Source organism: Sus scrofa, chromosome 3 (assembly GCF_000003025.6).
Source record: "Sus scrofa isolate TJ Tabasco breed Duroc chromosome 3, Sscrofa11.1, whole genome shotgun sequence".
Taxonomy (NCBI): Eukaryota; Metazoa; Chordata; class Mammalia; order Artiodactyla; family Suidae; genus Sus; species Sus scrofa.
The window spans coordinates 17,418,361-17,534,216 of record NC_010445.4 but is presented as its reverse complement, the minus strand read 5'-3'; the positions used below and the strand labels follow the sequence as shown (position 1 = coordinate 17,534,216).

The following is a 115,856-nucleotide window of genomic DNA, read 5'->3' as shown; positions in this document are numbered from 1 at the left end:
GAACTCCTCAATAAAGTTATAAAAGTCAAAAAGATGTATCTAGAATCTAACAACTTCTCTCCCCCTTCCACTGCTATTTCCATAATCCCAGCCAGGGGCACCTCCTGCCTGGACAGTTACAGTAACACCCCCCACACCCCCCCCACGATGGTGTCTGTGCTTCTCTGAACCCTTGCCTCCCTCCGCCACTCGGCAACTCCCCAAGTGCAGCTGGAGCCCTCCTCCACCCAAACCTTCCCGTGCCTTCCACCTACCACAGTGAAGGCCAAAGTCCTCAGTGTGGGCTACAAGGCCTGACCCCCTGTTCTGCAGCACCTCCTACTCAGGCTTTGCTCTTCCCGGGTCCTGCCAAGACCACCCCCCTCCAAACCTTCCCAAGGCTGCTCCTTCTGCTTCTTCAGACCTCAACTCAAACGCCCCCTGCCTCTCTCATGTATAGTCTTCAGAGACCTCCTCTGTTTGCAACTCCCTCATTTCTTTCTTTCTTTATTTTTTGGTCCATTTGCTTGTGACTTTCTCTCCAGCTGGAATGTTGGCTTCAGGAAAGAGGGAATCTCACCTGCTTCCCTCACTGCTGGCTCCCCAGCCTCCACCACAGAGCTTAAGAACTATTTGTTGAGTGAATGGATGCTGCCATGAACACCCTTAGCCCAGCCTCTTTGGGTCCCGCTGAAAGTGGAAATATCTAGATTGAAGGGTATGTTCATGTTATTTTTTCCTTGGTTGGCCCATGGCATATGGAGTTTCTCGGCCAGGGATCAAATCCAAGACGCAGCTGTGACCTACTCGACAGCTATGGCAACACCAGATCCTTCACCCACTGTGCTGGGCATCAAACCTGCATCCTAGTGCTCCAGAGACACCGCCAATCCCATTGTGCTACAGTAGGGACTCCAGAGAGGATGTTCATTTTATTTTTTTAAATTTTAAATTATTTTATTTTGTTTTATATTATTTGGGGCCACAGGTGCAGCATATGGAAATCCCCAGGCTAGGGCTTGAATTGGAGCTACAGCTGCCAGCCCACGTCCAAAACACATCTTCGACCTTCACCACAGCTCACAGCAACGCCAGATCCTTAACCCACTGAGTAGGGCCAGGGATAGAACCTGCACCCTCACGGATGCTAGTGGGGTTTGTTTCCACTGAGCCACAGCAGGAACTTCAGGATGTGCAATTTCAATTTGATTAAATGCTGCCAAATTGTCTTCTCAAAGGTCAGGCCCAGTTTGTGTTCCCACTAATAGCATGAGGATCAGAGACAAGGTCACCAGCAGTGATGAAGATGAGAGACAAACCAGGATGGCCTCCTTCGCTTCTCTGTCCACATCCGTGAATTCCCAGAAGTTTAGAACTTAAGGGAAGGTTGAACGCAAAGGCCCATTCATTCATTCAACAAGCGTGGATCACTTTACTTACGTTCTATCAGACTGGCGTTATAATTTACTTAATTATCACATGTATTGTCTGTCTGCAGAATGAAATCCCCATAGATTTTTGTCTGTTTCTTTACAGCTATATCCCCAAATGCTTAGAATACTACCTAGCACATAACAGGCCCTCAATAAATATTTCTTGAATGAGTGATGATGAATGAACCCTTCTGTGTATAAGGCTTTGACGGTTCCCAGCAGAGGCAAAAACAGCAGGCATGTGAATCGGATGGGCCCGACTGGCCCAGGCAGTACCCCCTCCCCTCCTGGTCTCGGGACCCTGGCACCATTTCCTTTACTCACCCAGTGGACAGCTCATACTCTCTCCTTGCTTCCTTCCTCTCTGTAGCCTCTGGGTGGTTCTCAGGCACCTGTCCTCCTGCCCTTCAGGTGGCTTTATACCCGGGGCTGAGCCCTAGGGCCACCCACATGGGAGAAAAGGAGTCACACCCCCAAGGGTGGGGGGTGGGCAGATGCAGAAGCCCCAGAGGCAGGGAACAGATAGGGAAGGGGACACTGAGGTGACACCCTAGTCCCTACAGCCCCCAAACTCGACCTTAAACCCTGGTTGCCGGGAGAAAGGGGGCAAGGCGGGGAGGGGATTATCGGGGGACAAAGGGGCCGCCCTGCTCCCTGCTGCTCTGCACGTCCTGGGATCCAGTTTCCCATGAAGAGGCGGCCCCCTGCTCCGCCCCACGGGGACCCAGGCATTAGGTCCTGGCTCCCGAGGAGTTTGGAAAAGGGACAGGAGGGTGGCGTGCGAGCAACAGTGCCCACACCCAGGTGCACCCTTAGACACAGGAGCATGTGCACGTCTACACATGAGTTGGCACGTGGGCACATACGAGATGTGTGCACGCACTTTCAAAGTTTACTCAGTCAAGGCTGTATTGGTCCCTGTTCTGAGTGCTGGGGATAGAGCAGGGGACAAGTCAGGCACAAATCTCTGCCCTCGTGGAGATGACACTCTAGTGGACGTGCCTAAACCCGTGTTAGATCGCAAGCCCGCCAGGGAGGCCCAAACCCGAGAGTGCGCATGCGTCCCAACAAACCTGTAGGAACACAGCCACACCCGGAAGCCCCGCCTGAGGCACATGCGCAGAGCAGACACAAGTATAGACACGTGGGGTGGAACACACACTATGGCCACGCGTATGCACGCATACACACACATACGCGCAGCTGGAGGTCAGGAGTCCTGAGGTCTGGCCACGTCTCGGTCTTTGCTGTCCTGAGAGATCTTGGGCCAGTGGCTGCCCTCAGCCCAGGCACAGCGCACAGGAAGGCACAGATAAATACCTGAGGCCCTCCCGCCGCCCAGGGGAAGCCTGGTGGCAGAGGGGGAGGACAGAGAGAGACAGGTCCTGGGTTCTGGTCCTTCTCCAGAGCTTTCCCAGTCTCTCCATAAGAAAGAATCAGTTCTCAGCCCCAGCCTACCCGCTGAGTCAGAGAGTCAGCTCCCCACCTTGCTTCCATCCAGTTTGGGGTTGGAATACGACGCTACCTTTCTCCCCTGATTGGGGCTGGTGTGAAGGGAGAAGGTCCACACCCTTCCTGTCAAGGCAGGCGCTACATCTGTCCATTCATTTACCCAGGTATACATTCAGTCAGCAGTTTCTGAGGGAGCCCCAGCTGTGTGCTAGGACTGGAGTGAATAACAAGGAACCCACAGTCCAGGAGGGGAGAGCAATGCAAACATGTAAATGGATACAAAACAAAATTTCCTAAAGGTGCTGAGAAGAAGCCAAAAGAGGTTGATGTGATTAGCTCAGGGTAGAGGAGACTTAGATAAGGAGCCTGAGGTCCAGAGAGGAAAAGCTACTTACCTGGAGTCACACAGCAAGGCCAGGACAGATCCTAGACTCCTGCCTCCCAGCTTGGGACTGGATCTGGGGTATCCCTGCTCTGAACTTTGAGCTGAAGGAGGGGAGCGGTTGAGGGAAAGATGGGTTCTGAGGTGGGGGATCCTAAGTTGGGTCTCTGAGGCTGGGGGCTGCCAGGGCTGCCAGGCGGGGCCTGTGCCAGGCAGGCGGTGATTACAGGGGATTAGACTAGGCCCATTGAGTGGGTGCACTGAGGCGTGGGCCAGACCAGGTAGTAGAAGAGGAGGAGGAGGGCAGGAGGGGAGGGGGGGATGAAGGAGGCAGACACTTGATCTGGTGCCATTCATAGGTAGACAGCGAACGTGGGCCCCGGCCTCACCCCACAGGGCAGGCTCACCCTCACCCAACCCTACCACCTTCTATTCCTCTCAGGGACTTTGCTTTCTTGCTCTCTGGACCCCCAGGTGCCCTTCCCAGCTGCAGGAATTGGCCCTCATCCCAGGCCCAGCTCCGCTTCTCCAAGGCGTCTGTCTTGGCAGCGGTCATTGGCTCTGCCACCCTGTCCTGCCCCACCTCTCAGCCCACGTGTCTCCATCTCTGCGTTGGTCTCACCAGAAGCTGCTGCCTGGGAAATCCTAGCAATTCAGGATTCAACAGACTTGGGTGCAAATCCTACCTTTGTCCATTACTAGCTTGGGCAAGTTACTTAACCCCTCTGAGCCCCACTTTGCTTCCTCATCTGGAAACTGGATCATTCCCACCTCCCAGGCTCTCATCAATTCCCCCCACCAAGTGCCTTGACCTGTGCTGTGAGGGCTCCTGGGCTCCTCAAGGGGTGCCCCAATGGTGCATAACGCCTCCACCCAAAGCAAAGAGCCTCAATGCCCCCACCACTCCATGCTTAGAGCCCAGTACCCACCAGCTACACTGATACTCCCAAGAGCTCTGTCCTGTCCGTCTGCCAGGATGCTCAAGCATGACCTCAATGTCATCCAACAGGTCACATAAGGAGGCCCATTCAGAACAAATCCACATGAACTCCAAGCCGGATCCTCCCCCTGACCCCAATATTAAGCTCAAACCCATTCCCAAGCCTGACTGCCATTCCTCGCCCCTGTTCTCTGCACCACTCCAGGCAGAGAACAGCAAGGGAAAAAGGTCCTGAGGTGAGAACGTGCTTGGCAGGTTTCAGGAACAAACAAGGCTAGTAGACAGGGCAGAGGCTGGTTGTGGGTGAGACAGGGAAGGACGGAGAAGAGCAAGGGTTAGCAAGCCCCCTCTTCCCATCCCTGTACCTTTCCTGGACTCCCCAGTCCCCGAGATGGCATGTACAGTGCTGCAGAGCAACGGGGAATCCTGGAAGAGGGACTGGGCAGTGTAACAAAACACACAAGATATTTAAGACATTTCGAAAGTGGGGGACCAGGAGGCACTCTGTTTGGCAGAACAAAGGCCCTGGGCTTTAGCCCACACGACTTTCATGAAGGAAGGTGCCTTATGTAGATTAGTGGGCAGGAGCAGGCAGAGGCAATGACAAAGCCCCTCTTGGTGAATAAAGGAAACGACTTGCACTGGTGCCCACCTCTAGAGCAGAGTGCAGCGGCTTATAGAATAGCATAGTTTATGCATAACGTCTTTGGCAGAGACCCTATATTTTAGAACTCTGTGTCAGCAGGTATTTGCCTTCTGCAGGGTTCAGCTGTTCGGTGGTCTCCAACACTCAGGATCAAGTCCCAACTCTGCAGCCTGGCCTTCAAGGCCTTTGATCCCCCCAGTCCCCTTGCAGCCCTGGACTTACTTCTTGCTTTTTCCACCTTCTACCTCAGCCACACAACCCACTTCTCATGCCTGCTCAGCACCAGCCTCTCCTGTCCCTCCCCCTTCCTACAAAGTGCTCCTGCTCCTTCTTCACCTGACACCATCCTTTTTATATTGTTTTAAAATCTTTTTAAGGCATTCCCATTGTGGCATAGCAGAAACAAATCCGACTGGGAACCATGAGGTTGCGGGTTCGATCCCTGGCCTTGCTCAGTGGGTTAAGGATCCGGCGTTGCTGTGAGCTGTGGTGTAGGTTGCAGACGTGGCTCGGATCCCGCGTTGCTGTGGCTCTGGCGTAGGCCGGTGGCTACAGTTCCGATTAGACCCCTAGCCTGGGAACCTCCATATGCTGTGAGAGCAGCCCTAGAAAAGGCAAAAAGACAAAAAAAAAAAAAAAAAAAAAAAAAAAAAGAATATGGGTGTACAAATATCTGTTCAAATCCCTGCATTCAATTCTTTTGGGTACATACCCAGAAGTGGGATTGCTAGATCATATGGTAATTCTATTCTTGATTAATTAATTAATTACACATTAAATTAACGTGTTTTGGAGTTCCCGTGTTGGCGCAGTGGTTAACGAATCTGACTAGGAACCATGAGGTTGCGGGTTCGATGCCTGGCCTTGCTCAGTGGGTTAAGGATCCGGCGTTGCCGTGAGCTGTGGTGTAGGTTGCCGACGCGGCTTGGATCCCGCGTTGCTGTGGCTCTGGCGTAGGCTGGTGGCTACAGCTCCGATTTGACCCCTAGCCTGGGAACCTCCATATCCCGCCGGAGCGGCCCAAAGAAATAGCAAAAAAATAAAAAAAAAATAAAAAAAAATAAAAAAAAATAAATTAACGTGTTTTTTTTTTAGGGCCAGGCACACTGTCATTCACAGGGGCTGCACTATTTTACGTTTCTATCATCCATGCACAAGATTCTAATTTCTCCCATCCTCATCAACACTTATTTTCTGTTTGCTTTTTTGTTTGTTTGTGTTTGGCTGCCCTGAGGCATATAGAAGTTCCCGAGCCAGGGATCAAATCCGAGCCACAGTTAGGACCCACACCACAGCTGTGGCAATGCCAGATCTTCAAACCACTGTGCCAGGTCGGGGATCAAACTCACATCCCAGTGCTCCAGAGATGCCAACAAGCCCCTTGCGCCATATCAGGAATTCCTGCTTGTTTGTTTTCAAATAATAGCCACCCTAAGGTGTGTGAACAGGTGTCTCACTGTGGTTGTGATTTGCATTTCCCTAATGATTAATGATGTTGAGCAGCTTGTCAGGTGCTTATTGGCCATTCGTATATCTTTTTTTTTTTTTTTTTTTTTTTTTTTTTTAGGGCTGCACATGTAGCATATGGATGTTCCCGGACTAGGGTTCAAATTGGAGCTGCAGCTGCCAGCCTACACCACAGCCACGGCAACTCAGGGTCTGAGCCACATCTGTGAATTACACAGCAGGTCATGTCAATGCCAGATGCCTAACCCACTGAACGAGGCCAGGAATTGAACCCGCATCCTTATGCATGATAGTCAGGTTTGTAATCTGCAGAGTCACTATGGGAACTTTGGTCATTTGTATATCTTCTTTGGAGAAATGTCTAGTTAAATCTTCAATCACATTCTTTAAAATATACATTTGAGAAGTTCCCTGGTGGCTCAGTGTGTTAAGGATCCAGTGTTGCCTGTTTTGGCACAGCTTTGATCCTTGGCCCAGAAACTTCTGCACACCATGGGCACAGCAAAAAAAAAAAAAAAAAAGTATATATATATATATATGTATATATATACGTATATATATGTGTATATATATGTATATATACGTATATATGTGTGTGTGTGTTTGTGTGTGTGTGTGTGAAAAAGTCACTTAAGACAAGTGACTTTTTCATTTTTGTTAAAATGATACCAATACATTATAAACTCAAACAGAAATGAAGAAAAAAGAAACCAAAAAGCCACCCAACTTCACTGCCTCAAAGTGGCCATTACTGCATTAATTTTTTTTTTTTTGTCTTTTTGTTATTGTTGTTGTTGTTGTTGCTGCTATTTCTTGGGCCGCTCCTGCGACATATGGAGGTTCCCAGGCTAGGGGTTGAATCGGAGCTGTAGCCACCGGCCTACGCCAGAGCCACAGCAACACGGGATCCGAACCGCGTCTGCAACCTACACCACAGCTCACGGTAACGCCGGATCCTTAACCCACTGAGCAAGGGCAGGGACCGAACCCGCAACCTCATGGTTCCTAGTCGGATTCGTTAACCACTGCGCCACGACGGGAACTCCAGCATTAATATTTGATGAAATCACTCTCAACATTTCATAGGTAAAATAAAGAAAAAGTAGGAGTTCCCTGGTGGCTTAGTGGGTTAAGGATCCAGTATTGTCACCACGGTGGCTCTTGTTACTGTTGTGGTTTGATCCTTTGCCGAGGAACTTCCACATGCCATGGGCATAATGAAAAATAAATTGCAACATTCAACTCATACTGTTTATCCCATTTCAAAACAGGAATGTTATATTTAACTTTATTTGAATTTAACATAAGAAAAAGAAATGGAGATGTAACTGAAAGAATGATGGAATTTCAGAGAACTGTTTCTTGACTACAAATGGCATTTATTTTATTAAAATTTTTTATTAAAATGTTTTTATTGATGTATAGTTGGTTTACAATGTTGTGTCAGATTCTGGTGTATAGCACAAAAGACATTTTTTTTTCTGTACAATATTCCTCTATGGATATTAAAAAAGATTTTGAAAAACTTGAAGGATGAACTCAGTATTTATTAATCACATATTTTTAATGTAGACGCTGCTCGTTGACATTGACATTAGCTACTTGCAATTAATTTCTAACATTTCTGGGAGTTCCTGTCATGGCTCAGTGGTTAGCAAATCCTACTAGGAACCATGAGGTAACAGGTTCAATCCCTGGCTTTGCTCAGTGGGTTAAGGATCTGGTGTTGCCGTGAGCTGTGGTGTAGGTTACAGACGCGGCTCGGTTCCCTCATTGCTGTGGCTGTGGCATAGGCCAGCGGCTACAGCTCTAATGCTCTAATTGGACCCCTCGCCTAATAATCTCCATATGCCGTGGGTGAAGCCCTAAAAAGACCAAAAAAAAAAAATTTTTTTTTTAAGTTTTAATTGTGATAAAAATTAAAATAGGGAGTTCCCGTCGTGGCGCAGTGGTTAACGAATCCGACTAGGAACCATGAGGTTGCGGGTTCGGTCCCTGCCCTTGCTCAGTGGGTTAAGGATCCGGCATTACCGTGAGCTGTGGTGTAGGTTGCAGATGCGGTTCGGATCCCGTGTTGCTGTGGCTCTGGCGTAGGCTGGTGGCTACAGCTCCGATTCGACCCTTAGCCTGGGAACCTCCATATGCCGCGGGAGTGGCCCAGGAAATAGCAAAAAGACAATAAATAAATAAATACAAACCATACCACCTTTTTTTTTTTTGGTCTTTTTTTTTTTTTTTTTTTTTTTTTTTGTCTTTTTGCCATTTCTTAGGCCGCTCCCGCAGCATATGGAGGTTCCCAGGCTAGGGGTCGAATCGGAGCTGTAGCCACCGGCCTACGCCACAGCCACAGCAAAATGGGATCTGAGCCTCATCTGCAACCTACACCGAAGCTCACAGCAACACCGGATCCTTAACCTACTGAGCAAGGTCAGGGATCGAACCCAAAACCTCATGGTTCCTAGTTGGATTCATTAACCACTGAGCCACGATGGGAACTCCAAACTATACCACCTTAAAAAGGGAAACTTTTACAATGTCTAGAACTCTTGCTGCATGAACCCATTTAGAGAGCATCAGTCCTAGTTCCCAGACGGAGGCACGTTTCCATTTCCAAAAGATTATCCACATGATAAATTTGGAGAGGTTCTGGGAGAAGTTTTCACTGGCAACAGGGAATGACAGACACTCAGCTTCTGTTGATATCAAATCCTCTTGGGGGCCAATGAGCTCTACTGAAGTAGACCTGGAGCCTCTCGCATTGCTGGGTGTTTCACTTCAGGAATCTTCATGATCCAGGCAGCTTTTGGGGAGCCCTGCTTTTTGTGACCACAGATCCCAGGGGTGACCTTCACTCCCACCGGAGGCATTTTCTGTTCACCTGCCCCCCCGCCCCCAGTTCAGTGTTAATCAGACTCCCCTCTGGTTTATGTGCAGTTGTCATCCCATGTGACAACAAAAGAGGTCACTCAGTAGGTGTCTTGTAGCAGTTGCTTGTCCAGAAAATGTATTTGGCAGCACTATCTTCTCCTTGGACCCACAGGAAGCTGTGCTTGTCATCAGGGCTGTTCACAAGTATTCTGGTTCATTTCCTTCCAGGCAGAAGGTGGAAAGAGCTCCCATCTCTGCCCCTTTTGAAGTTAGGGAAGGCTGTGTCTAGTCAATACAATGCGAGTACAACTATCCTGTGTCACTTCTGGACAGAAGCTATAAGAGCCAGTGCACATTTCATTTATTTATTTATTTTTGCTTTTTAGGGCCACACCCATGGCATATGGAAGTTCCCAGGCGAGGGGTCCAATCAGAGCTGTAGCCGCCAGCCTACACCGCAGCCACGCAATGAGGGATTCGGGCCATGTCTGCGAACTAAAACACAGCTCAGGGTAATGCCAGATCCTTAACCCACTGAGCAAGGCCAGGGGTTGAACCTGCATCCTCATGGATAATAGCTGGATTCATTTCCGCAGTGCCATAGTGGGAACTCCCCAGTGCCCACTTTACCAATTCTTCTATCCACGCTCATGGCATGTGGAAGTTCCATGGCAAGGGATCAAATCAGAGCTGCAGCTGCCACCTATGCCACAGCTGCAGCAATGCCAGATACTTAACCCACTGTGCCACAGCATTATTTTTGTATGTACAAATGAAAAGTGTTTTTTTTTTTTTTCTTTTTTGACCACTCCTTGGCATATAGAATTCCAGGGCCAGAGATCTCATCTGGGCAGCAGCTGTGGGAATACCAGATCCTTTAACCCCCCATGCTGGGCCGGTGATGGAACCTGCCTCCTGGCACTGCAGAGATGCCACAGATCCTGTTGCACCACAGCAGGAACTCTGTGATTGGATGGTGATTATGGAAATTCACATCCTAATGGAGCCTCTTCCCTCCACCTTCATCCCTGAGTGACTTCACCCCAGAACTCCCCTAACTCACCAACACTAGACAGGCAGCATGAGCAACAAACAGAACCTTTTGTTGTAAGCCAACAGAACTTGGGTGTTACTTGTTACGGCAGTATAGCTTATCCGAGCCTGGCTGACAGAGAAGCTTTGAACTTCTACGGAGATCCAGAAGAGATGGAGAAGGAAGAGCAGCCACTGCCAAAAAGGAATGTCCAGATAAATGAGTTGCTCCACCTCCTGAATTCAATGCACTCAGCCCGAGGTTGCAGATAGTTCTGAAAGCAGGCAAGTGCCCTCCATTCTTTTTTGGCAGCTCACACTGGAGACTCAATGGCCTCACCTGTTTCTGAAATTGCTTTGCAGCCCCATGGTCGAGGCCCTCACATAGGAAACCACCGCCACTGAGTGGTCTTACGCCATCCTTCCCAAGGCTCTTAAAATGCATAAATAAGGTGGACAGAAGAAAAAAAAATTTTTTTTCCAGCCATGCCCATGGCATGTGGAAGTTCCATGGCAAGGGATCAAATCAGAGCTGCAGCTACCACCTATGCCACAGCTGCAGTAATGCCAGATACTTAACCCACTGTGCCACAGCAGGAACTCCAAACAGTATTTTTGTGTGTACGAATGAAAAGAGGCTCTATACCCTGAGTTCATTCATATCTGAGAAAGTCTGACTGTTGTCTTTTTTTTTATTTTAATTTTTAAATTTTGATTTATTTATTTATTTTGCTTTTTAGGGCCGCACCCACAGCACACGGAGGTTCCCAGGCTAGGGATCAAATTTGAGCCACAGCCACCGGCCTACACCACAGCTCATGGCAACGCTGGATCCTTAACCCACTGAGCAAGGCCAGGGATTAACCCACAACCTCATGGTTCCCAGTTGGATTCTTTTCTGCTGTGCCACGACAAGAACTCAGTCTTTACATTTTAATGTCAACATAGCTGGATTATAGTATTTTCAACCCCTGTTTTAAGTATACATAAATATCTGCTTATGGCAAAAATGTGAACCTGGAGAGCAGGTTATAAGTGAAAAGTAAACATTTTCCCCCATCTCTGTATGCAGTTTCACTCTGCCATCTCCCCACCCACCCGGTTGTGGGCACAGGCACAGCACCTGGCACTGAGGAGCTCTAAACAGTGTAAGAAATGGTCTTGACTTTCAAGAGTCTTCTTCTTCTTCTTTTTTTTTTTTTTTTTGCTTTTTAGGGCCGAACCCTTGGCACATGGAGGTTCCCAGGCTAGGGGTCTAATCAGAACTACAGCTGCTGGCCTACGTCACAGCTACAGCCACAGCCACAGCAGATCCAAGCCACGCCAGCGACCTACACCACAGCTCACAGCAATGCCAGATCCTTAACCCACTGAGCAAGGCCAGGGATTGAATCCACAGCCTCATGGTTCCTAGTGGGATTCGTTTCCACTGCGCCACTATGGGAGCTCCTCAACAGGCTTCTTTTCACGTCTTAGCTAATAAGTGGGGCCAATAGTGCTTATGTTCGGACTGAAGCAAGCTGGATGGGAGTTGTGTTGATCTGGTGAGTACATGTCTTATCCATAAGAGGCAGCCACTGTTCAGCTTCAGCTATTTCTTGCTCAAGGAAGGCAGACTCACTGTTGCTAGATTTCAAGATTCCAAGTGAAAGCTGAAATGTGTTGTTGCTATGCCAAACTTAACACAAGCATGGGCTGGATTTGATCAGTTTGTGGATGCTGCAGTTGTTCTGAGGATGGGCTATGAAATCTTGGATTTTGAATCTTAGCTCTCTCTATGTACAACTCATCCATTCCCAGTTTCCTCATCTATGACATGGGATTCTCGCTCATAGGGGTCTTATGAGGATCAAATGATGTGCTAAAAGCATGTAATGTATGAGATGGATTTTTTTTTTTTTTCTTTTTACAGCCACACCCGTGGCATATGGAAGTTCCCAGGCTAGGGGTCAAATCGGAGCTACAGCTGCTGACCTACACTACAGCCACAGCAACTTGGGACCCTAGCCGCGGCTGCGACCTATACCACAGCTCATGGCAACATAGGATCCTTAACCCACCGAGTGAGGCTAAGGATTGAACCTGCGTCCTCGTGGATACTAGTACAGTGTGTTATCTCTGAGCCACCATGGGAACTCTGAGATGGACTCTTCATAAAGTTTATAATCTAGGCGAAGAGTCAAATGAATCTCAGATGGGAATTATGCTCAAGAAGGTTTTACTGAGACTGTTGTATTTAAACAGAGACCAGAAGGATGAATAGCTAATGGGGTGCAGCAGCGGGCCAGGTGGAGGGGAAGGGCCTAACAGGCAGAGGGAACAGCCCCAGAGAGATCCCTGAGGCAATCATGCAAGCCAAAAAGAAAGCAGTGAGGATGTAAAGGAGACAATCTCCTGGGAGCCAAGATTTCCTAACTGATAAAGTGTGAGCTAGAGGGAGCCTCAGTTCAGCCTGAGGCAGGTCCCAGCAAATTTAGGACTTCAAGTCACACTGGTCAGCGTTAACTTCCTTGACAGTAAAACCACACCCACCAAGTCTTCCGCCAGGCCCTCTAACCCTCTACTTTCCGACACAGAAGAGAGGGCAGAGCACCGCAGTCTGTCTGCCTTGGGGTCAAAGTGAGTAATTTTCCAGGCAGAGGAGGAAGATTAAGAAGGCAGGTAAGAAAGCACAGAGGTAGGAAGCGGTCCCACCTGCTTGGGTGGCTGAGGTGTTCTGGGCGCGGGTAGGGGCGAAAGGTGGGCAGGGGCTCCAAGACTGGCTGGAGATGGGCCTGGGCAATTTGAGCGCCCACAACTTCAGGTTGGGGAATCTGGACAGTTCGCAGGACCTCAGTCAAATGGAGAATGGGCGCCCCCTGGGAGCAGTACTCGGTAGTGGACACAGGAGGACCCAGATGAGGAGGGGCCTGGGAGGAGGGGGTGCGGCTCAAGATGGGGTAGACAGCCTGCCACAGTTGTCTTCTCACAGGCGCTAACTCCTTCGGGTATGATGAATTCCTGGGATCCCAGAACAGCTGGGCTGGAAGGGACCTCGAAAAGGGAATTGCCAACACATGCCCCGTACCAGGCCCTGAGCCCGGCCTTTTCGTGAACATTGTCTTAACACTTCTAACTCCACTTTGAGGTAGGTATCATTATCCCCACTTTTCAGATGAGAAAAATAGAGGTTTGGTGACTTCCCAAGGAGGGGCGGGGATTTTGTACGACTCCAGAGCCCTTTCCCTGGAGCTCTCACGACTTGGAAGATGCCGATTCTCTGAGGTTTGAGGGAACAAGCATCGGGTGTGAGGCGCGGAAGCTTTCCAGGGGACAACAGCGTGACGGTACTTTGGAAAAGAACCACGCCTCTCTGGTCGCGACAATACTTATTACTGTTGCTTTCCTTTAAGAGCTTCCCCTGAAAGATGAAGTCCTCACCATACGGGGAGGCGGATATTATATATTCCTGGATCGCCAGGACGTCTTTCTCCCTCACTCGCATTGATCCCCACTGGTGACATAAATTACCCTCCCTAATAGCGAGTGAAGGCACCAGACTACATTTCCCGACAGGCCATTCGAAAGGGGGTGGTGGGGAGAGTAGGAAGAGGAGGAAAAGAGACTCTCCGTTTCCGTCGGCTCTCAATTTGGCGTGTCCGCGGTGATGCAAATTTCAGCAGCCCACGTTCTGTCTCTGTAAAGCTAAGGGACTACGTCCCCCAGCAGGCATGGGCACAGAGAGCGATGGGCTTCCATCTTGATTGTAGTCCTTTCCCCCGTTTTCTCAGGGAGTAGCCTTGGGGCGTGGACTACAAGCCCCAGGTCGCCATCTACACTTTGCTTCGGCCTCCATCTTTGCTGATAGTCCCTGCCCCTTTCCCCTTCCATTGTCTCCACCGAAGATAACAGAGGGGAGCCGGGAAAACTGCAACTCCCATCAGGCTCTACGTCACTGGGAGGGGGGGGGTGTTCGATATTGCAAGCGGGCGCGGTGTCCAAGGTGGTAGAATGAGGCGACGGGAGAGACTAGGTAGCCTGCCATCTTTACGGTAGTCTCCTTATTCTCCTGGTTCCTCCACTCTTAAGGAACATTAGAGGGCTTGAAAACTACTATTCCCATCGCACCTAAGATCGACCACTAGTCAGGTGTCCGCCCCTCTTCCGCCATCTTGCTTGTAGTCCTCATTCCTTTTCACCTTTCCATTGTTCCTGACGAGTAGAAATGGCAGCGGGAAGGCAGCAGATGGACTGCGACTCCCGTCAGGTACCACACACGCGGAGGGTTGTGGACAAGAGGGCGTGTGAGTGCCTGGGAAGGAGGTCGGGTCGGGGGAGAAGGCCATCTTGTTTGTAGTCATCGTTCCCGCTCCTTCTCTATGCTCTGCAACGGGGAGCCTCGGGGCAACCGGACTATAACTCCCGGCACCCTCGGCTCCCGGCTTGGCACGTCCTCCGCCATCTCGTTTGTAGTACCCGCTGGCCCCAGCGTCCTATTGTCCTCATCATAGCACCAGCGTCCGCAGGACTACGACTTCCGTCGTGCCCTGCGCGTATCCGTCCTGGAAAGAGGAGGTGGTGGGGAAAGGAGGGGGCAGGGGGCGGGGTTCCTCTGGGAGAAGGAGGGAGTAGAGAGGAGGAGGAGGAGGGAAGGAGGAGGGAGGGGAGGGGGAAGAGAGGAGGAAGGAGCTCAGGAGGGATGAGAGAGGCGGCCAGGGCCCCGGGCCGAAGCTGCGCGGGGCCGGGGGACCAGGGGGGCTGAGGCACCCCAATTGCCCCCTGCCCCTTTCCCTGCCCTTTCCATCTTTTCCTTCCACCTTCCTGCTTGAGGAAGGGGATTTATTCAAATTTTATTTAAATCCCTATCTCCGGAGGGTCGCGCGCTGGGGGGGAGGGGGTGAGAGGGCGGGGGCGCGCGCAGGCTGGGGGCGGGGCCGAAGCAGCTTCCTTCACCCCCTTCCGCTCGCCCAGTAGCGGTAGGGCAGGGGGCCGCAGACCAGGGGCGGGCCCAGGGGAGGGGGGCAGGTTACAGGGACCCCCCCCTCCCCGGGAACCGGCGGTGGGCGGGGCTTGAACCCCGGAAACAGTGGGGGGCCCAGGCCTGGCCCTGGACCCCTGGGCAGTGGGGGCCGGGAAGGGGCCAGTTAAAGGGCCGGGGGTGCTGGGGAGGGGAGAGGCGGGGCGGGGTGGGGGGAGGGGATCTGGGACTCGGACCCCGGGACTGAGTGGGGCCCGGGCAGAAGCTGTACACCCTGCGCCCGAGGAGCCCCCGTTGGCCTGGGGGGGCTGAGGGACTGAGCCCCCCAGAGCAGGACCTCCCCCTGGAAGGGCCGCGCCGCAGCCCGTGGGAGGGCCTCGCCCCCGGCGCCCCCCATCTCCACTCGCCGCCGTCCCGGCCTCCGCCGGAGGGAGGGGCCGAGCGCCCTCGGGGGGCCGTGGACCCCGGCGTTCTGAGCGTTCCGCGCCCCGCGCCGCCCGGCCCCCCCGCCGCCGATGGCCGCCGACCCGCCGGGAGCTGCCGAGAAGGGAGAGATGGCTCCCGGGACACGTGTGAGGTGGGTTCATGCGGCTCCTCCTCACCCCCAGACCTGGGCAGCTCCCACTCCCATTCATCCTCAGCCCGGTCTCGCTACCTCACCCGCCCCCAGCCTCACCCTCTCTTTGCTCCAAACTCCTCGTCTCCAGCCCTCCTTCCTGTTACCTCGCAACCCTGGGGAACTGGCCTTCCTTCCTAGACCCTGCTTCCCCTTGCAGACCCCCACCCCCGCCTGCAGTCGCCGCCCTCCAAGGCCCCTCCCCTGAGCGCTGGAGGGCCCCTTCCCCCCATGGATGGGTCTGGAAGTCCCTGGAAAGGGGGAAGCTGGGGTAAGATTCTGGCCCTGAAGAGACCCTCCAGGCCTGCTGAGTCCGTATGGGATCTTGGAGGATCTGGTTTCCATGGGAAGGGGAGCCCGAGGGATTCTAGACAATTAGGGATGGAAAGCAGCCTGGGAAGCTGGGGGGGTGGGGGGTGCACATGTAGGACCGAGCCCATCTTGAGTTCCGTGGAGGTGTCAGGCTGGATTCTAGAATCCCAGGGAATCTGGGAGATTGCCCCGGTTGACCTGAGAGCTCCAAGTAGAGGGTGTCTTGGAGCAGAGGAGTTGGATTTGCGGGCTGAAAAGGGACTCTGAAGCAGCCTTTTAGGGAGGGTTTGGGCCCCTAGGAGGCTGGGCAGCACAGTGAATCTTTAGGGCTTGGGCTGAGGGAGGAGATGAGGGTATTTAGGTTTTAGGAGAGAGAGACTGATGGGTGTTCATTGCTTATGAGAGAAAGGAGGAAGTAAAAAGGACCTGGAGCTTCCATCCAGGAGTCTGGGTGTCTGGGAGGTCAATCTGGGCCGTTCGAGGCCGGGGAGAGCATGGGATGGAGCTCACTGGTTAACGGGGAGAGTTAGGACGTCTCCGGGAACTCTGCAGCAAAGAAGCCCCTGACTTGCCTGAGCTCTGCTTTGGGGATGTCAGTGGAGAGAGCCTGTGTCCCTCCCAGTGTCCCTTTGTCCTCCCTGGGCTAGGCCCGGGAGTCCTAGACGTGTCAGAGGAGGAGCGAGGTCAGGGAGTCAGAGGAGTCTGGTGAGCGGCTTCAGGGAGAGAGCAGTCTTGAGCGGGAGTGGGTCCCCTCACCCCCTGCAGGAGGGGGGCCTCCTGGTTCCTTGTCTCCCTGGGTGGGAAGCCAAGCCCCGGCTGCCTGCGAGTTGGAGTGGGGGAAACTGCCGGGAGTCTGCCAGGCCAGGGCCCCAGCGGGCCCCCCTGACCTTGCCACCCTTCACCCACAGCCCTCGGCGTTGCTGACGCCCCCAATGTCGTCGAGCAGCCGGGGGCCGGGGGCCGGAGCGCGCCGACGCCGAACCCGCTGCCGCCGCTGCCGGGCCTGTGTGCGAACTGAGTGCGGGGACTGTCACTTCTGCCGAGACATGAAGAAGTTCGGGGGGCCCGGGCGCATGAAGCAGTCGTGCCTGCTCCGGCAGTGCACTGCCGTGAGTTCTGTCCCCACCGCAGTGGGCCCCCTTCCCCACCAGGCTCCAGTGCCTTCCTGGGTGGCTGGGTGGCTCTCTAGGCTGTACTGAAAGGTTGCTGTTTGTTCACTCATTCATTCACAGGTCTGTTCATGTACGTGCCAGGCCCCACTTGTCCTCAGCTTCAAGCGGGGGCATGTGTTAGGGTGCAGAGAAGAACCCACCCCACGCCCACTACCTTCATGCTTCTCCCAACTTCCATGGGCACAGACCCATACGAAGCTCAGGCCTTCTCATACTCTCTCCAGAGCTGGCCTCCCGAATAGGTCTTGGTCCTCTCTGGCTTCTGTCTCACCTGTCAGAGTGGTCTTGCATTTGAGGCCAGTCTTAACACACTGCATGACCCTGAGCAAATCACTTTGAACCTCAAGGTACCTGCTCTGTGACATGCGTCCTTTGCTGAGCTGTAAAGGCTAAACAGCATGGATGCGAATGTACCTGCTGCGAGGCCCAGCACATAGGTACCTAAGCCGCACAGGATTCTTCCTGCCTTTCTCATCCTTTGACCTTTCCAAAGACTGGTGCTTCCCCAGCAGTCATGGGGAGCCAGCTGCTTCCTGTGTCCCCCTCATGTCCCCACCTCCTTTTTTTCCTGCGGTCACTCTTTCCTTGTTGGTCTCTTCACTGCACAGCCCCACTCTTCCCTTCCTTTGTCCCCCAACCCTTGCCTCACTTGCCTTTCTTCTTCCCCACCTGCTGGTTCCTTGAGCCTGCCTTCCACCCTTCCTGACATGACTCAGTAGCACCACTGACTTTCCCGAAGTCACACTATCTGAAGGCTGCCCTCCTCAGCCTAGGACCAGCCAGCCGCCCTTCGTGTTCCCAGGGGTCTTGCCAAAACCGGGCTCACTGTAGGGTTCAGGACAACTTGCTGTCACATTCCACAGCTCTCTCTGCTTATTATCGTCGCATTTGTCCACAGTCTCCTTCCTTCCCAAAGCCAGCTACAGTTTCAGGGTCACACAGGCCCCTGGACCCAGATGGGACAATCACAATAATGATAACAATGTTTCAACTGTCTCTCCTGCGTCATCCCATTTCTGTGAGTCTTGCAAGGAAAACACTCCTTGCCCCGTTTTACAAATGGAGACGTAAGGCGGTTCAGTCAGTCTCCAAAGGTCGTACTGCCGAAAGGGAGCAAATTCAGGATTTGAGCCAACTTGGCCCATGAGCCCTGAACCTTGTCCAGCAGCTGGCCAGGGTCCCCAAAAGGAAGGGTCTTTCTCCTGTTGCTTGCTTTCGGGGTCCTTGATGCCCCCTTCTCCCCCGACAGCCCGTGCTCCCACACACAGCTGTGTGCCTCTTGTGTGGGGAGGCTGGGAAGGAGGACACAGTGGAGGGAGAGGAAGAGAAATTTGGTTTGAGCCTCATGGAGTGTACAATCTGCAACGAGATCGTCCACCCTGGCTGCCTGAAGGTGATGGTCCTGGGGACCCTGGAGGCTGGGATGTGGCAGGTTGTCAGGGAGCAAGGAGATGGGCACAGCTGCCTCCAGGGTCGCTGGCCCCCGACATCCACTCCCTGCCCTCTGCCCACAGATGGGGAAGGCTGAGGGTGTCATCAATGCAGAGATCCCCAACTGCTGGGAGTGCCCTCGCTGCACCCAGGAAGGCCGGACCAGCAAGGTAGGGGCTGGGCCTTGGCTGGGTGCCAGCTCTTGGCAGGCGGGAGGTCGGGGATCTGTGCAGAACCTCACCCTCAGCTTCCATCTCCCCAGGATTCAGGTGAGGGACCAGGCCGCCGCAGGGCTGACAACGGCGAGGAGGGCGCCAGCCTGGGGAGTGGATGGAAGCTGACGGAGGAGCCGCCGCTTCCACCACCCCCACCCAGGCGCAAGGGTCCCCTACCTGCTGGGCCCCCCCCAGAGGACGTGCCTGGGCCCCCCAAAAGAAAGGAGAGGGAGGCAGGGAATGAGCCCCCTACCCCAAGGAAAAAGGTGAGCCAGGGAGCATGCTCACTAGGTCCAACCTGAGGGATTCTGGGAGCTGTTGTCTTTTCCCTTTGGGGGGGGCATGGGAGATAGTGCTTTGTGGGTTTCCCGAAAGGGTTGGTGGGAGATGTAGTTCAGGAGTTGGTGGTGGGGGAATGGTGCATGCTCAGCGTGGAGGAGAGGTATAGGTGAGAGGCATCTGGCACTGGACAGGGAAGCTCTGGGTGCTGTGGGGAGGGGGCAGAGAGCATGCTCACACGAGCTGCTGCAGAGGAGGAAGGAGGGGCTGGAAAGGGCCTGAGGGGGAAGAAAGAGGAGATGAGAGCATGCTCAGTGAGCCAAGACACTGGTTGCAAGGTGAGCATGCTCAGAGTTCTCCCTGAGGTGGGGGCTTCTGGGATTTGTAGTCTAAGAGGAGAGCATGGATCTTAGTTTCGTGGACAAGGAGGGGCTAACGGTGTCTCTCCCTTTCCCCATATCTTCTTCCTCTCCTGGTAGGTGAAAGGAGGCCGAGAGAGGCACCTGAAGAAGGTGGGTGGAGATGCCTGCCTCCTCCGAGGATCGGACCCAGGCGGCCCTGGCCTTCTGCCCCCCAGGGTTCTGAATCCGAGCCAGGCTTTCTCGTCCTGCCACCCTGGGCTCCCTCCCGAGAACTGGGAGGTGTGCCGGGGACCTCCTCCCTCCCCCTCCCACCTTTCCTTGCCCTGCCCTCCACCCTGGAGACAGATATCTGCCCCTCCCTGCCTACCTTGTCCAGCTCCAGCCCCTCTTGGCCACAATGGGCATTTGGACCCCTGGGAAGTGTGGAGGGGAGAGTGGTTGGGGCTGGGCCACAGGAGCCCTGGATTTCCCAAGAACCCTTGGGAAAGATTTGCCTCATCTTTCCAAACCTTAAAGGGGAAAGAACTGAGCTCAAATCCCTGTTCAACTGCTGTCTCCCTGTTTGTTCTTGGCAATTTGTCAGCTGATCTGAGCCTCGGTTTCCTTATCAGTGAAACTGAGATGATCCTGCCTATGTTACCCCACCTATGGCCCAGAACCGTTTAACGAACTAGAGTAGACAGCTTTGTAAACTGAAAAGGTACTAGTTTTGAGGAAGATAAGGCCCAGAGAGGTTTGAAGACTTGTTCAGGGTCACCCAGCAAAGCTAGAATTCAGATGTCACTTTGCACTGACACACTTCAGGCCAGGGTCTGCCTGAGGGCCTTCAAATCCTGCCTCTGCCCCTGGCCCGTTTGTAACCTTGGGCAAGTCCTGTGATCTCTCTGAGCTGCTGTTTCCCATGTCTAAGAAGAGCGGCCCCAATTGCCAGGGCATCCAAGCACTGGGAGGATGTCATGAGTCAGCAGGGAGGCGGGGTTCAGGCCACCATCCTGGTTACTCTCATGTCGTTGAGTCATCTCGTCCAGTGTTCCTTGTTGTTGATGAGGAGGCAGGGGCTTCCCAGGGTCAGTCAGAGAATTGACAGCCAAGCCAGGACTCAAAGCTAGCTCTGTAACTGTGCCGCCCTACACCTCCCCAAGCTGTTGAAACCCCAGAGGCTTTCAGTTTTTTGAATCCGGCGCCTTCGCATGACAGATAAGGAAAGCGAGGTCCGGAGAGGGGCACGCCTTGGCTGAGGCCTCTCGGGAGCAGAGCCAGGGCTGGAACTCAGGAGCGCCCCTTGGGCCACTCGTCCCCCCGTGACTCCTCGGGTAGAGGGGTGGGAAGGCAGGCGCTGGGCCCTAGAACAGCTTCCCCATCTCCCTGCAGAAACCAAAGCCGCCTTTGGCCTCTGGGGAGGGCCCAGCAGTGCCGTCCCCCTCACCCCAGAGGGAGAAGCTAGAACGTTTCAAGCGGATGTGTCAGCTGCTGGAGCGGGTGCCTGACACGTCCTCGTCCTCCTCGGACTCAGACTCGGACTCCGACTCATCAGGCACATCGCTGAGTGAGGATGAGGCTCCTGGCGAGGCCCGGAACGGGCGACGGCCAGCCCGGGGCAGCTCGGGCGAGAAGGAGAACCGCGGGGGGCGGCGGGCTGTGCGCCCTGGCGGTGGGGGGCCCCTCCTCAGCTGGCCCCTGGGCCCCGCCCCGCCACCCCGGCCCCCCCAGCTGGAGCGCCACGTGGTCCGGCCTCCACCTCGAAGCCCTGAGCCTGACACGCTGCCTTTGGCTGCTGGATCCGACCACCCCCTGCCCCGCGCCGCCTGGCTTCGTGTCTTCCAGCACCTCGGGCCCCGAGAGCTATGCATTTGCATGCGAGTCTGCCGGACCTGGAGCCGCTGGTGAGTGGCCTGCACAGGCCTGGGTTGCATTGCCGATGCGCTCCTGGCTTGCTCTGTGACCTGCTGTGATCCCGGAGCCTCTCTGGGCCTTGTTGTTGTACTGATAATGCCTGTGTGGGGCGTACCTACTGCAGTGTGATGCTCCCAAGTTGACCGCAGAGGCAGCTGCTTGTTTATGAGTTCCCTGAAAGCTCCCAACACCCTGGCGGGGTGGGTACTGTTATCCCCACTTTCAGCATGAAGCTGAGGTCAAGGTCCTGTGGAGAGGAAGCAGTAGAATCAGGAATTTGAGCCCAGGCCCTCTGGCTCCAGCGGCCTTCCTTTTCATCACCATCATTTAAGAGCATTCACCATGTGCCAAGCTGACCGCTGCACCCGCCCCGTCTCACTTGCTTTTCACACACATTCCCTCTTCCGAGAACAGTCTTAGGATCGGCCCTGCTTACACATAAGGAAGCCCTCAGCTGAGGGGCCCCTGCCCTCCCGGGAGCAGCCGCCTTTGGGCCTCCTCATACTGCTCGGAACTTCGTCGTGGCCCAGAGCCACCACCAAGGCTCTACCTGTCCCTCCCCCACCTCCCCGCTGCTTTGTGCAGAAATCTTGGTCGTCCTCCCAAGGTCCCGGACTTCCTATTTGGTCCTGCCTCCGACAGCGGCCCCCCTTCCTCCACCAAGCTCCTCGAGATGCCCCCCGCCCCCAACACAGCGAGGTTTGCTGCATGCCAACAAGCCTTCATTCATTTCTTCATTTGCATGTGCCCATGAACCTGTGCAGGGTAGATACTGTGGCTGTTTTACCTCCACGTGCCCAGCACGGGGCAGGGGCTAGTGTAAGTGCTCAGAAAACATCTTGTTAAATGAGGACATTCAGGCTCTGTCCCAGGCGCTCATGTTCAACAGCCTTGCAAGGGGAAGGGCTGACGAACACCCGAAGTCAGCGTGCATTTCAGTGGCCCACCCCAAGCCGAGTCCTTTTCCTAAGGTCTCTGGTCTCTGGAAGCTGTAGCGCTAAGAGGGCTGGAAGGCGGGCTCTGGAGGTCACTTACCTGTAGTCGGATCTTTCTCTTCCTCTGTGAGCTGTTTGCTCTGGGGCTGGTTTCTTAACTTTCTTTATCTGTTAAAAACAAGAGACTCAGGACTCTCACTGCTTTGCGCTTCTGCAAGTTAACGTTCATGAAGGATTGAGGACAGTGTCTCGGAAATAGAAACGTCTTAGTGCCTTAATAGTAATTATTATTACTCAAGCTACAGATAATTACTGCAAGCACAGACTTTTCCATTCTCAGAACATAGATCTGTGTGTTTGAAGAGCTCCCAGTACTCGCAACATAGAAGCACATAGTAGCAGCAGCACCTGGGGGTGGTGGTGGGGTACCGCCCCTGCCTCAAGCAGCAACTGAGGAAACATCTGCCAGGGCCTCTCCATTAGGGCCAGCCCAGTGCTTGGCACCCGGGAGCCAGAACTGATGAGGTCCTGATTTCTGCCCCCGGGCGAGACTTGTGACTGGAGGAGGATGAAGCAGAGAAGCTGGACTGGACGGTGGTTTCCAGCTCAGGGCCGGGAGTCTAGCACCTATGGGCTTCATCCATGGTGACACCTGCGCTTCCTGGATGTATAGTTGTGGGTGGATAGCTATTCCCCATCGAGGCCTCAGTTTTCTCATCTGCAGTCTGGGTTCATAGTGATACCTTGCAGGACTACATGAGGTGGTTATTGCAGAACGCTTAGTACACAGTACCTGAGGGTGCTAAATGCTCAGTGAAATGGTGGCTTTTTATGAGAAGGGTCAGGAGGGTAGGCCTGGGGGGCTCAGTGGGACCAGTCCGGAGGCTCCGTCAGCCTAGGTGCAGAAGCAGGGCCAGTGGGGATGGAGAGGAGGGACTGAGGCTGAGGGCATCTTAAGAAGCACAGTGAGGCGTTCTCATTGTGGCTCAGTGGTAACAAACCCAACTGGCATCCGCAAGGATGTGGGTTCAGGATCCGGTGTTGCCGTGAGCTGTGGTGTAGGTCACAAACTCAGCTCAGATCCTGCGTTGTTGTGGCTGTGGTGTAGGCCAGCGGCTACAGCTCTGATTTGACCCCTAGCCTGAGAACTTCCATATGCTGTTATGTGGCCCTAAAAAAAAAAAGGCAGAGTGGCTCAGCTGAGTTTCTTTCTTTCTTTCTTTCTTTTTCTTTTTTGGCTGCTCTGTGGCATATGGAGTTCCCAGGCCAGGGTTGCCAGATCCTTAACCCACCGGGCCGGGCCAGGCTGGGCATCAAACCTGCATCCCAGTGCTCTCAAGACACTGCCTATTCTGTTGCTCCACTGCGGGCATCCCTCAGCTGAGTTTCTGGTCCATGAGCCCAGGTGGGCAGCGGTGCCATCACCCAAGCTTGCGAACACTGAGGAGGGGCCAGTTCCGGGCTAGGGCAGAGTGCTCAGACTTGCCATGTTTGGTCTGAAAGTCCCTTGGGCCAGTCAGGAAGTGACAGGGGAACAGCTGGATGCACTGGATGTGCAGGTCTGAAGCTTAAGCGAAAAATCCAAGTTTGGGAGTTTTCAGTCTCTTGGTAGCCGCTTCAAGGAAGAGGGCAGAAATCAGCATGTCAGCACGAGTTAGAGACCTGGAGGAGGCTGAGGGCATGAGAGGGTCCTGCAGGAGAGAGAAGGAGGAAGGAGTGAGGGAAACACAGGGTCGGGGATGGGCCAAAGGTGGTGGGAAGGCAAGGACTAGGGGTGGCAGCTGGGTTTCCGCAGGGGGTGGTGTTGATGTCTTGGGCTGTGCTCCGTGGGGGGTGACAGCACTGGAGCCAGGTCCCCCAGGGTTGAGGCTGGTGGACTCGAGCTGTTTGTTCTCTGCCGTGTCCCTGATTTCTAAGATCGGTGCTGAGAAAACACTTGTTGAACGAAGGAATGAGTGAAAGCGAGGGAGTCGGGATGCAGCGTGGAAAGAGGGAGCGAGGGCGGAGCGGGGTAGAAGTGTGTAGGTGGGAGAGCAGGAAGTTGCAGGCTTTCCTGTCTGGCGGCTTGCATCTTGTCTTGGAAACAGGAGGCAAAGTGATCTGCCCAGGCGACGGGGACGGGGACGGGGGCAGCCGAGGCCTGGGGGAGTTGCTGAGTCACAGGGAAGAGGCTTGGGACTTGGGAGGAAGTGGGCAAGGGAAGGGGCCAGAGCCCGGGGTCAGGGAGCCCGGGATTAGGGCCCCTTGGTCGGGATTGGGGCTAAACGCTTGGAGATGGACGGGTTGGAGCCCAGAGAGCTGACAGGGACCGACGGGCTTCGGTTGGAGCCCAGAAGGCTGTGCGTTCCTTAAGGCGGCAGTTTGGTCTGGCTCTGGAGCCCCAGAGGGCTTCTGCGAGGGGGAGGTTTCGGAGTGGATTTTGGGGATTTGGAGGTGGGCTTAGTGGGGGGCTGACACCACCTGGTCAGGGGCGTCTGGAGTCGAGGGGAAAGGGAGCGGGGCGGGAACCTGGACATCAGGCTCCGCCTCCTCCCGGTGACGGATGCCGGGACCTCGCACCTCTTCCGGCCTCTTGCCTTAGAGTCATTCTCTAGTCTAGAAAGAACCTGTCTCTGGCTCCCTGTCACCCTTGCAACGAACTTCCACGGTCCTGTCAGACAGTGGGACACGAACAGCGACTGCACGAAACAGTTGGGCTGGACCATCTCCCTTTCTCTTGGCAGCAGACCTTTGAAATCAGTGCTGCCTTTACCTTGTTTTATGGTTTGGAAGATGGAGGTCCGGAGAGAATTAAGTGACTTGCCTAAGGTCACCCATTGCCCAGAGGTGGCAGAGCTGGGATTATTTATTTATTTATTTATTTTTTATTTGTAGCATTTAGTAAGTCTTATTTTTTCTACAGTCTACTGTCTTTGAACTTGAGTTGGAACATAGGTTTTCTCTGGTTCTTTTTTTTTTTTTTTTTTTTGTCTTTTTAGCTATTTCTTGAGCCGTTCCTGCGGCATATGGAGGTTCCCAGGCTAGGGGTCGAATCGGAGCTGTAGCGCCTGGCTACACCAGAGCCACAGCAATACAGGATCCGAGCCGTGTCTGCAACCTACACCACAGCTCATGGCAACGCCGGATCGTTAACCCACTGAGCAAGGGCAGGGACCGAACCCGCAACCTCATGGTTCCTTGTCGGATTCGTTAACCACTGCGCCACGACGGGAACTCCAGAGCTGGGATTTAGATCCCCACGGCTGACAGACACCCCTCGCCTCTGGGCTAAGTGGCCACGAAGGTGCAGCCTGGCATTCCACCTCTCCTGGCCGTGGCACCCTTACCCTGGGCCTCCGCTGTAGCCTCCTCTCCACTTCAGAGTGGCTCTTGGCATTCCCCCTGTGGCTCGGGGGTTTAGAACTCCATTAGTAGCTATGAGGATGCAGGTTCCATCTCTGGCTCTGCTCACTGGGTTGAGGATCTGGCGTTGCCATGAGCGAGCAGTGTAGGTCACAGATGTGGCTTGGATTTGGCGTTGCTATGGCTGGGGTGTAGGCCGGCAGCGGTAGCTCCAATTCAACCCCTAGCCCAGGAGCTTCTGTATGCCATGGGTGTGGCCCTAAAAAGACCAAAAAAAAAAAAAAAAAAAAAAAGAAAGAAAAAAAAAGGGGGGGGAGGGTTCAGGCTCTCCAAGCTCTCGATCCAGACCAGCTTGATTTACAACCTGGCTCTGCGACCCTGTAATCGCTTTGGGACCTTGAAGAAGTGTCTTAATCTCCCTGGGTGTCATTTTCCTTTCCCTCTAAACAGGAGCTAATGCTAGTAGTAGTTATCTCCTGTGGCTGTTGTGAGATGAAATGCTTAATGCACAGAACCGTAGCTGGCACAGGGTAAACCCTCAGTGAACACTGGGTCTTAGCGCTGGCGTCAGCGTTATCCTCATTGCTCAGGTGAGGTGATGAACTGCCCTTTGTCCCGCTGCTGAGGTTCTCCGAGCTGCCCGTTTTGTCTCCATGCCCTGGGCCCGGACCCTGGTTCTTCTCCCGCTGGGACCCCCATCGTCTTCCTCCCCACTTCGCGGGAACCACTCCTGCCTGCCTCAGAGTCTCAGATCAGGCGTTGTCTCCCTCGGAAGCTCCCCAGCCCAGTCCTCTCATTGACTCTTATCCTGTCCTTCGTTGCGGTGGACTTGGCTGTTGCCCCTATTTTCTGACCACTTCAGGCCTGGACGCTTAGTGTCAGAAGGCCCCTCAGGGACTGTTGGCTGCCACTCTGAGCTTTAAACCCAGTATCCTGGTCATCAAAGGGCAAAGGAACAAGTTAGCTCTGGCCAAGGAAAGTCAGGAGAGACTTCCTGGAAGAGGAGGCAATGGAGCTAAGCCCTGAGGGATCTGAGTTGGTTGGCATTTCTGGCAGAGGCACACCTGTGCCAGCATGTGTTGGCAGCAGACAGCATGTGCCTAAAGGCGGGAGGTGGTTTGGCCTGGCTCTTGTGGCGTATGATACAGAAGTAGATGGTGACCTGTGTCTGCCCCCAGAGGGAAGGGTTTCCTTCTACCTGTGGAGGATTCAGGAGGGCTTCAGGGTGTTGGTGGCAGTTGAGCTGGAACTCAAGACTGTGTTGGAGAGAGCAGAGAGAGATTTTCGATGGAGCAGCATTTCACTGACTGGAAAGAGAGAAGAGGCAGACCTAGGGGCAGAAGCAGGGTTTGAAGGTGGGTTTTTGTTTTCCCTTTTCCTTTTTAGAAGCGGAGAGATTTGCACATGTTTATTGGTTGAGTGATGGAATTAGGATGGGGAGAGGCTAGAATTCCAGAAGCAGGGGTAAGTGGTAGGGGTACCAAGTGGGACAGAGGGTCGAGTTATTCGGGCTGAAGTCGGCTTCCAGCTTTCCTTAAAATGTCACCCAGGGGCTCCAGAGTGGGCCTGGCAGTTTTAAGTGGCTAACAAAGATGGTTTAATCCTTCCATTAGTTTTAAAGAGAAAGTTTTTCCATCAGATCTTTAACGTCTTTCTAATACTCATCTCCCTGTTTAACAGAAATGAAAGTACTTTTTAGATGGCAGCCCAAAGCCACAGCAACAGCTAGCTAGAACTTAATAACTCTGGTCTGTTTTAATTGGTTTTTCTTTCTAAAGTTAACACATAGAGTTCCCGTCGTGGCGCAGTGGAAACGAATCCGACTAGGAACCCACGAGGTTGCAGGTTGGATCCCTGGCCCCGCTCTGTGGGTTAAGGATCTAGCGTTGCCATAAGCAGTGGTGTAGGTCACAGTCGCAGCTCGGACCTTGTATTGCTGTGGCTGTGGTGTAGGCCGGCAGCTATAGCTCTGATTCGACTCCTAGTCTGGGAAGCTCCATATGCCTCAGGTGTGGCCCTAAAACGCGAGAAGAAAAAAAGTTAAAATATTTATGTGAAACGAATAATTCATGGGAGTTCCCTGGTGGCCTAATGGTTAATGATTTGGTGGTGTCACTGCTGTGACTTGAGTTTGACCCCTGGCCTGGGAACTTCCACATGCTACAGGCGCAGCCAAAAAAAAATGCGTAAATTCATATTCTGCAGATAAGTGCATGGCAAATGACTAGAGTTTGGGAATCTCTGCTCCAGCACAGGGCTTCTTGAAGGGAAAGCCTACAGAATCCCGGGGTGAGGGAGGGAGGTAAGACCCAGCTCCCTGGAGCTCCCCGACCCCTGCTGCTTCTGACACAGTTCAGGTGGCCCAGTGGAAGCGTCCTGTCATGCCTTTCAACTGCTGTTCTAGCAGGCACTTTTTTTTTTTTTTTTTGTCTGTTGTCTTTTTTGTTGTTGTTGTTGCTATTTCTTGGGCCGCTCCCGCGGCATATGGAGGTTCCCAGGCTAGGGGTCCAATCGGAGCTGTAGCCACCGGCCTACACCAGAGCCACAGCAACGCAGGATCCGAGCCGCGTCTGCAACCTACACCACAGCTCACGGCAACGCCGGATCGTTAACCCACTGAGCAAGGGCAGGGACCGAACCCGCAACCTCATGGTTCCTCGTCGGATTCGTTAACCACTGCGCCACGACGGGAACTCCAAGCAGGCACTTTTCAAGCTGAGTCCTGAGTAACTTAGCACAGGGGATTCGTCAATGACCTTGGAAGAGTTGGAGAAGGGTTCCCTGGTCAAGAAAGCTTGGGAAGCCCTTTTCCGTTTAGCTACATGTTGGACTAGTCAAGACTCTCAAATACTGGGATCAGGAAACTTGTTTCAATTTGTTCCTCATTCATCATTGTTTCTTTGTTTGTTTGTTTGTTTGTCTTTTTGACTTTTTAAGGCCACACCCAGGGCATATGGAGGTTCCCAGGCTAGGGGTCGAATCGGAGCTATAGTCACCGGCCTACACCACAGCCACAACAACGTGGGATCCGAGCCGTGTCTGCGACCTACTCCACCACTCACGGCAACGCCAGATCCTTAACCCACTGACCGAGACCAGGGATGGAAGCCTTGTCCTCATGGATGCTAGTCGGATTCGTTAACCACTGCACCGTGACAGCAATTCCTCAGCATTGTTTCTTGTCTTTTCTATCTTTTCTTTTCTTTTTATGGCCACGCCAGTGGCATATGGAAGTGCCCAGACTAGAGGTCGAATTGGAGCTGTAGCTGCCCGCCTACGCCACAGTCACGCTCCAAGCCACATATGCGGCCTACACCACAGCTCACAGTGTCACTGGATCCTTAACCCCACTGAGCGAGGTCAGGAATTGAACCCACCTCCTCACAGAGAGAATATTGGGCCCTTAACCCATTGAGCCATGACAGGAACTTCGTCTTTGTAGTTTCAATATCTGGGTCCTCCCAGGCCTTCCATAAACGTTGAGTGAATTGGAGTTCCCTGGTGGCTCAGTGGGTTAGGGACCGGGTGTTGTTGCTGCTGTGGCACAGGTTCAATCCCTGGCTTGGGAACTTCTGCATGCCAAAACAAAAAAACAAAAAACACAAAACATTGAGCGAGTGAATAAATGGGAAGCTGAAAATAGGTATGTTATAGAGGGTACTCTGTGGGATCTTTGAGTGGATCACACGGGCTTGGCATTATCACTGTGCACGTTCATGCAAAAGATGTGCAGCAGGTAACCTGCCCTGCCGCCCGCCCACCATCGGGCCCTGAGGATGCTGAGGGGAAGAAGCCGGGCTGCCCTTGCGGAGCCTCCATTCTAGTTGGAGGGACACAGTTATCAAAGACAGAAACTAGGCTGTAAATCAGGCCTTGAGCAGCTGGTCATCACGATGGGCAGATGGAGCAGAGATGAGTAGAGGATGTGAGACGTGCCCGCAGCCAGCCTGCCTTAGTGAGAAGCCTGGGGTGGGGGCTGCTCACACATCCCTTTGGGGCTCCATCCAATCCAGTGTGCAGGTATGTGTGTGTCTTCGACAAAATGCTTTAGAAACTGTAAGGCCCGCCGACTGTGATGACCCGGTTTGATCAACAACCCTGTGGGCAGGCGGACTCTGGATCATCTTCATGTTATAAACAAGCCCTCTGAGGCTGAGAGAGGGGGATGGACTTGCCCAGGGTCTCACATCCAGTTAGTGATGGAGTTGAGCCCCAAACCTAGGGCTCGTGGCCAGGGTCCCCAGGCTTCTGGCCACCCCTGCTGTTTTCAGTGGACCAGGAGAAAGCTGGGGTGAACCCATGAGTGAGTGTGGGGAGGATTGTGGGCTCCCTGAGAGCCGGGGACTGAGGGCTCTGTCTCCCCCTTGTGGCCTGCAGGTGCTACGACAAGCGTCTGTGGCCTCGAATGGACCTGAGCCGGCGCAAGTCACTGACCCCGCCCATGCTTAGCGGTGTGGTTCGCCGCCAGCCTCGAGCCCTGGACCTCAGCTGGACAGGTGTCTCCAAGAAGCAGCTCATGTGGCTTCTGAACCGACTGCAAGGTAGCGCCAGGTGGTGAGGTGGGATAGGGTGTGGAGGGGAACCGACCTGGGTCGGAGCCCTCCTAGCACCAGTTTCCCAACTCCCCCAGGCCTGCAGGAGCTGGTGCTCTCTGGCTGCTCCTGGCTCTCCGTCTCTGCCCTGGGCTCAGCCCCGCTGCCAGCCCTGCGGCTCCTGGACCTCCGCTGGATCGAGGATGTTAAAGACTCCCAGCTCCGCGAGCTGCTGCTGCCTCCGCCAGACACCAAACCAGGTGCAGCCTGTTTGGCTCCTTCATCGAAGGGGTTGGACAGGGTGGGGGTATGAGGCGTCCCAGGGTCTCTTTTGACTCATGCTGGGGATTAAAGGATTTGAAAAAAGGACAGAACACATGACGAAGGCCCTGCTTGGCCATTGTTCATTCATTCACTCCCCTGCTGTGTGCTGGGCCCTGTGATGGAGACTGAGGGAGCAGGATGGGGAGGGTGTAGCCCCTGCCCTCTGGGGGGTGGGCGTAGCGTGGATAATTATGTTATGAAACAGAGTAGGACAGGAGGATGGCAGAGAATTCCGGAAGAAGCCAGAGGGCTGAGAGTGAAGTCTCGGGGTATGGTGGGCACTGCTGGGAGCTCGAGAGGGAGCAGCAGCGACCGCTATAGAGGGATGCAGGCCCGGTGTGGCTGGTCAGTTCCGTTTGTCAAGAAAGGCCAGAAACAGATTTTCTGTGCAATATCCTGGTTTTTAAATGATGGCAGTTGATTCACTTTCTTTTAAAATGCATGTGTGGACCTGGCAAAAATAAGACCGCGCAACAGATGTGGCTCCTAGTTGCTCTTGCGCTGCAGTGGCAGGATAAGCATTTTCCCGGGGAGCAGAGCAGAAATAGGGAGCCGGCTGACTTGGAAGGTTGTGGGGAGGTGGTGGTTTCTTTTCCCAAGTCTGACCGGCCGCCTCTTCACCCAGGCAGGCCCAGGTTGAACTCAGAAGTGTGTGTGTTGCACACTGACTGCGGGCCTGGCCCCGTGTAGGGCCCTGGTGACCTCAGACTGAGTCAGCCCCATTGCCTGCCCTGGTGGGACCCCAGTCGTGCAGAAGAGAAACGCAGGGGTCGAAGGTTATGGCATGAGGTGGTAAGGGGGGGGCATCCCTCCTTGTGGGGGTTTCTGCTTGAACGAAGTCCCAACAGGGACACAGTTTTCCCAGAGAGAGCGGGGCAGAAGAAGCTGGTCTGTGGGACGTAAGACCCGTATTGGCAAAGGGGGTTGCTGGGAACTGAGGCTGGTGAGCTGAGCCCAGGCCTGGTCACTTTAGGGGGTGTACGAGGTGTGGGGTGGGCGCACGGAGGCCTCGGGCTCCTTGTCTAGCTCTAGCTAGGAGATGGGCTGCTCACAGCCTCTTCTCTGGCCTCCACCAGTCTGTTCTCCATAATGAAGCCTGGGGATCTGTCCAGAAGGGCAAATTTGTCTGCATGTCACCCCTGTGCTCTGCACTCATTCTCATTGCTCCCTGGTGGCCTTTGGATGGAGGTCAGTTTTTGCCACAGTCAATAAGTCCTGGTCTGGCTCCCACTGACCTATGCAACCTTTACATTTTAGCTACCTTGGCCTCCTTGTCAAGTTTCCTCTAGCCCCAGGGCCTTTGCCCACTCCTCTTTGCCTAGGATGCTCTATCCTCTTTTGTCTGATGAACACCTCATCGGCCTTCAGGCCTCAGCGTAGGTGCCTCTTCCTCCTAGAAGCCCACCGTGATCTCCCCCATTGAGATCAGGGTCCTTCCCCGAGAATGGTCTCCTCTCAACATCTCACTGTACAGTTGTGAAACTTGATTAAAATGTGTTTATCAGGAGTTTGCAAAGACAAGCCGTCCAGGCCTCCGAAGCCTAAAGTGCTCACTGGGACTCTACTCCCACCTTTATGAGCTTGGCTCCCTGGCTTCATGCAGCACTCCTGGAGCACAACCGAAAGTTTGCCTGCTTCCTTGCTTTGGGCCCTGCTCTTCTCCTCCTGGCTGTTCCTCCCTCCCGTTCCCTCTGCGCACGTTCACATCCCCCAAGGCCCACCTCGCTGGGTCCTCGCCGATGCCCAAGCCACACAGGACCAGCCTTCGCTCTGCATCCCTCTTTGGACTTTTAGCTCCGGCCCAAGTTGAGAGTGTGTGTAGCTATATGTTCCCCCTCCAGGCTTTCAGCTCCTCAAAGGGGAAAAAGAGGGTAGAAGCCAGAGCTTGCCTAGTCAGGTGCCCACAGACTTGGTGGCCTGGCAGGTTACAGAAGTGGTGGGTGGCGCAGGACCCCAGGTAGTACACCTCACCACCCAGCTTCGGCATCATCAACAGGTGAAAGGAACGCACAGTGATGCCAGATCTCACAGTTTTTCAAGGAAAAGCTCCATATCTAAATTTCTTTATTAAAATGTCCTTTTTGGTAGCATTAGTCATTAAGAAAATTTTTAGCACTGTGCAGATTCCATAAAACACTTGTGTAGGCTAGTTTCCTGACTTTGTGACATCTGATCTGGTTTATTTAGGGGCCAGGCTGATGCCTGGGAAGCCGATAGCATTGTGGTAAGAGTTTGGGCTTAGGATCACAAGGCCTGGTGTCCTGGCTCTGTTAATTCATAGTCATGCGATCTTGGATAGATTGCTCAATGATTTAAGCCTCCCATTTTCTGATCTGTAAACAGAAATGATGATCAGAGAACTTGCCTTCCAAGACAGTGATTCTTCTGTGGTCTCTGGACCAGCCCCTCACCATCGCTGGAGAACTTGTTAGGAAATAACCTCTGAGGCCCCTGCCTTGAGACACCTAATCTCTGGGGACAGGACCAGTGATCCATTTTAACCAGTTCACCAGGGAGATGCAGAAGCCTCTCTAGTTGGAGAGCCACTGGCCCAGGGACAGGCAGCCACTTAGTGGTATCTGGCCCATGACAGGTGCTCAGTCCATGGCTGCTGGTACATTTAGGTACAAAAACCAAAGGCATTTGGTTACAAAAACCGAGAAAGGAAATGCAAGATTGGAAGTTCTTTTGCGGCACAGCAGGTTACGGATTGGATGTTGTCACTGCAGCAGCTGGGGTCACTCTTGTGCAGGTTCAGGTTCGATCCCTGGCCCTGGAAAGTTCCATGTCATGGGTGAGGACAAAAAAAAAAAAAAAGGCGTTCCTGTTGTGGCTCAGTGGTAACAAACCCAACTAGGATCCAGGCTGGATCCCTGGCCTCACCTAGTGGGTTAAGGATCCCGTGTTGCTGTGAGCTGTGGTGTAGGTCACAGACACGGCTCGGATCCTGTGTTGCTGTAGCTGTGACATAGGCCGGCAGCTGTAGCTCTGATTTGACCCCTAGCCTGTGTACTTCCATAAGAAAGAAATACAGGATTGTGGCAGATACAATAAAAGGAAAGATTTGGGTGCAGAGATGAGGGGCGGGAGCTCTTCTACCCCAGAAATGGAGGAAGGGGAGGCCCCTGAGCTCTGTCCTGGAAGCCAGGGCCCCTGGCCAGGCAGGGGATTGAGCACAGGTGGCCATAAGCAGAGTCACTCAGGGCAGAGTTGCCTGTGAAGTTTGGCCCAGATATCTGGGGTGAGGGAGAAGATTTTGGAGCTGCGATGGAGGCCAGACCTTGCAGGAACTGGAATGTTCTACCAAGGCAATGGGACTTCTTAGATGCCCTCAGAGAGGTTCTAGCCAAGGAGGGAGGAGGGAGGTGGTCCCGTTCGTGTTTGAGAACAGCTCTGTGGATGCTGGACGAGGAGGAGGGACAGGAGTGAGTGAGGAGGCAGGAGTTCAGGCAAGAGGAGTGTGGCCCCAGCGGTGACGGGGTGAATGGCAAGAAAGGGATCCAGGTGGGGGGTTCACTGATCACAGAAGAAGAGCAGGATGTGCCCCAGGACCCTGCTGGGACAGCAGTCCTGTCGGGGGTGTCATTTATTCAATGAGCACTTGTGTCCCAGTTCCTGGGCATAAGAGCAAGAACAGGACAGACAGAAATTCTTGCCTTCATGGAACTGACATTCCAGTGGGACAGGAGAAAAGACATATAGTGTCAGATGGGGAGAAAAAGAAGGGAATGGAGGTCCCTCTTGGCACAGCGGGTTAAGGACCCAGGGTTGTCACTGCTGTGGCTGGGGTGCCACCCCTGGCCTGGGAATTTCTGCATGCTTGGGGGTGTGGCAGAAAAAGGTGGGGAGGGCAGGGAGGCGGAATGTTGCGGTTTGAAATGGAGTAATCCTGGAAGGCTACCTGAGGAGGCAGCGTGAGCGACGGCAGATGAACGGAGGTCGGGCTTTGTGGGTTCGGGGGAGAAGAGCAAACGGAGGCTCCCTTAGAGTGGGGAAGCAGGCCTGGGGCGGTGAGGAAGGAGTGTGCAGAGCGAGCTGGTGCGGTGCGGGAGCAGCCCGAGTGCTGACCTCTTCTCTGCCTGCCCAGGGCAAACGGAGAGCCGAGGGCGGCTGCAGGGGGTCGCTGAGCTGCGCCTGGCGGGTCTGGAGCTGACGGACGCCTCCTTGCGGCTCCTGCTGCGCCACGCGCCCCAGCTGAGCGCCCTGGACCTGAGCCACTGCGCCCACGTTGGGGATCCCAGCGTCCACCTCCTCACGGCCCCCACCTCCCCGCTCCGAGAGACCCTGGTACACCTCAACCTCGCTGGTAAGATTGTCCGTCCATCCTGCTGGCCTCCTGGTCCCTGCGGTCGGTGCCTCCGCCACCTCACCTTCCTGGTCTCCTCTGCCCCAACCCCAGGTTGCCACCGCCTCACGGACCACTGCCTCCCGCTGTTCCGCCGCTGCCCGCGCCTCCGCCGCCTAGACCTGCGCTCCTGCCGCCAGCTCTCACCTGAAGCTTGTGCCCGGCTGGCAGCCGCCGGGCCCCCTGGCCCCTTCCGCTGCCCAGAGGAGAAGCTGCTTCTCAAGGACAGCTAGTTGGGTGCCCCCCACCCTCCCCCGGGACTCATCAGGAGCCTGGACCTCAGGCCTTCATTTCACCCCTGCCAGGAGGCCAGGTTACCCACCTCATGACTTGGGATTCCTGAGTTTTATGACTTGGGATTCCTGCCCAGGGACTCGAGCCAGCCTCCCCGCTCTCTACCCCCTGCACTGATATCTCTGGGGGTCTCTCCTTCCCCTCCCCTCACCCTTCCACCTGCTTCATTGTCCATCCCCTGGGGGGAGTGGGTCCGAGGTACTGGGGGGTGCTGAGCCAAAGGGATGGTGGGAGGGGGGTTGAGGTGCAAGTTTGAGGGAGGGAGAGCGGGAAAGGGTATCTGCGCACAGGATACTGGGAGCCAGGGGGCTGGGGGAGCTGGAGGATGGGCCGGGGGTGGGGGGACGGGCGGAAAGCAGACCACCAAGGGTTCCGGGAACAAAGACCAGATACTTGGAGTTGGGGGGTGGGGGTGGGGCCAAAAAGGGAAACCAGAGGAGCAATTGGGGAATCCAGGTGTCAGAGATGAGGGGACTCGGGGAACCAGGGGAAAGCCAGGGCTGAGTGAGGGGTGGGGGCAAGAGCAGGTGTGGGGGCGGTAGGACCCCCTCGGGGTCACCCCTCTCCTTCCTCCCTCCTCAGATTTCAGTTCCTTCCCCCCAACCCTGACTCCTTGAACGTCACTGACAATGGCAGCTATTGTGAGGAGTGGGGGCTGCGGCCTACCCGCTGTTCAGCGCGGCCCTGGGGAGTGGTGAGGGGTACCCCAGCCCCCTACCTGCCTCCCCGCACTATACTTGAACATTCATCTGTACTGAAGTGTTACTTGAACCGGGGGAACCTCGGACCTGGGGGAGCCGGAGTGTGAGGGGACGGGACCAGCTTGGACTGAGACTGGACCGGTGGACACCCAGTTTGGACTGTACCACCCCCAGGCTCTCTCTTGCTTTACTGTATTGACCAACTCCACCCCTCCCTCCTGACCTGAGGTGGGGGTGGGGTGGGGTGCCAGCCCAATGATGGGGAAGATGGGACTCCTCCAGCTTGGCTCTTCCCACTCTTTCATCGTCATGGAAACTTGTATCCCATTTGCCCAGGGAACTGCCACTCCTGGTTGCCATGGAATTAGCAGCCAATGGACACCTCCCAAAGCCAGTGCTAAGGCTGGAAATGGCCCCTCTTAGTTGCCATGGGAACTTAGTAACAGACTGTTGGCCCTCCCTTTCCCTTGCCTCCACTGCGGGGGCGGGGCTTGGGGAGCCAGGGGGAGGAGTCGGGGCCAGGTCCCGCCCCTCATCCCTGGCCTCCCTGGGGAGCCAGGATGTACCATGTAGGGGAGGGGGGATCTATCCACATACCTCAGGTAACAGGGAGGTGCGCGGGTGGGGGGAGGGGCTGGGCGGACCAAAGGCCGGAAGGGAGGGGGTCCTGGGGATCGCGAAAGGCTTGAGGATGGGGCCGCTTGGGGGAGGGGGAGGAGGCAGCCCGGCGGGGGACAAGTAGGGGACCCAGCCGGGCTGGGCCCCTGGGCCCCGGGTCTGTATAATACGGTTTGCTATAAAACTCAAAATCTTCCAGCCGGGGCTGCCGAGTTCGTGTGTCTTGTCTGTGGCGGGGGCGGGGCGTGACCAGGGTGTTCTTTCAGGTTCTGGGAGGAGGGGGCTCGTTTGAGTGGATCCCGGGGCTTGGGGAGGGGGGCGCCTAGGTCCTACTAAGCTTCCCAAAATTGAGGATGCTGGGCCTCCTGCGGGCCCTCCGGTTGGGTGGGCTCACGATTTAGGTAAGGGTTTGGAGTTTGGTCGTTGGAAGTGTCCAGGTGTTCTTGGAGTGGGCCAGGGCCCGGGAACTCCCTCCTAGCCACGGGCTAGGGCTGGCCCTTCATCTCCGCGGGGCTTAAGCGCCTAGAGGAAGTTCCCGGTGGACTGGGGTCTCGGGGTCCCTTGGGCTCTCTGCCGATGGTCCCCCCGGCTCCACCCCATCATGTGGCCGCCCCGGCTCCGCCTCCGCCCCAGTTCCTGTTTCGGCCTCGGCTGTCCTGCTTCAGCCCCTAGGGCTCCCCTCAGACGCCTGCTCTTCCTGCTCCGCCCGGGCCACGTCTTCCCGGGTGCTCGCCGCTCGCATCCTCGCTCGCCCCGCCGGGGGATGGGCCCTTCCCCTGGCCTGGGCCGACCCTGCTGGGGTCCCCGAGGCGACTCGGCCCCACCTTGACCGACCAGCCCGCCCGGTGCTGTGGCCCCCAGAATGAAGGGCGGCGAGGGGGACGCGGGCGAACAGGCCCCGTTGAACCCGGAGGCCGAGAGCCCCGCGGGCTCGGCCACGTACCGAGAGTTCGTGCACCGCGGCTACTTGGACCTCATGGGGGCCAGTCAGCACTCGCTGCGGGCGCTCAGCTGGCGCCGCCTCTACCTCAGCCGGGCCAAGCTCAAAGCCTCCAGCCGCACGTCTGCCCTGCTCTCGGGCTTCGCCATGGTGAGGGGAGGGGAGGGAAGGGGCGCACAGGGAGGGAGCGAGGCACGTGGGAGGGACCGCGCCCGCGCTGGAACGATGTGAACGGGTACCCAAGGGGGACAGGGTGAAGGGAAGGCAGAGAGCGGTTTTTAAGAGAGAAAAGGGGAATAAACGAGGTCTCAAGGGACTACACATGTCTCTTAGGGTGTGGGTGGGGTGTGTAAACAGGCCCCTAGCATTAACTGGACCAGAGGGAAGACTAATCCCAAGGCATGGGGGACACAAATAATGTTTTGGAGGCAGACAAGTCACCAAGGGGGGAAACGTGTGCAAGGCTGGAGCAGAGAGGTACAGAAGGAGCGCAGTCCAGCACAAGTGGTTGCTAGGTCCCCATGAGAGGTGCAAAGACGAATCAGACAAATCAGAGCTGGGGCGGGGAGGGGGTGTTGAGAGAATAAACTACATGGCCACCCAACAAGTGGGCCCATAGCAAGGAGGGCGGCCAGGCCCCACCTGGCACAGAGTGCTTCGTGTAGGCCACAGAAGCTTTGGTAAGGAAGGATGCCTGTGAAGAAGCCCCTAGGGAGAGAAGCTGTTGAGGAAGCTGATAGATGATTCTAGAGATGATAAACTCCAAGTGTGAGCAGATGATATCAGCTAACGGTTCACATCCGTATCAGCCTCACAGGAAGTGGGACCAGGGAGGGGAGGTCCTGTGGTGAGGAGTCAGCAGACATAAGTCCTGGCTCCTTGCAGCCTGTGCTTAGCTGTGTGACCCTGGATAGGCCTCCACCCCCTCACGGGCCAGTGGGAAGTTGTGGGACCATGGAGGGTGCGCCCTCTGTATCCTGCCAAGTACCAGCCCCAAGGTGAGCCAATTCTCATCATCAAACCCCAGGTCTGAGCATGTCAGAGCAAGACGCACATCAGGGGTGGGCGAGACTACCTCTTAACTGGACAGGCGTGGAGATCAAGGTCCAGAATAGGGCAGTGGCTCTGCCAAGAGCACTCAGCAGATGAAGGATAGAGGATAAACTAGGACCCAGGGTCGCTGAACTGTTAGTCCAGGGTTTCCCATCATCACAACAGGAAGGGGAAAATGGGCTGGAGGGGGATCCTCATAGGAACATGACAGGGCTGTCAGGATGGGGGCGAAAAGGGGTCGTAGCACTAGGTGATTTGGCTTAGTCCCCGCCCACTTTGCCACAACCTCTGCATTTGAATGATGAGATGGAATGTTTATCCTTTTTTTTTTTTTTTTGGCACATCCACGGCATGCGGAAGTTCTGGGGCCAGGGATTGAATTGATGCCACAGCAGTGACCCCAGCAGTGGCGGCAACCACGCTGGATCCTTAACCTGCTGCGCCACAAGAGAACTCTGAAAGTTTCTATCCTTAAGGGTCATCCTAGGTATTGTTTTCTATGTGGGGGTCCAGGATCCACAGGCCCCAGATCCTCAGCTCACATTTCCTGATGTGGGGTCATCTCAGGACAAGGAGCTTTACCTGCACAGACTGCAGAGGGATGGGAGCAGCCTGTGGACCTGCCTGAGATGCCCCCGACTTCCGGCCTATTCCCAAGGGGACTATTCCCCCTGCTGCTGCCCTTGCAGTTTGCTGGGGTGACAGCTTAAGTCCCAAGACTTTCTCTGCAGGACCAAGAGGCAAGATAAGTAGGGGTTTTGGTGTTTTTGGCCACATCTGCAGCATGTGGAAGTTCCCAGACCAGGAATTGAACCCAAGCCACAGCAGTGACCCAAACTACTGTAGTGAAAACGCTGGATCCTTAACCTGCTGTGCCACAAGGGAAATCCCAGATGAGTAGGTTCTTGGGGCAGGACTGGCCCTGGTCCTGCCAGGGGAGAGCAAGGCTAGGTCAGGCTCTGGGAGAAACCAGGACTGGGCTGGCCCAGATCCCTGTCTGTGGAAAACAGCTGCTAACACCTGCCATGGCCCAATTTCTCAAAATATTCAGCCTTGCCTTCCTACCACCACCCTCCTGGCTCAGCAGTAAGAACCTGACATAGTGTCTTTGAGGATGCAGGTTTGATCCTTGGCCTGGGTCAGTGGGTTAAGGACCTGGCATTGCCCTAAGCTTCGGCATAGGTCGCAGATGCGGCTCAGATCCTGCATTACTGTGGCTGTGGTGTAGGCCGGCAGCTGCAGCTCTGAATCAACCCCCAGCATGGGAACTTTCATATGCCACAGGTGTGGCCAAAAAAAAAAAAAACAAAAACAAAAACAGGTATAGGGAAAGATCTCTATTCTGGAATCCAGGTGGCCTTGGTTAGCATAATATTATACACATTGTATTGAACTGTCACTAAGTACCAGGCACTATGCTTAAGGCTTTTATGTGAATCATCTTTTATCCTATGGAGTAGGTACCACTACTAGGACCATTTTCCAGATGAGAAAACTGAGGATCAGAGATGTTAAGACACCTGCCCAGGGTTCCACAGCAAGCAAGTGGCAGGATTTGAATTTATTTATTTTTATTTTTATTTATTTATTTATTTATTTTTGTCTTTTTGCTATTTCTTGGGCCACTCCTGCAGCATATGGAGGTTCCCAGGCTAGGGGTTGAATCGGAGCTGTAGCTGCCAGCCTACGCCAGAGCCACAGCAACTCGGGACCCGAGCCGTGTCTGCAACCTACACCACAGTTCACGGCAACGCTGGATCGTTAACCCACTGAGCAAGGGCAGGGACCAAACCCGCAACCTCATGGTTCCTAGTCGGATTCGTTAACCACTGTGCCACGACGGGAACTCCAGGATTTGAATTTAGACAGTCCAGCTCTGGATTCCAGGTTTATACAAGCCTAGAACAGGGTCATCAACTCAAATGTTTGCAAAGGCCATACCAGCAGTATAGATGTCAAGTTCAAAGGGTGGGGTCTGTGGCTCTCAAGAGGCTCTCATGACCTATCCAAAGGGAGCAGTCATGACTCAACTCTAGCTGATAGTTGTCATGCAGGAATGTGGGCCTGGTGTAACTAGACCTTCCAAATTTCCAAGAGGATCTAGAAATAGGGATGTTTACATGAAATCTCTTGAGTTTTAGAAGTTGGCAACCTACTTAAAAAAGACGCACTGAGCCAAGCAAAACATGTTTACAAAACTGGCTTGGGTTTGTGATGTGCCAATTTCCAGATTCTGGCCTTGGACTTTAGCATTAACTCTAATAATAACAGCAAGTATTTACCTGAGCAAACTATGTACTTGACACAGTTTTTAACACTTGATGTATATTATCTCATTAAATTTTCACAACAATACTATAAGACAGGTATGTGTGGGAGTTCTCTGGTGGTGCAGTAGATTCAGGATCCACTGTTGTCACAGCTGTGGTTCAGGTCATTGCTGTGACATGGGTTTGATTCCTGGCCCAGGAACTTCTGCATGCTGTGTGCGTGGCCAAAAAAAAGAGAGAGAGAGACAGGTGCTATTATCATTCTCTCCTCCAGATGAGGACATTGAGGCACAGAGAGAACTAAACTACTTGCTCAAGATTACACGGATTGGGAATTTCCGTTGCAGCTTGGCAGGTTAAGAACCTGACGTCTCTGTGAGGATGTGGGTTCAATCCCTGGCCTCGCTCATTGGGTTAAGGATACAGCATTGCTGTGAGCTATGGTATAGGTTGTAAATGCGGCTCAGATCTGGAGTTGTCGTGGCTGTGGTGTAGGCTGGCAGGTGCAGCTCCAATTCGACCCCAGCCCAGGAACTTCCATATGCCGCAGGTGCAGACCGAAAAAAAAAAATAGAAAGAAAGAGAGATTGAGATTACACAGTTTGTGGTGCTGAAAACGAACTCAGGCAGCCCCACTCCAGAATCTGTGCTTTTTTTTTTTTTTTTTTTTTTTTGTCTTTGCCAGGGCCACATCCGCGGCATATGAAGGTTCCCAGGCTAGGAGTCAAATAAGAGCTGTAGCCACCAGCCTATACCACAGCCACAGCAACTCGGGATCCGAGCTGCGTCTGCTACCTACACCATAGCTCAGGGCAACGCCAGATCCTTAACCCACTGAGCAAGGCCAGGGTTGAACCTGCGTCCTCATGGGTCCTCAGTGGTTCGTTAACCACTGAGCCACGACGAGAACTCGTGCTTTTTAACTCCCATGTTATAACAAGATTTGTCAGGAACATGGCATCCAGCCCTCCTGATAGCCGAGTGGGGAAACCGAGGTCTGGAATAGGACAGAGTCTTGCCAAGGCTGCCCATTCATTCCCTCAACAGACTGCATGCCTTCTTTCTGCCAAGCACTGTTCCAGGTCTTAGGGATGCGTCAGTGATGAATGACAACAGGCAAAAAACCCCTCTACTGTTGAGGTTATGAGCACTCAACCCATCCCCTCTTGTCCCCACAGGTGGCCATGGTAGAGGTACAGCTGGAGAGCAAATACGAATACCCGCCGGGCCTGCTGGTGGCCTTTAGTGCCTGCACCACGGTGCTGGTGGCTGTGCACCTCTTTGCACTCATGGTCTCCACGTGTCTGCTGCCTCATATTGAAGCCGTTAGCAACATCCACAACCTCAACTCTGTCCACCAGTCTCCACACCAGCGACTCCACCGCTATGTGGAGCTGGCCTGGGGCTTCTCCACTGCCTTGGGCACCTTCCTCTTCCTTGCTGAAGTTGTCCTGGTTGGCTGGGTCAAGTTTGTGCCCATCGGGGCCCCCTCGGGCACATCAGCCCCCATGGTACCTGCCTCCCAGGTGCCTGGGACTCTGCCACCAGTGGCCACCGCCCTTAGTCCAGCTTCCAAGCCATCCTCTGCATCTGTAGCCCCGTCACAGGCTGAGCCACCTGAGGCCTGCCCACCTCGGCAAGTGTGTGGCGGTGGTGGTGGTGGGGGGGGCCATGGACCAGGCTGGCAAGCAGCCATGGCCTCCACGGCAATCATGGTACCTGTAGGGCTTGTATTTGTGGTCTTTGCCCTGCATTTCTACCGCTCCTTGGTGGCACACAAGACAGACCGCCACAAGCAAGAGCTAGAGGAGCTGAGTCGCCTGCAGGGGGAGCTGCAGGCTGTGTAAGGCTGGTGTTAGCCACACTGCAAGCACTGCCTCCTTCAGGGGTCTGACTGAGGCCTCAGGTCTACAGACCCCATTCCCTGCCCCTGCCTGGAGCTACTTCCTGTGGCCACTCAGGTAGAGAACAGATTTCTGCCCTCAGGGCCCTTTGGGCTGGGCCTTGGGGTGGCTCCCACATTCCCAGGGATTCTCCCTGTCACTCTGTCCCATGGGTTTTGTAAGCTCTACTGTGCACTTGGGCTGGGAGGAGCAAAGGAAGAGGAAGGTCCTCAGTCCAAGGCTGATGCTGTAGGTAGAGGGGAAGCAGGGAGATCCTGGTCAGACCTTTGGTGCCGACCCTTAGCCACTTGCCTCTACACAGAATGTGGAGGTCGGTTGGAGGGTTACACGCCCACCTAGCTGCCCCAGAAGGCAGCCAATCCTTGCTTCGCTTCTGTAGAATTTGTTTTATGGCTGGCATCTGGGGGGTTGCAGGGTAGAAGAGGTTTTCCCCATCCTCAGATTTTTTTTCCCTTAATTTTTTTTCCTTTTTGGTCGCCCCAGGACATAGGGAGTTCCCAGACGAGGGATCAGATCCAAGCCTTAGCCGATACCTAAGCTGCAGCTGCACCAATGCCAAATCCTTAACTCACTGTGTGGGGCCGGGATTTGAACCTACATCCCAGGGCTCCCAAGATGCCACTGATCTCGTTGCACCAGAGCAGGAACTCCCCATCCTTAGATTTTGATGGGTTGCCCACTCTCACTTTGGTTGCTTCAGAGAGGGATTTGAATGTTTCTACCCCAGGCATAGGTCCAGCCTTTCCAAGGGGGAGCCTCCCTATTTGGAGGAGGTTCAAGTGCCCGCTCCACTGCTCTAGACCCACACTTATGCTTTTATATCTGGTTCTCACTCTCCTGGCCCAGGGATGGGTGTTGGTGTGCCCAGCCTGACTCCCTAGCAAGGGTTGGGTTGGCATGTAAAGGAGACGGTCCATTCCAGCCCTTGGAATACAGAACTATTCTGACACTGAATTTTTGATGCACCTGATTTTGTATAATAAATTGTTTCACACATGACCTTCTGGCTGTGAATGGGGGGAAGGGGAGGCCTCCTTGGGAACTGGTGACTTGTTCTTAAGAGTCAAGAGGCAAGTGTCACTGAGGGCAGAGCAGGGTGGGAGTAGAGGGGAGTGGGTTCTAGGTATGACCCCTTTCTGGTGCTGACAGGGGCCAGTGACTTCTGAATGTGGAGACTGAGTTATTCCTTTTTTTTTTTTTTTTTTTTTTTTTTTTTTTTTTTTTTTTTTTGCTTTTTTAGGGCCACACCTTCAGTACATGGAGGTTCCCAGGCTAGGTGACGAATCGGAGCCACAGCTCCTGGCCTATACCACAGCCACAGCAACATGGGATCCAAGCCGCGTCTGTGACCTACACCACAGAGCACGCCAACGCCAGATCCTTAACCCACTGCGTGAGGCCAGGGATCAAACTGGAAACCCCATGGTTCCTAGTCAGATTCATTTCTGCTGCACCACAAGGGGGGACTCCTGAGACCGAGTTATTCTAAAGCTAAAGGCTTTTGCACTGTGGTTCCTGAGCCCAGGGTCTCCAACTCTTCCACTGAGGATTTAATATGTTCCTTGTAGTGTTAAATTACTTTTCTTGAGTGACTACTACATACTAGGGGCTTCTCCTAGGTAATGTTTTTCCTTTTCTTTTTCTTTCTTTCTTTCAAGGTAATCTTATTTAATCCGTTTATTTACAATCACCTCAAGAGAAAGGTCTTTGTCATTACCATTTCAGAGATAAATTAGCTAGGAACTCCTTTAAGAAGACTGAGGCTCTTGCCCTAAGCCACTTAGTCATTATAAACTAGGACTACCTTTATCACCATGCAGGGAATCTTTTGTTTGAGAAAAGGAACCAATATCTTTCAACTGGGACAGAAAGGAACCTGATCTCATAGCCTACCCTCTACTGTAAATTAATTTTTTCAACTTTTCAAAATTGTGAAGGATCCTAATCCTTTCTTAGGATTCTTTTGGTGTGAGACCTCGGACCTATTACTCTATTGCTATTACTTAAATTTGTAAATTTGGGAGCTCCCCAATGGCCTAGAGGTAAAAAAAAATCCCACCTTGTCACTGCTCTGCCAAAGTTTGATCCCTGGCCAGAGGAAAAAAAAATTGTGAATTTGTATGAACCAGGCCTCGAGGGCCCCTCCTGCAGTTTTAACACCTACAGTCGTCTTGCATGACAGTAATCAACATCCATTTTCAGAGAAAGAATCTGAAGCCTTAAGAGGTCAGTGACTTGGCCAAGGTCATACATCGAGGGACTCATACACACATATCCGGAACCTAGGGGATCCTTGGCTCAAGTACAAGGGCTACCTGCGAGTGCCATTACCACCCAGAGACCAGGATGCCAGCGTCCTAGCCTGAGAAAAAGCATCAGGGCGACCTCAGTCGGAGGGTCCCAGGTTTAAGCCTGGACTAGTGCTGCCCTCGAGCGGCGGTACTGCGTAACCCAGGGAGGGCCGAGGATTGCGCAGCTGAAAACGGCAGGCGCTGGGACCATGAAGCCTGGGGAATCAACCAGCCCATCCTAGCTCAAGTACGACCTAGTTTATCATTTTTTACAGGACTGGCTCAAGGTCCTTCAGGACCTACCAGGGTTATCACATAACTTTGAGACAGGCTAAGATTTAAGCACTAACGGTGGGCCACTGTGGGCAAAACGCAGCACCCTCTGCAGGCCTCAGTGTCCCCATCTGTCAAATGGGTAGCTTAAACAGGCAGAGGCCCAGAAAAGATAACGGGAGGAATCTGCTCTCTGCATTATGCGCGGCGCCAAACAGTCTGAGTCACTGTAGTTGGTAGTATTTTTCCACCTCCGGGGTGCCCCTCCCAACCCGCCCCGGTTTCGGAGGGTCCTACAGGAAGCGCCCCCGCGACGCCGGGCTCCGCACGCTCTAACCACGCCCTCTGCGCGCAGCGCCCTGGCCCCGCCCACGAAAGAATTCGCAGATTCGCTAGGCCAGCTCCTCCTCAGAATTACTCCTCTATATTCGGCCGAAAATTCTCCTCGGACTCCGTAGCCATTACCCCCGGTCGGAAGTGAGCAGTCCTCTGAGTTGTGCTAGTAAGAAAGGTCCACGGAAAGTGGCCGACTCTGCCAACAGGGCTTGGCTATCGAGGCATTATTTTCTTGGCTCCATCAAGGCGGTGAAGGGAGGCAACAGCTGAGGCCAGGACCTGTGGCGAATCTGCAGCCTCTTAGACCTTCGGCCGCGTGAGGAAGGGGCAGGAAAGAGGAGCAAAAGGAGCGCGCATCCCGTCTACCGATTCGCCCCGCCCGCCTGACGAATCTGCGCTTGTTCAACGCGCCACTCAAATCTCCCCAGCTCTGGCTGGCCGCCTCCCCTCCGCCCCGCCCCCTTTTCCTCAGGGATTAGTCGCTGCTTTCGTCGCCGCCGATTCGTCAAGGACCCGAAGCCAGAGCAGCTGGATAGTTGTGGTGAAGCCCACTCTCCGGGGGATGCGGCCACTTTCCACGCTCCCTGGGCCACAACTCTCGAGCCTCACAGGGCGCCGGCCGAGGCGAAGCCGCTATCCTCGGCCCCTTGGGTCTCCCGGCAGCGCCCGTGGCGAAAGTGCGAATGTAGACGCTGTGCCCGCTGGGCCTCGCGCAGGTGGCGGTGGTGTTTGGTGCGCGCGCCGGGGAGGTGGTGGTGGGGGGGCGCCGCCGCCGCCACCGCTGCGGGGCCGGGTCTCGCGCTGTCGCCGCCGCCGCCGCCGCCGCCTCGCGCCGCTGAGGTGCCGCGCGGGGTGGGGGAGGGGGAGCCGCTCGCCGCGAGCGGGTGAGTGGGGCCGCGCCGCGCGTGCGCGGAGATGGGGGGGGCAGAACGCGCCGGGGCGGGAGGAGAGGGCAGCGGCGCGCGTTCCCCCCACCCCCCCGCCGGGATTCGGGGCCGAAGCCGGGTCTCGGGCTCGGTCTCGCGGTGTTTCCAACGCCCCGAAGAGGTGCCACCTCTTGGCCAGAGGATTGGGGCGCGGGGACGGGAGCGGGTGTGTGGGAGCGGGAGCCGGGCTTGGCCCGGGCCGCTGGCCGGTGAGGAGGCGGGAGGGGGCGGGGCCTGCCAGGGGGCGGGGGAGGGGTCTTGCGCGGAGGCCAAGTGGGGCGCGCGCTAGGGAGAGCGGGAAGGTAAGGGGGCGCGAGAGGGGCCTGGGGGCCTAAGGGGAGAGTTGGGAGGTGGATAGAGAATGGGGTGTTGTGGTGAAAGAAGGTACCCGGGGGGGAGATCTGGGGGAGCCACGGGTCCTGGTGAGGTGTGGAAACTGGGGTAATGAGAGAACCTGGAGTCGGGGCTAGTCCGTGAGGGGCAGCAAGGCAGTCAGGCCTAAGTCCTGAGTCCCCTTGCGTATCCCTCTTTCCTAACAGTGTAAATGAGCAAAGATGGATCAGGAAGGTGGGGGAGATGGGCAGAAGGCCCCGAGCTTCCAGTGGCGGAACTACAAGCTCATCGTGGATCCTGCCTTGGACCCTGCCTTGCGCAGGCCTTCTCAAAAGGTGTACCGCTATGATGGAATTCACTTCAGTGTCAACGTGAGTGCCCAGGCCTTTTCTTTGCCGTCTAGAGAACTCAGGCCCCGTTCCCCTCTGTTACCTCTGTTCGGCACCTCTGTTCAGACGTAGGAGGAACTCTCATACCTGTAACCTACCTTCTTTCAAGTGGGCAACTAGAACCCAGCTCTTTGGCACATGGGTCTCCAAAGGGGCTCCAGAGCTCAGCACCGTGGTTTCACCTTGAGCTGTCTTTCTGTTCCTGCTTATCTTCCTAGGACTCAAAGTATATACCAGTTGAAGACCTCCAAGACCCCCGCTGCCACGTCAGGTCCAAAAACAGAGACTTTTCCCTCCCAGTCCCTAAGTTTAAGGTACGTGTCTGCTAGTCTCCTGGTGTGGTGGTCCTTGGAGGGTGTGGAGGATCCATCCTGGTGGTCTAGTCTGGTCTTCAGCGTAGGACGAGAAGGCTCACAGTCAGATCTAAGAACTTCTGAGGCTATGAGAGTGAGTTGTTCTGATGGGAGGTCAGTTTATTTTCTGGAAAGGTGTAGGCGAGGTGTCTCGAGCTCTTTGAAGGATAAAGACAGATCTAGCTTCTGTGCCTGTCTCTGTGTACTTCTGGACAGCACATAGCACAACAGCGCCCTGTGTGTTACCCCAGTTTCTCAATTAAGGGGAGTGACAACGCCAAAGACTCCGTCCCTGGAGTCCTCTGTTCTTCACCCCTCCTCAGTCTTGTTTCCTCACAGGGTTCCCATGTTCCTGTCCAGGTAGTATATTCACTGGGCCTTGGACTGGATCTAGAAAACTGGCGGTTCTTAGTTTCCTCTACTGGTTCTTTATCCTTTTTCTTTTTTTTTTCTTTTTAATTTTTTTTTTCCTGAGTACAGTTGGCTTACAGTGTTGTGCCAATAATTTTTTTTTTCTTTCTTTTTAAGTAAGTCCTGGGGGGGTTCCCTCATCCCTCTTTTTTTTTTTTTTTTTACTTTGTACCCATTTCTTGGACAATCTCTTTCTTACCCACAACTTTGACTACCACTGAGATGGTGATGAGTTCTAAATCTCTGTTCCCAGCCAAGATCAATCTCTTGAACTCCACACTTACATGCCTGGTGGAGGGACAGCTCCATCTGGAGGCCCCACAGAAATCTCAATCGCAAGAGATGTAAAACAGCTACCTTCACTCCCTTGATCCTGCTTTTCTTTCCGTTTTCTTCTAACTAATGAGTGGTAATACCATCTACTCGGCTGTACAAGCTTGAAACCCAGGAGTCTTCTGTCCTTTATCTGTCACATAATTTGTTACCAAGTCGTGCTGACTCTTTTATCTAAACGCATCTCTTTTTTTAACTTGAGTTTTTCTGTTTTTGTCTCCATTCCTTTAATAAGACTCTCATATTCATTTCTCCTGGGTTTTTTGTCTCCGTTCTCTTTTCTATTTTATTGCTATCATTTATTTCTTATTTTGTTTTTTGTTGTCAACGTTTTTGTGCATTGGCATGTGTGATTACTCATCTGGCCAGGCTTCCTCTCCTGCCTAGATACTGCACACCTGTGTCCTGTCGTGCCAGGCGCTCTGCACGCAGCATCTAGGCATTGCACTGTTTTATAGTTTTGTGTCTTACAGGTTCTGTCATTTTGGTGAACCTGTTTGTCTGAAAAGCCCTGTATGAATGATAACATTTTTGTGAATTCTTTCCTGCCTCCTCTCTGAGCAGAGGTTTCCCTCTCTGAACTTCCAGACACCCTGTCTACACCTTTGCTGACACTTGGGTCACATTATGTTTGTGTGTCTCTCTCTGTCTCATCTTTTTTTTTTTTTTTTTTTGGCTGTGCCTGCTACACACACAAGTTCCCAGACCAGGGATTGATCCCGTACCACAGCGTGGCAATGCAGGATCCTTAACACGCTAGGCCACCAGGGAATGCCTTGTCTTTTCATCCGAACAGGAATCTTTTTTTTTTTGTCATCTTTGTATTCCTAGTGTCCAGTCGCTTAGTGAAAGCTGAGCTAGTGGATCATTTCTGTATAACCTTTCTTTTACGTATGTTCAGTCCTTAGTTTGTGCATTTCTCTTCCTGGATCTCGCCTTTTTTTCTGGGGTGAAGAGAGTTCAGGGAAAAGAGGGGTCAAGACTGGTGTATCCCTTGTTGGGTCCACCTTCTCCACTCCCTTGCCGTTTAGTTTCCCAGTTCTCTCTCCTCAGCCTCATGAATCTCACCTGAGTTTTCCAAAGGGCAGAGGAGCAGTGGTCAGTGGGGAGACCCCAGACTTAACTCCTGTCTTGTCCACAGCTGGACGAGTTCTACATCGGACAGATCCCACTGAAAGAAGTGACTTTCGCGAGGCTGAATGACAACGTGCGGGAGACCTTCCTGAAGGACATGTGCCGAAAGTATGGCGAGGTGGAAGAGGTCGAGATCCTTCTTCACCCTCGTACTCGCAAGCACCTGGGCCTGGCCCGTGTGCTCTTCACCAGCACTCGGGGAGCCAAGGAAACAGTCAAAAACCTCCACCTTACCTCCGTCATGGGCAACATCATCCACGCCCAGCTCGACATCAAAGGTGAGGGCCTCCTTGCCTGTTGCCCGAGGTTGGGCTCTGGCGGAGATGGTACACGCAGATGCCTGTTGGGGCTCCAGGCAACTGATCAGGCACGTGGTTACTCATCTGAGACTCTTGGGCCAGGTGTTTTTCTGATGGCAGAGTTTTATGGAGAGGTTATGGTACGTGTGTTGTTTTTTGTGTGTTATATCTGGCAGGGTTGGCACAGCATCCTGTGGTCTGGTATGTCACTGTGTTTGTAAGAAAAAAAGTATGAAGAGTTCCTCTCAGTAGGATGGATAAAGTCTCTAGTAAATAGCTGCAGGTCAGGTTTTGACACCAAATTCCAAAACACACTGGGTTTTGAGTTTTTGGGGTTTTGAATTTTGGATTTAGAATTAAGGACGTGTATAGGTGAGTCAAGCAGTCTGGGCTTCTGTGTTAAGGAGCAGTAGTGAGGGGTGGAGACTGTGCCATACTGTCTGGTGTCATCTAAAGGGGGCACCTGGGGAGTTCCACGTCGTGGCTCAGTGGAAACAAATCTGATTAGTATCCATGAGGATGCAGGTTCAACTCCTGGCCTCACTCAGTGGGTTAAGGATCGGCATTGCTGTGAGCTGAGGTGTAGGTCACAGACACGACTTGGATCTGGCGTTGCTGTGGCTGTGGTGTAGGCCGGCAGCTATAGCTCCAATTGGCCCCCTAGCCTGGGAACCTCTATGTGCCGCAGGAGCGGCCCTAAAAAAAAAATAAACAGTGGGCAACTGTTACTTGATGTTAACCAATTTGTAAGTGAAGTGAAGACTAATGTTGCCGTGTATATATGTATACTGTTAAACCAGAAATCTAGGTTCTTGTGAAATGTCATTGGCCTTAAATGCTCCGTTCCTCTCTCACCCTTGCGGGTACCTAAGTGATCATGTAAGGCAAATAAAATACAACAGTGGGCTGGCTTTAGCCTTCAGGTTGCTTTTTTTTTTTTTTTTTTTGTCTTTTTGCCATTTCTTGGGCCGCTCCTGCAGCATATGGGAGGTTCCCAGGCTAGGGGTCGAATTGGAGCTGTAGCCGCCAGCCTACGCCAGAGCCACAGCAACACGGGATTTGAGCTGCGTCTGCGACCTACACCACAGCTCACGGCAACACCGGATCGTTAACCTACTGAGCAAGGGCAGGGATCGAACCTGCAACCTCATGGTTCCTAGTCGGATTCGTTAACCACTGCACCACGACGGGAACTCCCTGCTTGCTTTTTTAATATCTTTTTTTGGTCACACCTGTGGCATATGGAAGTTGTTGGGCCGGGGATCAAATCCAAGTTGCAGCTGTGACCTCTGGCACAGCTGCACAGCTCTGCACCCTTAATCCACTGCCCTTAACCCCTGGGGATTGAACCTGTGCCTCAGCAGCCACCCAAGCCTCTGCAGCTACACCATCGGATCCTTAACCTGCTGTGCCACAATGGAAACTCCCAGGCTGCCGTTTTGCAGCTTTAGTTTATAGGTTGAAGAGGTGGGTTCTCACATCGGGTGATCTTGGTATTGAATTCCAGTTCTGCGGCTGACTAACTTTGTGACTTTGTGCAGGTCAGTTTTCTTGAAGGCAGTAAAACAGGGATACTAATGTTTCTCTCCCTTGATGATCACTAACATAGTAACACGTTAGAAGTGTTTTTAGAAACTAAGAAGTGTCGCCTGATACTTTGTTTGTAATAGTTAAAAGGTAGAGAGGAGGTAGAACTGAAAGCTCCAATCCCGAGAGTCCCAAGAAATTTTAGGAAGCTCGGGGTCTGAGAAGGAAGTGGGAATACCAAATTGGAAAGGAGTTGTCTCCTCCGTCTGACTCTCTCGGTTTTCATTTTCCTCCCTCCAGGACAGCAACGAATGAAGTATTATGAGCTGATAGTCAATGGCTCCTACACCCCTCAGACGGTGCCCACTGGGGGCAAGGCTCTGAGTGAGAAGTTCCAAGGCTCTGGTGCAGCCACTGAGACGGTGAGAAGCCTGTGGTTGCCCAGGCCCTAGCCATGTGGGCACAGTACTCAGATGCCAAGATCAGACTCCGGGAGATTCCGGACTAGACTCTTAAGTACCGGAAGAGCCAAGAAAGAGATGCGTAGCTGCTTTCGAGAGACAGGGAATTGAGATTCTTGGTTTGGGGAAGGCCCATTGTCAAATGGTACTTGATCCTTTTTTCTTTCTCCCTGTTCCACTTTCTCTCTCCAGACTGAATCCCGCCGCCGATCCTCCTCCGACACAGCTGCCTTCCCAGCAGGCACTGCTGTGGTGGGCACTCCTGGCAATGGCACCCCCTGTTCCCAGGACACAAGCTTCTCCAGCAGCCGACAAGACACCCCATCTTCCTTCGGCCAGTTCACCCCTCAGTCCTCCCAAGGAACCCCCTACACGTCTCGGGGCAGCACCCCCTACTCTCAGGACTCCGCCTACTCCAGCAGGTGCGGATTCTGGGAACTGCCATGGGGGAGGGGGGAAAGTCTTTCTAAGAGGGAGTTGGAAATAATTTGTGCCAGTTTCTCTGTGGATGCAGCCAACACATCCCTGTCCGCAGGGAACTTAGTCTCTAGCTAGGAACCCATCAGCATTTAGATCTTCCTTTGGGGGAGTTCCCTGGTGGCCTAGTGGTTAAGGATCCAGTGTTGTCATTGCTGTGGTGCGGGTTTGATCCCTGGCCCGGGAAGTCCTGCATGTCTCAGGCTTTGCTGCACCCACCCACACACACACACATCTTCTGGGAGCAGCAGAGAGGGGCTTCGGGTGCTGACAGCCCGGGCAGTGGGGTTGGTCGTACAGAGCTGAATCCCGCTTAACCCCTGCACATTTTCTCCAGCACCACTTCCACCTCCTTCAAGCCCCGGCGGTCAGAGAACAGCTACCAAGATTCGTTCTCCCGCCGCCATTTCTCTGCATCTTCGGCCCCCACGACCACCTCTGCAGCCATCCCCGCCACCACGGCAGCCACCGCCGCCGCCTCCTCTTCTTCCTCCTCGTTGTCCTCATCCTCTTCGTCGTCCTCGTCTTCCTCATCCTCTCATTTTCGTGGTTCAGACTCAAACTACCCAGCATATTATGAAAGCTGGAATCGCTACCAACGCCATGCTTCCTACCCACCCCGCCGGGCAACTCGGGAGGAGCCCTCAGGGGCACCTTTTGCTGAAAATGCAGCTGAGCGCTTCCCACCTTCCTACACCTCCTACTTGCCCCCGGAGCCCAGCCGCCCTGCTGACCAGGACTACCGGCCTCCTGCCTCGGAAGCTCCACCCCCAGAGCCTCCAGAACCTGGTGGAGGTGGCGGGGGCGGGGGGCCCAGCCCCGAGAGAGAAGAAGCTCGGACCTCCCCCCGGCCAGCCTCACCCGCCCGCTCTGGCTCCCCAGCCCCAGAGACCACCAATGAGAGCGTGCCCTTCGCTCAGCACAGCAGCCTGGATTCTCGCATTGAGATGTTGCTGAAGGAGCAGCGCTCCAAGTTTTCTTTCCTGGCCTCCGACACTGAGGAAGAGGAAGAAAACAGCGCCACAGGCCCTGGTGCCAGAGATGCGGGGAGCGAGCTGCCTTCTGGGTCAGGTCACGGCCCCTGCACGCCCCCTCCAGCCCCAGCAAATTTTGAGGATGTGGCACCCACAGGGAGTGGGGACCCAGGAGCTCCCCGGGAGTCACCCAAGGCCAACGGACAGAGCCAGGTGAGGTCGGGTCAACCAGCAGAAGTGCTGGGGTCTGGGAGGCAGGGTTGGGGCCAGGGGGAGAAGGAAGGGAGCTAGACGAGACAGCAGGGATGTGAGAAGCAGCCGAAGGAGCAGGCCGTAGCTTTCAGTGACCATCCTCTGCACCCCCACAGGCTTCTCCATGCTCTTCTGGAGAGGACATGGAAATCTCCGACGATGACCGGGGCGGCTCACCCCCTCCGGCCCCCACACCCCCCAGCAACCCCCACCCCCTCCCCCTCCTCCACCCCCTCCCCCTCCGTACCTGGCTTCCCTTCCCCTGGGTTATCCTCCCCACCAGCCTGCCTACCTCCTCCCACCCCGACCTGATGGGCCACCGCCCCCGAGTACCCCCCGCCTCCTCCACCGCCCCCCCACATCTATGACTTTGTGAACTCCCTAGAGCTCATGGATCGACTTGGGGCTCAGTGGGGAGGGATGCCCATGTCCTTCCAGATGCAGACCCAGATGTTAACTCGGCTCCACCAGCTGCGGCAGGGCAAAGGATTGACTGCTGCCTCAGCTGGTCCCCCCAGTGGGGCCTTTGGGGAGGCCTTCCTTCCATTCCCACCCCACCAAGAGGCAGCCTATGGCTTACCCTATGCTTTGTACACACAAGGGCAAGAAGGCCGAGGGGCGTACTCCCGGGAGGCCTATCACCTGCCTTTGCCCATGGCAGCCGAGCCCCTGCCCTCCTCCTCAGTCTCGGGAGAAGAGGCCCGGCTGCCTCCCAGGGAGGAAGCAGAGCTGGCAGAGGGCAAGGCCCTACCATCGGCAGGCACTGTGGGCCGCGTGCTGGCCACCTTAGTCCAAGAGATGAAGAGCATCATGCAGCGAGACCTCAACCGCAAGATGGTGGAGAATGTGGCCTTTGGAGCCTTTGACCAGTGGTGGGAAAGCAAGGAAGAAAAGGCCAAGGTGAGGGCCAGTGCTTGGGACTGGGCAGACCTGGGGCTCTGCTGGAGGAACTAGACCTCTGGCTTTTTCAGGTTGCACAGCTCAGAGTAGAGAGGAGGGATGATCCAGGCAGGTGGAGAGAGACTGGGCACTTGGTGGGGGACTCAGTTGGGCAGGGGAGCTGGGAGGCACACAGAGCAGCAGAAAAAGAACTTTGTTCTGACGCTGCTGCTTATTTGTGGTGGATAAAGCCCTTGAGTCTCTTGGGCTGCAGTCTTTAGCATCTCTGTCTGTAGAGTGGGAATCATAGTAGCAGCTTCATAAGACGGATGGGCCGAATGAGCGGGCTTTTGAGAAGATGCCAACCTGGGGGGGCTGGTGCAAGGGAGGTGAGAACAGGTGTGTGTCAGGTGGAAAAATGAGGAGATGCGTTTCTGTATTTCTGGGCCCTGGGAGTCGATCTCAGGCGGGAGGGCACACCTGGGTTCTGGGGCTCAGTCCCGCTACTGCCTGCAGCCATTCCAGAACGCAGCTAAACAGCAAGCCAAGGAGGAGGATAAAGAGAAGACAAAGCTCAAAGAGCCAGGCCTGCTGTCCCTCGTAGACTGGGCCAAGAGCGGGGGTACCACCGGCATTGAAGCTTTTGCCTTTGGGTCAGGGCTGCGAGGGGCCCTGCGGCTGCCTTCTTTCAAGGTACTCAGAATTGTGGTCTTGCCGGGCTGGGTGGGGAGAGGGCTGCAGGGGGATTCCCGGGTAAGGGTGGTTGGGAACCACGAGTGTTTAGGTTCGAAACGGACTCCATCTCTTCCCATCTCCCAGGTAAAGCGAAAAGAGCCTTCAGAAATTTCAGAGGCCAGTGAGGAAAAGAGGCCCCGGCCTTCTACTCCCGCTGAAGAAGATGAAGATGGTGAGTGGGGAGTCAGGGGACAGAGAAAAGGGACAAAAGGCGGTTTAGAGTCTTAGAGGAAAGCGAGAGGCAGGCTTGAAAGGGTGAGATGACTTGAGGGCGAGGAGCCAAGTGGAGATTTGAAACAGGGTTAAAATGAAACAGTTCTGTGAGATGTGAGAAGTTTCAGGTCAGTTTATCCCAGGATTTTAGCCGTGGGTCTTATTTCTGGTGTGCTGACTCAGTTTTCTGCATTTCACTCTTCTGTGAGATCAAACAGTAACTTCAGCATCTGGAGCCACAGAAGTTGAATAAATTGTTTTTCCCAAATGCTAAAGCTCTCATGGACCCTTCCTCCCAGTTTGTCGAGGTCTGAGTTACTAGTTGATAACTTTGGGGGCAGGAACCTTCCTTATTGAGTCTGACCTGCTCTCCTGGAGATCCGTCCATGTTAGTACTATTATCTGGGGCAAAACAAACTCATCTCCCTCTTCACCCAGCCCCGAAAAGGGTGGGAGAGAGGATGGGGGCAGTGCGTGTAAAGGTGTATAAAGTGTTAAATGACTCGGAGAGTTTTGTCTTTCTCTGACGAGCATCAACTTCTTGTCTATAGAACGAGGTCTGTGTCTCAGGGCTGTGTGAAGGGTCACAGTTGGTGTATGCAGAGCTCCTTGTACAGGCTAGGGCAGCGGGAGCTGTTATTGCTGATGGTAATTGGCACTAACTGCCCTCCGCCTGGGCCTAGATGCTGAGCGAGAGAAGGAGGTTGGAGAGCCAGGGCGTCCGGGGACCAAGCCCCCGAAGCGAGATGAAGAGCGCAGCAAGACCCAGGGCAAGCACCGCAAGTCCTTTGCTCTGGACAGCGAGGGAGAGGAGGCGTCACAGGAGTCCTCCTCGGAGAAGGTGAGCAGCCTGGCGCCCCGACCCTACCAGGAGCCCGTGTCCTGAGTTCCTGTCCCCAGCTGGCTTCCCTCTGAGCTGGAGCTGGGTGGCTGCGCCTCCTGGAGGGCCAGCTGTCCTTTTCCTGTGAATTCCCACCTGCCTCTTTCCTTAAGGATGAGGAGGATGAAGAGGAAGATGAGGAAGATGAAGAGCGTGAGGAAGCCATGGATGCTGCCAAGAAGGAGACAGGGGCATCAGATGGTAAGCACACACAGGGTACTGAAGAATTCTGTGGAAGGAGGGACTTAGGCACCTGTCTAGCCCTTTCCGAGCGCAAGCTAGCCTTTCCTGCCGGATTGACTGGCCGTCTTTGTCCTGTCCCAAAGCACTTGTTTTCTAGCCCCGTCCTTCGGAACCCTTGGCTCGCTGTAAACCATCCCCAGTATACGCTCCCTCCTGCTCACCTCTGCAGCTGAGACATGGTCTCTTCTGAAGACAACCCAGCAGAACCTGTTTATTTTCCCACCCCCTTGCGTCCTCCTGTGCCCCCTGATGCTGCCAGACCGAGCCTTTCCCCGTGAGCACTGCTCTTCCTTTATGGCTCAGCCACCGAGCTCTGCCGCCTTCCTCTCCCTGCAACTGCTGTCACCAGGCCCAACTTGGTTCTTTAGTTGAAAACCTGTTTGTTTTCCTCCACATTTATTGAGGCTTGGGTATGTCGTTTAGTCCCTCTTTTAATTTGTTTGTCCAGAAACCTATATTGAGCCCCTCCTGTGTGCCAGACACATTCTAGATATTAGGGACATACCAGTGACCAAGACAGGTGGGGTTCCTGCTTTTGTGAGGCTTGCAATCAGTCACAGTGGAGGAGGCGGCTTGACAATCAGGTGAACGGATAATAGCACTTCACATGGAGATACTTGCTAGGAAGGAAGAAAAAATAGGTTAACAGGGTAGGTAGGGAGTGGCAGGGGCAGGGTCGGCAACTGGGGAAGACTGATTGTTTGACATCGGTTGGTGAAGGCCTGGCTCCTAGCGGGGCCGTTTCAGTGGAAGCCAGGATCCTGAGAACGAAGCTCTGAGAGCCCCTCTTTCAGGAAAGCAGAGGGCAAGGTCATCTGCTAGGAGTGAGGGGGTGCAGACCCCTCCACACGTTCACTTGGTCCCCAGTTCCTGTCACTTTTACCACTTCAGTGTTTCTTGAATTAGTCGCCTCCCTTGTTCCTGCTCTCCTGCTTTTCTCACGTGGAGTGTGCAGCCGTTCTGACTGATTTCCTGGTCTCCGTTTCCATCCTTCCCTCTCCATTTCAATCCATGTCTAAACTTGGTGATGGAGTTATCTTTCCTAAAATGCATACCTGACCCCGTTTCGTCCCTCCCTAAGGCTCTTCCTGGCTCCCTGTTTTCCCCAAGTGACTCCTCAGCCTGAGGCTTTAGGCTGGTTGGGATCCAGCGCCCGCTTATCTGTTCAGCTTCATCCTGCCGTTTGCCAGGTCCCTCCCTGGCCACACCACCTGCGTTCTAACTTGCTCTGTTACGTTCCCCAAAAACTGTGCAGTTCTTACAGTCCTTCCAGTGTGTCGTCACTGCCAGAGGCCTAGACCATGTAACACTGTCCATGCTTATGTCGCCCTAGAAGCCTGTCAGAGTCTCCCCGCCAGGCGGTGTCTGTCAGCCCCACTCCGGGCAATGCTTCTGGTTAGAGCAGACTGCTTGCCCGTCTCCCAGGGCAGAGTCTCCTCTTACCTTGGACGTCCCCACGCAGCCCCGCGAGGCTGGGCAGACCCTCCTCATCCTTCGCCATGAGCATCTCCTTCCTAGGGGTGCCCTCCCTGACTTGGTCCACCAGGCAGAAGGCAGGGCTTCCCTTTGCCTCCTCCCCTGGCCCCTCATGCTGAACTTCCTCACACTGTGGACAAGTGTGCTCCCCCGACTCCTTGAGGGTAGGCATTCCCAGCATGTAGCACAGAGCCTGACCTGTCCCTCGTGGTGAGTCCGTGAATGAGCCCATGGCTTGACCCAGTGAGGGTCTTCCCACCTCGCCTGATTGCCCCTTCTGGATTTCCAGGCGAGGACGAGGAAAGCGATTCGTCCTCCAAATGTTCTCTGTATGCTGACTCAGATGGCGAGAATGATAGCACGTCGGACTCCGAGAGCAGCAGCTCATCCAGCTCCACATCTTCCTCCTCTTCCTCCTCCTCGTCGTCATCGTCCTCCTCCTCATCTGAGTCCTCCTCTGAAGAGGAAGAAGAGGAAGAGGAGCAGCCCGCAACCATACCCTCAGCGCCATCGCCCCCTAGAGATGTCCCTGCGCCCCTGCCAGCACCTGCCGAGGAGCCTGAGCCGGAAAGGGTTGCGGACTCCCCCGTCACAGCTCTCCCCGAACAGGAGACGTCTCCGGCAAGACCGGCGGGTAGGTGGTGCGGAGCTGTGGTTTTGGCCTCTGTGGATGTGTGGGTCTGTCTCCCCGGAAGCGGGGGTCGACGTTTATTCATTATATACAAGTGTGTGACTTTGTTGGACAGGAGGCACCGTCTCCCGCCGGTCCTCTCTGGGAGACCTTTGCGGCCTAGCACGCTCAGACTGCGCTGCTGGAGACAGGTTTCCCAGCAGACCAGGGTGCTTGACTGCTAGAGGAAAACAGAATGGTCGCTTCCCGAATAAGTTAAGGAGAAAACTCCCAGTAGGGTCAGTGTCTCTTGCAAACTTTCCTCAAGGCTCTTCGTTGGTGTTAGGGTGTCTACCTGAAGGAGAGGAAATGGCCGCGTGGGCTAGATAGTAACTCTTGACAGTGTAACCCTGTCTTTGCTTTCTTTCCTTTGTGGATCTGTACTTTCGGTTGTTATTTTTTATCTCACCCGTAACTTAGCTTGCTGAGTGAACTGTTTGTTCAGGTAATAGATGTTTATCAGTGGCATCCTTAGAGTGGGTACAAGGGGTAAAACGGTGGCACAGTCGGTGCTGTTTTCACCTTCATGAAGCTTATGGTCTATAGAGACCGTCAGTTCCGTCTCCAGATCATATGTAAGAAGATCTGTGACTACAGACTGATGAGCGCCGTGAAAGTAAAGCATGCGGTGCTCTGAGAAAGGGAGCACATCCGTGGGGAAGTCTTCTCTGCTGAGGCACCAGGGGGCTAACGTCAAGGCAGAGAGGCAGAAGGGTGTGCCAAGCCCCCACAGACAGAGGAAAGGGCGTATCCTCTAAAGGGCGTAAAGCTAACCTGAAGAGTGGAGAGCGAGGGGCAGCTAGAGTGGCTGGAACTGGAGAGACATGCAGAATGAATAGGCCCTGATAGGAGTTTGGGCTGTATCTTGGGGGCAGTGGAATGCCATCAGAGGAATGACGTGATTGTATTTGCGTTTTGAAAAGATGCAATGCAGAGGAAACTTGGAGAGGGGCCAGACTTTATGCCAAGAGATTAAGAGGCTATTGCAGCAAGTAAGGCCAGCAGTGTTGGTAACTTAGGATAGATTGCTCTTGTGATGGGAGTCAGTCCGTTTTCAAGTTACATGTCAAAGGTGCAGGTGACCTTCCAGAGCGCTCTCTGCTGAACACTGAGAATCCATGGTCTGAGATAGCCAGTGACCGCAAGAAAACCTCCTAGTGCTGGTGCGCTCTGTTCTGATCCAGACCCCACGAGAGAAGGAGTCGGGGCTCTGATTAGTCTTAAGACACGTCTCCAAAGTCTGTGGCAGGTCAAGGGGCATCAGTGCTAGTGCTCTTTCGTTCTCAGTAGGGTAGGAAGAAACACTGGAATGGGATCGGATTTGCGTTTCAGGAAGATCATTCTGGCAGGAGGGGGAGGGATGCAGAAGAAGTGAAGGAGGAGGTGGGGCTGCTCCTGAGCAAGTTTGAAGGGATGCGGGTAAGCGAAAGGCCTGAACCAAAGCAGCATGGTTACAGTGGGGTGCAGGGAGTGAAAGTTGGGGCAAGAGTTTGAGAGAAATTTCAAACATGGAACCTCTTGGTCAAACTATTTATCAGGAAAGGAAACTCAAGGAGAACCAGATCTAGGCAGAAGACATGCATTTAATTGGGGGTGAGTTTCATGTGCCTCCCAAGGTCTCCCAAGGGGAAGCATTAAGGCAGCGGGGTCAATAGACCACCTAGAGCTCTAGAAAACAGAAGGCTGGAAATGGAATGGAAAGTGTGGGTGTGACACCCTTGTTTACCTTGGAAGGATCTCTACCGAGAGGAGGGCATCAGAGCCTTGCAGTCTCATGTGAGATCGCTGGGCAGAGTGGAGCCAGAGGAGACTGGCTGAAAGGGAATGAGCAGAGAGCTGGGGAGGAAACCAGAGCGCTCGCGTTTTCAAAGGGAGGGAGTGGTCTGGGTTGGACGGCCACACTAGAAGAAGCCGCTGTGGGTTTGTTGGGAGGTGACTGGTGACCCTAAGCAATTTCAGTGGTGCGGCTCAAGTTAGAGGGTGAGAGCTAGGGACAGATAACCAGTCTTCTGGAAGGGTGAGCTGCTCTTGTGAAAGAGGAGAGTTGGCGGGGAAGATTCCCCCAGCTGCTGCAGTGACCACGCCAACTCCTTAACCCGCTGTGCCACACGGGAGCTCCTAGTTAATGTTTACTGAGTAGTTCGTATGTGTCAGGCTCTAAGGCCTAGCACGTTGCGAATTTCATTTTCTTGTTTACTCCTCAGAACATCCCTAACACCCCTGTTTTGTAGAGGAAGGATTTGAGGCCTAGTGAGATGCTCAGGGTTACCCAGCTGGGCTTGGAGAGACAGCAAGAAAGTGTGGGGTTGGTGGAGGGTTAGTTTTTGAAAGTGGGTGAGACCTGAGTGTGTCATACACTGAAGGGAAGAGGGAACAGGTGGATGGACCGGGAAAGAGGGGAGCATTTGCTGGGAGGTGGGGCAGGGGGACCTCTAGGTCAGATGCAGGTCTCTCTGTAAATGGGGAGGCCAGGTGATGTGGGGTTTCAGCCTGAAGGCCTCCTTTTCTTGTCTTCGCAGGAAGGCAGGACATTGCCGAGCATGAGGAGGATGGGTGAAGAGTCTAGAACTAAGAAGGGTGGGGAGTGAGGCTGAAAGCTGACTAGGATTGCCCGCAATTCAGAGGCCCAGCTGAGGCTGGGAGCTGGGGTGAAGGAGGAGAGAAGGGGGATGGTTGGATGAATTCAGGGTTAGTGGTCTACACAGTGGAGGTGGCGGAAGGCTGTGGGAAGTAGCGTGAAAGGAGAGGACAGAGTGAGGGTCTGCTATGGTCTGGGCACAAGAAAGAAGTTAATTTAGGGGGAGGATGATAGGCTGGAAGGTGACAGAGGATGCGAAATTGAACGAGTGCATCGGGGTGAACTGAAGGGATCCAGGGAATTGTGGTCAGAGGGTCGGGGTTCGTGTCACCCTCCAGGGTGGAGGTAGGTGACATGGTGGGGTGTGTGACTGGTGGAGGGTAGCTGAGGTTGAGTAAATGTGAGAGGCTGGTGAACAGGTTCCCTAGATCGACGGCAGTGGTGGGAAGGGAGAGGTCCTTTGGTTTTTAGAAAATGGTAGGGAAATCGAGCGGCCAGGTATACAACTGGCTAGAGGGGTGTGTAGCCTGATGGCAGGAGCCTGGGAGGGGGCTTCTCTGGTGGATCGCAGAGACGGGCCTGGACACCTTTGGGACTCACTTTTCTTCCAGCATCCCATCTGGCTCATTCCTCTCTCCTGCAGATGGCCTTCCTCTGCCTCTCCATTCTAGCAGAGATGTCTGCCCCCACAGACAGACCTGCTCCTATCTTAGATCCTTATCCGCAGGGCAGTTTCTCTTTGGGCTGGCTTGGGTCAGGTAGCTGTCGCTTAACGATGGCAGGTGGGCCAGGTCATGCATCAGAAATGGTGGATTCTGGGAGGTGTATAGGCTGAGCAGGTACCTGAGAAGTTGTCTCTAAATGGCAGCCACGGCCAGCTTTCCTTCAGGACGGGGAGCAAAAGGGAAATCTGTGGGAAGAAGCTGAGTTAGGAGGAGAAGTCGTTCCAGAGGGCGCAGTGGGCTAGGTTGGGAGGATGGGTCAGAGGAGAAGGCCGCCCCGAAGCGCTGGAGAGGAGAAGAGGCAAGAGGACTCAGAAGAACCAGAGGTCCAGACACCAGCACCCAGTCCTCGCTAGCTTCTGAGCGTGAATTAGTCCTGGCCGAGGCCGCAGGTGGTGTCCAGAGCCCCAGGAGACAGGAGGCTGAGGGCGTGTCGGTGAAGGCAGTGGACACGTGTCGATCACTGCCTGCCTCAGCCAGGCCTGGTGCCGGCCGCCCCTTAGCTCTGTGAGTTCTAGGGCCAGGTGTGAAGCTGCCGAGTCCCAGGGCAGGGGATCCCGAGCAGCGAGGGACAGTGGATAAGACCTCAGACTCAATCCAGGCTGTCCCAGGGGTGCAGGTCTTGTCTGGTCATTTGCTACCTGTGTGACTTTGGCAGGTCGTCAGCCTCTCTCTCTGCCTGGACTTCCTTATCAGTAAGATGCGGTTAATAATAGTACATACCTCATAGGATTGTTGGAGAGTTAAATGAGTAATTATGTATATAAAAGGTTTGGATTGGTGCTTAGCCCCAAACATCAGTTTTTAATCTGGAGCAACCAATCTAAAGATTGGCCCTTGACAACCACCAGCCTCTGGTCTGAGAGGACAGCATTACCAGCGCCTGAGGAAACTGGGGAGGCCTTCACAACTTGGTGGCGTCCAATTGGGTCTAAAGGCTGCAGGTGAGCTTTCTGGATGGGTGAAAGGAGAGGGGCATTCCGAACAAGGGAACCGTGTGAGCACAGGGCCAAGGGCCTGAAAGGCCGTGCCTGCTGGAGTAGCTAAAACCTAGGATGAGAGCAGGAGGCTGTGGACTGGCCACAAGGCCCTTGTCTGGTGGGTTAGGTCTGCAGGACAGGGCGGGCCTCAGGGAAGGGGCTGGGTATGTCTTGAGCAGTGTTCAGACATGCACTATTCTGACCCCTTTCTCACTTGGGAAAATCCCCAGTGCAATTTTGTAAAATAGTTTAAGACAAAAATTCAGTTTCTTACATTGTATCTCTTTCCGTTTACTAAGCAAAGGATATTGTTTATAGTGGAAATAATGGATACTTCAATTCATATCTGGCCAACTGCATCCTTTTTATAAAATGCAGCTGGCAAAAAGTTGTCTTAGTCTCTTCCTAGTTGTTGGATGTGGTTTTGTCACCACCTGTCTTGGTAAAGAGGCTAGAGTCCAAGTATTGATTTCCTTAGATCCCCCACCCCCGCCCTTATGAGTTGGGGCTGCACATCTGTTTCATGAAATTGTCTCCATTGGACTAGAAGTTCTGTGAGGGCTTTGGAAGTGTCTACTGGAGTTCCTTTCGTGGCTGAGTGGTTTACAAACACGACTAGGATCCATGAGGTTGCAGGTTTGATCCCTGGCCTCGCTCAGTGGGTTAAGCATCCGGCACTGCCATGAGCTTCGGTGTAGGTCACAGACTCGGCTCAGATCTGAACGTTGTTGTGGCTTTGGTGTAGGCCGCAGCTGTAGCTCCTATTGGACCCCTAGCCTGGGAACCTTCACATGCCGAGGGTGCAGCCCTAAAAAGAAAAAAAAAAAAAAAGTGCTGCTAAAGTTGTTTCCCTCATACCTGGCACATAGCTGGTGCTCAGTGTTTGTCAAAGATATGAATGACAGGGCAAAACCCCACCCTGTCAAGGGAGCCCATTGTGCTGAAGATGTGGCAGGTATGAGAGTGAGGGAGGCAGGTGGTAAGTGCCCTGTAGGAGCAAGGGGCTGTCAGAAGCTGGGGTGTGATGCCCCCAGAGGTTGGCCAGGTTCCTGCCCATAATTAATCTCATTCTGATGACTCTTTTTTTTTTTTAAATACTTTTCTTATTTTTTGTCTTTTTAGGGCCTCACCCGCAGCATATGGAGGTTCCCAGGCTAGTGGTCTAGTCAGAGCTGCAGCTGCCAGCCTATGCCACAGCCATAGCAACACCAGATCCAAGCCACATCTGCGACCTACACTGCAGCTCATGGCAACCCTGGATCCTTAACCCACTGAGCGAGTTCATGGATCAAACTTGGGTCCACATTGATTCTGGTCCTGTTCATTGCAGCTGAGCCACAGTAGGAACTCCCTGTTTTATTTTTTATTTTTATTTTTATATTTTTTGGCTTTTTGTCTTTTAGGGCCGCACCAGCGGTATATGGAGGTTCCCAGGCTGGGATCGAATCAGAGCTGTAGCCGCTGGCCTACACCACAGCCACAGCAACGTGGGATCTGAGCCTTGTCTGTGACCTACACCACAACTCACAGCAACCCCAGATCCTTAACACACTGAGCAAGGCCAGGGATCAAACCCACGTCCTCATGGACGCTAGTCGGGTTTGTTAACCACTGAGCCATGATGATAACTCTCCTGTTTTATTTTTTTTTAAATTTTTTTTATTATAGTTGATTTACAATATTGTGTCAATTTTTGCTGTACAGCAAAGTGACTCAGTTATACATACATATACATCCTTTTTCTCATTTTTTTTTGTTTGTTTGTTTTTTTGTCTTTTGTTGTTGTTGTTGTTGTTGTTGCTATTTCTTGGGCCGCTCCTGCGGCATATGGAGGTTCCCAGGCTATGGGTTGAATCGGAGCTGTAGCCACCAGCCTATGCCAGAGCCACAGCAACGCGGGATCCGAGCCGCGTCTGCAACCTACACCACAGCTCACGGCAACGCCGGATCGTTAACCCACTGAGCAAGGGCAGGGACCGAACCTGCAACCTCATGGTTCTTAATCGGATTCGTTAACCACTGTGCCACGACGGGAACTCCTCATGTTATTTTTTATCATATTCTGTCACAAGTGATTGGACGTAGTTCCCTCTGCTATACAGCAGGACCTCATTGCTTATCCATTCTAAATGTAATAGTTGGCATCTACCAACCCCAAATTCCCAATCCATCCCCCTCCCTCCCCTTCCTCCTTGGCAACCACATGTCTGTTCTATATGTTCAAGAGTCTGTTTCTGTTCTGTAGATAGATTCATTTGCGCCATGTATTAGATTCCACATGTAAGTGATGTATCTTATGGTATTTATATTTCTCTTTCTGACTTACTTCACTTAGTATGAGAATCTCTAGTTCCATCCATGTTGCTGCAATGCCATTATTTTGTTCTTTTTTTATGGCTGAATAGTATTCCATTATATATCTGTGCCACATCTTTTTTTTTTTTTTTTTTTTTTTGTCTTTTGTCTGTTGTTTTTTTAGGGACGCACCTACGGCATGTGGAGGTTCCCAGGCTAGGGGTCGAATCAGAGCTACAGCTGCTGGCCTACACCACAGCCACAGGAATGCAGGATCCGAGCCACATCTGTGACCTACACCACAGCTCACGGCAACGCAAGATTCACAACCCACTGAGCGAGGCCAGGAATCGAACCTGCAACCTCATGGTTCCTAGTCGATTCGTTTCTGCTGCGCTGTCACAGGAACTCCCTCCCCCCCCTTTTTTTTTTGTGCCATAGCTTCTTAATCCATTCTTCTGTCAGTGGACATTTAGGTTGTTTCCATGTCTTGGCTATTGTGAGACAATCTGATGACGCTGACCCTCTCGTTCCCCCTGTGTGCTTCCTCCCCCAGGATCCGCTGAGGAGCTCCCTCCCAGCGTGCCCCAGCCTCCCCCGGAGCCACCAGCTGGGCCCCCGGCCCCTGCCCCCCGCCCCGATGAGCGCCCCTCCTCTCCTATCCCCCTCTTGCCTCCACCCAAGAAACGCCGGAAAACCGTCTCCTTCTCTGCCGTGGAGGAGGTGCCAGCCCCAGAGCCTCCCCCGGCTGCCCCGCCGCAGGTCAAGTCTCCCGTTCCCACCTCCCGCAAGGTCCCCCGGGGCGTAGAGCGGACCATTCGCAACCTGCCCCTGGACCACGCATCTCTGGTCAAGAGCTGGCCGGAAGAGGTGTCCCGAGGAGGCAGGAACCGGGCCGCAGGCCGAGGCCGCTCCACCGAAGAAGAAGAGGCTGAGCCAGGGACGGAAGTGGACCTGGCGGTGCTGGCCGACCTGGCCTTGACCCCAGCCCGGCGTGGGCTGCCCACCCTGCCAGCCGGCGACGACTCAGAGGCCACAGAGACATTGGACGAGGCGGACCGCCCGGGCCCCCTGCTCAGCCACATCCTCCTGGAGCACAACTACGCCCTGGCGGTCAAGCCGCCGCCCTCCACGCCGGCCCCTCGGCCTCTGGAGCCAGTTCCTGCCCCCGCAGCCCTCTTCAGCTCCCCGGCAGACGAGGTCCTGGAGGCCCCTGAGGTGGTGGTGGCTGAGGCGGAGGAGCCAAAGCAACAGCAGCAGCAGCAGGAAGAGGGGGAGGAGGAGGAGGAGGAAGAGGAGGAGTCGGAGTCATCGGAGAGCAGCAGCAGCAGCAGCAGTGACGGCGAGGGGGCCATCCGGCGGCGCAGCCTCCGCTCCCACACGAGACGCCGGCGGCCGCCCCCGCCCCCCCCACCCCCGCCCCCTCCCACCTACGAGCCGCGCAGCGAGTTTGAGCAGATGACCATCCTGTATGACATTTGGAACTCGGGCCTGGACTTGGAGGACATGGGCTACCTGCGGCTGACATACGAGCGGCTGCTGCAGCAGACGAGTGGGGCTGACTGGCTTAACGACACCCACTGGGTCCATCACACCAATATCCTGAGTCCAAGAGGCTGGCCTTCTCAGGACCGGGAGACAGGCCCAGGCGGTGGGGTGGGGGGCCTCCCTGGGGTCACACAGCCAGGCCCTGTCCTCCTGAGATCATTCCTAGGGTTTGTGCTTATCGCCTTCCTGTCCCGCTCTCTGCCGCGTGCAGCCCCGGCATTTCTCCTCTGGCTGCCGGGCCACCCGTTCTCTCTGCCTCATGCCTCTTCTGCCTCCCAAAGTGCTTCTGGCAGGAAAGGTGGGGTCTGAGACTGACTTGTCTCCGTCTCTCCGTACTCCTCACCCTGAGTTTGTGCGGGACCTCCAGCTAAGGTCGGTCACCCTTTCCTTGGGCTGGGATTCGGCGGTGGGGGGGGGGGGACACGGGGAGCAGAGCCCCAGGGATCTGGTCTGTGAGGACCCGGTTCTCTTCCTTAACACCCTGCACTCACCAACCTGAGCACTCCAAAACGCAAGCGGCGGCCTCAGGATGGGCCCCGCGAGCACCAGACGGGCTCGGCTCGAAGCGAAGGCTATTACCCCATCAGCAAGAAGGAGAAGGACAGGTACCTGGATGTGTGCCCCGTCTCGGCCCGGCAGCTGGAAGGAGCCGACACTCAGGTGAGGCTCCACCCACGCCCCTGCCTGCTGGCTGCACCTTCTTCCCATGAGTTCTCCCATCACTCACCGTCTCTCCCTGGCCTGCTGCTGCTCACAGGGGACGAACCGTGTGCTTTCGGAGCGCCGGTCGGAGCAGCGGCGGCTGCTGAGCGCCATCGGCACGTCGGCCATCATGGACAGCGACCTGCTGAAGTTAAACCAGCTCAAGGTGCGGAGTGGGGCTGAGGAGGGAGGAGGCGCGGTGGGAAGGCCGTGTCCTGGAGCCCTGAGGGCTGCGGTGGGCGAGGGCCCGGGACACCCTCTGCCCTGGGGGTCCAAGGACAGGTGCGGAGCCAGGTTGAAGGGGACACCCAGCAACAGAGTCTGCCTTCCGCTCTCTAGTTCCGGAAGAAGAAGCTGCGATTTGGCCGGAGCCGGATCCACGAGTGGGGGCTGTTTGCCATGGAACCCATCGCAGCCGACGAGATGGTCATCGAATATGTGGGTCAGAACATCCGCCAGGTGAGGCCCCCGCACCCAGCCCCCGATCTGACGGCGGCATGGGGTGCTGACACGAGAACCACCTGACCCTCGGGGTAAAGCCCACACTCGCTCCCTGCTCCGAGATTTAGCCAGTGCAACCTGCCTGCCTTTTTTCCTCCGTTTCTTCCTTCAGCAATTAGTAATGGGTACAAGTAAACTAGTTGTTAATGATCCTGCAAGAAGTGAGACTGATATTCTCTCTCCCCTTAAGGACCTCACAGCGTAGTGGGCAAGATAGGTGTTCAACAGGTAACTGCAGTAAAGGGTGTCGTGTGGCTGCTGTGAAAAGGGCTGGGACGTTCAGGGAGGCAGAGGTGGGAGCACAGTGATGTTTGCATGAGGAGCTGAAGGGTGCTCCCAACCGGGAGACGGAGTGTGCAAAGGCCTGGACGCAGGATGGTCTTAGAAGGGCAAGGACGTCAGTATGGCTACTTGGAAAAATCAGGGCCAGTGGCAGCGGCGGGAGCCGGAGGGGCAGGTGGGAGGCCAGACAGCACAGTGCTTGAGCGCCAGGTTAGTAAGTTAGGACCAGTGGTGGGAAAGGAGAAGAGGCACCGCAAGGCCTTAGGCAGGAGAGGACCTGGGAGGTGGAGTCAGCTCCCTCTGACTACAGAGCCAAGAGAGCACTCAAGGCTGAGGCCAGGGTGGGGGCGAGGGGGCTGTCGCAGAGCCCCTAAAGGCGGGGATGGCCTCCACTAGGCAGTGAGGCCAAGGTAGCTGCAGGACCAGGCAACGAGGTGGCTCCAGAGCAGGAGGGCAGGGGCCGAGGTGAGACGGTTTCTCAGGGTGCTGCCTTTAGCGGCCGGCTGAGTAGGTGGGGCTGCCGGTGAGGGGGTGGAGGCGGGGTGTGGTCACGACAAGCTCCAATCAGGACAGGGCGTGGGAAGTTGCGGTGCCCGGGGGACATCCAGGGGCTGCTCAGTGGAGTGGCAGCTGCACTGAGGTGGATTTGGGCTGGAGGTGGAAGTTTGGGAGGAGCCCTCTCCACTTGCCTGGCAGCCGAAGCCCTGGGAGACAGCGAGTGCACCCAAGGGGAGAGAGCAGCGGCATTATCGCCCTGTTTTCTGGGAAATGAGTTATTCCTCACAGACCGTGAGCCCTGACGTGGACGGCAGCAGCCGTGAGCACCTGTTTTGGAGAAGGGATGAGTAGGGTCCAATCTGTGAAATGGACGCTGTCGTCTCAAGAACTGCCCCAGCCCTCAGCCATCTGGGGGCTCCGCTGGGGGCCAGGCAGACGCTCCAGGAGATGCTGGTGGCTGCTCCTGCCCAGTGACCAGTGTGGACTTCCCTGGGGTCCTCTTTGGGTGACTATCAGAATGGCAGCCGAAGGTATAGGGAGGTGACCCTAAGAGGGGTGCTCCTGGGAGCAGGGTCAGGAGAGTCGGCGCCTTGGAGTAGCGGGTGCCAGAGGGAGCGTCACAGATCCCGGACGGGTCGGCGTGGCCTCCAGGGTGGTAGCTGGGAGACTGTCCAGACGCCTCATCACAAGGGCCAGCGGGGTCAGGCCAGCCCCCTGACCATCACGCTCTGTGCTGTTAGATGGTGGCCGACATGCGGGAGAAGCGCTACGTGCAGGAGGGCATTGGCAGCAGCTACCTGTTCCGGGTGGATCATGACACCATCATCGATGCCACGAAGTGTGGCAACCTGGCGAGGTTCATCAACCACTGCTGCACGGTGCGCGGGGGGCCGGGCCGGGCCGGGGTGGGGCGGGGGCCAGGGGCACAGCCGCAGCTCACCCCATCCTTGTCCTGCAGCCCAACTGCTATGCCAAGGTGATCACCATCGAGTCGCAGAAGAAGATCGTGATCTACTCCAAGCAGCCCATCGGTGTGGACGAGGAGATCACCTACGACTACAAGTTCCCGCTGGAGGACAACAAGATCCCGTGTCTGTGCGGCACCGAGAGCTGCCGCGGCTCCCTCAACTGAGGTGGGGCAGGACTGGTGCCCTCACCCCTATTTATTCCCCTTGGTGCCCTGAGCTCCCAGCCCACCCAGCCTTAGTGGGCTCAGCAGGGCCCACGTGCCCCATCTCCGAATGTGGGGTTGGGGGCCCCCCGAGCCCAGGAGGGAGCCTCAGTCCCTTGAGGCGACTTCTGCTTCCCCTCTTGCCCCTGCCCACCCATCCCCTGAATTTTTTTTCTTTGCGGAGAAGAAGCTGTAAATGTTTTGTAGCTGCCAGCAGCTGTTTCCTGTGGAAACCTGGGGTGCCGGCCTGTACAGATCCTGTTCTTGGGGGCTGCACAGCCCCCTTGCTTTGTGTTCATGGGGCTTCCCCTTTGTGCCCTGCGTGCACCCCTCCCCAGTTTAGGGGTCTCTAGGGGCAGTGGCCATGTTCTCCCCCTGGGGGGGGGCCCTGCGCCCCCAGTCCTGGGGACTCCGTGCCTGGAACCCTGCCTCATCTTCTGTTCCTGCCAGACCCTGTGGGTCACCCTCCCAGCCTGGTGTCTGGAAGCTCCGGCTTTGCCAGGCCGGGATGGTGGGGGGCGGGCCCTTCCTGTTGGGCTGGACTGTACATATGTTAATAGCGCAAACCCAACGCCACATTTTTATAATTGTGATTAAACTTTATTGTACAAAAGTGCTTGGTCAGTATCTTTGGGAAAGAGTAGGGTGGGATGGGGGCTGAGGACAGAGGGTGGGGCAAGTGAAGAGAGGGGGAAACAGGTGGCCTGAAGCTTGGGGTGGGGAGAGGGCCTTTCGGGCAAGAGCCAGGACCTGCAGACTCAGCCACCATCACTCTGGGCCACCTGCTAGGCTGGAACAGCCATCCAGAAATCCCCCGCCAAGGCCGGCCAGGGCAGGGCCAAGGTCAGGCCTCCCTTCCCTTCCCAGAACCACAGCTGCTGCTGGGCTTCTGGCCTCCTGGGAAATCCAGCAGGAGGGAAAGACTGACATCATGCCCTGGGAGCGAGGTCACCCTGCCTGCTCCCTTTACCTCGCCCACCCAGCAGGTTCCAGCTTCCCCATTCCCTTTCCTCAAGTTCTCTGCTGGAAGCAGATGCCAGTGCAGCGTGGAGTGGCCACCAGAGGGTGCCCTGTGGCAAGAGTAAGGTGGGCGGAGAGGTGGAGGCTGGGCTGGTCTCTGTTCCTGGAATGGGCCAGGAGGGAGGAGGAGCAAGCGGAAGGGGACTGTGTCACGGGCCCGCTGGCCTGGGGGACGAAGACGGCCTCCCGGTGGCCAGTTTGGGTGTCCTGGGACCTTGGCAGCAGGTAGGCAGCAGTGATGCCAGGGCCTGGGGTCCCTTCCCCCCATCCCGGCCCTTCCCACCTTCCTCTCCCTGCCGTCCCGGCTCCCTGCCAACTGCCTTTCCTTTTCTGTCTCGGGACCTCCTCCTCCGCCTCAAACCCTGAGCCCTCCCTGCACGCCAAGCCTTCCCCTCATCTTGGTAAGTGCGGCTGGCAGGGTTGGGACAGGTAACCTGGCTGCGGCTCCCACGGCTGCAGCCTCTGGAAACGGCTCTGGGCCCCGGGTCACTGTTGCTGTCCACTAAGCCAGAGGCCTCTTCTAGGAGTAACAGGTGGGCTGTAGGTGCCGGGGCAGGTGGCAGCAGGCAACCCAGGTGAGCCAGGGTGTCTTTCCCCAGCAGGGCATGGCAGATTCTGCTCAGGCCCAGAAGCTGGTGTACCTGGTCACAGGTGGCTGTGGCTTCCTGGGGGAACATGTGGTCCGCATGCTGCTGCAGCAGGAACCCCGGCTCTGTGAGCTGCGCGTCTTCGACCTACACCTGGGCCCCTGGCTGGAGGAACTGGAGACAGGTGACTGTGGTGGGGACAGAGTGGGGACGGGGGGAGAGGATGTGGACTTCCTTCCTTGGGGTGGAAAAGATGATGTCTCCTATGTTTTCCAGTGTGGACGGATGGGATGAATGAGTCACATTGGGAATATGTGGCTTCCAAGGGTGTGGGCCAAACCCAGCAGCTGGCCTGTGGCCTCAGCTCTGACATTGCCTCTGGCTGCTCCTACCCATCCCCAGGGCCCGTGCAGGTGACTGCCATCCAGGGGGACGTGACCCAGGCCCATGAGGTGGCAGCGGCTGTGGCCGGAGCCCACGTGGTCATCCACACAGCTGGGCTGGTGGATGTGTTCGGGAGAGCCAGTCCGGAGACCATCCATGAGGTCAACGTGCAGGGTGAGCGGCTCTCCACCTACTCTGATCACACACGCAATCCTCCCTGGCGCATGGCCTGAACTTGGCTGTTTGTTCCCTGCCCCCTCTTTGACCTTGACCTCTGTAATTCTCCTGTGACAATCTGTCCTGTGGACACTCCTGCCCATCATGGCGGGCTGGCCCTCACTGACCTGCCGTGGTTCGCCCTGGGCCTGGAGCTGGAAGACTCGGGTCCTCCTCCAGCTTTGGGATGGGGAGCGGAAAGATGCAGAGGGGGAGGAAGCTTTGGTTTAGACGTCCCCCCCTACCCCAGGCACACAGAATGTGATCGAGGCTTGTGTGCAGAATGGAACACGCTTCCTGGTCTACACAAGCAGCATGGAAGTTGTGGGGCCCAACATCAAGGGCCAGCCCTTCTACAGGTGAGCTGAGGTTCCCCTCAGTCCTTCAAGGCCCCCCTCTCTCCCCAGCATTAAGAATTTTCCCTCTCCCCCCACTAGGGGCAATGAGAATACCCCATACGAGGCAGCACACAGACATCCGTATCCTCGCAGCAAGGCCCTGGCTGAGCGGCTGGTCCTCGAAGCCAACGGAAGGAAGGTAAGACAGCGGATGAGATGTGGGAGCCAGAGCGGGGGTGGAAAGAGCTGCCGGGCAGAGGCAGAGCCAGGGCCTGCAGGCGCCTTTGCATCCTGCCCTGGGCACCTCCCCTCCATCTCCAGCTTTTGGAGGCCAGGGCAGAGGGCAGGCCCTAGGGGCGGGGTGTCCTAGGTCTTAGCAGTGCCTGCCTTTTGCCCCCAGGTCCGCGGGGGGCTGCCCCTAGTGACGTGTGCCCTGCGTCCCACTGGCATCTATGGTGAAGGCCACCAGATCATGAAGGACTTCTACCACCAGGGCCTGCGCCTGGGGGGTCGGCTCTTACGGGCCATCCCGGCCTCTGTGGAGCATGGCCGGGTCTACGTGGGTGAGGCTGGGCTAGGCGGCGGGGGGAGGCTAACAGGGCTCTGGGATCCACGTGGTTCTGGGGTCGGGGATGGTTGTGTACTCTGGCTAAGAGAGGACGGTCTATACCTGGGCCAGAGCAGACAAGGGCCATGCAAGGCGAGAAGGACGGCCTCAAAACGTGTCACAGGCTGAGTGAGGAAAGGGTTGGAGTTATGGGAGCAGCATCGTTCCAGGACCATCAGCAGAAAAAATAGCCTCCATTCAGGCTGGCCCTCAAGGGCAAACGGCTACAGGGCCTGGAGGGAAGCAGCCTTCAGCACAGCTGTTGCTATGAGGGCAGCATCCACAAGGGCCCAAAGAGGGGGCAGCTTGGCCAGCACTGGCCGGGGAGAGACCAGCATGGACCTGGTCACAAGGGCACTGAGGGCCACTTCCCCCCCTTCTCCCCTCGGCCCTGTCCCCGCAGGTAACGTGGCCTGGATGCACGTGCTGGTGGCCCGGGAGCTAGAGCACCGAGCGCCACTGATGGGTGGCCAGGTGTACTTCTGCTATGACAACTCACCCTACAAGAGCTACGAGGACTTCAACATGGAGTTCTTGGGCCCCTGCGGACTGCGGCTGGTGGGCAGCCGCCCGCTGCTGCCTTACTGGCTGTTGCTGTTTCTGGCCACCCTCAATGCCCTGCTGCAGTGGCTGCTGCGGCCGCTGCTGCTCTATGCGCCCCTGCTCAACCCCTACACGCTGGCCGTGGCCAACACCACCTTCACTGTCAGCACAGACAAGGCTCTACGCCACTTTGGCTATGAGCCCCTGTTCTCCTGGGAGGAGAGCCGGGCCCGCACTATCCGCTGGGTGCAGGCCGGGGAAGACTCCACCCAATGACAGTAGGGCTGGGGCCCGGAGCCTGGCGTGGCCCAGCCATCCGGGTCCAGGGCCCTCAGATCCTGGGTGGGGACGCATTCTAGAGCTGCAGGAGGGGCCTGGTGCCAGACTGCCCATCCTAGAGCTCTCATTTTAATCCACAAGCCTTGGGTCTGTGTCCTGATGTCTAGTTCTCAGGCAGGTGTGTCTTCTTCACTCTCAACCCAGGCCTGATGTCTCACTTTTCGATTTTTTTTTTTTTTTTCTTCTTTTTTGGCTGCCCAGCAGCATGCGGATTTCCCAGGCCAGAGATCAGATCCAAGCCGCAGTCGTGACCTAAGCCACAGCTGCAGCAATGCCAGATCGGATCCCTAACCCACTGTGCCTGGCTGGGGATCGAACCTGTATCCCAGCGCTCCCAAGAGGGTGCCAATCCTGTTGCACCACAGCGGGAGCTCCCGGTTTCTGACTTTTCAAGCAGGAAGTGGGTAGACGTTCCACAGGCCTCGTGCTGATGTCCAGGCGTGATCCTCAGGTTTGGATTCAGAGTGAAGATACTTTCTGGCTCCTCCCACCACCTTAGTTCTGCCTTGGGGGTTACAGACCCATCATTTTAAACCATTTATTACCTTTATGCATTTCTTTTTTAATTCTCTTCCCTAAAGGCTGAGGAAATCTGTGTATTTTCACAGCTTCCCACCCCTCTAACCCATATCAGTTCCTGAAATATTGTTAGACCCCTGCCTGACGACGCCCCAGCAATGCTGTACCTGGCTAAGCCCTGGAATAAAACGAATTCTCCAAGCCTGGGTCCATCTGCCTGTCCAGCTCCCCGGCCGGCCTCCCGCCTTGTCTCCCCGGCCCCACGGCGCCTGCCCCGCGTGGGGACAGAAGGAAGTGAGCACGCAGCACACCCGCTGTTGGATTGGTTGCTATTTCTCCCATCCCACGGGGCCCGACCCGGCCCGGGGTGGGGGTGGGGGGCTCTGGGGACAGGACATGCAGGGCTGGGGCGGGGGCAGAATTTTCCTGTGTTTTATCCATTTGCAACTTGGTCACCAATAGAGAGAAATGGGACTCTGAGGGCTAACAGGAGAGAGTGGCCTGGCTCTGGGCCCCCAGCCAGGCCCCAGGAGTCCTGTCCCCTCCGAGGAGGAGAGGGAAAGAGCTCTAGAAACCAACGGAGAAACAGAAGGGGCAGGGGCTCATGTCAGCAAACACGGCTACATCACGTGACACGCCAGCGACACAGAAACACACGCCAACGCACACGGCTGCACAGCAGGCAGGGGGGCGGGTGGGGGAGGAGGGAGCCGGGGGCCACCCATCTTGTCCTCTGCGGGGCAGGCTGGGGGTGGGGCAGGGTGAATGCATAGAACACATCATGTAGGCACGCTCAAGGCGTGGCAAGAGCGTGCATCAACCCACAGGCATATGGGATGGACACGCGGTGTGCTTCGTGAGAGGCAGGGCTCCGGAGAAGAGGGGAGGGGAAGCAGCGAGCCCTGGCCAGGCCCAGGACCACCCACGGGGCACACAGGGGCGTGACGGTGGTAGGCGCGTGGCAGGCGGGCAGCACACCCTTGTCTGAGAACATGTGGAAGACACCAGCCCCCAGACGACATGCCAGGGCACATACAGACACGACAGCTGACAAGCAAACACACCCTGTGATGTGCGGGACTTGGAAAAGCTGGGGTAGAGCAGACTCTCGGGGAATCCTCTGGTCCAACTGAGGCCCAGAGATGGGCAGCTACAGGCCTGCTACCCCTCAAGGAGGCAGCAGCAGCATCCTTCCAGCCAGGGCTCCACCCTTCTCCTTGTGGCCCCAAGGCTGTGGGAATTCCAGAAACACCTGGGCTGAAAGGGTGTCCTGGCTGGGTGGCAGGAAGGAAAGAGGGCAGGATTTGGGGGTGCTGGGACCTGCTCTGACGACCCCAAAGAAGCCCGAGTGGGAGTGGGAGGGCTGCCCTCAGACACAGGGGCAAACCTAGCGTGAGCTTCCCTCCTCAGGACAGCCCGCCTCGGGGATTCTGTAAATACACCGGCCACACACAGGCAGGGCCCAGCCAGGTAGGGAAGAGGTTGCCTCTCTGAGCTGGCGGGGGTGGGAGGTGGGGGGCGGGTAGGGTATTATGTTCCAGAAGGTCACACCTGCATTGTCTCTCTCTTCCTCTCAGGCTCACACACACGCACACACACACACACACACACTTCACGTATATAGCGACTCCAGAAAACGATCTGCACTCACAGCCGGGCCCTCCCCCCAGTGCACACATACACCGCACCCAGGGCAGGACGCATTCTTGTACATGGGTGTTCCATCCTGTGGGTCCACGTTCCTGGGCCAATGGTGTGGGAGGCTTCTAGACACTGTCCTTTGCCCACGGACCTCCCACCTGCCACCAAACGCACAAACCCACCCATGGGTGTGTTGTCTACGCGGCAGGGGAGGAGCTGGCCCCTTCCTCAACCTCAGACACCCAGGCCTGGGTCCTACCCTCAGTCTCACCCTGCGGAGGAACAGCTGTTGCTGACATTTCAGCAGATGTGTCCAGGGCACGGGCCCCAGCGCTTGGCCCGCTCCCGAATGTCTAAAAGAAACAATTCCTGAAACCCAAGGTCCCTGAGGCAAAGTCCAGAGCATCCTCGGGGCAGCGGGGACCATGACGGCCCCCCCAGCACTGAGGTTAGTACTCAAGAATGCGCTCATCCCCAGTCCGCCTGGGGCAGCCCTTGACATTCCCCTTATAGTGACGTCTCCAAAAAAGCCCTCCTAGGAGACACTCGAGTGCAGGCCAGTACAGGCGTCATGCCACGCCACGCCCGTGTCAGCATGTGCCGTGCGTGTGTGCAGGCGTGTGCCTGGGTGTGGTCGCATCCGCCGTGGCAGGGAGAGCGCACTGAAGTGTCCCAGCTTCCACACGCGGAGGCCTGTCCTCCCAAAGAGACAGACACAGAAATGCCTCTGGCCTTTGTGCACGGGGGCGCCAACCACACAGGGCAGGAAGCCCCAGTTGCACAAAGTGGATGCAGCAGGGTGTGGCCATACCAGATAGCGGTCAGCAGGTCTGGGGAGAGAGGGAGGGGCAAATAATCCGGATGAACAAGCCTGGATGGGGCACACGTTCTTTTAGATGTGTGTCCGTATAAAACAGGGGGCAGAAGCTCACTATGTAGAAACCCTCTACACACACACACACACACACACACACACACACACGTCTTTCACATCACCTGCTGGGGGAAATGCACACAGACATAGAGACTAAGCTAGGTGATTTACATGTGTGTGCTTCCACTCGCCTTGGTTGGATTCCACACGCGAGCACACTCACACGCTAACCAGGACGCATGCCAGCCCTGGGCCGGGGGCGGTGACTCAGCCAGGAGGGTTTGCTCTACGTCACTCTGGGGTGTCTGCCGTGGCCCGTGTGTATTTGGGCCCACCTGCGGCCTCTGGGAATGTGAGTGTGAGCATCTGTACACTCACAAACTGCCACATCTGGAGCCGACATGGGGGAGGAGGTGCTGCGGCACTGGAGTCACACGTTTGAACACAAAATTCCACATACACAAACTGTGTGTCCATGGATCCATGGCCACACACACAGAGACACACACACACCCCCGCCTATTCACAGAAGACAGAGCGAGGCTTGGTGGGCTGCGGTGTCACACCTGGTCACAGTCCACACAACAAGCCAGGCGAAGGGGGCAAAGCTCAGACAACACACAGACGAGGTGAGGGGCAAAGAGGGTGATCTGGTGCTTCTACACACGTGTACACACACACACACACACACACACACACACGCTGGGGTGTCCACACGTCTCGAGCATGTGCTGGCGGCATGCTTGTTGGTGTGCATGTGTAATCACGCCTGCTGCTATCTTCGTGCGGGGGCGGGGTGGTCCATGGGGGGGAGGTCCAGGGACTCCAGGGTCTGACCGGGGGAAAGGGGGGGCTGCCTGGGTCTGTCTCGGGGGTGAGCCTGGAGCAGGGGATGGAGTGAAGGGGTGGGGGGGGTATTGCTCCCGATGTGGTGGGGGAGGGCCTGGGAGGGGGAGGGGTGGGGGGCCTACAAGCCCAGCGTCCCCCCGATGGACGACGCCAAGACCACCCCCAGCACCACACAACAAATGATGATCATGATTTTCTTCTGCGGGCAGGAAGGGCGAGAGGGCCGAGGAGGGAGCAGCGGAGAGAGGGGGAGAGAGACACACCGACAGACAGACAGGAGGGGGTAAGGACAAAAGAAGAGGGGAGAGAAAACAGAGAAAGGAAGCGGTCAGAACCAGAGGGAGGCCTCCATCCCTCGCCTCGGCCCGGCCCGAGCCCCGCCCCGCCCGCTCGGCTCCAGCCCACCTGCCCACGGGCCCGCCCCGGCTCACCCTCCGGGCCTTGCTCTGATATTTCACAGCTTTCTTGGTGTCGGACACGGCTCGCTCCACGTAGTCCACGGAATGCTCCACGTTGTACTCAATGCGGTCGATCATCTCGCCCTGCGCCGGAGGAGATGCGCGTCGGAAGGGGCGGGGCCCGCGCTGGGAGCCGGCGGCCCGCGCGCGCCGACGGTGGCCGGGGCAGTACCTACCTGGCTCTCCACGAGCATGGCCATGTCCACGAACATGTCGTGCAGCTCGCGGATGCTGGTTTCCAGCTTGATGATCTCGTTGTGCCTCGTCTCGATTTCATTCAGGGCCTGCTTCGTCATCTGCGAGTCCATTTTGATCTAGGGTGATGGGAGGCGGGGGTGTGTTAGAGGGGAGAGAGGTGGCAGAACCCCCTTCACTCCTGGAAGAGCCTGGATTCTACAGTAAGAGCATCTGGGTTCGAATCCGGCTGGCATTTACTAGCTGTAACCATGAGCAAAGTGTCCCACCTCTCTGAGCCTCAGTATCCCCACCTAGGAAATAGGGATACTAACAGGGCCCACCTCACAGAGTTGTGTGAAGTTTTTATTTTATTTTTTTGTCTTTTTAGGGCCACACCCATGGCATATGGAGGTTCCCAGGCTAGGGATCCAATCAGAGCTGCAGCCACCAGCCTATGCCACAGCCACAGCCACACAGGATCTGAGCCGCGTCTGCGACCTACACCACAGCTCAGGGCAATGCCAGATTCTTAACCACTGAGCAAGGCCAGGGATCGAACCCGTGTCCTCATGGATGCTAGTCAGGTTCCTTAACCGCTGAGCCATGACAGGAACTCCTAGTTGTGTGAAGATTAAATGAGCTCGTATGTACTGGTCGATTAGAATAGTACCTGGCACACCAGAAGCACTAAAGAGAAGTCTTAAATTATAAGAAGCAAAACTTGTCCTCAGCCCAGGGCTGCCTCAGTGACACACACCAGGGAAGCCCTGGGGAGGGAGGCAAGGGTCCAGGGTCCCCACCAGGATTGGGGGCTGCATCTGGTCAAAGGCAGAGAGGATAATGGAAGGGGACAAAGCAGGAGGAAAGTGAGGCAGGAGGAAAGTGAGCCAGCAGGAAAGGAGGCCCAGATGAGAAGGCGGTGTGTCCAAGGGCTCTGGAGTGCCCAGGATGTGGGGTGGGGACAAGTAAGGAAACGCCCTGCAGTCCTCAAGAGTCAGTGGGAGAGAGACACTAACCCACAATCAGATTTACCTCCTCCGCACAGAGGCCAGAGCACTCACTTTCCTAACCACTCACAGCTTAGACCACATCGAGCCACTCCTTTTTTTTTTTTTTTTTTTTTTTTTTTTTTTTGCTTTTTAGGGCCACACATGCAGCACATAGAAGTTCCCAGGCTAGAGGTCAAATTGGAGTTACAGCTGCCAGCCCACGCCACAGCCACAGCAATGGCAAGCTGCATCTGCAACCTACACCACAGCTCACAACAATGCCACAGCTTACAATGCCAGATCTTTAACCCACTGAGCGAGGCCAGGGACCAAACAAACCTGCATCCTCATGAATGCGAGTCGGATTCGTTACCATTAAGCCACAACGGGAACTCCTCAAGCCACGCTTCTGCTCTAAAACCCTCCAGGGCTCATGGCTACCCACAGGCTACACCCTCTTGCCTCAGCAAGTCAAGGCCCCATCACCCTTTTTGCCCTCATCTCCCCACATCATAAGAGCCCAGCGGCTCTTTGGCAAGTGGTCCACTCTCCCTGTCTTGGTTCAGTCTGTTCCCTTTGTCCTGAATGTCCTTTGCCCATCTCCCCGAGTCCAAAGGCACACAGCCCAAGGCCACTTCTCCCAGGAAGGCTTTCCTGACTCTAGACGTTAACTACTGCCTTGGACTGTCTGCATCTTGTTCAGCCCTCAGGCAAGGTACCGACAACCCTGCATTGTAATGATGGGTTTCCACTGTAGTGATGGTGGGTTAAGTGGCAGGAATTGGCTCCATCTCCTTAGAACCACTCAGCAGGTGTCCCTCCACTCTCAGACAGACAGACAGACAGCCTGGACAGAGCTGTTTGGGAGAGTGCCAGCCTAACTGGCCCATTATCAAATTGCTCAAAGCTCATTTAACAAAAATCAATTTGCTGAAAAAACGACTTGCTGAAAATGGCTAGACTGTCACTGAACATACTTTAACCCTGGTCTAGAAACCTTAAGAAGAGTCATTCTGCCACCAGCAGCAGAAAGAGAGACAGACTGGTCAGGCTAGGGCAAAAGTCAAGAAAGAGAAAGGAGAACTACAGCTGGGGAAAGCCCGTCAATTTCACATACAAGATGACAAGGACAGGGCAGTGTGCAAAACTCAAGCAAAACTAAAACTGGTTTTAAAAAAAAATCCTCAAAATGTGGGCATATTAGTCATTTGGTGAAATGACCCACTTCAGTCAGGAGTGGAGTATCTCACTGCTGAAGGGTCCCTGACTGTGAATTCAAATCCTGGCTCTGCCCATAGCTGTGTGGCCTTGGCAAATGATTTAAGCTCTTTGGGTCAGACTTCCTTATCTGTGACACGCGGCTTCCTCAGAAGCTAGTGGCGAGGACTAAATGAATTTAGTAGGTAAACGTCAATCTGTACAGTACTTGGAACAGTGCCTGGCAACCTACTGTTTGCCATTTTTATGAAGTTACCTTCCTGCTCTGCCCCCATGGAATTCCCCAGTTCCAGGTCCAGACTTCCCGATTCTGGGTATTCCAGGGCGGACCCAGGACCTTGAATTCGGCCTCAGCTTGGGGAAGAAAGGTCAATGCCTTCCAAAAACAGACTCCCCACCCCACCCACGTGGGGCTCACATCATCCGTGAAGATGGCCAGCTTCCCGCTCTCCAGCATGTCCTCCAGTTCTTCATTGGTTGTGGTCCTTCCAGCTGTGGGGAGAAAGGACTCCCTGCTCAGGGACTGGGACAGACTGGGGGCCTAAGGTGATCGGATGTGATGCAGCAGGGACCCAGGAGCCCATCCTCCCATCCAGCCTTAGGCCGGGCACCCCCTCCGTGGAGAGGAAGGGCCTGGAAGGAGTATGGGGCAGATCTGGGGAGTTTGGGGAGGGCGGTGTCACACGCACTGATCTCCAGCTGCCGCTGGATCCGGTCCTTGCAGCGGTCCCGATACTTGGACTGGGTCGCGTTATATTCAGTCATTACTTCCACGAACTTCCGGGAGAGTGTGGAGTGCTGGGGCGGGGGTCCAGACACATCAGGAGGCAGCGGGTGGAGACCAAGAAGGAAAGGAGTGGGCAGGAAGGGCTGAGTTAGACCACAGCCTCTTCTTCAGCTCACGCCATGATCTCAACCCCGCTCAAGGGCGCCGTCCGGTACCCCCAGCACCCCCATCCTACGCCCAAACCATCATCCAAAGCCCTGGCTAAGGCACCGAGATGTCGCCGGGTTCCGCCCTCCGCTGTAGCCCCGCCCCAAGCCCCGCCCCCGCCCAGGCTCCTCCCTGGCCACGCCCCTCACTTGTGCCGGCTCTGGCCCGCCCACCCCCAACCCGCAGAGCTCCAGCCAGGGCTCCTCCCCTGCCGGGTCCGGTGCGGTCCGTTTCCAGCCCCGACCCTGACGGTACCGGCCCGCCGCCACCTACCTGGGTCTTGCGGATGCGCAGGTCGGCGGAGGAACGATTCAGCCCCTCTTCCTGTTCGATGCTTTGCTCGATCGCTAAAGGAGAGAGGATGCAGTGACGGGCGGGCAGGAGACCTGGGGCATGTGGGGCAGGGGTCTGGGACGCACGTAGAGTCGATACCCCGACGGAGGCCCCAGGCCCGTGAACAGATAGATGTCACACCCAGGCGAGGGCAGACAGTAAAGACTCCAAGGTCTTCCAAAGCAGGAAGCCGGGGGATAAAGGGACAAATGTTTGAGGGAATCCCGAAGGCAGGTAGGAGGGGAGACTGAGAGTCAGTGGGTCACCAGACAGAAGGGGTCTATTTGTTCCGGCGGGAAAGTCCCACAGCTGTAACGCCTGCCCCCGCCCCCCAGTCCACATTCTCTGTATGAGGGCCTCTCCACTTCCTACGGCCTCTTTTTTTTTAATTTTTTGCTTTTTTTGCTTCTTAGGACCGCACCCACGGCATGTGGAGGTTCCCAGGCTAGGGGTCTAATCGGAGCTACAGCTGCCAGCCTACACCACAGCCACGCCAGCTCCCAGCCGCCGCGTCTGCCACCTACACCACAGCTCAGGGCATCGCCAGATCCTTAACCCACTGAGCAAGGCCAGGCATCGAACCCGCAACCTCATGGTTCCTAGTCGGATTTGTTTCCACGGGAACTCCTCCTACAGCCTCTATAAAGGGGCAAGGAGCCCACCCTGGGATTTTTCTGTAGGAAGGCAAGAACGTTCAGGTGGGTCACATTCTAGCTGCCAACCCTTCCTTGGAAAATTCTAGGGTAAGTGGATGGATATTGCAACAGAGAAAATTGTTCTACAGCCCTGCCCTATCAGGTGATCCCTGTGCGCGGAATTCCCACTTCTAAAGGATGCTCTGGAAAAGCACACAGATTAACTGGGATTCCTGCTTCTAGATCATGCACTCTTCACGCTTACTGAGATTTTCTAAAATAGAGCTTTCGGGTAAGATCCACTGTGCTCAGAAAATGCGGCAGGGATGAATCACCAGGCCCTCTCAGACCTGGAAGGCCCTCCAGGCCATTCCTGAGAACATCCCTTCTCCCTTCCGCTGGCAGCCCTGGCGGTCTGGGGCTGGATGACACCCCAAAGCTCACCTGCCAGCCCTGGCTCAGCGGCTACAGGAAAAATCCAGGAACACAAAGCCAGGGATGTTGGAATCTCTGGCCCCAACGACTGGGATCCTATTGTCAGGCTTGGGGCTGGGGCTAGGCCCCGGAGGAAGGGATCCTTTACAGGGTCTGACTTCTCACAGTAATCTTAGGAGTTGCGTGACGGCAGCCCTTGTCTTAGAAACTGAGGTTGAAAGGGGTAAAGCAACTCATCTCAAGGTTACACACAGAGCTGGAGCTCGTGCCATCACAGAGCTGGAGAAAGATGGCGAGGAAGACAATCGTCTCTTTTTTTCTGGAGCTCTAGAAGGTCAGCTTCTCTAAGCCATTACCACGATTCCTAGCTGCTTTCTTTTTTAAATACACTTCTTACTAATTTTATTTATTTATTTATTTTTGTCTCTTTTTGTCTTTTTAGGGCAGCACCCATGGCATATGGAGGTTCCCAGGCTAGGGGTCCAGTCAGCAGTACAGCTGCCAGCCTATGCCACAGCTCACGGCAACACCGGATCCTTAATCCACTGAGCAAGGCCAGGGAGCGAACCTGCAACCTCATGGTTCCTAGTCGGATTTGTTTCAGCTGCTCCGCGATGGGAACTCCCTTCCTAGCTTCTTTCTTTCTTTCTTTTTTTTTTTTTTTTTTTTTTTTTTTTTTTTTTTTTGGTCTTTTTGTCTTTGTTGTTGTTGTTGTTGCTATTTCTTGGGCCGCTCCCTCGGCATATGGAGGTTCCCAGGCTAGGGGTCCAATCGGAGCTGTAGCCACTGGCCTACGCCAGAGCCACAGCAACGTGGGATCCGAGCCGCGTCTGCAACCTACACCACAACTCACGGCAACGCCAGATCATTAACCCACTGAGCAAGGGCAGGGACCGAACCCGCAACCTCATGGTTCCTAGTCGGATTCGTTAACCACTGCGCCACAACAGGAACTCCCCTAGCTTCTTTCTTGGTCGATTTCTGAACTCCTAAACCCTACAGTCCTCCTCATGGTTGTCTAGAGAGGGTTAATCTCAGAGCTCAAGGGGCGCAAAGAAATCGCTGTGCCTAGGGATTTTTAAACTGTGTTCCCTGGAACCCTGGTTTTTTTGTTTTTTGGTTTTTTTTTCCTGTGTTTTCTTTTTAGGACCACACCTGCGGCATATGGAGGTTCCCAGGCTAGGGGTCGAATTGGAGCTGCAGCTGCTGTCCTACACCACAAACACAGCAATGCCAGATCCAAGCTGTGTCTGCGACCTACACCACAGCCCACAGCAACACCAGATCCTTAACCCACTGAGGGAGGCCAGGAATCAAACTCAAGTCCTCATGGATACTAGTCAGGTTCATCAGCGCTGAGCTATAAAGGGAACTCCCAGGGAACCCTGCTTCTAAGAAGGAACCTCAGGGGCTGTTGCTGGGAGTTCATAGAAGAGGAGGCCAGGCAGGTAGGGCCCTGGGTCTCCCAACTCCAGTTCGGCCCAAACAGCCTGACTTTTGTGTCTGTGTTGGAATTTGGGGTAAGAGTTCACTTGGGAAAAAAAGATTTTGCAACCAAGGAGAAAAAAAAGCCAGCTTTGAAATTGCTTCAGGAGCTCCCTGGTGGCTCACTGGGTTAAGGACCTGGCATTGTCACTGCTGTGGCGAGGACATGATCCCTGACCACGTGAACTTCCCTATGCCGCTTCAGTAGTTCTTTCTGTGCTGACGAGGAAGCTGAGGGCAGGTTACTTGTCTAGAGTGAGTTGATGATTTCCATCGCTCCCTCTGTCTGGATTTATACTTTTAGTACACTCTCCTGACTGCAAAGGGCTTACAGATCAGCACTGGAGGCTCACGCATGGCCTCCTGTTGAGTCCGAGAGGGCACAGAACCCCCGTCCTCATCTCCCCGAACCAAGGTCATTGTGCTCAGGGCCACGCATCCGACACGGCTCCTTTTCCCCAAAGCCCGGGCAAAGTGCCTTGGACAGGGTCGGTGCTTGGCAAATGTTTTCTGATGCTGAATTACCAGAGGCATACGAATGAGCATCACGGGACCACTGCTAGTCCCTTGGCACCGGCAGACAAGGAGGTTCCCAACCCACAATGCTTTGGGGGGAAGGTGGTTATTACCAGCACCCAAGTCCTTAAATTAGAGTGAATACATGAGCATTTGGCAAGTCCCTCCTGAAAGCCTGCCAGCCCCTGATGTCAGCCACACAGTCCAATCTGTCCTGAGCTAAGGATACCAATGCAGAAGCATTTGCTGAGCCCACCTACTGGGTGCTTAGCGCTATGCCGGGCACCTGTTCTAGAGAAATGAGGCCTCTGTGAAACTAAAGCCACCTGGAAGATGATTTTCCTGGTGGACCCTCATGCTGATGGAATCAGCAGAGCTCAGATGCAAATTGGACAGAAAGCCTCCTCTCCCTCATCTCCCTGTCACGTATGTATCTTTCTTCAAGGAATCTGGGGCAAGTTGAGAAATCTCGGGTTTTATGCTTTCTCACTGTTTAGGAATATGGCTCCTGGAAGTTTGCAGACATTCTTCATAGAAAGGCCTGGGTAGCCCAATGGAGGGCAGGGGTTTTTTCCCTCCTGGGTCAGGGGACGGCATGCCTCACCTTTCAACTTGGATCGAACCTTATTGGCCGTCTTCTTGATGTCTGCAGTGAGGTCCTCCAGCTCCTGTTTGGTCTCTGAGGGGAGGGGTGGAGGGGGTGAGACATGGGGTGAGACCCCAGACTCCTTCTGCCCACCGCCCCCAGGCATGCAGCAGTATCAGCAGCAGCAGCAGCAGCAGCAGCAGCAGCAGCGGCAGCACTTACTTTCATCTGGGTTGGGGGCGGCCAGGATGGCACTATGCTGTTTTTTCACTTGCTCCACATCCTCCGACAGCTTCTCAATGCAGCCCCGGATCTCTTCCACCTGGGGCAGCAAATCGGCTATACCCAGCCAAGTCGTCGGGCCAGACAAAGGGATTTCAGGGGGCTCAGTCAGGGTTCAGGGAAACGGGCCAGACCCAGAGGGGTTGGTAAGAGGCCAAGGGGTTGGAGGAGTAGAGAGTGGGGTGGGGGCAGGGGAGGGGGACCAGGAGAAGGAAGCTGTTGGCTGGGGGCCAGGGTGAGTTCTTTACCTGTTCAAAGAACTCATCCATGAAGTGGTCCCGGTCCACATGGACCACCTCCTCCTCATCATCGCTGTCTTTCGCCTGCGGGGCGGGGGCGGGGGGGGGCAAGGAAAGGCAGAGTCTGTGAGTAGTTCTGACACTTCTAGCTCTAGGCTCGGAGCAAGGGTGTCCTGGGAAGGGCCACCTGCATGGGGCCAGGGCACCGAGCAGTCACAATCAATACTGGAATACTGGCTATCTCATGGCACAGGGTCCTGGCGGCCGGGTAGCGGACAGTGCAAAGGACACCTTGGAGAGACTCAGCCAGAGGCACCCTTTCAGGGACGGAAGTGGTCCTGTGAGTGCGGTCACCCTGGAGGCTTGCGGCGCTCTGGACAGCGGCTTTAATCAACCAGTATGGAAGTATTCTGATGTTATGACAACCAGCTAAATGTCAGCCTTGTAGGAGTTGGCTCTGCGCTGGGAGAAGGGGTCTGGGATGGAGCCCCAGGAGTCTGGCGCCCCCACCATCCCCCACAGCCACTCCTGCCCGGCCTCACTTTGCTCCCTTCTCTTCCCCTTCAGCCTCCGACCCGACCAGCCACGTCCCCTAGGCAAGGTCACTGCACTGCCAGCGGCAGGCACCAAGCTAAGCAGGCACAGTCAGGCCCGGGGAGGGCGGGATGAGAGACACAGGCAGCACCCCGACCTCCCTCCTCCGCCCCACTCTCCCCTCCACCCCCCCACCCCTCCCTGCTGACTCTCCTCCGTGTATTCATTTGCCTTCATCCAGCCTCTCCCAACTTCACACCCACCGACTCTCACTTGCTTGGATTTTCCAGTTGCAACCTGCAGCTGCTCAGCCCTCCACCCCCAGGGCTCAGAGACACAAAGGGATTCACCCACCCATACCGCCACCGCCGCCACCAGACAGACCAGTGACAGAGACAGAAGGGCTGACACACAAGGCGCACAGAAATAGGGCCGCTGACACCCACACCAAGATACACTGATGTGCTGACGTTCAGCCGCACACAGACCCACGGCAAACCTGCCTGCTGACACGTGTGGACACACAGACATGCGCCAGCCGCCCGGGACATTTGGGCGGGCCCTCTGGGGCTGTTCTCCCAGCCCCTCTGAGCCTCTGCTGGGGAAGAGGAATGGGGGGGCAGGGAGGGCTCCCCATGGCTCCACACTCCCGACTCAAGACCCTTCTCTGCTTGGAACAGCAAAAGCCGAGCCCATCAAGCTTAATTACATCTAGAGCCCTAATCAGTCTGGATGGAAATTGAAACGGTTCACCCTGATTTCCAGAAAAACCCCAGCCAAAACTCAGACTCTCACGACCAAAGCCCAAATCAAATCGAGACAGGATCCGAACAGTGTCTAGTGGGCGTGTTGCCAGTTGAGATCTAAAGAGAAGAGCGACCGGGTCCGAGCAGATCGCAGACAGGACCTGACAGAAAGCAGACAGCAGCTCCGGACGAACCAGACTCGGTGCAGACAGATCGCAGACAGCTCAGATCGAACCTAGACAGGGCCAGATGGGCCGTAGATGCCATCGAAACAGCCAAGGGAACTTGGAATCGGAGGGCCGCGTGAGCCCAGAGTCATCCAGCCGGACTCCCACAAAGGCACCCCTGCTTCCTGCCCAAGCCCCACTGAGCTCAGATGGTCCCCAGGGATCCTCCCCACACGCGTCAGAGAACCTGTTCAGCACTTATATTTACCCTCCAACCGTCTCCTGGGAAAGCGAGGCGCCTGTGTTATCTGCCCACAGCTGCCAGAAGCCGGGGTAGCACCGTGGGGACCTCTGGCTTCTCAAACCTCTGTCTGACAGGAAACCACAAACAGACCTGGGTCCCAAGAGGCTCCAGGATGCTCAGCTCACCTCTGAGGACCCCACCGGCCTCCCATGATGTTCCACCCTCAAAAAGCCAGCTGCCCCATGAGGTCCTCTCCTCCTGGAGCTAAAAGCCATGCCTCTGTCACTTCTCTGCCTTCAAGCACTCAGCCCTTGGCCCGACTGCCCACAGGGCATGAGGCCTCTCACTGGTCCGGGGGCCTGGGAACTGTCCTATCCGCTGTCTTCTTCCCTTTCCCAGGCTGACTTAAGACTCTCTCAAGTCTCTCTCCCCTGTGGTTCCCAGGGCCCAGCCTCGATGCTGCTGGGGGCACATCCGGCTGCCTGTTTATCTGCCCTTGAGAGGCAAGGCTACCTGTACTGGGCGTAGCGATGACGGGCAGCTGAGAACGCAAACCCTCTACACTCTCCAGATGCTCTGACGTCTCTAATCCTGTCTGATCCTCACCATCTGAGCCCTCGAGAAAAGCTGTCCCCATTTCACAGATGAAGGAACAGGAGGGCAGAGGGGGAAGAGGAAGGACTTGCTCAAGGGCACTGGGGCTGAAAGGGGCCAGGAAACCAGAGGCATCTCAGACCTGCCTCCTCCCACGTGTCCCTTCTGAGGCCTGAAACCAGGCCGCCTCCTACTGGTGACTCGGCCACCAGCCACGTCCCCTCCCGACAAGGCCCAATCTGGGCGAGGCTCTGCTTTGCGCCCTGAGCCGCTAGCAAAACATTCGTGTTTGATGGCACCTCTGGCCATAGGTCATGCCGTCTTGTTATCTCATTTAATCTTCATTAAAACTCTGTAAGGACCATTGGTCAACATAGTTATAACTGCGGCATGTGTACAGGATTTTATAACGTTCCATGTGCACGGCGTTTGTTTATCCATTTCATGCTTACAAAGGCGCCCTTGGATAGATGGGGAACCTGCGTCCCCAAGAGGCTTAAGAGTTTGCCCAGGTCCGTGGCTGGAAGGCCACACGCCTTCTTCCCTCTGAGCCTCAGCCCCTGTGTTTATTGAATGGCAATCCAGTCCTCCCCACACTGTGGGCGGGAGGAGGCAGTAAGACCAGGCAGGAAAAATGCCTGATGCTGCCAGCGAGAATAAATGCTCGGTGAGCGCTGGCTGTCATCCACGTTACAGATGAGGAAACGGGCTCGGAGAGGTTGCCTGACCCGCCTGCCAGTAAATAAGGCCAGAGGTGGCACAGCAGACAGGGCCAGAGGTGAACTGGCTGGTGCTCCCTCTCGGGCTCTTTCCACGCGGCCCCTCTATTCCTTCCTGGCCCCAAAAGAGTCGGCGCTGCTCTTGAGGCTGGGGTGGAAAAGCAGGGAGAGGTGCCAGGCTGCAGGAAGGGCCCAGCCTGGAAGCCAGGCGCTCTCGCCTCTGGTGGACCTGCTAGGGGACTCCAGGCAAGGCTCAGCCCCTCCCTGGGCTCATCGGTGGCACAGGTGCTCTGCTCTGAGCGGTGCCCGTTTCCTAAGGAGCACCGCCTCCATTTCTGGAAGAAGCTGGCCTGAAAAGAAAGCCGGCTGTGGGCAAACGAGACCAGCTCGGAAGAGACGATCAGAGGTGCCCCCATCCACCCTCTGGACAGTCCCAGCCTCCATGTCCTCATGTGAAAAATGAAGACAAGAAGAGTGATCTCCACCTGACACGTGGGTGCTGATGGCCACGAGGGCCCTGCATTTCTCCTTTAACCCTTACAGCCGCTCCATGAAGTAGGTAGTATTCTTATTCCCCTTGGGCAGACGAGGCAGGCAGAGATTTGGGGTTTGGTTTCTGTCCTTTTTTAGGGCCTTGCCATGGCATATGGAGGTTTCCAGGCTAGGGGTTGAACTGGAGCTATAACTGCCAAGCCTACACCACAGCTACAGCAACGCCAGATCCTTAAGCCCCCGAGCGAGGCCAGGGATCGAACCTGTATCCTCATGGATATTAGTTGGAATTGTCACCACTGAGCCACCACAGGAACTCCCAAGGCAGAGAGAGATTATGTAATTTGCCCACGCTTATACGGCTGACAGGGTGGTGGCTGGATTGGAACCCAGGCACTCTGTTCATTTCAGCTCACCAACTCCTCAAGCACTCGAGAGGGTTAAACGTGAGTGTGCAGAAGCACTGGGCACCTTCTGGAATTTCCTTGAGGGAGAAGGGGGCATCAGATCCAAACCTCTAGCTTCAGGGGCCCCCATCAGAGATGCCAGGGGCTCTCTTAAGTGTGTGTGTGTGTGTGTGTCTGTCTGTGTGTGTGTGTGTGTGTGTTGGTGGTGGGGAGACAATACAGACAGATGCGTGGATAGCAGGAGAGGGACAACATGTGCCAGGGAGTCCACCAAAGTGACAGATGACAGGGTGACTGAAACAGAGGTGGAAAGAGACTGGAATTGGGTGACAGAAAAATCATAAGTGTGTGTGTGAACACATATGCATACACATGCACACAATACACAGGGGCTCACACCTGCTCCTCCGGAGCACGAGCATCCTCCCATCTAGAGGCAGCAGCCTCTCTGCACCCCCCACTTCTGTCCACCTGTCTCCCTGTCCCAGGCCTCTGCTGGCTCCCAGCATCCAGCCCAGCCCTCCCACCCTCTCTCCTCTGCCTTCCCTGTCTCCCCCGCCCCCCCAACTCCCTTCCTCATCCTCCCTCTGCCCCATCCATTCAGCTAATGAATATGTCCGATCTGCCTCAAGTTCTCTTCTGGGTGCTGCTGAGGAACAAGACACAAAGGGGTCCTGCCTCCCAGAGGCTGACGTTCCAGGGGAGGGAAGAGCAACAGGACAGGCCGGTCAGGGAGGGCCTTCTGGGAGGGGCTTGACCTCTGAGCGAAGGCCCAAGGCGTTAACTGCACCAGGACATAGAGGGACATAGAAGTCAAGGCAGAGGGAACAGCGTTCCAGGCAGAGGGAACAGCATTCAGAGAGCCCAGGAGGTGCAAAGGCCCACAGGCAGGGGGAGCTTGGTGTTTGAATAGCAGAAACAAGCCTGGCGCAGGTGGGGGATATCAGTCCATCGCCCAGGGTTCTCTTGGTCCCTGTCCGCTCTCTCCAACCCTGGGCCACTCTTTCTTTCTGTTACGTCAGGTCTGCTTTTTCTAAAGCACCTACTGTGCCCATCCCATTGGACCCAGTCCCTGCCTGCAGGTTGCATGACTTGTCCTAGAACAGCCCCCACTTTCCACCTGCCCTCAAATTGCAGCCTCCTTCACCTCAGGCCGCCCCCTCCCCTCCCCCCCAGTGCCCCCTCCCCCTCCCCCTCCTCCCCCACCTTCCCATTTCATAGCCGCCTCAAAGGCTCCAGCCCACAATGCGTCCCCTTGTGGCTTCTCTCTCCTCGAAACCTCCCTCTCATCTCACTTGCTTCCCTTCCTCTCCTCTTCAGCCCCATCCCTGGACCCACTCCTTGGACCCTGGGACACCCATCCAGCCAATGAACTCCCCATGGCAGCCTCCAGTCCAGCCCAGCACCTCCTAGTTTGCAACCAAAGGTATCTGGTGAACTGGAAACGGATAACGCTGGTTCAACCCTGGCTCAGATATTAACAGCCGTATGACTTTGGGCAAGTCAGGTTACTGCTCTAGCCCTCAATTTACCCCCAGATAAACGAGGGGTCACATCCTGCCCATCTCAGGGGGCTGATGCGAGGCTAAAGTAAGCCAATCAGCTGTGGAATAACAAATACTCATGGAGCAAGGCTGTGAACCAGGCCTCCCACTAGGCACTCCTGGCCTAGGCTCAACCTTTGGACAAGCCTCCGAAGCAGGTACCATCATGACTCCCCATTCACATATGAAGAATGTGAGGACCAGAGAGGTTAGGCCACCTGCCCAAGGTCACACAGGAAGAAGCAAAGCTAGATTTGAACCTAGACTTTCTGATTCCCCCTTCTGTGCCCTTGACCGCTATATGATAAACTCATCTGAGAATCTCTTGGGAATTCTAAAAACTGTTGGAAAAAGACAATCAGGCCTCCTGGGCCGACGTGTCCTCCCATCACTGCCTTTCCATCCCTCTCAGCCTCTCAGAGACCCCTTCCCCAGGCCTCCCACACCCTGCCCACTCTCTCCTGCCTCCCAGCCTCCTCGCTCTCAGCTCCGGTAGGGAGACCCTCGCACTCCTCGCATCTGGCAGATTCCACGCCCCCTCCCCCACCACGTGCCCTCCCAAATCTCTAGTTTTCCTGAGCAGTGACTAACACCAGAGCCATCAGCATTCACCCACCCGCTTCCCCGCTCCAAACCGCCTCCCACCTCCCCACTGGCTCCCCGCAGCACACAGGATTCTCCCCTCTGGGCAGGGGGGTCCCTGACCCACACGGATGCGGGCTCCCATCCTCCACCTTCCCTGCATCCCTGTCTTGGCCTCTTCCCTCGCCCTCTCTCCAATCACACCACTATTCCACCTCCACCTTGCCCCAACCCACTCCCCATATCTCCGGGTTTTGGATTCCTGGCATAGTCTTGGCAGCCATGGATCTGAGTTCAAATCCGAACTCCTCACGTGCTAGCCGCGTGACCTTGGGTGAGTTTTAGCCACTCTGGGCCTCAGTTACCTTCATTATGAAATGAAGCAATCTCTCAGTCTACCGACCTTACCAGGAGAGGGGCTAGTGAGATTACAGGTGGCAACCTGCTTTGGATGAAGACAGCATCATGAGTGAAGGGGAGTTTAGAGGACCAAGGCTGGAGCCTGCCTGTCTTTTATGATTGATCGATTGATTGGTTGTCTTTTTTGGGCCGCAACCGCAGCATATGGAGGTTCCCAGGCCAGGGGTCCATTCAGAGCTGGAGCCGCCGGCCTACGCCACAGCCACAGCCGTGCCAGATCCGAGCCTCGTCTGCAACCTGCACCACAGCTCACGGCAATGCCGGATCCTTAACCCACTGATCGAGGCCAGGGATCGAACCCGCATCCTCATGGATGCTAGTCGGGTTCATTAGCCGCTGAGCCACGACGGAACTCCCTGCCTGCCTTTAATTAGCTAGGTGACTTGGGTCAAGTTCACCTCTCTGGGCCTCCGTTTCCTTATCTCTGAAACGGATGATTCTCATACGAGTCTTCTAGGGTTGCTGCGAGGATTAAAATGAGTTAATATGTTCAAAACACTTAGAACAGTGTCTGGCACATGAGTGTTGGTTATTTTTATCCCTGTCATTCTCCCGATGCCTGAGTGCATATTCACTAAAAGTTTAATGAAAAAAACAAAAACCAACATTCAAAATTCCCTCCCTCAACCACCAGTTCCTCCTTCCTTCCCACCTGCCAACCCATCTCTCGTAGAGTCACCAGTCACTTGCCTCCAAGCCCCTTCCTCTTGTCTTTCTGGGACCTGGTTCCCCACCCCCCCAAATCCAGGGGGGGTCTCCAAAGACAGAGCTTTTTACTCTCTACCCCCAGTGTGGAGACTTCTCTTTCAGAGGCTGAAAAAGCAGAGACACGTGTCAACCGGGAAGATGGGAAACCCCGATTCCAGTCTGATCCTCCCACCCACCTGCTTGGTGACCTTGGGCAAGTTCCCGCCCCTCTCGAACCTCAGTTTCCTCATCTGTCAAATGGGATAACAACACCCCCCCAGGGAACAACCAACAGGCTCCTGGTCAAGTGCATCAGGCCACATCCGTTGGGGCCAGTACCTGATTAACATAACACCACAGGCCCTGAGCACACGGCAGGATCTCAGCGCTGCCTCCTCTGGCCCCGGGTCATTTCTCCAATGCCCCCAGCATCCTCCTAGTCCCAGAAAGCACGCTTGTCAGGCCCCCACGCCCCAGCCCCTCCAAACGGCAGCCTTCACTGCGGACACCAGTGCCACCCCCCTCCCCCCCGTCACCCAAACACAACCGACTGCCTGGCCGGACTCCTGGACCCAGTCCTCTTCAGGCCCGTAGACCAGGGGCCCACGTCAGCCTGCCCCGGACTGTTCAGGATGCCCCAGTTCCCCCCAGTGGAGCAGAGGCCATGTCACACAACCCAATCCCGTGGCCCTGTGCCTGGAACCTCCTTCCGGTCCCCCCTGCAGCCCCATCTCCCACCTCTGGGGTCACCCTATGTCAGGCCCTGGCCCTCTGGCTCTCTCCTGAGCGTTTCCCCCCTCCCCACGGAGAGCAACACACACACACACACACACACTCTTCATTCACTGCCAGGTGTTGGCATCTCAGTCCCAACCTGTGTCCTTCCCCACAGCAGCCCCCCAATCTGGGTCCCGCTGGGCTCAGCCTGGCCCAGTAACTGGCCACATCCTAATTCAGCAAATCTGCCCAGCGGATGAGAGTACCTTCCAATTTTCTCCTCACACTCACTCTCTCCCACCCCCAGATCAGACCCCAGGGCCATCCTGGGAATATGAGGTGTCCAGGGCCCCTGAGACCTCTCCTGCCCCCTTGTGTCTTCATGGCCTCCAACCCCTTCTAGCCACTGTCCCTAAAATGCAGGTTCATTGGAGATATCAGGTGCCTCCACATATTGGGGTCCCCCCCTGCCACCAACCTCCAGTCTCATCATTTGCCCCCCCCCCGCTTCCCAGCACCTCCCCCACTCCACCCCCACGCGCTCCCCAAATATTGGGGTCCCGCCCCCCATTTCCCCCACCGCCGAGCTCACACTCCGCAGCTCCTGAGTCCGATCCTTCATCCTGCGACGGCTCCTCCTCCTCCTCCTCCTCCGGTTCTGCCTCTGCTGCTGCTCGCTGCCTCCTGCCTCGGTGCTGGAGGCCGGAGTCTGGGGGCGCCGGGGGGCACCGGGCCGCTGGCGGGGGGCCCGCGGGCGGGGGCGGGGCCGGGGGCAGCGAGCCGAGGGCCGGGCAGGGGCAGGGGCCTGGGCCGGGCTCAGCTCTGCCCGGGCTGCGGTGGCGATGCGGCTGCGGCACAGGCTCGGATGGAGGGATGCGGGAGCTGAAGCGCGGGGAGGGGGGCGGAGGGAGGTAAGGAGGAAGGGAGGGAGGGGGGAACCGGGAGGGGGCGGGGAGCAGGGGGCATGCGCAGCGCCCGGGGCTGGGGGCGCCTGGGGGTTGTAGTCCGGGGAGGGGGGACCCAGGAGGGAGGGGGACTGAAGAGGCCTAGAGGGGGTGGGGAAGGGCAGAGCCAGAGAAGCAGGGAGAGATGCGACGGAGGAGATGCGGCTGGAGGCACAGAGATGCTGGTCGGGGGTGGGGGTGGCGGCGGAGTGGCAGAAAGAAGGGGAAAGGGAATGAATTAAGGGAATAACCTGGGGAGACGTGCCGTGGATCCCTTTACACCAGGAGATACAGATAGATTTTATATTTTGTGTTGGGGTGGATCTGTGGGAGTCTGTGCACGACCACCCCTGTGTGTGCGTCCCTGCGGGAGGCTCTTTGGACACTAGAAATAGCAAGAGTGACCCTCTAGGTGGCTTTTGTGATGCAAGGAATCGGCCAAGCCTAGCTGAGAAGGACATGGGGCTTATTTATTTATTTTTTTTGCACAGCCTTCCCTATGCTAAATGTGCATGTCCCCGGACAGCGTGGGTCTCAGAGCTCTGCTTGTCTCCCTCCAGGGACCGGGTGTTCACCACCTCCAGAGACCTCCTGGCTTATCTTTAGATGGCTCTGTCAAAACAAAATATGTCCTTATGGAGAGGAAGGTTCTGGTACCCCGGAGGGTCGGAGTATCCTGGGTCCCTCTCCTTAAAGTCCATCTCTCCCTGTTCTTGGCCTTTGAATCTGCTTTTAGCCAAGTTCCCCAGGGACCTCCTCTACACCAAATCCATCAGCCACTTGCCAGGCCTTATCCTCCACTGATTTTTCAGCCAAATGTGACCTCTCTCTTCTTCCCTCCTAGGCTCCCACCTGCCTCCTGCCTCCCATCCCTTCCCCTGCCACACTCTTGTTTCCCAGCCTCCTTCCTGACCTGCCCTTTCTTCCCCGTCCCCTCAGAGTCAGGATTCCCTGAGCCTCCTCCCAGGTCCAACTCCTTTCTTTGCTCTCTCACCTTCCCAGGTTCGGGCCCCCCTACCTGCCTGTAATATCTGCCTCTCTACCTGCAAGCTGGGTCCTGCTCCTCAAGAGCAGCACCTACTATGTGCCTGAGCACTGAGCTGAGTGCCAAGGACCGAGACCAGAGGTACAATCGGAGATGACGGGTGAACGAGGCCATGGCTTTGACACTGACCACCAAGACTGTGGTGGCCTCAAAAGTGCCCCTTCCTGTGCTCGCCAACAAAGCTGGCATCTCTCTCTACCCAGTCAGTCAAAGCAGACAGAAAGCTATCCTTGGCTCCCTCCTCCATCCAAATGATGCTGCTGTGTTCTGAGCATCCACCAAGGCCAAGGCTTCTCTGAGTAGCCCCCATAATCCTCCCAAGCTCAGAGCTGCTGCTGCTGCTGCATCCCCAGTGTCCAGATCAGGAAGCAGGCTTGAAATGGTTACTTCCCAGTCAGTCAAGGGATGCTGGGGCTCTTGCCAGCACCTTTTGATGACAAAGCCCATTCTTGTATTTTTTTTTTTTTCTGTCCTTTTCTAGGGCCCCACCTGAGGCATATGGAAGTTCCTGGGCTCGAATCGGAGCTGCAGCTGCTGGCTTACGGCACAGCCACAGCCACGCTGGATCCGAGCCACATCTGCAGCCTACACCACAGCTTGCGGCAATGCCCTGTTGTTGCTGTTGTTTTGTTTTGTTTGTTTTTGGATAAATAACCCACTCTTGTAAAAGCACAATGTTCTAGCTCCTCCCCCGCAACTGCCAAATCCAGAGCTGTCTCCTGGGGCCCCTCCATCCCACCACGTCTGCTCAGTCTAGGCCCTCACTGGCTTTCACCTGGGCCATCTGAACAGCATCCTTTCTGGTCTTCCCGCCTGCAGCCCTTTTCCTTCTGGGGCCAGTTTTCTCCCCAGATGCTCCTGTGATTGCCCCACAAACAGTTGAGATAATCGCCACGTCCACAAAGTCCTTCCCCCGCAGACTCCTGAGGTGCAGTCAGCCGCTGCTCTGGTTTCGGCCTCATCACTTCATCTCTCCCCCGACTGTCCCGTGGACCCCAGGCCTTAACTGTGCCAAGGAGTCATGAACCCCAAACATCTTGGAGGCTTTCACAATGTCATTTCCTTGGCTCGGGATGCTGTTTCGCCCCCTCCTTTGATAGTCAGGTATCTCCTTCAAGGCTCATTCAAGCCTCTCCCAGAAGTCCAGGCAGGGAGCCTCACTAGGGGTGGGCTGAGTCCACCTGCGCACTAGCCCAGCCCACGCCTCCTTTCTGCTTCTCCCCAGCAACTGACTTGAGGTGAGGCGCGAAGTAGATGTTCGCTAAAAATCTAAATGCAGGAGGTCCCGTCATGGCTCAGCGGTAATGAACCTGACTAGCATTCCCTGAGGACGAGGGGTCGGTCCCTGGCCTCGCTCAGTGGGTTAAGGATCCAGCGTTGCTGTGAGCTGTGGTGTAGGTCGCAGAACCGGCTTGGATCTGGTGTTGCTGTGGCTGTGGCGTAGGCCAGCAGCTCCAGATCTGATGGGATCTCTAGCCTGGGAAAAAAAAAGAAAAAAAAAATCTGAATGCAAAGATGAATGAATGAATGGCCCATTCCGATACACCTTTGCCCAGGCATAAAGGCAAAATAAGGGATTGGTGGCGGGGTGGGGGATGCTGCCCATGGCATGTTGAAGTTTCCGGTGCAGGGATCCAACTTGCACCACAGCACTAACCAGAGCCACAGTAGTGGATCCATAACCCACTGAGCCACCAGGGAACTCCAAGCCAGGGATTTTTTCTTTTTTTTTCCTTTTTTTTTAGGACATGTCTGTGGCATATGGAAGTTCCCAGGCTAGGGATCAAAATGAAGTTGCAGCTTTCAGCCTACGCCATAGCCACAGCAACACCAGATCCTTAATCCACTGAGCAATGCCAGGGATCCAACCCACATCCTCACAGACACTATGTCGGGTTCTTAACCCTTTGAGCCACAATAGGAACTCCAAGACAGGGATTTTTGTAATTGAAATATAATTAATGTACAGTATTATGTAAGTTATGGGTGTACACTATAGTGATTCACAATTTGTTATTGTTGTTGTCTAGGGCCGCACCTGCAGCATATGAAAGTTCCAGGCTAGGGGTCCAATTGGACCTGTAGCCACTGGCCTACACCACAGCCACAGCAACGGCAGATCCTAGCCTCGTCTGTGACCTACACCACAGCTCACAGCAATGCCAGATCCTAAACCCACTGAGTGAGGCCAGGGATTGAACCCCCAACCTCATGGTTCCTAATTGGATTCGGTTCCACTGTGCCACAATGGGAACTCCCTGATTCACAATTTTTAAAAGTTATACTCCATTTATACTTATTATAAAATATTGGCCAGATCTCCTGTGTTGTACAATATATCCTCGTAGCTTATTTGTTTTGTTTTTTTTTTGGCTGTACTCATGGCATGCAGAAGTTCCCCAGCCAGGGATCAAACCCATGCCACAGCTGTCACAACATCAGGTCCTTAACCTGCTGAGCCACCAGGGAACTCCTAGTTTGTTACATTTTTTAGATTCCACATATAAGTGATATGATACAGTATTTGTCTTTCTCTGTCTGACTTACTTCACTATTACTTTCCAAGTCCATTCATGTTGTTGTAAATGACAAAATTTCATTCTTTTTATGGCTAATATTCCATTGTGTAATATACCACATCTTCTTAATCCATTCATCTGTGGATGGACACTTAGGTTGCTTCCGTATCTTGGCAATTGTAAATAATGTTGCTGTGAACATGGAGGTGCATATAACTTTCTGCATTAGCGTTTTTTTTTTTTTTTTTTTTTTTTCAGATATACGCCCAGGAGGGGAACTGCTATGTCATATGGTAGTTCCATTTTTAGTTTTCTGAGAAAACATACTGTTTTCCACAGTGTCAACACCAATTTACATTCCTACCAATGGTGTATGAGGGTTCCCTTTTCTCCACATTTTCACCAACATTTGTTTGTTTCTTTTTTTTTCTTTTTCTTTTTTGCTTTTTAGGGCCACACCAGCAGCATATGGAGGTTCCCAGGCTAGGGGTTGAATCAGAGGTGTTGCTGCCAGCCTATGCTACAGTCACAACAACACCAGATCTGAGCCACATCTTTGACCTACACTACAGCTCGTGGCAACACCAGATCCTTAACCCACTGAGTGAGGCCAGGGATCAAACACGCAACCTCATGGTTCCTCATCGGATGTGTTTCCGCTGCGCCAGGGCGGGAACTCCCTCATGTGGTTTTGATAATGGCCATTCTGACAGATGTGTGGCGATATCTCACTGTGGTTTTGATTTGCATTTCCTTGATGATTAGTGATATTGAGCATCTTTTCATGTGTCTGTTGGCCATCTGCATGTCCTCGTTGGAAAAGTGCCTCTTTGGGTTTTCAAGGCCTTGTTTTGTCCATTGCTGGTTCTCCAGTGGCATTATGGCATCTGGCACACAGTAGGTGCTCAATAAATATTTAAATGAATGAATGTGTCAAAGATGCGCGACTGAAATCTGGCTGTTCCTCTAAGGACAGACACGGGCACATGTGATGTGGTAACAATGATAATCCCTCTCCCAGATCCGGGGAGGCAATGAACCTTGTTTGGGACACGTTGACTTTCAGACACTTTTCGGACCTACCAGAGCAGCAACATGGAATCCCAGGCAGAGACACTAGGGCTGTTGACATCCTCAGAGTGACAGCCACCATCATCGTTATATAAGAGCACAACACTTAAATAGCATGTATTCAGTACTGGACACTGTTCTTTTTACCTTAGACATATCATCTCACTGAATCCTTACAGCAACCCTATGAGATCGGTACTATTGTGGTTCCCATTTTTTACACGAGGAAACTGAGGCATAGAGAGGTTAAGTATTTGGCCTCACAGAGTTTTATGGCAGGTGAATGAGCTGCAATTCCTGCACAGGTCATCCAGCCCCAGTGTTGGTAGGAAGGGGACCTGCCAAAGGAGGGGGCAGGACAAGCTGCCGAGTGCCAAAATCAAGTAGAGTGTGAGTTCCTGTTGTGGCTTAGTGGGTTAAGATCCCGATTAGTATCCATGAGGATGCGGGTTCAATCCCTGGCCTAGCTCAGGGGGTTAAGGATCCGATGTTGCTGTGAGCTGTGGTATAGGTCACAGGAATGGCTTGGATCCTGAATTGCTGTGGCTGTGGCTGTGGCCGGCAGGTACAGCTCCGAGTCAACACCTGGGAACTTCCATATGCAGAAGGTGTGGCCCTAAAAAGCAAAAAAAAAAAAAAAAAAAAAAAAAATCAAGTAAAGTGTGACTTTCACATAAACTGAAAGGAAAATACCCCCCAACACCCACACGTTCAAGGCCCAATATTCTTTTTTTTTTTTTTTTTTGTCTTTTTGTCTTTTTAGGGCCACACTAGTGGCATATGGAGGTTCCCAGGCTAGGGGTCGAATCAGAGCTGTAGCTGCTGGCCTACACCACAGCCACAGCAATTCCAGATCCGAGCCTCATCTGAGACCTACACCACAGCTCATGGCAACACTGGAACCTTAGAGATGCCAGGGATGGAACCCACAACCTCACGGTTCCTAGTTGGATTTGTTTTCACTGCGCCATGCCGGGAACTCCAAGGACCAATATTCTTAATGCACACTTCAAGGCTGCTCAGAGGACCTGAGAGGAGTCAAAAAGGACCATGAAACAGAGAGAAAGGCTCAGTTCTGGAAAGCTCCATTCCCAGAACCATTCTTCCTGGATGGCCCCTGCTCCTCATCTCCTCCACACACCACTCCCCGAGGCTTTGAGCCCAGCCTCTGACGGCCTCAAGTCACCGTCCCAAAGCCCTGCGGTCCCACCCAGAAGAGACCACAAATGAAAGGACGACCATCATAATCCTGGGAAATTTAACAAAGGCACCAACAAATCCACACCATAAGGCGGAGAGAGGTAGGTGGGACTGGTGGGCCCAGAGAGACCTGGAACTCATAGTAATAAAAGCCTGCAGAGGGAAGAACCCTTACCAGTTTATAAGAACCTTTCATGTACTTCCTAACTCCCCTGATATTGCTCAACTCTTAGCTTAGGCAAGACAGAAATGACCAGATCAAGTTGTCAATGGAGATAAGTTCCAGAGAGGGGCAATAAATGACTCAAGATCGCACACTGAACTAGGAGTTAGATGTCCGAAAGCCCTTCCAGTGTACCACGCAGAGACAGGGCCAGAGGGGTGCCAGGGAGGAGGGGCAGGGAGGCAGAGGCTGATGGGAAAGACCCAAGAGCAGACCTGCTCTTCCTCATGAGTTCCGGGGAACTCCACGGGCAGGGTTTGGCCTCCTGAACCCTCCTTCTTCCCTCGGTTGATCAGGGTAGCACTGTCTTCACTTCTTCATTCCCAACCCTGGGTGAGCTGGATTCTAAAGGGAAGAGGAGAAGGATCAAAGCCTTTTACATAGAATGAGACAGCTAGCACTTTTGACAATTTCTAACCTCTGTCACTGAACTTCAGCGCAGGGAATGCCCATAAAGACTAGCTCTCCCCCCACCCCGCCACTGCCACCCATTGTAGAGATGGAAGACTAAGGCCCAGAGATAGGAAGTGACTTTCCAGGAGTTCCTGTCGTGGCTCAGTGGAAACGAATTCCACCAGGAACCGTGAGGTTGTGGGTTCCATCCCTGGCCTCGCTCAGTGGGTTAAGGATCCGGCATTTCTGTGAACTGTGGTGAAGATCACAGATGCGGCTCGGATCTGTCATTGCTGTGGCTCTGGCGTAGGCCAGTGGCTACAGCTCTGATTAGACCCCTAACCCGGGAACTTCCATATGTTTGGGGTGTGGCCCTAAAAAGGACAAAAGACAAAAAAAAAAAAAGTGACTTTCCAGGAGTTCCTGCTGTGGCACAACAGGACCGATGGTGTCCCTGGCGAGCTCGATGCAGGTATGATCCCCAGCCCAGAGGAGTGGGTTAAGAATCTGGAGTTGCCAGATTTTCCAGAAGTCCACAGCAACTCAGTCACAGAAATCTAGGTTTCCTTATCGGGGCTTAGTAGAGAAGGGCCTTTCCTTCCTTTGCTTGACCTTCATATAAGTTCCTCGGGGAGAGCCCTGGGATCCAGGAGTCTTAGATCAGTCCTAGCCATCCTGGCTATGGGGAGACCCAGTGGCCTTGGGGCCTCCTCCTACAGAATGTAGATTTCAAAAAGCATAAGTCATTCTTCTCTGTTGGGCCGGGATGTAATTCTGGCCCTAGAAGAGCATTCTGCTCATAATAAGTGCCTAATGAATATCCACTGAATGAATGAACCTCTAGAGGGTCAGGTTTTGGGAAGTGTCACGATGAAAGCCTGAAGCCTAAAAGAGAGGACTAGGGAACCACACGCGTCATCTTCAGACATAGGAAAGGCTAAAGTTCTGTCCACAAATATTTACTGAGGGCCCACTAGGTGTTGGGATTCGGGTGAGAACCACACAATCACGCCTTCACCTCAAGCAATCACAGGTCACAGTAATGCGGAATTGTTTCTTTTTTGTGTCCTTCAGAGGGTAAACCCTGGTGCAAGGTGGGGGCGAAGGGGTGTAGGTGATATGCTGCTCAACATAATGGACTCTTTTCTCAGCCTGAGCTGTCCTGAAATGGTCTCACTGCTCAGAAGGTGGTGAGTGCGGCGGGACTGCAGTGTTCAAGCCGGGCGCCAGCCGCCCACCTGTCAGAAGCTGTGCCAGGAGTATGCGGGAGAAGAGCTTTCCGCCTCGGGTGAGGTCACTTCCCACCCCCAGATACTCTGCCTACAAACCCTGCAACTCTCTGACGCCGGATCTTATTCTTTTCCGAATTTCAAGGTCTCATGATGTGGACAGCCCCAAATTCTAAGTCGTCAATCTGCCCACACCCCCGGAACCCAAAAGGAATAAAGCCGAATTCAGCCAGGGTCCTACCACCCTCTGTCTCAAAAGATGTCTGGGGGTAGTCGGCGCCCCCTCCCGACTTGTGGGAGCCAGGGTGCCGAGGACGTCGTGGGGAGCTAGGTGTCCCGGAGACCGAGTTGACAGAGTGGAGACACGTGACAGTCAGAGCATCACGTTCTAAGGTCCAAGAGGCTGGGACCGGGCCAGTCACGTGACGCGGGGGGGGCGCCATGGGGTGATGTGAGATGCTGGGTCCCTAGATTACGTACCAATGACGCATTTCCACCTCTTTTGGCAACTAGATTTCCGTTGGAAGATGCGATAGTTCCGGCAAAGGGGGCGGGTTCTCACGTCCTGGCAATTTTGCTTCCGTTCGGGGAGCTGGCGCTTCCGACCTCCGCCTTTCCCTCGGGCGGGGAAGGGACGCGGTGCGGTGCGCATGCTCCAGTCATCCCAGAGGGGGCGGGGCTGAAGCTACGGGAGCGGGAGGGGGGTAAGAAAAGGGAGTTCCAACCTGTGGAAACTTGGGGGTCCCCGAGGTCGGCTCCTTGTCCTCGACGGTGGATGGTGTCAGGGATAGAGCCTCTGGCGGCTCGTGGGGGGCGGTTAGGGGTCCACAGGGTGAGGGCAGAGAGAAGTGTCAAGAGAGTGAGTGGGGTACAGGAGTTCCAAACTTAGAATCTCGAGGCCCTCTGGGCTCCCGCGCCGGGGAGAGGGAGCTCGGGCCGCCATGCGGGACAGGACCCACGAACTGAGACAGGTGAGAAGTCCGGCGCAGCGGGGTTGGGACAGGAGGACGGGGTAGGGTCTAGTTGGAATGCAGGACTCCTGGTCTTCGGGGCAGGGCAGGGAGGGGTAGCTGTGGGATTGGAAGACCCGGAAGCCCGTGAATCCCGCGGGGCGAAAGCAACAGCAAGGAAGTGATGCCAATGACCCCGGCCCTGTCAGGGAGATGACAGCTCTGACGATGAGGACAAGGAGAGGGTCGCGCTGGTGGTACACCCGGGCACGGCACGGCTGGGCAGCCCAGACGATGAGTTCTTCCAGAAGGTAAGAGGCTGGGGTCTCGGTCTGGATTCACGAGGGGGCTGGATGACCCGAGGTGCAGAGCGGTCTGGAGGACTCCCATATCTGCTTCAGCCCTCTCGGTCATCCTCCCCAGGTCCGGACAATTCGGCAGACTATTGTCAAGCTGGAGAATAAGGTCCGAGAGTTGGAGAAGCAGCAGGTCACCATCCTGGCCACGCCCCTTCCCGAGGAAAGTGAGTGAAATCGCGAGTGCAGAACGCATGCTCAGTCAGAGGGATTGTGGGGATGGTAGTTCCATGCAGGTGGTGGCCAGGGAGATTTGTTGAGGTAGGGGCCGTGCTTTGGGCATCATGGCTTTTTCTTGTTCAGGCATGAAGCAGGACCTGCAGAACCTGCGTGACGAGATCAAACAGCTGGGGAGGGACATCCGCGCAGAGCTCAAGGGTGAGCGTCTAGGAACTCAGATAGATACTTTGCTCTGATCCTGCCCAATGCCTGATATATCCGCGAGTGTGTGACCCAGAGAGGCCAGTGATATATAACCAGACCACACAGCAGGCCTGTGTCTCGAATCTCCATCTCCTGGCTTCCAGTCCAAAGTTCTTTCCACAGCGCAGGCCTGCCTCTCAGGTTCCCTTATTTACAATGAAACCATTTACATTTGACCCTTGACCAAGGTGGAGATTAGTGTGGCCACTGGCCCGCCCCCAGTCATAATCTGCAAACAATTCATGGTCCGCCCACCATATCCCAGGTTCTTCGTGGGTGGATTCACCAAAACGTGGAATGTGCAGTGGTGTATTCTGCATTTATTTTCTAAAAATCCAGGTGTAAGTGGATCCACACAGTTCAAACCCATGCTGTGCTAGGATCAATTGTGCTCCTACAATTCCTCCTGCCTAGGGTGCATCCTTGGTGCAAACAGATGACAGTTTTGTTCGGAGGCCTTTGCATACCTGTGGGAATTCTCTGGTATACTTATTTGCAAAGGAAAGTATACTTTCACCTGTCAGAGCCTCAGAATATCATTTTATGATCAATTCTATTTCCCCCAAAACATCCTATGGAGATTAACAGCTCTCTATTGTATGGCCAGGCAGCTGGGGTCCTAAGTCCCCAAATGAATTTCAGAAGCCACAGGTCAAACCCTTTCCTCTGCCAATACCCTTATATCTTCCCACAGCCATAGAGCCCCAGAAGGAGGAAGCCGATGAGAATTATAACTCGGTCAACACAAGAATGAGAAAAACCCAGGTGGGTTCATTATTCCCAGAACTAGGACATTTCAACAAGTGTTTTCTAGATAAATAGCTGGCAGATGTAAGAAGGAAGGGTGCCTAGAGATCCTTGGGTCCAGCCTGATGATGTTCCAAATGGGGAAACTGAGGCTCCGAGAGAAAAAGGACTCACTTAAGGTCAAGAACCCAGGTCTCCTAACTTCCAGTCCATTATAACATCCTGCCTGCTTCTTCTCCACTCAATGAGAAGTTGCTGAGATCCCAGACATGCTCTGGGCTCAGCTGTAGGAGATACACTTTCTAGAAGCCAAGAGGGGGAGTTAAGCTTGAATAGATGATAAAGACATAACTCAGGAAGGACTTGGCAGCTAATGGCTCTGCCCAGGGAAGAAGAGGGCCCAGTCAAATGACTGGGAGGTTCCCTGCCCATGTGACAGGGACATCCTCTGCTCCAGAGGCCGAAATCAAGAAGTCAGGAAGAGAAGAAGTTCCCGTCATGGCGCAGTGGAAATGACTCCGACTGGGAACCATGAGGTTGTGGGTTTGATCCCTGGCCTTGCTCAGTGGGTTAAGGATCCGGTGTTCTCATGAGCTGTGGTATAGGTCACAGACGTGGCTCAGATCTGGCGTTGCTGTGGCTGTGGTGTAGGCTGGCAGCTGTAGTTCCGATTAGAACCCTAGCCTGGGAACCTCCATGTGCTGCGGGTGCAGCCCTAAAAAGCCAAAAAAAAAAAAAAAAAAAAAAAGAAGTTAGGAAGAGGAACTTCTGGGGGTGGGGTATGGGGGGAAGGTCACTGAGTCACCATCTTTGTAAGGAGAGTTGAGGTCTGACCAGCCTCCTCTTGGTGCCCAGTGGGGAGGGGTTTTGCATACTTAGAGCTCAGAGTTGGAATAGGTGGGCCCAGAGCTCAGCAAAGACCCCAGATTGAAGACGAAACAGTTTGGGCATCTTGAAAGGGTGCAGCTGAAGCCGGGAGAGCAGCTGTGTCTCTGAGGAAATCCAAGGAATGAGCACATTTTATTTTTTTATTTTTGTGTCTTTTTAGGGCCACACCCACAGCATGTGGAAGTTCCCAGACTAGGGGTCAAATCAGAGCTATAGCTACCATCCTACACCACAGCCACAGCAACCCCAGAGCCATGCCGTGTCTTTGACCTATACCACAGCTCACAGCAATGCCAGCTCTTTAACCCAGTGAGCAAGGCCAGGGACCGAACCCACGTCCTCATGGATACTAGGCGGGTTCTTAACCGTTGAGCCACAACAGGAACTCCAGGTGTGAGCACATTTTACTTATATTTATTTATTTATTTATTTTGTCTTTTTGCCTTTTCTAGGGCTGCTTCCCACGGCATATGGAGGTTCCCAGGCTAGGGGTCTAATCGGAGCTGTAGCCACTGGCCTACACCACAGCCACAGCAATGTGGGAAATGAGCCACATCTGCAACCTATACCACAGCTCATGGCAATGCTGGATCCTTAACCCACTGAGCAAGGCCAGGGACTGAACCCGCAACCTCATGGTTCCTTGTCGGATTCGTTAACCACTGCGCCACGACGGGAACTCCAAGCACATTTTAGACACTGAGGAATGGACAAGGTGAGAGGGCGTTTCAGGGGGAGGTTATGGTGGTCGCTGGTGTGAGAGGCTGGAGTGGACCTGTGAAGTCTGGGCAATCACTGGACCTCCAGGTATACCTGGCCCACCTCTAGTCTAAGCCGTGAGGCTGGTGTTCAGCAAGCATTCAACACCTATTTATTAAGGGTCTACTGTGTGAGGGCCTTTTCTAGCTGTTTGTGAACCAAAGACCCCAATCCTCGCGGAGCTTACATTCTGGTAGGAGAGAGAAGCACCATAATAAATCAGGAAGTTATTTCAGAACATAGGGTGGGTTAAGGGACCAGAGCAGGAGAAGAGGGATTGAGAACACTAGGAGAAGGCAAGTAGCAATTGCAATAAGGCAGAGAAAACTCTGTTCACAAGGTGATATTGAGGGAGTTCCCCTTGTGGTTCAGCGGTAATGAACCCGACTAGTATTCATGAGGATGCAGGTTCGATCCCTGGCCTCCCTTGGTGGATTAAAGACCTGTATTGTGGTGAGCTGGGGCTTAGATCCCACGTTGCTGTGGCTGTGGTGTAGGCTGGAAGCTGCAGCTCCAATTCAACCCCTAGCCTGGGAACTTCCATATGCCACGGGTGAAACCCTAAAAAATAAATAAATAAATAAATAAATAAATAAATAAATAAATAAATAAATAAAAAGCAAAAAAGAAAATTGGAGTTCCTGTTGTGGCACAGCGAAAACGAATCTGACTAGTAATCATGAGGTTGCGGGTTCAATCCCTGGCCTTGCTCAGTGGGTTAAGGATCTGCCTTGCCGTGAGCTGTGGTGTAGGTGGCAGGTGCAGCTCAGATCTTGTGTTGCTGTGGCTGTGCTATAGGCTGGCAACTGTGGCTCCAATTTGACCCCTAGACTGGGAAGCTCCATATGCCTTGGGTGCAGCCCTAAAAAGCACAAAAAGGAAGGGGGGGGCGGCAAATAAATAAATAAATAAGAGGGCGACCTTGAAACACAGACTAATTACCTTTGTGGGGCCTGAGCATTTTAGGCCCAAGGAGGGGCGAGTACAAAGGCCCGAGCTGGGGCTGTCCTTTGTTCATGGAGGAGTAAGGAGCCCACTATGGCTGGAGGGAAGGAGTGAGGAAACAGTATTGGAAGGTGAGGTTAGATGGGAACCAGGGAGAGGGGTGGGTCATATAGGGCCTCTCAGGCCCTTGGGGAGGGCTTTGACTTTCACCTTGAGGGACTGGAGGAGCCCATTCAAGGCGGTTAAGGCGACAGGCACCTGTAACAGCTCATGCTCTTTGCTCCCTGTACCCATGGGGATGCTGAGGCCCCGAGGGAGCAGGGATCCTCCCAGGGGTGCCCAGCCTCTCTTCTCCCTCCTTAGCATGGGGTCCTGTCCCAGCAATTCGTGGAGCTCATCAACAAGTGCAACTCCATGCAGTCCGAGTACCGGGAGAAGAACGTGGAGCGGATCCGGAGGCAGCTGAAGATCAGTGAGTTGCGGCGCCGGGCCTGCCGGGTCAGGTGACCTGACCAGCGCTGAGCCTGGCCTTTCCCTTCACAGCAAATGCTGGCATGGTGTCTGACGAGGAGCTGGAGCAGATGCTGGACAGCGGGCAGAGCGAGGTGTTTGTGTCCAACGTGAGTGGCCGGCCTCCTTCTGTCCGCTCTGAGTCCCGGCCCTTTTGCATGGAGGGAATCCTGAGGCCCAGAAGGGAATGAAGGAGCCTGCCTGGGATCACTCCTCAGGGCCCTGGCCCCGGTTCTAGGCCGGAGGGCTGCCCCAAGGCTCACCATGAACTTCTTTCTGTTTTTTTCTTAATTGTTATTTCTCCAATACAACTTTTTTTCCTGCTGTATAGCACGGTGACCTGGTTACACGTACATGTACACATTCTATTTTCTCACATTATCAGGCTCCCTCATAAGTGACTAGACACAGTTCCCAGTGCCACACAGCAGGATCTCATTGCTAATCCATTCCAAAGGCAATAGTCTGAATCTATGCGCCCCAAGCGCCCCATCCACCCCACTTCCTCCCCCTCCCCCTCGGCAACCACAAGTCTGTTCTCCAAGTCCATGATTTTCTTTTCTGTGGAAAGGTTCATTTGTGCCATATATTAGCTTCCAGATATAAGTGATATCCTATGGTATTTGTCTTTCTCTTTCTGACTTACTTCACTCAGCATGAGAGTCTACAGTTCCATCCATGTTGCTGCAAATGGCATTATTTCGTTCTTTTTTATGGCTGAGTAGTATTCCATTGTGTATATATACCGCATCTTCCTAATCCAATCATCTGTCGATGGACATTTGGGTTGTTTCCATGTCTTGGCAATTGTGAATTGTGCTGCAGTGAATATGCGGGTACATGTGTTTTTTCTAAGGAAAGTTTTGTCTGGATATATGCCCAAGAGTGGGATTGTGGGGTCATATGGTAGTTCTATGTATAGATATCTAAGGTATCTCCATACTGTTTTCCATAGTGGTTGTACCAGCTTACATGCCCACCAACAGTGCAGGAGGGTTCCTTTTTCTCCACACCCCCTCCAGCATTTGTTATTTGTGGACTTATTAATGATGGCCATTCTGACTGGTGTGAGATGGTATCTCGTGGTAGGTTTGATTTGCATTTCTCTAATAATCAGGGACATTGAGCATTTTTTCATGTGCTTGTTGGCCATCTGTATATCTTCCTTGGAGAAATGTCTGTTCAGATCTTTTGCCCATTTTTCCATTGGGTTGTTGGCTTTTTTGTGGTTGAGTTGTGTAAGTTGCTTATATATTCTAGAGATTAAGCCCTTGTCAGTTGCATCATTTGAAGCTATTTTCTCCCATTCTGTAAGTTGTCTTTTTGTTTTCTTTTTGGTTTTCTTTGCTGTGCAAAAGCTTGTCGGTTTGATTAGGTCCCATTGGTTTATTTTTGCTTTTATTTCTGTTGCTTTGGGAGAAAATAGCCATAAGGTTGATGTCTGAGAATGTTTTGCCTTTGTTCTCTTCCAGGAGTTTGATGGTGTCTTGTCTTATATTTAAGTCTTTAAGCCATTTTGAGTTTACTTTCATGCATCACCATGAACTTCTGAGCCTATGGCTGGTTTCCCTGTGACCTCTCCCTCCACCCCTGTCCACTCTCCAGATACTGAAGGACACACAGGTGACTCGACAGGCTCTAAATGAGATCTCGGCCCGGCACAGCGAGATCCAGCAGCTCGAGCGCAGTATCCGTGAACTTCATGAGATCTTCACTTTTCTGGCTACGGAGGTGGAGATGCAGGTGGGCGCCCCAGGCAGCCGGCTGGGCTTGATCCTGCCCCCACATGTGAGACCTTGCTCAACCAGAACCCCTGCTGTGACTGTCCGCCCACCTCCACTCTTAGCCTCTCTCTGCGAGGCTTCTGTTCTCCTCCAGACTGGCCTGTACTTCCATCTTAGCTGTGCCTCCAAATTGCGTCCTCCTCAGGAGTTCCCCCTGGGGCTTAGCGATAATGAACCCAGCTAGTATCCATGCGGATGTGGGTTCGATCCCTAGCCTCGCTCCATGGGTCAAGGATCTGGCAATGCTGTGAGCTGTGGTGTAGGTTGCAGATGCGGCTCGGATCCTGCATCGCTTTGGCTGTGGCGTAGGCCGGCAGCTGCAGCTCCAATTCATCCCCTAGCCTGGGAACTTCCATATGCTATGGGTGCAGCCCTAAAAAGAAAAAAAAAAAAAGAAAGAAAGAAAAGAAAAATCGTATCCTCCTCAACAGCTACCCAGATGGCCACTCTTCTGTGCACTGCACCCCAGTCCTCAAACTTGAGCCCACCTCGGGCATGGCCCCAACTTTGGCTCCCCCTCCACTAACAGACTCCACCCTTATACCTCTGAGAGCACCTGAACTGCCCCCCAGAGGACCTGCCTCCCAGAACTTGCACAAGCATGGGGCGGGCGATGGTGTTCTTCTCCCAGCCCTGGTCTATAAGAGAAGGGGTGCTTCCAACCCCGTCCAGAAGGAGCTCTTACCCCGTGAGTGCTGGAGCCATTGCTCTTCCCAGGGAAGAGATTTTGCTCAGCAGGAGCACCAGGACCTGAAGGCTGGCAGTGCCGGGAGGAGACAGGGATCAGGGAGCTTCACAGCAGCTGGGAGTCAGGCCTAGAACAGGTGAATTCAGACTGATTTGTGAGGGGACAGAAGCTTGCCCTCCATGAAAAGATATGAGCCATTAAAGGCACCCAGCTCCCAGCCAGCCCTGCCAGTAGAGGCTATAGGTGGCAAGGGAGCAGGGCAGAAGGGACCACAAGGTAGAAGGGGGCTTGGAAGCCCCCTTTGGAGTGTGAACTTCGGCCAGATGTGGTCCTGCCTCCACTTTTGTTTTTTGTTTTGTCTTTTTAGGGCCGCACCCAGGGCATATGGAAGTTCCCAGGCTAAGGGCTGAATCAGAGGTGCAGCTGCCAGCCTACACCACAGCCACAGCAACACCAGATCTGAGCTGCATCTGTGACCTACACCACAGCTCACGGCAACGCCGGATCCTTAATCCACTGAGCGAGGCCAGGGATCGAACCCGCATCCTCTGGGTACGAATCAGGTTCTTAACCCGCTGAGTCACAATGGGAACTTCTCCATGCCTTTGTTAGTGCCCTGTTTTCAGCCAGGAACGCCCTTCAGTCTTGGGGCTGTGGTGGGCAGACAGAGGAGCTGCTGGGCCTCCACCCCGAGTCCCTCCTACCCGCCTGAACCCTCCCTCCTCTTCTGAGCAGGGGGAGATGATCAACCGAATCGAGAAGAACATTCTGAGCTCAGCAGACTATGTGGAACGTGGGCAGGAACACGTCAAGATGGCCCTGGAGAACCAGAAGAAGGCAAGGAAGGTGAGCGTCCCGCCACCCACTCCCCTGCCCTGGGGGGGGCTCTCTCCCCCCGCCCCCCGAGAGTTTCCCCGACCATCCCCCCTCCTCCTCTCCTACAGAAGAAAGTCTTTATCGCCATCTGTTTGTCCGTCACTCTCCTTATCCTGGTGGTCATCATTAGCGTCTCCATTCTGGTGTGACAGCATCGTGGATTCTCGGTGAGATTCTGTGGGGCCCCCCCAGCCTGCCCCCTCCCTGCCCCCAGCCTCTCCTCCTCCCCTCAGACCCTCTTCTCCCTCCTTCCCTTGCAGGCGCTAAGAGCACCAGGGACCCAGGGGCTGCCTTCCCTCCCCGAAGCCAGGGGTGGGCAGGACAGAGCCTCCAGCCCGACCCCTTCCTCACACTGGCCAGAGGGGCAGACGGTTCTTCCAGGGCCGGCAGCCACTCATCCATGGGGCCTCCCCCCCTTGGGCCACCATGCCTGGGGGCAGGCCTGCCGTGTCCTCTTTGGCTGGGACCCGTGGTTTTGTAAGAAATTAAAAAAAAAAAAAAAAAAGTTTGGAGAATCTCCTTTGCACATGTGTTGCTGAAAAGGCTGGTCCAGGGCCTCCAGGTCTCCACCGCCTTCCACCTCCTGGCCACCCTTGCGGACAGGCCCAGCCCAGGTAGCCTCAGATCAGACTGTCCTGGGTGCTGTGGCCATGCCAGCCTGCCACTGCCCTTCTACTCTCCCATGAGAACAGGTGGGGCCGGGAGGGGGTAACACCCACATCAACCCACTGTCCCTGGGGAAAGACCCCGTGACCACCTAACCCCACAGCAGCGAGGCTGGGCCAGGCCAGGCTGGACACGGGTGAGCTGAGTGTGTGTGTGTGGCATCTGAGGGCGCTGCTGAGGCCAAGAAGAGGCACTGTGACAAATAATTGCCTCTGTTAATTTTTTTTTTTTTTTTTCCATTTCTAGGGCCACTCCCACGGCATATGGAGGTTCCCAGGCTAGGGGTCTAATTGGAGCTGTAGCTGCCAGTCTACACCACACCACAGCAATGCAGGATCCGAGCCGCGTCTGCCACCTACACCACAGCTCACGGCAACACCAGATCCTTAACCCACTGAGTGAGGCCAGGGATCGAACTTGCAACCTCATGGTTCCTAGTTGGATTTGTTATTCACTGAGCCATGTCGGGAACTCCTTTTTTTTTTTTTTTTTTTTTTTTTTTTTTGGTCTTACTTTTTTTTCTTTTCTTTTTAGGGCTGCACCTGAAGCACATGGAAGTTCTCAGGCTAGGGGCTGAATCGGAGCTGCAGCTGCTGGCCTACGCCACAGCCATGGCAATGCCCGATCTTTAACCCACTGAATGAGGCCAGGGATTGAACCACATCCTCGTGGATATACTAGTCAGGTTTGTTACTGCTGAGCTACACTGGGAACATGGTTGTTGGCAGGGAGGGCCTGTCTCGGAGGTGGTGATATTTGAGTGTGGTGCTTAATGAGGAGGGGAAGAATCAGGGAAGAGGTTGCCAGGCAGAGGGTTCAGGAGGCCAGGCCCTGTGCCCAGAAAAAGCATTGCCTTTTAGATAGGAGTTCAGGCTAATGAGCCATCCACCCTGGATCAGCTCACCTTGTTTCCCAGGGGTCTTGTGGCTGAAGAGGATAGAGGAGGCAGGGGAGCCTGACCCCAGGTTTCCATAACTCACCTGAGCTCCGGACTTTAAATTTCGAAGAGTTGCAGGTGCCCTGCCTAGTTCTGGAGCTGGATGTGCTGCCAGTCTTCAGACCCCTGGTTTCAGGAAGCTGGCTTCTGGCTCCTAAGCCTGGTAGTGGTAGGGCGGCGCCTGACCCCGACCAAAGTCTGGGGGCCGGGTTCCAGCCGCCCAGTCCCATCCCACTTTCGATCCCACAGGTTGCCGCTGCTTCTCCTGGCTGCCCAGCGCGCATCGGGCCGCAATATCGCTTGCATCGGGTACACACGTGGGTGCCAGGCTGATGAGAGTCCAGGAAGGGCTGGCCACGTGCTGTCTTTGGTGCAGACTGGGACCCAGCCCCTGCACTCGGGTTGGAGGAGGGGTGAGAGAGAGAGAGAGAGAGAGAGAGAGAGAGAGAGAGAGAGTCGCAGGGGCGCGCTGCCACTAGGCCAGCTCAGCCTCCATTCGCGGCTGGGCGCCCGCCTACAGCGCCTCCCTGTGGACGTGTTGCACCGTTGCATGGTGCCTGCGCGAAGTCCGAGGGTACACTGTACGGGGCGGGGCGTGCCAGAGGGGGTGTTGGTGACCCGGTCGCCACCTGGAAAATGATTGGCCAGTGGACCTAAATGTTGTTCCTGAAGAGCATCAGGATTGGTCCTTAGGGCGTCCTGAAGGAGTGAGCAATTAGAGGACGCTGATATGGGCGGGGCCTCAGAGCCTCTGCACAGACGCACCGGAATGCGATTGGATTGCAGAGCGCCAGGGCCTTGATCAAAACTCCAAGAGGCGGGAGGCGGCCAGCGGTGAGAGCAGGTCACGGGTAGGGAGTCAGGACCTCGCGTGAGAAGGCAGGGCGGGTTCCTGCTCCCTCGCTGCCTGAAAAGTCTGGGAAGGTACCCACGCCTTCGTCCTGCCTGAGATCATTTGTCCTGTGCACAGAGGAAACTAGACGCCTGTAGGAAGGAGCCCCTCATTCTCAGCAACGTGCAAACAATCTGGATGTCCAGCCAATGGTGAAACTGCCAGACCGGATGGATCCTGCGATGATGGAAGATTCAGACACCAGGCCTCTGGGCTTCTCTGATTCTCCATCTCTTCCCCTGAGACCGGCTTCTTCAGTGGAATTCTATCCTGTTGGTCGCCTTGATCCACCCCCTCACCTTTTTGCCTTCAGAATCAAACTACGCAATCCGTGACACCTACTGGGATCTGATAGAGACCGTCAGACCGAGGTGGAAACTATGCCACATCTATGCAGCTGGGTGTCCGTGTGCAGGATGTGCCTTCTGCTTGGCAGTGCTGGACAGCGCCACCCCTGAAAGGCTGCTTACCTGACTCACCGAGGACGCTGTCCAGAACCTCCTGGAAGAGGTGGCTAGATGGCCAAGTGAGAGCACGTTTGCCAGGCTCAGTAATTTGAGCTTTTCCCATTTGTTGTAGAGACCATGGAAGGTTTTTAAACAGGTGAGTGGCAAGTTTGGAGCAGATTTAGCAGACGAGTGGACCTGTGCACTGGAGGTTTCTCAGGCTCCCTTGTGTACACCCCTTCTCTGTGGGAAACCCACCTGATTGAGAGGTAAGGATAGGTTTTGCACTGAAATCCTGTCTTGGCTGCTGCTTAGCCCAGCTTTCAGGGAACATAGTCTGTATTAGTTGTAGCTTTTCCAAAGCCATCTTGTATCACAACCTTTCAACTGTAGACCTCTCCACTTATTCCCTCACCCACAGAATAGTTCCAGGTTCAGATTCCTAAGGAAAGGTGCTTGAGTTCCCACTGTGGCACAGCAGGCTAAGGGTCTGATGTTATCTCTGCAGCAGCATGAGTTCCAACCCCAGCCTGGGAACTTCCATATGCTGGGGGGTTGGCCAAAAAGTACTTGATTGGTCTAGGTCAGGGTACATTGACCTACCTATGAATCCTCTACCTTGAGTCAAGGTCTTACTCTTGGGAGTTCCCGGTGTGGCACAGAGGAAATGAATCCGACTAGGAACCATGAGGTTGTGGGTTCGATCCCTGGCCTTGCTCAGTGAGTTAAGGATCTGGCGTTGCCTTGAGCTGTGGTGTAGGTTACAGACACAGCTTGGATCTGGCGTTGCTGTGGCTGTGGCCTAGACCCGCAGCTGTAGCTCCAATTAGACCCCTAGCCTGGGAACCTCCATATGCCAAGGGTGTGGCCCTGAAAAAAAAAAAAAAACAAAAAAAAACTTCTTTACCCTGGAACCCAGAATTAAGAGGACATGAAGCTAAGAGTTCCCTGATGACTTGGAAATTAAGAACCCAGCGTTGTCACAGCAATGGCTTGGGTCGCTGCTGTGGTGTGGGTTTGATCCCTGGCCCTGGGAACTTTTGCATCCTGTGGGCATGCCCCTCCCCCCAAAAAAGGCATGAAGCTGAGCTGTAGCCCACCTTCAAAATGATGCATAATGTAAATGAGAAAATTCACTTGCTGTGAGCCACAGATATTTGGCGGCTGGTTGATATCAGATTATAATAAGTCTAATTTATCTATTACAGAACCAGTATCCAGAAGTGGGGTGGTGCTTCAATACAAAATAAACCTGAGTTGTGTGGCATTGGCTTTGGAGCTGGACAGTGGCTGGTGAGGAAACTACCACAGGAAGTTGGAAAGTTGGTGATGTATATTATGCAGTGGTGAAGCATTTGGTTAAACTGTAAGCTGGAAATAGAACTAAGCGTATAAATAATGTCCAACTGCGTTCAGAGCTTTAGGCAAAAAATCAGGGAAAGAGAGAGTTCTGGTTGTGGCACAGTAGAAAT

The 115,856-nt window shown here is 54.8% G+C and overlaps 6 protein-coding genes and 1 long non-coding RNA gene across 16 annotated transcripts; 5 read left to right on the top strand and 2 right to left on the bottom strand.

Moving 5' to 3' along the window:
- On the top strand, positions 12,458-36,731 carry FBXL19 (F-box and leucine rich repeat protein 19). Of its 7 annotated transcripts, XM_021086407.1 has the most exons (13): positions 12,459-12,860; positions 13,171-13,326; positions 14,402-15,733; positions 16,993-17,193; positions 18,506-18,649; positions 18,771-18,857; positions 18,950-19,168; positions 19,661-19,822; positions 20,915-21,426; positions 30,091-30,254; positions 30,344-30,505; positions 34,657-34,875; positions 34,969-36,731. In XM_021086407.1, the coding sequence occupies exons 4-13, from the start codon at positions 17,017-17,019 to the stop codon at positions 35,145-35,147; spliced, it is 2,025 nt and encodes a 674-aa protein (XP_020942066.1). In that variant the 5' UTR covers positions 12,459-12,860; positions 13,171-13,326; positions 14,402-15,733; positions 16,993-17,016; the 3' UTR covers positions 35,148-36,731. The 7 variants fall into 7 exon arrangements, with proteins under 7 accessions (XP_013843165.1, XP_020942066.1, XP_005655137.1 ...); XM_013987711.2 differs by lacking the exon at positions 14,402-15,733 and having other exon boundaries at positions 12,458-12,860; XM_005655080.3 differs by having other exon boundaries at positions 13,157-15,733.
- Positions 36,826-43,693, top strand: ORAI3 (ORAI calcium release-activated calcium modulator 3). The gene is made up of 2 exons (XM_003481021.4): positions 36,826-37,617; positions 41,969-43,693. Exons 1-2 carry the CDS (start codon positions 37,390-37,392, stop codon positions 42,635-42,637), a joined length of 897 nt encoding a protein of 298 aa, XP_003481069.1. The 5' UTR covers positions 36,826-37,389; the 3' UTR covers positions 42,638-43,693.
- Positions 43,820-70,449, top strand: SETD1A (SET domain containing 1A). The gene is given in 21 exon segments (XM_021086406.1): positions 43,820-46,271; positions 47,060-47,224; positions 47,461-47,556; positions 49,481-49,751; positions 51,600-51,721; positions 51,953-52,182; positions 52,575-53,424; positions 53,580-53,661; positions 53,664-53,789; positions 53,792-54,363; positions 54,859-55,035; positions 55,162-55,249; positions 55,974-56,131; positions 56,284-56,371; positions 58,179-58,523; positions 65,691-66,731; positions 67,170-67,342; positions 67,440-67,550; positions 67,724-67,843; positions 69,406-69,543; positions 69,624-70,449. Coding segments are annotated over 20 exon segments (5,112 nt in total). The 5' UTR covers positions 43,820-46,271; positions 47,060-47,074; the 3' UTR covers positions 69,798-70,449.
- On the top strand, positions 70,836-74,590 carry HSD3B7 (hydroxy-delta-5-steroid dehydrogenase, 3 beta- and steroid delta-isomerase 7). Of its 3 annotated transcripts, none has more exons than XM_005655085.3 (7): positions 70,836-71,081; positions 71,456-71,627; positions 71,846-72,001; positions 72,294-72,402; positions 72,481-72,580; positions 72,782-72,944; positions 73,392-74,590. In XM_005655085.3, exons 1-7 carry the CDS (start codon positions 70,965-70,967, stop codon positions 73,805-73,807), a joined length of 1,233 nt encoding a protein of 410 aa, XP_005655142.1. In that variant the 5' UTR covers positions 70,836-70,964; the 3' UTR covers positions 73,808-74,590. The 3 variants fall into 3 exon arrangements, with proteins under 3 accessions (XP_005655142.1, XP_003124535.2, XP_020942069.1); XM_003124487.4 differs by having other exon boundaries at positions 70,850-71,081; positions 71,459-71,627; XM_021086410.1 differs by lacking the exon at positions 70,836-71,081 and adding an exon at positions 71,114-71,257 and having other exon boundaries at positions 71,459-71,627.
- STX1B (syntaxin 1B) lies at positions 74,700-94,654 on the bottom strand. Of its 2 annotated transcripts, none has more exons than XM_021086411.1 (10): positions 94,486-94,654; positions 86,050-86,124; positions 85,742-85,841; positions 85,538-85,612; positions 81,803-81,876; positions 81,285-81,393; positions 81,014-81,087; positions 78,388-78,525; positions 78,185-78,295; positions 74,700-77,952 (listed from the first exon to the last, which is right to left on the bottom strand). In XM_021086411.1, the coding sequence occupies exons 1-10, from the start codon at positions 94,513-94,515 to the stop codon at positions 77,872-77,874; spliced, it is 867 nt and encodes a 288-aa protein (XP_020942070.1). In that variant the 5' UTR covers positions 94,516-94,654; the 3' UTR covers positions 74,700-77,871. The 2 variants fall into 2 exon arrangements, with proteins under 2 accessions (XP_020942070.1, XP_013843168.2); XM_013987714.2 differs by lacking the exon at positions 94,486-94,654 and adding an exon at positions 88,245-89,045.
- LOC102167315 lies at positions 94,906-103,136 on the bottom strand. The gene is made up of 3 exons (XR_001303274.2): positions 102,998-103,136; positions 101,111-101,240; positions 94,906-97,359 (listed from the first exon to the last, which is right to left on the bottom strand). It is a non-coding gene; the product is annotated as an uncharacterized LOC102167315 (long non-coding RNA).
- STX4 (syntaxin 4) lies at positions 102,840-111,951 on the top strand. Its single transcript, XM_021086404.1, has 11 exons — positions 102,840-103,488; positions 103,677-103,778; positions 103,891-103,990; positions 104,127-104,201; positions 104,941-105,011; positions 107,949-108,057; positions 108,129-108,205; positions 109,701-109,838; positions 111,303-111,413; positions 111,512-111,610; positions 111,704-111,951. The coding sequence occupies exons 1-10, from the start codon at positions 103,459-103,461 to the stop codon at positions 111,590-111,592; spliced, it is 894 nt and encodes a 297-aa protein (XP_020942063.1). The 5' UTR covers positions 102,840-103,458; the 3' UTR covers positions 111,593-111,610; positions 111,704-111,951.

Excerpts from the sequence above, each read along its gene's own strand:
- FBXL19 (XM_013987711.2), top strand. The coding sequence starts at position 17,017 with ATGTCGTCGAGCAGCCGGGGGCCGGGGGCCGGAGCGCGCCGACGCCGA. Across the intron at positions 18,650-18,770 it reads TCCACCCTGGCTGCCTGAAG|ATGGGGAAGGCTGAGGGTGT; the intron begins GTGATGGTCCTG and ends CTCTGCCCACAG. Across the intron at positions 19,823-20,914 it reads TCCCTCCCGAGAACTGGGAG|AAACCAAAGCCGCCTTTGGC; the intron begins GTGTGCCGGGGA and ends ATCTCCCTGCAG.
- ORAI3 (XM_003481021.4), top strand. The coding sequence starts at position 37,390 with ATGAAGGGCGGCGAGGGGGACGCGGGCGAACAGGCCCCGTTGAACCCG. Across the intron at positions 37,618-41,968 it reads TGCTCTCGGGCTTCGCCATG|GTGGCCATGGTAGAGGTACA; the intron begins GTGAGGGGAGGG and ends TTGTCCCCACAG.
- HSD3B7 (XM_005655085.3), top strand. The coding sequence starts at position 70,965 with ATGGGCCAGGAGGGAGGAGGAGCAAGCGGAAGGGGACTGTGTCACGGG. Across the intron at positions 72,002-72,293 it reads CCATGAGGTCAACGTGCAGG|GCACACAGAATGTGATCGAG; the intron begins GTGAGCGGCTCT and ends CCCCTACCCCAG. Across the intron at positions 72,581-72,781 it reads TCGAAGCCAACGGAAGGAAG|GTCCGCGGGGGGCTGCCCCT; the intron begins GTAAGACAGCGG and ends TTTTGCCCCCAG.
- STX1B (XM_021086411.1), bottom strand. The coding sequence starts at position 94,515 with ATGAAGGATCGGACTCAGGAGCTGCGGAGT. Across the intron at positions 78,296-78,387 it reads CCATGCTCGTGGAGAGCCAG|GGCGAGATGATCGACCGCAT; the intron begins GTAGGTACTGCC and ends CCTCCGGCGCAG. Across the intron at positions 77,953-78,184 it reads ATCAGAGCAAGGCCCGGAGG|AAGAAAATCATGATCATCAT; the intron begins GTGAGCCGGGGC and ends TCCTGCCCGCAG.
- STX4 (XM_021086404.1), top strand. The coding sequence starts at position 103,459 with ATGCGGGACAGGACCCACGAACTGAGACAG. Across the intron at positions 103,779-103,890 it reads ACGATGAGTTCTTCCAGAAG|GTCCGGACAATTCGGCAGAC; the intron begins GTAAGAGGCTGG and ends CATCCTCCCCAG. Across the intron at positions 108,058-108,128 it reads CCGGAGGCAGCTGAAGATCA|CAAATGCTGGCATGGTGTCT; the intron begins GTGAGTTGCGGC and ends TTCCCTTCACAG.